The following is a 131,906-nucleotide window of genomic DNA, read 5'->3' on the forward strand; positions in this document are numbered from 1 at the left end:
TCAACCCTTTCTGATTCAGCATAAAGCAGAAATAATCACTTCCTCCTCTGGGCTATCATAGCTATTATATATGTAGTTCTTGTAGCATCTACTATGTTGTACTGTAGTTAGTTAAATTTAAGAACCATCATCCACTCCTCATGAACTCAAGAGCAGGAACTTTGTGTTATTTACATTTGCATCTCTCTGTACTGTACCTAAAAATTGAAGGCCCTAAATAACAGTCTGTAAATTAGATTGAAGGGGGTAACAATAAGAATAGAGAGGAGAAGATGTGTGTTATAACAAGGGGTAGAGACCAAATCAAGAGAATTTTCTGAACAAAACAGTGAGAGAAAGGAAAGATGTAGGGAGAAAAATCAAGGATGATTAAGGTTTTGAACCTGAGTGACTAGAATAACTGAGTCATTTAAACCTGAATAACAGAAATAAAGAAATGAATACTAGGCACAGGTTTGGGCAGGTGTAGGCAATTAGGACTTTATTTAATTTTAGACATGCTGAGTTCAAGGTTCCAGGAAACATCCAGTCAACATTGAAAACCCAAATCTGAATTTAAGTTGCAGAAGATACAGGCTTAGCATTCATCTATCATTGGAGCTATCAGGATTAAGTAACAAGAAAAAGGTATCTATTTCCCCACATTGGTCTTAGTAAAAAAAAATAAAAAGAAAAACAAGTGAGTGCTAAATACTGGAATTATTTGCTTATGATATGACGGTCTAACTGGAAAAGTATAAAATAGAAGCCAATAAAGTTATAGAAGTCAGGATAAAAGATGAATACACAAAATTCAATTGCTTTCAATGTAATGAAAATAACTAATTAGAAAATGCAATTTTAGGACTTCCCTGGTGGCGCAATGGTTAAGAATCCACCTGCCAATGCAGGGGACACGGGTTCGATCACTGGTCCAGGAAGATCCCACATGCCACAGAGCAGCTAAGCCCATGCACCACAACTACTGAGCCTACACTCTAGAGCCCACGAGCCACAACTACTGAGCCCATGCACCTAGAGCCTGTGCTCCACAACAACAGAAGCCACCGCAGTGAGAAGCCCGCACACCACAACAAAGAGTCGCCTCCACTCGCCGCAACTAGAGAAAGCGTGCGCACAGTAACAAAGGCCCAATACAGCCCCCCCCAAAAAAACGCAATTTTAAAAACCTATTCATGATAATAGCAAAACTATAAAATACTTAGAAAAAAAATGTGTAAAACCTATATGAAGAAAATCATAAAACTTCACTGATACACATAAAAGAAAATCTTTAAAAACAGAAAAGTATACCAAGTTCCTGGGTGGGATGATGCAGTATTCTAAATAAAACAATTCTTTTTAAATTAATATATAAATCTAATGCAATTTTAATCAAAAACCTAAAGAAATTTTTGGAAATGTTAAAAGTTAATTCTAAAATTCCTCTGTAAGAACATATCCTAGAAATTTTTGAAAAAGAATAATGAAAATGGACTTGCTCTACCAGAAACCAAAATTTACATAAAGGAACAATGAACGCAGTCTAGGAGCATATTTATATACATCTGGGGATTCAGTATGTGATAACAGTGGCATTTCAAATCAGTGGGGAGGAAAATGATTATTCCATAAATGAAGTTAGTACAGTTTTCTATTCATTTGGGAAAAAAATCAGAATCTCTACTTTATACCATATACAAAAATAAATTCCAGATGGATTGAAGATCTAAATGTAAAAAAGAAAATATAGAGGAATAGAAGAAAATACAAAAGACTCATGTGACAATATTGAAATAGGAAAAGCTTTCTAAGCAACTCACAAAACACAGAAGCTATAAAGTGAAAAAATGATAGATCTGACTGCATACAAATTTAAAATTGTAAAACAAATGAAAGCATAAATAAAAATCAAGTGTTTTTGTTTAAATATAATAAGTACAACTGGGATAAAATATACTAATAAATTAAAGGATTAATATACATAAAGAATAAAGAGTTCCCTCAAATCAACAGAAAAAGAGAATCCAAAGGAAAAAATAGGCAAATAGGTAATTCAAAGATAAGTACAAATTTCCAATAAAACATTTTTAATGTTCAGCCTCACTAGTAATCAAAACATGCAAATAAAAACAATGAGATCTTTTCTTTTTACTCAGGTTGGCAAAAAGGAAAACAATCAAATACTTGTTAATGCATATCCAATGCTATGGATAAGGGTGTGGAAAAATGGACTCTCTTAAATCCTATTGGTGAGAGTGATTGTAAATTGCTTCAAGCTTTTCAGAAGGCAAATTGTTACTGTCTATTAAAGCTCTACATTAAAATCTATAAAAAATGCTAATTATATATTTAAGTATCTATTACAATTTTACAGGTATATACTCCATCATCCAGTAATTGCATAGTGTGCCTTACATACCCTATTTCCTTCTGTCACACCAATCCAAACCTCTCCTTTATCATAATCTATATGTTATTTCTGATACAGCTCTCTTCCTCTTCTAAGATAACCAAATCTCTCACTCTCTTTACCCTCCCTAATTCTTCAACTGTGTCCCTGGAACTCCATTTGTATCAGTATTAAAGTCTGTCATACCCTCAACCTCTTCCCTAAATGTTCCCTTCACCTTCTTGTTCTCACCAAAACCTCACACTTCCCTGAGCATACTGCTTTCCCTGTAGCCCTCTCAAGTGGAGGTTGTATCTCTTCCACACAAGTCACACCACTAGACTTGGACGTAAAGTGGCCTCCTGTTGCCCCTGTCCTCACAGCCATTTCTAATTCATTCCTCCTTAAAAATAATTGCTGTCATCTAGCCCCAAGACTGATGATTTTGCCATCAGTCTTACACTTTGCTCTCTAAAACTACTGCTGTCGTTCTTGGTGACTTTGATATCCATGTGGATGATCACTGAACCCCCTCTGGTCAATCAGTTCCTTGACCTCCATCACATCCAATGATATTTTTCTCCAGGCTGCCTCAGCTTCTCACTTCACTGCCATAACCTAAACCCGTAATCACTATCACTGGATCGCCTTTCAATGTAACAGTGGCAATTCAAAGACAATAGAGCAATGCCTTCAAAACTGTGATGGAAAATTATTTTCAAACTAAAATTCTACATTCAGCCAAAAATCAAGTGACAGGGTAGATTAAAGACATTTCAAACAGGTAAGATCTCAAATAATGCTCGAGATTCTCATCCCCCATCCCCAACACACACACAAACACACACACGCAATGTTATGCTCTGACCTATTCTTTTTTTGGAATATAGTTGATTCACAATATTGTGTTCATTTCATGTGTACAGCAAAGTGATTCCGTTATACATATATATGCATATATATATTCTTTTTTATTCTTTTCCATTAGAGTTTATTACAAGATATTGAATATATTTCCCTGTGCTATACAGTAAATCCTTGTTGTTTATCTATTTTTTATTAGTTTCTGCTTTATAACAAAGTGAATCAGTCATACATATACATCTGTTCCCACATCCCTTCCCTCTTGCGTCTCCCTCCCTCCCACCCTCCCTATCCCACCCCTCCAGGTGGTCACAAAGCACCGAGCTGATCTCCCTGTGCTATGCGGCTGCTTCCCACTAGCTATCTACCTTAGGTTTGGTAGTGTATATATGTCCATGCCTCTCTTTTGCTTTGTCACAGCTTACCCTTCCCCCTCCCCATATCCTCAAGTCCATTCTCAGTAGGTCTGTGTCTTTATTCCCGTTTTACCCCTAGGTTCTTCATGACATTTTTTTTCTTAAATTCCATATATATGTGTTAGCATACGGTATTTGTCTTTCTCTTTCTGACTTACTTCACTCTGTATGACAGACTCTAGGTCTATCCACCTCATTACAAATAGCTCAGTTTCGTTTCTTTTTATGGCTGAGTAATATTCCATTGTATATATGTGCCACATCTTCTTTATCCATTCATCCGATGATGGACACTTAGGTTGTTTCCAGCTCCGGGCTATTGTGAATAGAGCTGCAATGAACATTTTGGTACATGTCTCTTTTTGAATTATGGTTTTCTCTGTTTATCTATTTTATATATGGTAATGTACATCTGTTAATCCCATACTCCCAATTTATCCCTACCCCTCCCCTTTCCCTTTGGTAACCATAGTTTGTTTTCTATGTCTGTGAGTCTGTTTCTGCTTTGTAAATAAGTTCATTTGTACTATTTTTTAGATTCCACATATAAGTGATATCATATAATATTTGTCTTTCTCCGACTTACTTCACTTCATGTGATAATCTCCAGGCCCATCCATGTTGCTGCAAATGGCATTATTTCATTCTTTTTATGGCTGAGTAATATTCCATGTACCACATCTTCTTTATCCATTCATCTGTTGACAGACACTTACGTTGCTTCCATGTCTTGGCTCTTGTCAATAGTGCTGCTATGAACACTGAGGTGCATGTATCTTTTCAAATTAGAGCTTTTGTCTTTTCCAGATATATGCTCAGGAGTGGGATAGCTGGATCATATGGCAACTTTATTTTTAGTTAAGGAACCTCCTTACTGTGTTCCTTAGTGGCTGCACCAATTTACATCCCTACCAACAGTGTAGGAAGGTTCCCTTTTCTCCACACCCTCTTCAGCATTTATTATTTATAGACTTTTTAATGATGGCTATTCTGACCAGTGTGAGATGATACTTCATTATAGTTTTGTTTTGCACTTCTCTAAAAATTACAATGTTGAGCATCTTTTCATGTGCCTATTGGCCATCTGTATATCTTCTTTGGAGAAATGTCTATTTAGGTCCTCTGCCCAGTTTTTGATCAGGTTGTTTGTTTTTCTCTTATTGAGTTATATGAGCCATTTGTATATTTTGGAAATTAATCCTTTGTTGGTCACATCATTTGCAAGTGTTTTCTCCCAGCCATAGGTTGTCTTTTCATTTTGTTCATGACTGCCTTTGCTGTGCAAAAGCTTATAAGTTTGATTAGGTCTCATTTGTTTATTTTTTATTTTTTTGCGGTACGCGGGCCTCTCACTGCCGCAACCCCCTCTGCCGCGGAGCACAGGCTCCGGACGCGCAGGCCCAGCGGCCATGGCCCACAGGCCCAGCCACTCCGGGATCCTCCTGGACCGGGGCACAAACCCGCGCCCTCCACATCGGCAGGCAGACTCCCAACCACTGCACCACCAGGGAAGCCCTCATTTGTTTATTTTTGCTTTTATTTCTATTGCCTTGGGCTAGTGACTAAGGAAACATTGTTATGATTTATGTCAGAGAATGTTTTGCGTGTGTTCTCTTCTAGGAGTTTTATGGTGTCATGTCTTATATTTAAGTCTTTAAGCCATTTTGAATTTATTTTTGTTTATGGTGCAAGGGAGTGTTCTAACTTCATTGGTTTACATGTGGCTGTCCAGCTTTCCCAACACCACTTGCTGAAGGGACTGTCTTTTCTCCATTGTATATTCTTGCCCCCTTTGTTGAAGATTAATTGACCGCAGGTGTGTGGGTTTATTTCTGGGCTCTCTATCCTGTTCCATTCATCTTTGTTATTGTGTCAGTACCACACTGTTTCGATTACTGTAGCTTTATATTATAGTCTGAATGCTTTGACCTATTCTTGAATACTGAAGTTTGGCCATGGTGAGCTTTAAAAATATAGTGCAGCCCATTCCCTCTGGTCATCTTTCTGCAGAATGTTCAAAACCTGGTCCACACTACAACAGCCTTGCCAAATACCCTGACTGTTCTGAGCCCTATGTTTCTCAGGACAAGTGGTTTGCTGGTTTTCTGGCTTTCCAAAATATTTTTTAATCAAAAGAAAAAGCCCTGAGTTTACATTTTTGTCAATTTTCATGACACAAATATTTCCCTTAGGGCCAATTTCAAGCTGCCAATATGAGATCAATTTCCTGAAAATGTAATCATCAGCCAGTACAAGCCGACTCCAGCACACCACTATGTAACGCAGCAGCACTCACTTTACACTTTGCCCAAGAATTCCCACAGAAAGGATTCCTATAAACTCTCAGGAAAGCTGAACACAGGCTATGCCCCAGAGACTTCCTATGAAAGCCTTTATTTAATAATGGCAATATTACCCTTTCCTAATACAGTGAAATTAGTGCTTACTACTCAATTTTTCAAAATTAAACCAAATACATTACACAAAGGTGGTTAATATGTAAGAAAAAACCAAAGAAATGTTTAAAACAAAAGGCAAGATAGTGATTACATCTGGTGGTGAGGGAAGGGTACACAAGTGAGGAGGATCCACACAGGGGCCTTCTAAGGTATTGATGATGTTCTGCTTCTTAAGTCAGATGACATGTATCCAGGTGTTTATTTTATTACTATGCTTATGCTATTTTTTAATGTAATATATATTTAATAGTTTAAAATGTTTAAGTAATAATAAAATAGAAAAAAGAAAGAAAACACAAAAGAAAAATTATGTACTAAAATAAAATACAGTAGAATATTTTTAAATAATCTTCAATTGGGAGGGCCTTCTTTAGCAAGACTCCAAACCCCAAGTTCAAAAGATTGACAAGTTTGATTACATCAAAATTTTAAATTCCTGTACAACAAAAGATAACATAAACAAAGTTAAAGAACAAGTAACAGAGTAGGAAGGAAAATGTTCTAGTATGTGAGGAAAGGATTAATACTTAAAATATATGAAGGGTCCCTACAAATCAATGAGAAAAAGACAAATAACCCATCAGAAAATTGAGTAAAGAATATCAACAGACAATTCATAGAAAAAAGGCAAATATTAAACATATAAAAATTTTCTGATATCACTAGCATTGGGGGAAAACAAATTAAACAATAATGAAATGCCAATTCTCACCCATCTTGTTGGCAAAGATAAAAAAGATTGATGATACCCAGTGTTGGTGAGGGTGTAGGGAAAGAAAGCCTCTCAAATACTACTCGTGAGAGTGTAAATGAGTACATTCTTCTTAGAGGACAATTTGGTTGTATATCTAACAAAATATTAAACGCATTTTTCAACCTTGCAATTCCTCTTCTAGAGTACTAGTCTTCAGACATACTTTCATAGGTGTACAAAGTACAAATGTAAAAATAAAAAGAAATGCCCATCAATAGAGACTGATTAAATATATCACAAGATATTGATATAATCGAATACACACATCTGCTGAAATAACAAGATTCACTGACACGGAAAGATGCCTCTGGTTTATTGTTACATTAAAAAAAAAGCAATATTCAGATAAATACGATTGACTGATATGATATTATTTATTAAAAAACTATTATGTGTATTTATATATAAATAAATAACATATATAAAATGTCATATATATGCTTTTTTCTTATATATTCTTATATATTTTATATGCTTATATATTTTTTCTATATGCTTTTTAATAATTTAACTATAATATATAAAAGCATATATATATATATATGCAAAAGCATAGAAAATATATTGAAAGAAACTTACTAATCTATTCATTATGGTTACCTCTTGTCGGGTCATGTACCTGGGGAGCAGCTGGAGGAAGACTAACAATTATAACATTTAACTTCTGTATTGTTTGAATCTTTATAAGCATGTATCTGAAGATTTTTTACACAATTATAATATAAAAATGTTAATGTTTACATAGTTGGTGTGGAAATTTTTACAAAAAATATATTTGATAATGTTTAATTTTGTATAGCTTTGATTGGGACTTCTTTTAAAATAATCCTGATTACTTCTGTCAAAGCAGCTTATGGATAATATGGGCTCACAAGCATAATAACAAAATGGTATATCTCTGACTTCACTCCCATCTGCTCTGCAGAAGTTAAAAATAACTCTTCTTAAAATTTTCCCAAATATTTCTGGCATTAAGTCCCCAGAGGCTATCTCACATATGCTCTGTAAATGATTCTGCTTTGCTGCCATGTGGTGCCTGCCATTTTTCTCCAGTAATGATGTCTCCGTTCCTTTCACCACCAAGAGTGGCTAGTATGCCAACATTGTCCATGAAGGCCACATGAGCTGATGTCTGAGCTGAAGGTGCCAATGTTGTTTGTCAGAGGCACTGAAGGTACCACTGCCGACAGAACTACTGCCTTCAACAATGCCACTGCTAATGTTGCTGCTACCATCACCATCATCTTGATACCACTCTTTCCCTCAACCCCACGTCCTATTTATCTATAAGTCCAATGGATTCAAGTTCTAAAGCATATCGCCAATATGCCAACTTCCTTCCAAGTCCGCTATTAACACCCTGGCCCAAGCTACCACCATATTTACTTGCACTATTGCAAATACCCTAAATGCTCTCCCTGTTTCCATTCTTACACCAATCCGACCCATTTTCCATGACAGTAGTAAGAATGATCCTTTAAAATATAAATTAGGTCTTATCATTTCCCTGCTCAAAATCATTCAATGACTCTTCATCACAATTAGATTAAAATTCAGAGTCTTCACCATGACTCACTAGATTGTATAATACATGATCTGGCCCCTGACTACCTCTAGAATCTCATCTTTTTTTAAAAAATTTATTTATTTTATTTATTTATTTTTGGCTGTGTCAGGTCTTCATTGCTGCAAATGGGCTTTCTCTAGTTGCAGCGAGCAGGGGCTACTCTTCGTTGGGTGCGCGGGCTTCTCATTACGATGGCTTCTCTTATTGTGGAGCATGGGCTCTAGGCACGTGGGCTTCAGTAGTTGTGGCTTGTGGGCTCTAGAGCGCAAGCTCAGTAGTTGTGGCACACAGGCTTAGTGGCTCCGTGGCATGTGGGATCTTCCCGGACCAGGGCTCGAACCCATGTCCCCTGCATTGGCAGGCAGATTCTTAACCACTGTACCACCAGGGAAGTCCTAGAATCTCATCTTGTCCTACTGTCTCAATCAAACTGGCCTCCTTTCTGTTCCTCAAACATGCCAAGCTTCTCCTGCCTTCGGGTCATTATATCTGCTGTTCTCCTTGCCTAGAATATTCATCTCCCAGCATTTCATATGGCTTGCCTCCTCCTTGTTATTCATACCTTACCTTAGATGTCTCCTCTGCAGAGAGCAAACTTCCCTGACCTACCAATCCAAATAAAAGCCACTCATTCTATACCATATGACTTTATTTAATATTCTGCACAGCACTTCTCACTACCTGATGTTGTTTTGTTAGTCCGTTTTCACCAACAAAAGTACTAGAATCCATGATCCAAGAGAGAAAGGACTTTGTCAATCCTGTTTGCACTGTTTCCTTAGTGCCTAGTCTAGTGCCTGGCACATAATACAGGCTCTCAATAAAATTTTGCTGAATGAAGGAATCACCATCACCAATACTGCCAGTGCTGTTGCCAGTACCAAAGCTGTTAACTCCTTGTGCTCTTACTATCCTACTGAGTTTTAGAGGACACCATTATTTTAGCTTTTACTCTTTTGCAGCTCCTTACACCTAGTCTCAAGTATGGCAATCCAGGTATGACCACAGGTATGACTCCCTGGGGGCTGAACCCAGGGGCAACTTGATTGATAGAAACATGCTGCACCCAGAACCACTCTTCCCCTGCTGCACTGGTCAGTATTCTTGACTCAACCCTGTGTATCTCTAGGCTCTCATCCTCTGGAGCTGCAGTTCTTGATTTTGGCTGCACAAAGAATTACCTGAGGAAGTTTGATGCCTGGCCAGGTCCCACCCTCAGAGGTTCTGATTAATTGGTCTGAGATGCATCAAGGGCATTGGGATTTTTTTTAAGCTCCCCAGGTGATTCTGATGTGATAACTGCTGCTTTGGAATAAATTCTTTCACAGGGGCCTCCTTGATTCCTCATATAAATTAGATTCCTGGTAGGTCAATTTCAAGTCCTCTTGAGTCTCCCAGAATTACAACGAATGACAACTTTCGGCTCAATCTGACACCCCTGAGGCCCTTGCTACATGGATGTGCTGCCACATACTGATACTGAAATAGTAATACAATAATATTTTGACCAAATCAGGGTTCTGAAGATACATTTCATGATCACATTAACTGAGTTGAGGCACTGTTGAGAAATGTAGTATGTGCTTGTTGTCACTAGAGGGCTGTCAGGTAAGGTAAGCAAAAGAAGAAAAGAGGAAGAAAAATTGTCAAACTTCAGAGAATCCATTTACTCCCACAGTTCCTATCATTTTGATGAGTACAAAGCTAAGCTTTCTATCACTTGCTCTGATCACTTTTCAAGTGTCCAGTCCTGTATATTCAAGTGGATCCTAGCGATTTCTTCCTGATTGTCCACCACCTCACATTTAACTAAACACTAAAATCAAACACATGCCTCCCCAAACTGACTTTTCTTTCTGACTTCTGTTTCTGTACATGACATTTTTATTTTCCCAGGCACCTAACAAGAAACTCCACAGTCCCATGCTTCCTTTTCCCATATGTCCCCTCCCTCCATGCTCTACATTGATTTGCCTCCTAAATATTTCTCACATCTATTTCTTCCACTTTATCCCTATTGCCATGGCCTTAGTCCAGACCCATAGGACTTCTCACTTGGATTTTTGTAATAACCTCCGAAAGAGTATCTCTGACCCAGTTTGGGGTTGTCTACTCCTTCCTTAACACTGCCACCAGAATGAGCTTTCAAAACCAAAAAGCTGACCGTGATCATGGCAGTCCCCTGCTTAAAACCCTTCAGTGGCTCTACACATAATAAAGTACAAATATCTCTTTAGGGCTCTTTAAGATCTGGCTCCTGCCTACTTCTCCAAAAATGTTTCACAGCCCCTTCTCTTGCATGCTAAGATCTGATGTCTACAAACTTGCAGTTCCCCCATCTGTGCCTTTGCAAGTGTTATTTCCTCTGTCTACAATGCCCTTCCTCCTCTTTTTAACCTTTTTAAGCTACTCATCTCTCAAAATTCAGCTATGGAGTTTCCTTCTTTTTCCAGGCAAAGGTAGCCATTCTGGTGCTGCCTGGGCATCAGGATTTTTCAAAGCTCTCCAGGTGATTCTGATGTGTACCAAGGCTGAGAACCACTGCTGCCATATATCTCTAAAACTGCAATGTATTTCAACTAGTTTTAGGCATATCTGTCCTCCTTTCTAAACTCTAAGGTCTTTGAGGGAAGAAACTATGTCTTATTCAATTTTACAGTCCTAGCACCTGGGGAGAAGCAATGAATGAATGAGTGAATAAACCCTCCCAATGATATAAAAAATACAAGTTTCCACTAATATTTTTGTCATATCATAACCACATGTAAGTCTCTTCTGTAAAAATATGATGGAGCATTATCTTATAAGAACGTAAGAATTGTCTTGCTGATTTAGACTAAATATTGTCACCAATAGTGTAAAAGAACATGATTGTCCTCATTGACAACTACCTTAACCCGCTCAAAGATACACCTATAATAATTTTAGCTTCCTGAAATAATTTATTATAAAACCATTTAGAAGTTGTTTATAATTTTAGCTAGTCCTATTTTGTGGGGATAAATTTACTATTGGCATGCAGCAGCATTCCAGGGCCCGCTAGGAGACACAGAGTACAATGAAGCCACCTAAAATTTTCTTTTTTAGATAGAACTCGATCCTATGCCCAAGGACAATTTATCCCCACAGCAGCTTCCCTAGATGCCTCCATTACACCATCACATTCTTATCAACAGCTGCTTAGCTAAAAAGTCCTGAGGACAGCTCATCCAGCCCAGCCCAAAAGACTTGAAGATATTTCTGGGATTAGAAGAGAGATAGTTGAGAGACCATGGAAATAGAGGACAGCTGCTGTTGTCATTCCACAACAAAGAAGACACCAGACAACTTGGGCCTTCGTCCTAGGTAGGAGTGCCTAACCACAGTTTGGAGGTTTCTGGCCCATGAGGAAATACGAAGGCCTAACCTGAGTTGGGTCTGGGACATGCATTCTTCTAACCTGCACCCTGCTTTGGCAGGGGTGTCCTGTCAAAGGCTCTCTCAACTCCTTTCACGTCATTTATCTAGACACATACAGGGTATTTAAGGGCTGGAACCATTACTCTTGTCCAAAAGAACAGGGACCTGAACAGGCCATGGGCTGGCAGCAAAAAAGTACCTTCGTACATAGGTAGTCAGATGAAGAAAACCAGGGTTCGAAATTAGTTGGAGCACGTATTCACAAACTCTCATGTAGGAGCACAGTCTAAAGCTACAGGCAGCCAGGAGGCTGGTTGTCGCCTCAGCTCTAGTCTAAGGAGGACTGTTCAACGATAAAAGTGAGAAACATTCTTCCTATTTTCAGGACTTAAAGGGTGAGCATTTCGTCCTTTAACTGAAAGCTCGATTAGCATTGCAGATGGGATGAAATGCACCTGGACACCCTCTAGCTGGGCTCCTCGTTTTTTTCGCTACTGACCAGCTCCCTTGGTCTATTCCAGACATGAGTAAACTTAAAGTGCTGAGAGGAAAATTTGGAGAAAAGCTATTTACATTTGTGGTAATGGCAAAGTATTGCTCAACTTTGCAAAGGTTGAACCACTAAGTAGGTCCTTGCAGTACTCATTGCTAATATTCCCTATAACACAGAGGAGTGACAACAGTCACTAGACCCCGACCTTGAAGTCCATTTTTTCTAATTAGTTTTCCCTACTTCCACCTTCCAGACCCAGATTACAATATAAGCTTTAATTTCCTTTTTGGTCTTTAGAGGGATAAAGTCCTTTGTTATCTGGCCTTCAACAGACATGGGTTTTGGCTTCAGCTTGAAACGGCATTAACTTCCTGACCACCTCACATCACCCACTTGGTTAGTTTCCCTCTGGCTGCTCCCAGGATGTCCTGTTTCTATCTCTTCCTCCCTGCTTGTGACAGAGGCCCTGCTCCCGCGCTGTTCCTGGTCCCTGCCCCCAGGATTATAGCATCCTGAGTGGTCTGCCATTTGTCTCTATTGCCTCTCTCCAGACTCTCCCTGGCTGCTGTACTTTCCGGCTTCCATCATATATTCCACACCCAGTGCTCTTGAGCTTCTTTCCGTCCCTGACTCTGGTCATCCCATGTTTACTGTCTCTTCTCTTTTTTTCCAAAGAAACACTTTTGGATTTTGGATTTCTTTTTCACAAGTTTACCCCTAGGTATCACCCACCCACTATGTAGGGCTCCATTTCCTTACCTCCCTGTAGTTCAATCTTTCTGCCATTCAGGCTTGAACAATACACATCTTCAAAAGTACCCCCCAACACACACACACACTAATTGCCATTAAACATTTACATATACTTAAGATTCTTACATTTAGATTTTAAGAGTCCCACTTTTAGACCTCCTCTTCCCAATTTCACAGTCACTTTGAAGAAGGAAGGCATTTTTTTCTATGGATGTCTCTGAGTATTTATGGCTGGAATCCTCAATCTGATGGCCAAATGGCAGCATGAAAATATCATGTGAAACTCCCTCAAGTAAACCTTGCTTAAAGTGTTATCTAAGGACCACCTGCATCACAGTCACTTGGGGGAAGCTTCTCAAAATGCTAATTTTAGGGGCTTCCCAGAAATAAGAATTCAATAGGTCTAGGGTGAAGTTCTAGAATCTGTATTTTAACCGGCTCCCTAGAAGAGTGTATAGTTTGAAAATCACTGCAGTAAGACATGTTGCTGACATAGCTTTCCTAACTTTAGGTGTTAGGTTCTTGGCTGTGGTCATCAGATTATACATCCATAACAGTATGTGGAGAGTTCTTTAACTTGGGACTTTATGAAGACAGCAAAAATAACTGAACCTGAACTGAACTCTAATAACAAGAACCATATACCTATTCATACACACACACACACACACACACACACACACACACACACACACATACTGCTTATTTACCTACTTCGTATATTTAGATAAAACCAACTATAAGGGTCTATGGTGGGTTTTGTTATCAATCTCCATATCCTCCTTTCTAAGGAAGTGACCTGTGTACATTTTCCTTCCAGGATCTGAGGATCACTATCTGTCTGCCAAGTTGTTATTAACCCGTGCTGACTGAGCTGGGAGATCCAATTCCTGCTTCAGAGTGCTTATTAGGAATACCATGCACTTGCTCTAAGTATCGAGAATTAAATGATTTCTATGTTAAGCTTTACATCCTTCCAATATGTTCTGCAAACAGCTGACTACCTATTGTACTAGTTAATTGGAATTGTTCCAAAAGAGAGCCAGCGGGGAGGGAAGGTAATATATGAAAATCAACTGAGGAGCTTTTTCAAGTGACATGTGCCCTCTGTCCAGGATGCCTGAGATTTTGGCAAGATTCATGCTCGTGGATGGGGTAGGAAATTCAGCTTGAGAATTACACTCTGACCAGCATTCTGCATCTATGTTCTCTGGAACAGGTGGAGTCTCTTATTTTTTCTAAATCAGCATTTTTCAAGGTGAGCCAATGGGAGGTGCATTTTAAATACATTTTGCTGGGAAAAGCCACTCGTGGTTTTGAATCTAAGCTGAAAACAAATTCTCCTGTTTCTCTCACTACACAAGTCCATAAGACAACTATTCCTCTATATACCATAAACATCCTCCACAACCATCCCAACCCTTACTCCTGGGGCAGCATCAGCTCAGGGTATTACTACCTAATCACTTCTTGCCTTCTATCCATTGATCTACAGAATGACTTTTACATTTACAATGGGCATCCTCAGAGACTGACAGTATCTACAGTCTTTCCCAGGGCTGGTATGAGATACGGCTTAGATTTTGAGTTTCCCACATACGGTATATGGCCAGAGGGAATGTGTTTCTGTCACTAGCTCCATTGACCTTCATCCCTCAACCAAAATAATGGACATCGAATAGCTGTCCACTAACCAATGTATACCCAAAGGAGGAAGACTTAGATTCCACTCAAAAAAATCATTGAACCCTTCTTACACAAAAAGGTTATGGCTCCTCAGTAAGAAAGTAGCTCAGTTTCAAATAAACTGAATCTCCACACGTCCTAGGCAGACCAGATATCTTTATGCTATTATGGAAAGAAAGGATTCTCACCTTCTACCCAAGCAGTGCTTGACCTACTTTCTGCAATTCTCTAGGCCAGAAAGTGTCTGCTTCAGGACCTGCTGCTGGTAGAAGTAGTTATATCACACTACCTGATCCAGGACCTCAAACATCCTTAGTTTTTCAAAGACACGATAAATCTGGTAAAACATATCCACCACAACAACTATGCAATGGCCTAATCAATATAAACCTAAAGGCAGAGCTTCTGTATAATCAGTTTTACTTTTTGCCAAAAAGACTGCCTCCATGACAACTGTACACATATTAATCCACCTAGCCAAACATCTTCCTGTGGAATAGAACTGAATTGAGGGACATTCACAGAAAGATAGACAAGATAAAAAGGCAGAGAGCTATGTACCAGATGAAGGAACAAGATAAAATCCCAGAAAAACAACTAAATGAAGTGGAGATAGGCAACCTTCCAGAAAAAGGATTCAGAATAATGATAGCGAAGACGATCCAGGACCTCGGAAAAAGAATGGAGGCAAAGATCGAGAAGATGCAAGAAATGTTTAACAAAGACCTACAAGAATTAAAGAACAAACGAACAGATGAAAAATACAATAACTGAAATAACAAATACACTAGAAGGAATCAATAGCAGAATAACTGAGGCAGCAGAACAGATAAGTGATCTGGAAGACAGAATGGTGGAATTCACTGCTGCAGAACAGAATAAATAAAGAAGAATTCAAAGGAATGAAGACAGCCTAAGAGACCTCTGGGACAACATTAAACCCAACAACATTCTCATTATAGGGGTCCCAGAAGGAGAAGAGAGAGACAAAGGACCTGAGAAACTATTTGAAGAGATTATAGTCAAAAACTTCCCTAACATGGGAAAGGAAATAGCCACCAAAGTCCAGGAAGCACAGAGAGTCCCAGGCAGGATAAACTCAAGGAGAAACATGCCGAGACACAGAGTAATAAAATTGACAAAAACTAAACACAAAGAAAAATTATCAAAAGCAGCAAGGGAAAAATGACAAATAACATACAAGGGAACTCCCATAAGGTTAACAGCTGATTTCTCAGCAGAAATTCTACAAGCCAGAAGGGATTGGCATGATATATTTAAAGTGACAAAAGGGAAGAACCTACAACCAAGATAACTCTACCCGGCAAGGATCTCATTCAGATTCAATGGAGAAATTAAAAGCTTTACAGATAAGCAAAAGCTAAGAAAATTCAGCACCACCAAACCAGCTCTACAACAAATGCTTAAAGAAACTTCTCTAAGTGAGAAACACAAGAGAAGAAAAGGACCTACAAAATCAAACCCATAACAATTAAGAAAATGGTAATAGGAACATACATATCAATAATCACCTTAAATGTGAATGGATTAAATGCTCCAACCAAAAGACAAAGGCTTGCTGAATGGATACAGAAACAAGACCCATATATATGCTGTCTACAAGAGACCCACTTCAGACCCAGGGACACATACAGACTGAAAGTGCAGGGATGGAAAAAGATATTCCATGCAAATGGAAATCAAAAGAAAGCTGGAGTAGCAATTCTCATATCAGACGAAATAGACTTTAAAACAAATACTATTACAAGAGAAAAAGAAGGACATCACATAATGAGCAAGGGATCAATCCAAGAAGAAGATGTAACAATTATAAATATATATGCACCCAACATAGGAGCACCTCAATACATAAGCCAACTGCTAACAGCTATAAACGAGGAAATCGACAGTAACACAATAATAGTGGGGGACTGTAACACCTCACTTACAACAATGGACAGATCATCCAAACAGAAAATTAATAAGAAACACAAGCTTTAAATGACACAACAGACCAGATAGATTTAATTGATATTTATAGGACATTCCATCCCAAAACAGCAGATTACACTTTCTTCTCAAGTGCACATGGAACATTCTCCAGGATAGATCACATCTTGGGTCACAAATCAAGCCTCAGTAAATTTAAGAAAATTGAAATCATATCAAGCATCTTTTCTGACCACAATGATATGAGATTAGAAATCAATTACAGGGAAAAAAACGTAAAATCACAGACACATTGAGGCTAAACAGTACATTAATAAATAACCAAGAGATAACGGAAGAAATCCAAGAGGAAGTCAAAAAATACCTGGAGACAAATTACAACGAAAACACGACAACCCAAAACCTATGGGATGCAGCAAAAGCAGTTCTAAGAGGGAAGCTTATAGTAATACAAGCCTACCTCAAGAAACAAGAAACATCTCAAACAAACAATCTAAACTTACACCTAAACGAACTAGAGAAAGAAGAACAAACAAAACCCAAAGTTAGTAGAAGGAAAGAAATCATAAAGATCATAGCAGAAATAAATGAAATAGAAACAAAGAAAACAACAGCAAAGATCAATAAAACTAAAAGCTGGTTCTTTGAGAAGATAAACAAAAGTGATAAACCATTAGCCAGACTCATCAAGAAAAAGAGGGAGAGGACTCAAATCATTAAAATTAGAAATGAAAAAGGAGAAGTTACAACAGACACCACAGAAATACAAAGGATCATGAGAGATTACTACAAGCAACTCTATGCCAATAAAATGGACAACCTGGAAGAAATGGACAAATTCTTAGAAAGGTATAACCTTCCAAGACAGAACCAGGAAGAAGTAGAAAATATGAACAGACCAATCACAAGTATTGAAATTGAAACTGAGATCAAAAATCTTCTAACAAACAAAATTCCAGGACCAGATGGCTTCACAGGTTAATTCTATCAAACATTTAGAGAAGAGCTAACACCCATCCTTCTCAAACTCTTCCAAACAATTGCAGAGGAAGGAACACTCCCAAACTCATTCTATGAGGCCACCATCACCCTGATACCAAAACCAAACAAAGATACTACAAAAAAGAGAAAATTATAGACCAATATCACTGATGAATATAGATGCAAAAATCCTCAACAAACTACTAGCAAACAGAATCCAACAACACATTAAAAGGATCATATACCATGATCAAGTGGGATTTATCCCAGGGATGCAAGGATTCTCCAGTATACGCAAATCAATCAATGTGATACACCATATTAACAAACTGAAGAAGAAAAACCATATGATCATCTCAATAGATGCAGAAAAAGCTTTTGACAAAATTCAACACCCAATTATGATAAAAACTCTCCAGAAAGTGGGCATAGAGGGAACCTACCTCAACATAATAAAGGCCATATATGACAAACCCACAGCAAACATCATTCTCAATGGTGAAAACTGAAAGCATTTCCTTTAAGATCAGGATCAAGACAAGGATGTCCACTCTCGCCACTATTATTCCACATAATTTTGGAAGTCCTAGCTACGGCAATCAGAGAAGAAAAAGAAATAAAAGGAATCCATATTGGAAAAGAAAAAGTAAAACTGTCACTGCTTGCAGATGACATGATACTATACACAAAGAATCCTAAACATGCCACCAGAAAACTACTAGAGCTAATCAATGAATCTGGTAAAGTTGCAGGATACAAAATTAATGCACGGAAATCTCTTGCATTCCTATACACTAATGATGAAAAATCTGAAAGAGAAATTAAGGAAACACTCCTATTTACCATTGCAACAAAAAGAATAAAATACCTAGGAATAAACCTACCTAAGGAGACAAAAGACCTGTATGCAGAAAACTATAAGACACTGATGAAAGAAATTAAAGATGAGACAAATGGATGGAGAGATATACCATGCTCTTGGATTGGAAGAATCAATACTGTGAAAATGACTATACTACCCAAAGCAATCTACAGATACAATGCAATCCCTATCAAATTGCCAATGGCATTTTTTAGAGAACTAGAACAAAAATCTTAAAATTTGCATGGAGACACAAGAGACCCCGAAGAGCCAAAGCAGTCTTGAGGGAAAAAAACAGAGTTGGAGGAATCAGATTCCCTGACTTCAGACTATACTACAAAACTACAGTAATCAAGACAATGTGGTACTGGCACAAAAACAGAAATATAGATCAATGGAACAGAATAGAAAGCCCAGAGATAGACGCATGCACCTATGGTCAACTAATCTATGACAAAGGAGGCAAGGGTATACAATGGAGAAAAGACAGCCTCTTCAATAAGTGGTGCTGGGAAAACTGGACAGCTATATGTAAAAGAATGAAATTAGAACACTCCCTAACACCATACACAAAAGTAAACTCAAAATGGATTAAAGACCTAAATGTAAAGCCAGACAGTATGAAACTCTTAGAGGAAAACAGAGGAAGAACACTCTATGACATAAATCACAGCAAGATCCTTTTTGACCCACCTCCTAGAGAAATGGAAATAAAAACAAAAATAAACAAATGGGACCTAATGAAACTTAAAAGCTTTTGCACAGCAAAGGAAACTACAAACAAGACGATAAGACAACCCTCAGAATGGGAGAAAATATTTGCAAACGAATCAACGGACAAAGGATTAATCTCCAAAATATATGAACAGCTCATGCAGCTCAATATTAAAAAAACAAAGAAGCCAATCAAAAAGTGGGCAGAAGACCTAAATAGACATTTCTCCAAAGAAGATATACAGATGACCAAGAAGCACATGAAAACCTGCTCAACATCACTAATTATTAGAGAAATGCAAATCAAAACTGCAATGAGGTATCACCTCACACCAGTTAGCATGGACATCATCAGAAAATCTACAAACAACAAATGCTGGAGAGGGTGTGGAGAAAAGGGAACCCTCTTGCACTGTTGGTGGGAATGTAAACTGATACAGCCACTATGGAGAAAAGTATGCAGGTTCCTTAAAAAACTAAAAATAGAATTACCATACAACCCAGCAATCCCAGTACTGGGCATATACCCAGAGAAAACCATAATTCAAAAAGACACATGCACCCCAATGTTCACTGCAGCACTATTTACAATATCCAGGTCATGGAAGCAACCTAAATGTCCATCGACAGACGAATGGATAAAGAAGAAGTGGTACATATATACAATGGAATATTACTCAGCCATAAAAAGGAATGAAATTGGGTCATTTGTAGAGACATGGATGGATCTAGAGACTGTCATACGGAGTGAAGTAAGTCAGAAAGAGAAAGACAAATATCATATATTAACACATATATGTGGAACCTAGAAAAATGGTACAAATGAACTGGTTTGCAGGGCAGAAATAGAGAGACAAATGTAGAGAAAAAACGTATGGACACCAAGGGGGGAAAGTGGTGGGGGGTGGAGGGGGGGTGGGGGGATGAATTGGGAGACTGGGATTGATATGTATACACTAATATGTATAAAATGGATAACTAATAAGAACCTGCTTTATAAAAAAAATAAAATAAAATTCAAAAATTCAAAAATAAATTAAAAGAAATAAAAAGTAGATTAATTTTTTTTTTCTTTTTTTTTTGCGGTACGCGGGCCTCTCACTGTTGTGGTCTCTCCCGTTGCGGAGCACAGGCTCCGGACGCGCAGGCCCAGTGGCCATGGCTCATGGGCCCAGCCGCTCTGTGGCATGTGGGATCCTCCCAGACCGGGGCACGAACCCGTGTCCCCTGCATCGGCAGGCGGACTCTCAACCACTGCGCCACCAGGGAAGCCCAGATTAAAATTTTTTTAAAGAAGAATTGAATTGAGGAAATATGGCAGAAGAGATAGCCAAAGAAATACCTCCAGTTTAGTACATCTTAAAATGATAGGTAGATAGATAGATATGATAGATAGGTATGATAGATAGAATATATCCTTTTAAATGCAGGGTTGATAGTTGAGAGAGTGGGAAAATAAGAACCAGTAAGGACATGTCAGCAGTAATCCAGAATAAAGAGGAAGCTCTGGAGGTGGCAACTACCTTTGGATAGCTACTGGTTCCTAATAACCCTGGAGTTAAAAAAATCCTAGTAGTTTTAATGGGCTAGTTGAGTGCAAGGGACCAAAAAGACAAATCCTGGGGCCCAGGCAAGGTTAGAAGTTCGATCAGGCACACACCATCCCTTTCTTTCTCTGCTTAAAGTCAGACCCCCAAAGGGTGATGCTCTTCATGGATGAATGGGGGCAAAACTACCACCCAGAGGCACATGGTAGAGATAGGTGCTTGGCCTGGTTTTGGCTCTGGGTAGGAGAGAGAGAGAGAAATTTCCTTTAGACATCATAACCCCAGGCAGGTCTGGGTCCAGAAATCACATTACCTCTATGGCCAAAACACCGCATACCAGAAATTTAGCTTAAAATAGTCCTGGACTGGCAGTATTCCAAGGTGAGTAGTAGGAGCAACTCTCCCCTAGAAGTGTTCACTTTTTTTTTTTTTTTTTTTTTTTTGCGGTACGCGGGCCTCTCACTGCTGTGGCCTCTCCCACTGCAGAGCACAGGCTCCGGACGCGCAGGCTCAGTGGCCATGACTCACGGGCCCAGCCGCTCCACGGCATGTGGGATCTTCCCGGACCGGGGCACGAACCCGTGTCCCCCTCATCGGCAGGCGGACTCTCAAGCACTGCGCCACCAGGGAAGCCCCTAGAAGTGTTCACTTTAAACCCAGATTTCAATCTCCAGAGAGAAAGTTCCAATGAAATGTGTGCTCACAAATAAATACCAAGATACACACGAGGGAAAATATGAAAGACAGGTGAATACATATGGAGGATATAATGAGAGGGATCAACATGCATCTAGTGGAAGTTCTAGAAGGAAATATCAAAGAGAATAAGAGAGAATGGCTATGAATTTTCCACAGTTAGCGAAATACAAATCCTCAGATTCAGGCCACATTTAGCGAGCTTGCTCACTTTGTCTACCAAACTTTTTAGGCGAATATCAACCTTTCATTTGCCCACATGAGAATCCTGGATTGACCACAATCAGGGTGTCCATTCATGTCATCTTCAAAAGGAGCAAAGGGCAATGAGCACAGTTGCTTGAATAAGCCTTATGGTTTTTTTCAGAATACTAGAAATGCGATTCTGTATAATCAACACAGACATTTCCTTCAGAGTCTGAAGTGGTATCTGGTAGGTGAGCTCTATTAATTCTAACTCCTAGCTTGACCATTCTGCAATCTCCAAAAGGAAAAACAGAGAGAAAAGTATGCATTTTGATGCAGTATACTGGGAAAAGTGCGCATTTAAGGGCCAGGTGCACCTAAGTTCAAATTCTGACCCTGCTACTGTGCTTCAGGTCCCTACATATAAAAATTTTTTAATAAACACAGTGGGGAAAGGTTTGAGAACTGAATGACTGAGATATCATGTAAAAAGCCAGCCAGATCACTGGTACAGCACAAGTAATTATTCCCTTTTCATCCCCCCATCCCTCTTCTTAGGTCATGACTTTCAGACTTTTGTCCAAGACTGAGGTCAGATCCCTGATTAGTTTTTAAACAAATTGTCTACTTTTGACAAAATGGCCATTTTAGGTATAAAACTTTGCTAAAATTTTGAAAAACTAAAATTATGTCTACTATTTCTCAACTTCAAGATGTATATGGTCAAGCTGGGTCTAAAGATTGAAGAGATACTGACCAACGAGAATGGCCAGCCAGTGTGACCCAGATGGATAGGATGACTGAAGTAGGAGAAAATATTTGGCATGACAAGCTAGATTTCAAGTCCATAACTTAGCACTAGCCAGGGAACATTGGAAGACTGATGTCAAGGTAAGCTGGAGAAGGCTGGTGACCAGAAGTTTAGGCTTCAAAGATGAGGAACATAGGCAAAAGCCATAAATGAAAAGCTAGGCATTTAGTTATTCAGGGTGATCTGGATTACATGTGTCAGATGCCAGGCACAGAGTACTGAAGCTACAAGTCAGAGCTCAAATTAAGAGTTTAGGTGACAGGGATGAAAAGCCCAGCCCAGAAGGACTAAGTTATACCACTGCTAACCCACTACTAGTACAATGCCTAGCATATAGCAAGCCCTCTGTTGAATGAATGAAAGAATGAATGAATGATCAAGCAACCACCGTGAAGCTATATAAAAATACCGGAAGGTCAGTAGTAAGATTAACAGTGAAACTAAGTCTAAATTCTAAAGGCAGGCAGGTTCACTCAATGGTTAAAGACCACAGAAGCAAGGGAACCAGAGAGTCCCTAACACCACACGGGTAGCAGGATTGCTGCGGTTCTGGAGAATATTTTGCAAACGGGGTTGAATTTTGGGTGCACTGTGTGTGAGTGTGTATGTGAAGCAAGATACTTCTCTCATATCTTAAATGCATGTTAGGTAATTTTTTCTGATCTCACTGTTTTTTCTTCTGTTATATTACACCTTAATGTTCACTCCCAGTGTTACGTTTATTCCCAAGTGCACTCAAGGACTTCAGAAAGCAAACAGCACCTGCTGATGTATCACACTTGTTTTGCCATGACCTACCTAGATTCACGGTTCTTAACTAGCAGAGGGAAGATAAGGATATGTACCCCTGGAGTCGTTTTCTATTGTTTCATACAAATTACCAATTTTTTAGTGGCCTAAAAAAGTGGCCTAAAAAATACGAATTTGTTAGCTCACAGTTCTGTAAGTCAGAAGGCTGGGTAGTATGGCTGAGCTCTCTGCTCAGGGTCTAACAAGGCTGAAATCAAGATGTCAGCTAGGCTGCTTTCTCATATGGAGCTTGGGATCCTCTTCCCACCCCATTCAGGTTGTCGGCAGAACTCAGATCCCTGCAGCCAGAAGACTGAGGTCCCCCTTTCCTTACTATCAGCAGGGAGCTACTCTTGGTTCCTAGAGGCCACATTCCACACCCTTTGTCCCCCAAAAGGCAGTATACAGCATAGATGTTTGCTTTCTTCTTTTTAGATGTTTGCTTTCTTTTTTTTTTTTTTTTAGATGTTTGCTTTCTTCCAAGCCTGCCAGAGTGTATTTCTCTGACTTCCTTTTCCCACCAGTCAGAGAAAATTCTGCTTTTAAAGGGCTCATGTGATTAGGTCAGATCCACAGGTATAATCTCCCTATCTTAAAGTCAACTGATTTGGGACTTTAATTACATCTGCAAAATCCCTTCATAGCAGCACCTAGATTAGCATTGAATTGAATAACTGGGAGATGTGTGTATAGAAGAAGCTAGGAAATCTTAAGGGTCTATCTTAAAATTCTGCCTACCATAAATGCCAATGTTGAGATGTTCTTATTTAGATAAATACCATAAAAGGTGGGAAAAAAAGAAATATCAACCAACTGCTTTAATTTTTTTGTTATAATATTATTATTTCAGACACTTCACTCATTAATATGGCTCATTTGCTATAAGTTAGTCAAACTAGAGGAAACTCTGGGAAGATAACAAAAATTAAATAAAATTAAGTAGAATAAAATAAAAAAAGTGTGACCTTGGGCTTAAATCTTCACCACTAAATGCTAGCTGTAAAACTCTGGGTAAGTTACTTAACTCTTCTAAACTTCAGTTTCCCTACCTATAAAATGGGGAGAATAGTAGTATATTCCTCATATAGTGCATGACGGATTAAGTGAAATAATATGTGCAAAGCACTTAATACAGTATCTAGCACTAATTTAATGATAGCAATTATTATTTTATCATTGAATGACATAAGACATGCAAAACTGTCTCAGAAAGCATAAAGAATGATTCTGATGTAACATATTATCACTAGGTACACAGAGGGCACACCATTAGACAGGTATCCTGTACATAAGATGAATATGTTTAGTATGTACACGTTATCACATACTTATTTAATGTAGCACTTTAACTGTGCAGTTGAAATTCCCACTTATCTTTGTCTCTGAACACATTCAGCATAAACAAATCAGCATACAGTTGACCCTTGAACAACACGGATTTGAACTGTGCAGGTGCACTTATATGTGGATCTTTTTCAATAAATACGTACTACAGTACTACATGAACCGAAGTTGGCTGAATCCGAAGATGTGTAACCACAGATACGGAGGGCCAACTGTAAAGTTGTAAGTGGATTTTTTGACCTCTAACCCCCACATTGTTCAAGGGTCAACTGTATGCTCCCAAGATGAAGAACATAAAGAGGACTGATAATCATCTTTAAATAGATCAAAGGTTTTGTATGGATTTAGTAGCCAGAATTATAACCAGTGGAAGGAAAATACAGAAATGCAGATTTGGGCTAAATACAATGAAGAGATTTGTTAACATTTATCAAAAAACGGATTGGGTAAATAGTAAGTTCCATGTCCCTGAGTGACCACTTATCGGGGAAGTTTGTAAAAAGAATTCATGCATTAGATATGAGGCTTACACTAGTGACCTTTAAAGTCCCTTCCAATGGTAACAGCACACACACATGCATTAGCCTGATTGATATTTCTATATAAATGTTTGCCACTAGATTGTTTCACCAATTAAAAAATACATATGTGTATGTGTATATATATGTATGTATGTATATATTCCTTTTCTTCCCTGAAAGAAAAATAAAAGATCTCTTCCTCAGATTTTGACCTGGAGTGAAATTTTGAAGCATAAATTTCATATGTCTTACTTTTTCTCTCTTTAGATCAGGTCATATATACTGCTTATTGTTTTGAAAAACAAAATTATGCTTAGTCCGTATTATTTACAAGTGAACCTCTAATATTATACTTTGCTTCTAGAAGCTCCATATCAGTGCATCATTTCACAGCTGCTTTGGAAATTACCGTTACCATTCTCTTTGTGTGTCAAGCCTGCAGTGCAGAAAATATGACTTTTTTTTCCAAGTTCATTTTCTCAGTGGCCCTTATTAAACTGTTCCAGAAGTTAAGTGTGACACCTGTAATAGGCCCAGGACTCACAGTCATGCACTATATTGGGAATGAATCTCAGATCTTCATTTTGTGTGTAAGTCTACCTTGTATATGATTGCTTATATATTTTCTTTTAACATTTTCCTCTTGTTTACAAAGTAATACATATTCACCGTAGAAAACTGAGTCATTATATAAAGGTACAAATAACCAAAACTTTCATTATTATTATTATTATTTTTTTTTGCGGTACGCGGGCCTCTCACTGTTGTGGCCTCTCCCGTTGCGGAGCACAGGCTCCGGACGCGCAGGCTCAGCAGCCATGGCTCACAGGCCTAGCCGCTCCGCGGCATGTGGGATCTTCCCAGACTGGGGCACGAACCCGTGTCCCCTGCATTGGCAGGCGGACTCTCAACCACTGTGCCACCAGGGAAGCCCTCATTATTATTTTAATCAGCAACCAAAGACAAACACCATCAAGCATTTATGAATATCCTTCCAGAATTCCCTATGCTTACATACACATATAGAGACACAGATAAATAATTTTATATAAATAGGATTATTCCTCATGCAGTTATTTCATGACATCTGTTTTCATTTAATGCATCATGAGCTCCTGTCATGTCAATGAATATAGAGACTTACCCCTTAACAGCTGGTGGTTAGCACATTGTTCCTGTCGCCAGTGACCCTTTCTTGAAAAAAACATCCATTGCATACTCCATGTGGTCCTAGTGAGGAAGATGATCACAGTAGTCTCTCCCCACATGGTGTGTTGTAGGGAATCAGTTGACCCAGAGAGGTTTCCTAAGACCAATCAACATAGACCCTGAGATTTAATATATCAACACCAAGAGAAAGTTTTACTTCCTTTGGGATTGAGAATTATTAAGACATTATAAACTGAAGTTGCTTGCAGCCATCTTTGCTGAGTACAAAAAGGAAGCTGTCTGTGATAGGAAAATTGAAGCCAAAGCACAAAAAGAAGCGGAGATAAGCAAAGAAGAGAGGCAGACAGAAAGAGAAAGTTTTGATATATCTTAGACCCTGGATCCAGCCACGCCTAAAGCTACTTCATCTGGACTATAGTCTGTGCTGCTATAAGACAACATATGGGGACTTTCCTGGTGGCACAGTGGTGAATCCGCCTGCCAATGCAGGGGGCATGGGTTCGAGCCCTGGTCAGGAAGATCCCACACACCGCGGAGCAACTAAGCCCGTGTGCCACAACTACTAAGCCCACGCGCCACAACTACTAAGCCCGCATGCCTAGAGCCCATGCTCCACAACAAGAGAAGCCACCACAATGAGAAGCCCGCGCACCACAACGAAGAGTAGCCCCGGCCGCCGCAACTAGAGAAAGCCCACGCGCAGCAACGAAGACCCAATGCAGCCAAAAATAAATAAATAAATTTTAAAAAAAGACAACATATGCTTTTCCACAAAATTACTGCGCTATGCAAAGTTGTTCAATAAAAACCACAGGGCTTATGGGGGATATGGGGCTCTGAGTGCAACATTCAAGAACTGTCAGTGACACATACACAAAAAGATACAAACCTAATGAAAATGGTAGCAGTTTTACATGTTAAATGGTTAAGAAATACATAAATACTACAATAAATATGGTGCTTTATTTTGAAAAAGAACTAAAGTTTGCTTGTGGAAATGGGTTATCAGAAGGGTTGCAACTTGTGAATTATTGTGAAGTGGTGGAAGGAGGGTTATCTGAAATCAAATGGAAAGCTGTAACACTCGATGTGGATGGGTGTGACTCAAAACACACAATGAAGTGAGGTAACTGGTAGACGTCTGAGGTCTGTGTGCGTGTATTTTGTGTATTCCTACGCAACTTGATTCATCTGGGTGTAGTTTTGTTTTCACCTGTTTCTGGCTGACAAAACTGCACATAAGCAAATGCAAAATTCACCTTCCGCTTAAATTGTCTCTAATATATTAGTCACAAAGGAATAGACAAGTGTTAGAGCAGTCTGTACTTGACTATGTTAGCGAGTAAATTCCCTTTTTTTGTTTAAGATCATTCCAGTTAGCTTTCTTCCAGGGTCCTGAATAGTAATACATGGCTAAAAAACATTCCATTGCACAATACTAACACATTTTAAGTGTCAGGCTGGCTTTTCTGTGTCTCTTGACACATTCTAGACTACCATTCTCCACTTTCAGTTCTTGTGTGCTCAGAGATTGAAAATTCATTTTAATATGAACATAAACCATCATTAAGAAGGTGGAGTAGACCTGAAAAAGATATAAAAATTCCAAAGTCAAATAGATTTTTTGAATTTGTACTATTATAATCTGTAACACAACTGACTTTTCAAACAGATAATTGAAAGTTGATGATTACAGAATTTAGTCTTGGCCCTGACAAACTGTGGCCAGTTTCAGAATGATTTTTTTCATGGATTCTGATACTTCAAAATCCACAAAAACTCTCACAGAGATTACAATATTAAATCTTTTCATGTCAATATTGTATCTCAAATCACCTAACCCTGTACATAAAAAGTTTTCCCCTGAGTTATCATGTTAGCTCTTATTTATAACAAAAGCCTACATGCATTACAGTTTTGTTACTGATGTTTTGAGTGATTATCCTTGGGGTTGGAGCAAAACTGGCTCCAAGGATACCGCCATTTTGTATTATTCTTGACAAGAGGAGAGAGCGAGTATCCCACAGACAAGCTTTTCTATACACTGCCTGTGACCCTAGCCTTTGAAACTCCTAAGTAGAGTTTATGCTGTGCAGATAAGGAGGCATAAAAAGTTTCCTTAAACCCACCTTAGCCTTAGACCTGTACAGTTTTTATAGTCATTGGAAATGAGCCAGGTGGTAAAATGTTTTATTCTCATTTTCATCTATACGTATAATTTTGTGCCATTATACAATTCTGTTGTGAAACTAATTCAAACAACCATTTAATTTGAGTGTAATCTCAGTTCTCAGTTACCCTAGAAAATAGTATCCTCTGGATCAGGGGATGGCAAAATTTTTCTGCATAGAGCCTGAGGGTAAATATTTTAGGCTTTGAGGGCCATAAAGTCTCTGTCCCCTCTATTCAACTCTGCTCTGAAAGCAAACATATACAATATATAAACAAATAGGGCTGGTTGTGTTCCAGTAAAACTTTATTTACAAAAAGAGACAGCAGGACAGATTTGTCCAGTGTACCAGTACCATAATTTGCCAACCCCTGCTTTGGACCAATAGCTTTCTTTCTTTTTTTTTTTTTTTGACGGAGGCTTGCAGCAGTCTCTTGAGACTCAAGGAAGGCCAAGCAGGCAGGAACCTGAACTATCCCTCCTTCAACTAAAATAGTTTTTATTTTTATGATATGTGGACTTTTGCATGAAATTAGGTTTGATTAAAGGGTTCCATTTCTAATAAGGAGAAAGGCTTCAAAACCACTGCCTTGGACTAAGCGTAAAACCTGCTGCTTTAAAACTCAAGAACAGATGTTTCAGGCAAAACAAACACATCTTCTGACATCTTTAAAAATGATCATAGGTGGTACACATGTGTTTTGATGTTCCCAGAAATTCACTTTCTCATAAAATTGATAAAAGCACTTACATAATTTTAACAGCTCTAAAAATGTTATCAGCTTAATCTTTCCTATTTCATTTTAACTTTTTTCTAAGTATAATGTTTAAGGTACCTTAAAAGGTCCAAGAGAGGTCGTATGGTATAGTGAAAAAAAGCACCAAATTAGGACTCTGTTTTCCTCCATTGCTAGATTGTGAGCTTCTGGAAGAGAGTAACTAAGTTGTCTTTTTCATCTATGAATTATCCTCAGCACCTAGAATAATACATGACACCAAACTTTAATTTTTAAGGCAAATGTAAATTCACTATCACAAAGCTAGGAAGAAAATAAATTCAGGTAGTTTATTTACTTGTATCTTTCCATAATCCATAAGGAAAATAGCATATCTTTCCTAGTGAGCAACAAAATAAAAAGTTAGTACTTTGAGATATATTTCCATACCTAGGAAATTAACATGTTTAAACCACATAAAAGCCAGGGACTTCCCTGGTGGTCCAGTGGCTAAGACTCCATGCTCCCAATGTAGGGGGCCAGGGTTCGATCCCTGGTCAGGGAACTAGATCCCGCATGCCGCAACAAAGAGTTCACATGCCACAACTAAAAGATCCCCCGTGCCACAACTAAGACCCGATGCAGCCAAATAAATATATTTTTAAAATAAATTTATTTTATTTATTTTTATTTTTGGCTGTGTTCGTTGCTGCTCCTGGGCTTTCTCTAGTTGTGGCAAGCGGGGGCTACTCTTGGTTGAGGTGTGCAGGCTTCTCATTGCGGTGGCTTCTCTTGTCGCGGAGCACGGGCTTCAGTAGCTGTGGCTCACAAGCTCTAGAGCGCAGGCTCAGTAGTTGTGGCGCATGGGCTTAGTTGCTCCGCGGCATGTGGGATCTTCCCGGACCAGGGCTCAAACCCGTGTCTCCTGCGTTGGCAGGCAGGTTCTTAACCACTGCGCCACCAGGGAAGCCCTAAATAAATATTTTTAAACAAAAAAAAAGCTAATAATTATTGGACAGTGCCAAAAGTCATGTCCTCACAAGGATCCACAAACCCCTCATGTGCAATCCTTAAATCCCAAAAGCTCTGGAAACCAAACATTTTTGTTTTGTACTTTTAGTAACTTATTGACAGTCAAATTACTCTAACCTAAACTTACTTGACAGTAGTAGCTGATCTGAACTGAAGGAGGCTATTTACTGGTATTTGTTTACCACGTATGAATAATCATATGGTTTACTGCACAAAATATTACCCTATTTCATTATGCAGCATTTTCCCTGAACTTCTAGGGTGTTAAAGAATACACAATATATGACATTTGGTTTTACACAACTCCAGATCTTTTCCTGGTTGCTTTCCGGAGGAATCTAGAGCCCCATTCCAGCCTGAGGCCATGCCCCCTGGTCCCACTTGTCTTTTCTGCGACCATCTTAAGCAACAATTGAGGCTGCAAACGGATCAGAGTACCTTCCTGTCATGGCAGTGGGAAAAGTAAATGTGCTTCCCAATCACATAGAAAGTCAGTATTATCACTTTGATGGTCCATGATGCGTTAAGAAAGAACATCTTGGTCTTTTAAAAAGCACCTTTCCATTTTCATCACTGGACATTGGGCAGTCGAGGATTAGAATTAAGTTACTAGCTCTTAGCCTTGCAACGGAACCTGCTCAATATATATTTACCATTTGACTGACGCACATCTTGGCCAGTATGTAAGAATTTCTCTCGCATTAAGTGTGGGCAAAAATGCATATTTGTAGGGAGAAAGTAACCGGAGGCCCTACAGTGGCTCAGCTCCAGCAACAAATCCATCATTACTCCACACAACTGGCACGCTCCCCACGTATCTCTCTTGGACCCCACCCTCTGGCCGCCAGGATCGTATCTAGGGATCTCAATTAGAGAGCTTGTAGTAAATAGGACGGGTTATGCCCGTAACGCTAGAGGAGGTGGACCTGCCTACTCCCTAGGGTGGGATATTCCGCACTTGGATAAATTAAAACGACGTAAATTCAAACCACAATGCCAACTTTTCCCGACAGCATTTCCGTGTAAGAAAAAAAGCAGACCCCAAATCACCCCTCTAAAAATGCCTCTTTGGAACTACAGAGTTAGTGGGTAGGACACTCTGCCGGACCCCACCTACGTCGGGCGCGCTCTCACAATGCCGGGGCACCTCGCCGCTCCTGCGCGGGTTCTAGACTCCTCCCCTCAGGACGCTCATCCCCACCCTTCCCCGCTACTTCCGGCTCTCACCGAACGCCCTCAACGCGCTTGCGCCGTTTTGATAGGCTTCTCGAGTACAAGAAATCTGAGCGCTGCTTCCCAGGAACCGCCCCCGCCTCCTCTTCGCCCCGCCTACGCTTTACTTGTCCCTCCTGAAATCTCGCGAGGGTTGGTGAGCGTCCGTATTTTGCAGGCAACTAGCTTTCCCAGCTGCTGTAATTGCAGCTGCGGGAGAATTTGGAGCTGCTGTCGTCGGCGCGCCCCCCTCCCCCACTGAGGAGAGCCACCGCCTCTTCTCTCGCTCTCCTCATACACCTATCGCCGGGAGCGGCGGCAGCAACAGTCCCTGAACCCACCGGCGCCTCCTCAGGCGGCCGCACTGCTGGTCATTCCCTCAGTCCGGCAGCTGCCGGCGGCCCCCTGCCACTGTCCGGCTCCTCACTTCAGATCGTCTGCTCCCTCCTCATCCTCCCCCGGGACCCACCTCCCCACGGCCTCGCCGGGGTGGAGGACGACGAGGAGGAGACGAGAGTCACCCTCCCTCCAGGCGGCGCCGGCTCCCTCACCCGCGGGTGTGTCCTATAAATGGCGTCGGAAAGCGACACCGAGGAATTCTTTGATGCCCCTGAAGATGTGCACCTAGGGGGCGGCTACCCTGTAGGGTAAGTAACGGGAGCCATGGCCCACAAGCCGGGCGTCCCTGTCCCCCGGCTTCCCCTGTGCCTTCCCCCGTGCCTTCCCCCCTACACCCCTCCCAGGGCCCGCTGTGTCTGCCACCGCTGCTCCTCTCCGCCTCCCTCGGGCACTTAAGAGAGAGTCGGGGGAGGGCGATTGGCCACTTCGGGCAAACCCTCCTCTTTTCCCTGGTGAACGGCCCCAGGGGTTCCTTTCTTGTCTTGTCCAGCTTTCTGCGAGGTGGGACAGTTTACGAACCTGAGAGCCGGAGATTTGTATTTGTGGGGTTCAGAGCTTACTTTTGAAACATCCGTTTTAGCCTTGGGGGCCATAGTTTAAAGGAGCAGCAACAGGAGAAATTGCAGTGCCCAGTTTTTTTTTTTCTTTTGCCGCTAACTTACCTATTCGTTTCAGAGGTGGCTGTACCTCTCCCTATTTTGCCTTCTTCTCTTCGTTGCACAAAAAGGAGCGGAGCGCGGGGTGGGGGGGAAGATTGGGTGTTTACGTAGGAAAGTCCTCTACGTGATGTACTCTAGATCCACGGTGTTTTATTAAAATAGCACCTTGCCGTGAGGCAAAGGAAATCGAAGACAAGGTCCTTTGCCATTAGGGAGAATGCGGTCTTAAAAGGGTAGCCGGACATAAATGTGCACAACGGACTACAGAGATACAAACAAATGCTGAGTAATCTGTGGTTAGAAGGAGAGCCACAGCTTTGTGCTCTTTATCTAATTCTGCAAGATGTTTTAGTGGTGATTAATATGGGAGATTCTGAGTAGGAAGTAGAGTAGTTGGAATGCTTCGCTTGCCTGGGACTTCTACTTACCCACTCCTCCACTTTTCAAAGTTGGAATATGTTTAAAGCGATTTCACCGAACTCTTCTACTGGGCTTTTGTGGAACTAGAGGCAGTGAAATACAATTTTCATGCTATAAGAACTTGAAAATCGGTAAAATTTGTATGTTAATGTAAGTCACTAATATGGTTCCAGGAGTCAGCTGCCTTCAATTTGCAAGCTTACCCGTGGAAGAAATATCTTAATGCAAATAATGTTATCTGTACATTCTAGAAGTCGTTCTAAAACCTAATATGTATAATATATATAATATATACCTCAAAAGTTACAGCAACAAAATCAGAGAGAACTTTCTACGTTGGTAGATCGCTGATGAGTGTGTTTCCACCAACCTTCAAATCACTGTTATGGGATTTGGGGGCTGCAATGGCCAATCTTGAGATGGCATTGAATCTCCTTCAAGTTCAGTATATGAAACAAGTTCATAGCTAGATGTTAGAGGATAGAAAATTCACTTGGATTTCCAAGTACATTGGAGCCCCCTGAAATTAAATTTTGTCTTTGTGGTATTCCCTTTAAAGTAATGAACTGTCAATTCAGGTTAAATAAGAGACCTAATCCTTTAGTTGGTGTGTGTGTGTGTGTGTGTGTGTGTGTGTGTGTGGAGGGGGAAGGGAAATAACCGTCGACATGTATGATTTAATCAATTTAGAGCTATGTGAATATTGTTCCTTTTCAATGAATATAACAAATTTAAGTTTGAAGGACAGCTACATCAGGACCTGTGTAAATTGCCTAGTAGTCCAGTACCTGGCACAGAGAAAGAACTGCAATGTTCATTCCCTTCTCCTTACTTTCTTGGAATTAGCAAATTTAACTTCACACAGTGCTTACTTTGGGAGGAAGTATGCAGAACTTGGAGTTATTTAACGTATCCAAACCGAATGAGTCATTTTGATAGAATTGATAGAGTCACTTCTTCCCTCATGGGATAATATAGTTTCTCAAGCACTTTGATCCTTTGATATGCTAGGTTAAAAGTAAAAACATCTCTTGGGACCCAGCCTTCTGATTTTAACTCTAACCTGCCCATATATTGAGAGTGTTGAGCTCTGTGGATAAAACTGCTGTTAGTCTGTGAATTTTACAGCTCCATCCTGGGTTAGTGAGGGGATTTGGAAGAGAATTAGACTCATCTGGAGAATTGCATCTGAAAAGAACTAGCAGTACTGGGAGGACTGCACAAGGTTGGCATCATTAGCATTTCCTCTGTCCTCTGTGACAGTTTTTGTCATTTTGCATAAGGTGCTGTGAGGAGACTTGGCTGGGTAACTGACAACCTAGAAATGCAGTGAGAAATCTTGATTTGTGGAAACACATGGTATCACTAGATATCTGGTCATTAGGAATATCCTCTCTGCCTTGAGATACACTTGGAGTAGCACACCGTACAAACTCTAAGAGGTTAACAGACTGAGTTTGGGCACTTTAAGAAATGTTCCTTGCATTGCGCGTTCTAGAGTACACAGACCATTTCACCAAATTGTAGTAAACTGAGCAGACTGTTGAGAGTTATCTCGTGTTTTGTTAATCAGCAGAATCCAGATAAACAATCCATTTCCTAAAATTGATTTATTTCTTCTTTTCCCCCTCCGGTGGTGTCTTCAGCTTTGTTATTCTACTCTTTGAAAGCAAATTTAATAAGTTAAAAATAAGCCCAGTTGTTTATAGAAAGGCTTGATTCGAATGCACCCTACTATAACACAGTGGCAGATCATCTCCACTTGTACAGCTTTGCAGTGTACGTCACTTATAATGCTTTATTTTGATTGGTATTTTAAGTCAGGTTTCCTTATTCTTATCTCCATTTTAATGAGGAACCTTAGACTCAGAGAGGTTAATGAATTGGCCTAGGAGACACAGCTTATAAGTGAAAGCTGGGATTTGAAACCAGTTCTTCGGACTCCTACTCCAGTATTTTTTCTAGTACATCATAGCTGCCCCATACTGTGTGTGTGCTGTGTGTGTGTGTGTATGTGTGTGTGTGTGTGTGTGTGTGTGTGTTTGTTTATACAGGGTAACCTCCTGCAAGAGATGCTGGAGTAAAATGCTTTAGGACTAACTTGCTAAATTGAACTTATGCATATATTTAGAACTAGCAGCACAAACTTTTCAGTTCTCTTGGCTAGAAATTCCCACTTTTTCTTTCAAGAATGTGTATCTTGTTTTGTCAGATAGGAATGTTATAAGATCATAGCATGTTACAGCTGGAAGGGACATCTAGTTAAACTCCTTCACGTAAAATGTTGTGAAAGCCAAAGCCTGGAAAAAGTAAAGTGACTTGTCCAAGGTGCCACAGCAAACTAATGGCAAAGTTAGGACTAGAATCCAGATCAGTTTCACAGTCTAGAGTTCTTTTCTGCTATCATGCTGTCTTTTGATAAAGCAGGAAAGGGAGGAGGAAGTTTAGTATAGTAGAAAAAAGCCCTGGACTATGAGTCATTTCATTTCCTCATCTTTAATTCGAGGAGAGTTTAACAGACTGGATGGTATTTGGTACATGATTCAAGACCCGTAGATTTGAAATTAAATATTTACTGGGTAAATTATATATGAAATGAATGTTCCTGCTAATTTGTGTGGATTATACATACACATACTAAAGGCTGGCATTGAAACATGTTATAAAATTAAATGTGACATTTTGAGCATTCTTTATTTTTGTGTTGGCAACCAAAATATTTATATTTTGGCTATACTTGTAATCAGCTATACATATACATATATCCCCATATCTCTTCCCTCTTGCGTCTCCCTCCCTCCCACCTTCCCTATCCCACCCCTCTAGGTGGTCACAAAGCACCGAGCTGATCTCCCTGGAGTCACAGTATATTATTTTAGATTGGAGTAATGACAAAATCTTGATTTTTAAGTTATGAGAACTGAGATCAAGCTGCCCCAAAGAATTGTTTGGTCTGAAAAATAAAAACTTGCACAGCTGCCTTTGTTGAAAACTCAGCTTCTCACTTAGGCATCAGAAACATTTCTCTCTGAATTGAAAATTGATTCAAGTTTCAATTAAAAAGGCCCTGGAAGGAAGGATAGAATGGTAACCTTTTTAGAGTAGGAAGGGACAGGAGATCATTTAGCCCAGCCCTTCCATTTAACTGAAAGAGAAACCTAGGCTCAGACAGGGGAAGTGACACATCGCTGATTAGTGGCAAGCTCAGAACTAGAACCCAGGTCTCCTGATTCTTCATTTATACCGTGATGCCTTGTCTGCAGAAGGAGGGAAAGTGTTGCCAGGTATCCCTGCTGTAGGTTTCTGGCACTTACCCTGTTAGCGGGACTCCTAAGATGGTCAACTGCTATCTACCATGATTCTGTTTCTTTCATGCCTTGCTGTCAGAGGACATGGACTGTTCTAGGATCCTAACTTTTGTCCACTAATTTTCTCCAAGTCAGGATGAAAAACGGTGACAGAATAGCTAATCTAAGAACAGGGATGGTTATTTGTTTTGTTTTGTTAGTGTCAGTCACAGTATATTATTTATTTATTTATTTATTTTAACATCTTTATTGGAGTATAATTGCTTTACAATGGTGTGTTAGTTTCTGCTTTATAACAAAGTGAATCAGCTATACATATACATATGCCCCCATATCTCTTCCCTCTTGCGTCTCCCTCCCTCCCACCCTCCCTATCCCACCCCTCTAGGTGGTCACAAAGCACCGAGCTGATCTCCCTGGAGTCACAGTATATTATTTTAGATTGGAGTAATGACAAAATCTTGATTTTTAAGTTATGAGAACTGAGATCAAACTGCCCCAAAGAATTGTTTGGTCTGAAAAATAAAAACTTGCATAGCTGCCTTTGTTGAAAACTCAGCTTCTCACTTAGGCATCAGAAACATTTCTCTCTGAATTGAAAATTGATTCAAGTTTCAATTTAAAAGGTATTTGTGTGCTATGGGTTACTTAAGGAAAGAGTCCTTAAAAATGGCTGTTCATGGGTTAGCATTTAAGCATAAATTGTATTTAATCATGGATTATATTTGATTGCTATTGGCTTTGTGGATTATAGAAATATATTTCCATATGCTGTTTTATCACATCCATGTAGCATCATATAGAAGTGGGGGAAAACCTTCTGCATATTAATTAGTAAATTCAAGCTCTAAATTTAGTGGCCTCAAACTGTCAGTTTGGTGACCCATTGAGGTGGGACAGTCCAAACCAGTACTGCAATTTGGGGGCTCAATTTGAATCTGTACAAACTCCTGTAAACTGAAAACTTTATTCTGTTCTTTTGATCACCTACTTCATAAAATAGGGTAGATAAAATTTGATCTTTAAAAATGTTAAAAACCTAACAGTTTTAGGATGTTGACCATTCAGTGGTGATCCTACAGAACAAAAAATAACTTCTAATTGTTGATATTTGAGACTTGTGTAACCTTTACATTACATGACAATCCATGTGTTCTCTTTAGTTCATTGTTTTGATTTTGACAAAGTCAGGTGAATTTGCCGGGCAGGCACCTTGAAGAGGCTGTTTGTTTCCTCCTCACACTCTGCCTGCAGTTCTGGTATTTACTTCCTGGGGTATGGAGGAAAGGAGTAGTGGTGGTGGTGGTGGTGGTGGTGGTGGAGGAGGTGGTGGAGGAGGTGATGGAGATGGAGTAGGTGGTGAAAGTAGCCCCAGCAGCCAAGATAGAGAGACCAGGTTCTAAGGCTGCTTCTGGGGCATGGGTAAGTGAGACCAGACAAATCATACTATTTAGCATTGTTTTAGGTACATGCCTACACAGTGAATTAAACAACCCTTTCTGTACGAGATTAATAGCCTATAAGAATTACCTCAAACAAAATCTAAAGTAATAAAAATTGTAGGTATTTAACCTGAATTGATAATTAACCTACATTTGTTTTCTACCTAGAGCTAAGCTAATTTCTACAAACTTTCACAAGGTTTATTCCTCCCTAGCTGTCAGATATTATTCTGCTAACAGGCTAAACCTTTAATTGGGTGCTTTTCTTACTCTTCCAAGCGGAACCTTATCTATTCTCTTATTTCAAACTGAGCAGTCTTTGTGTTAGTCTGTCATCTCGCGATTCAAGATGGTGGAAAAAGCACATAAGACATAACGTGGGCCTCATACCTGATGGCAACCCCAATGTTTTTCCCCAGTCAGTATACAAATTTATCTTGGTTACTATAGCAACCAACCTATCAGTTATTCTTCTAGCTCTTTTGCCTTCTCAGATACTAGGATTACCATATAATCAGGTTCTGCTAAAGCTCTTCAGGTCTTAGCATTTTATTACCAGCCGCAGCTGTCTGGCAGTTTACAGCTTGGCATTCCATTAGTGTCAGTCGGATTTAAGTCCACAAAACCTTTTTGCCTCCAAACATTTTAAACATACAGAATTTAACAGGAACATGTTTAGGCAACATTTTTCTCATACTAATTTTCTCAGTTCCATTGTTAGTCATTGTCTTGAAGATTGAATGCATTACATCACTGGCATCCAGTGGCCATCCATTTGTCATATCAGCTAGAATAAACTTCAAGATCAAGAGTGACCATTTAAGAAATATATGCAAATGTGAAGTGACTTAAAAGTACCTTGATTCATCAGCAACTACCAAATAAATAATCTGGCCTCTAACAAAAATGATTTCTGTAGGTTGTAGAAAGAATGTTTGGACCTTTCATTCTAATTTGAGAAAACAGTTTAGAAATTTAATAGGAAAGGTTATCTTTCTTTTGCAGCCTTTGAATAAACGGGAAAAGAAAGGTAAAGACTGCATAGTTGTATGGGTCTTTATTATGTCCTTCTATTTTTTTATCTCTTAAAAACCTCAGAATTCAAACAACTAAAATAGTTTTAAGTTATAAATATGTTTGTTTTGCTAAAAATAAGGATGTTGAAGAAATATTTAGGATATATAAACTGGTAGTTTATATATTAATGTTTGTGTTAATGTTTGTTTTTGGTGCTCATGCTTGTTAAATTGTATGGTATAGTAATAACTTCTAAATATGCATAATTAATCTCAGTTTAACTGAGGTGGTTAATCTTTTAGTGATTTAGCCAATATTGGTATCCGTTTCTGTACACAACTATAACGTAAGTAATTTTTACAGCTACTGCTTTGGGCAGCACAGATCTAGAATGTTCTGTCACCACAGGACGTTCTCTTGGGGAGTGCTGCTGATGCCTCCTGGTGGGGGCGGCTGGAGAGATGCGGGTTGGGCTATGTTGGCTATCCTAGTCTAAAAGGCAGGCAAAAAGATATTGGAACCGCTCTCTACATTTTATGCCATGTTTCGCCAGGAACTCAGTCTGTTTTGTTTTACCAAACCTCGAGCTGGAGCACATGGTTCGGGCAAGGATAGTTCTTACATATTTGTAAATTGATTTATAGAAGTCTTAAAAGACATAAAAAATGAAACCACATTTGGTTAAGCATTTAAAAAAATAAATATCAAAGTAGAATTCTCTTAAAATATTGTGTGTACTTTTCAAAAAGTGTTTGTCCTTCTGAATTAGAATATTATGTAGTGAGCTTGTAAGGTTGTGAAATGATTAAATTAAAATTTCCTCGCTTGAATTTTTATTTAAATCATATTCGAACGGTTTCATTTTAATATTAGTTTATCCTATTCGGAACTCTGGTTACCAAATTCTGATGATGCCCCAAGGAGAACTTTATTTTCATTGCATAAATAGGCTTAAGAGCAGAAAAGGTTTTACTTTATCCACAGGATCCTAATCCTTAAAATTTTTAAAAAGAGGGGGAGGGGAGGATAAAATTTTTTTCACAAAGGGCCAAGGATGAAGCATAAAAGTTTTGGAAACTACTGACAGAAAACTTTAACAATGTTTTCCAGTAGGCAGCCTGTACAGAGCAAGCCATACGTGTTTAAAACCTACTTGACCACTCACTACTAGTTGTAATAGACTATTCCAGTACAGACTCATTGAACCATGGGCATTCTTATGAACCACAGGTCAAGCTCTCTAGAGGACCAATAAATAGAATATAGAGCTGTATTCAAACCCACTTTCTCAGAAGCAGGCATCCTGGTTACTAAGTAGGCTCAAGAGAAGAGGTAGGAGTGTTCTTTCTGGCATTGCTCTTGAACTGGAAAGACTAGCCATGGATGAACTTAATATCCATATTCCTCTTTTAAATTTGTTTCTGCAAATCTTTATTTAAATTGGGAGACTGAGGAAATTATCTTTCTAGTTATTAGCAGTACTATTAACAATTTGTGTGGTTTTTAAAAAAATCATTATTTTAAAATATACCTATCTACCCAAATGGCAGGTGGTTCGAAGGTTTCCTCCTGACCCCAATTCCACCCCATTCACCCCCAGCTTTCTCCTTCCTAGCTTACCTCAAGGACATTAGTACAGAGATTCCCCAGCATAATGACTTGCTGTTCCTTACAACTGAGAAGGAACAGTGATGGATGAAATATAATGAATGGGTGGGTCTTTGGGAAGGAATAAGGGAAAGATTGGTTAAATTGGATATAGCGGATGCATTGGTAAGTGGGAGGTTAAATTGGATATAGCGGATGCATTGGTAAGTGGGATTGGTTAGTGTCACAGGTGGGGTAGGTCATTGGATTAGCAGAAGATAGGTGAGCGGAATGAATAGGTAGTTTGATAAAACTAGTACCTTTGTGAGTGAAAGTGAGTGGGTTTGTCAATATTTTGCAATTGGTATTTTATCTTTATTGGATTGGCTTTAGAGATTAAGGCTAATGACTGAAATCAGTCTTTTTTCCTTTAAGTGAAAAACTTTACTATGCCTATTTTTATCCCAGGTCATAGCTCCTGGTTGACTTTTAACCTTTGCCTTACTTCCCAGCGTAGAGGAGATGTCTGCAGTCGATATGTAGCAGCTACAAAAGGTTTACGTGGCGATAGGATGCTCTATGGTGTTCCACTTCTCTTCACAATTTCTTCTACTTTTGAACTTCCTGGTTCTCTCAAATCTTCACTCCCTTCCCCCATCCCTATACAGTTCCTATAAGAGTGAAGGGAAGAAATGGAGGGGGCTGAGACAAGGACAGTGGTTTGGATTTATGGGACCTTTATAACTTGGGGACATCCTGTACTCAGTAAATATTAAGTGTTAACAGTGAAGCTTTGGGAGGTGTTGCCAGTTATCCTGCAGTCATATCAATTCCTTGTTACCAACTTTCTTTTTTCCAGGAATGAATGTATTCCCAATAAGAAAGAAACAATATAGTACTGCATGTTGTTAAACATGCAAAGAATGGTAATGCCATACTCTCAATTAATGTTGGGCATTCATTTTCAAAGTACTTTTATTTACATTATCTCTTCTGATTTATCCTGCAATTCTGTAAGATAAGAATTTTTTTGAGCTAGGTAGGGCAGTTAGGCTAATTTTGCAAATTAAAAAACAGCTCAGCATAAATGGGGATCAGCCAGCAAAAGTGGAATTCCACTAATTTGTGGTAATTAGATGATGGTTTTGAATGGAGATGTAAAACATTAGGTTCCTCCCACTTTACTTTTCTAAACTATAAACATTTTTCGATGTTATATTTTAAATGTGAATTATTAGAATGATGAGGCTGACTCTCCTGCCATTTGGGTATGTATAATTCATTGTTGAAAACAACAAAAAGCAGTATTTTTTATGCTTTTCTTTTTAAGCTTTGATGGAATTGATTATGGTACGGTAGCTAGGTCAGAAAATGACCTTGCTACTGAAAGAGCTGGAATCCCAGACACTGCTAACTCCATTTCAAAGGGTATGTTCTTTGTTCCTAAGGGAAAACCCCTCAAGATGTGAGACACTGCTGATTTGGGCTTCTGTGCCTCATCAAAAAGTCTTGAGCACAGATTGTTTTTTTCTGTAATTGTTTTGTAGATTGTTGTCAGTTGTTTAGTTACGCCACATTTTTTTTCCTTTCTTTTTTTTTTTTTTGCTGTATAACTCTGATTCATATTTTTGGCTACAAGCCACTAATTGGAAACACAATGTTTCTTTATTTTTTTTCCCTTCCCCTTCAAAGGTATTTTCTAGCAGTCACAATGAATGCATGTGGTAGTTTTTAATATTTTCCAGCTAATCAGACCTCTTTTGGCTATCAAATTAATGGGAAAAATACATTCCTAGTAGCTAATTAGAAAAATTACATTCTCAGTAATTACTATTTAAGATGTAAATAAGGATGAATAATCTCTTTAATAATAAACTTGGCCTACAGATTGTTTTATGTAGGTAAGCATTCTGGGTAATCTGAGATTTTTCTAGAATATTTATGAAGTTTTTAATATATGTTAAAGAATGCAGAAGTAGAAATTCAGATACATAAAGCATAGAAGTAGAATTTATAACCTAAAGTGCTTAATTACTGAAATATGTCCAGTTTTCTATTATTCATGATATTGAGGGAGAACATGAATAATTAAATGTTACCAGTTACACCAAAACCTCAGTTCAGTCATTAGTTTACAACTTCCTTTCCCATCAAACCTTTTATCAGAGATAACAGTAATTTTTTTTCTGTAATTTAAAAAACAAAATAAATGGTTTAGTTTGAATTTTTGTTCCTCTGCCCATCTTTGGTGATAAGTAGTGAACTCAAAAGGAGAAAAGCAAAGAATCTCAAAGTCTGAATAATCAGTTCATTGATAATAGAATTGATTTATTTAGATTTTTTAAAAAGGGGGGTTGTGACAGGTTCTCCCTTGGTGGCGCAGTGGTTAAGAACCTACCTGCCTACACATGGGACACGGGTTCAATCCCTGGTCCAGAAAGATCCCACATGCCGTGGAGCAGCTAAGCCCGTGCGCCACAACTACTGAGCCTGCACTCTAGAGCCCCTGAGTCACAACTACTGAAGCCAGCGCGGGCGCTGCAACTACTGAGCCCACACGCTGCAACTGCTGAATCCCGCACGCTCTAGGGCCTGTGTGCTGCAACTACTGAAGCCCACGTGCCTAGAGCCCATGCTCCGCATCAAGAGAAGCCACCGCAATGAGAAGCCCGTGTACCACAATGAAGAGTAGCCCCTGCTCGCCACAACTAGAGAGAGTCCATCCACAGGCAGCAACAAAGATCCAACGCAGCCAAAAATAAATAAATAAAAATGTAAAAAAAGGTTAGTACACCATTGGATGTTTTAGATAACTTACAAAATCATATTAGCACGTTAACTTGATAAAGCTTCTGTAAAGTGGCCTGTAGCTCAACATCTTGTTTACTTTTTAAAAAGTAAGTTACAAAGTGATTTAGCGTAATTGCATTAGTATTGACTTTTCCAGACAGTCATAAATTTAGTTATCTGTTTCTGTTGCGATTTTACTAGAAATTATTTTAAATCATTAATAGATGTGACTTTCATCTAACCCACTTTGACAAATTGAGACATTGTGATATAGCTGCCCTACCCTGGAGTTACTGCTTGAATGTGGGTATTTATTGAATGATTGTAAACGTGCAGGGTAGAATGTTTTTAGTTTAGAATTCTTGAGTAGGCCCAGGGAGCTGATATATTTTTCTGTTTATTTTGTCAATAAATAGATTATCAAGCTATTCTTTCAGGAATATGGCATAAAACTACATGAATTACATAAATCAGTTTGGAAATATCAGCTTGTCATTTTAGACAGATAAAGCTGCTTAAGTTCTACTTTAAGTTTGTAATTACTTTCTATATGAATAGAATTATATTTCATTATAAAGTTTCCTTTGATTTCATTATAGATCACTTAAAAAGGTTGCCACAAAACCTATATTCAGAAAACATAGAGCCATTGTGCCAAATTTTCTCTCCATCTATTTCTATTAATATCAATGGTAAAATAGTCATTAGGTATTTTAGACATATTCTGCTTCTTGGCTTTCATAGTATTTAAAACCTAAAATGGCCTTTCAAAGGATAATAAAAGTAGTAATTCACATCTTGAGGATTCAGTTAATTCCCTATTAGATAACTGTCATAACTATATTCTCCATTTTTTGTTAATCTTGTTAATAAACCAGTATTGCCATGTATCAAGGGAAACCCCCTTCTGTGGGGGGTTTTATGCTTAGCATGTAATCTAGTAAAACTTGCCATAACAACGTAATTAATTAATAAATACATTCATTAATGATATATACGCATCAGTGTATACATTTTAATTCCAGTGAACAATGCTGCATACCAAATTTTTAAATATTATGCACTTAGAGCAAGATTTAAAAAATAAAACGGTATCTTATTCTCTAAATTTGAACTGTTCTTAATTTTTCTTCAACCTGAGGTTTGGTTCTGTTTTTGATTTTTGCTTTGTTTTTGTTGTTTTCCTGCCTGGCCTAAGTGAGGGAAGAAATCCTCATGTCAGTGTTTTGTGAGCACCAGAACCTTTCTGATTACTAGTTTAGACTTAGCACTTTTGTGTTGGTCTTAGTTTGCCATCAGATCTTCCTATTTCAGTTTGCTGGGCTTTAGAAATCAAAACCCTTTAATTACCTGCTTATTTTAATGACTAGCTAGGGCCTTATCTGCGCTCACCTCCTGTTCACCTCAAGGACCTTAGAATCCCAAACCTTTGTACAGGCAAGCTGTTCTTTGCTCTGCTTGATTTAGTTTGTTGATGTACTGCTTAAACTTATCTTACTTTTATAGTTTCCTGATGGCAAAGGCAAAAAGAGGTGGATAAAAACAAAATCAAGCTATAGGACAATTCTCTGTTAAACCCTTGGTAGTCACCTTTTATAAGAAAAATGATTGCCAAGCCACCAGCTTTATTCCAGCCGACTCACTCTATACTTCCTCCTTCCATGTCATTACTCTTTTTTACCTCCTTAGGAGTCTGTCAGGAATTTTGCAACCTGACAAGAGGCTTCTTCAGAGCCAACCATCTTTTTTTCCTCAGAACCTAAAATGTGAGTCCTCTTACTGACAAAAAAAAGAAAAGAAGACCTTGTTAGTCCATTTTTCTGTGTGTTGCCCAATTGTTTTGGTATATTCTTTTCGCCCAGTATAATGAGTAGTCTGGAAATGGAAATGTTAAATGTGAGATCACTCTTATATTTTGTGTAGTGGATCTTTGCGTTCCTAGTTGTTTAGTTGACTATGAAGCAGGTGGCAAATGTAGGTTTAGTCTGCACATTCCTTCCACCCTGTTCTCAGAAGGCTTACAGGTTGTGTTTGTTTGTTTTTCAGGTAACCCTCAGGTAAGAGGTAAGAGAAACACCAAACCCAAAAGACAGAAGGATCTGTCTATAGCTAAAGGGTGAGAAACTAGAGGTAGGATGGCTTATGGGATCTGACTCTTTGAAACTACAGAAATCAGTGTTCTTTTTTAAAGTAGACTTAAGCACTGATTACCCTAAAGCCATAGTGCATGAGTGATGAAGATGGAAAAGATGATTAAATGATTGCCTGGAGAGAAACCACTCGCTGAAGCTCTGAAAAACCAAGTTATACTATTACGGTAGTCAGCCATGTTTATACCTGATTTCAAAATGTGGGTTTTGCAGTAAGACAGGCAAGGGAATGCAACTGGCTTCTATTTGGGGAATCTAATCTGTACGGGTTCTTAATACACACTTGTATTGACTGCCATTCAAATTGAGGAGCCATTAGTGCTTCAGGTTGTGGGAGGATGTTGAGACAATTGAAAAGCAAGTTCTACCTCATATTGTAGAAAGCTCATCAGTTTTTTTGATTGAAAAAGAAATAATGTATCTGAAATATTTCTGATATCCCTTTTATAAAGTGAAGTGTCCTAAAATGACTTTGTAAATACAGTAACCAAATCCATTTTTAATGACAATGTAATTTTAATTGATATTTATCCAGAAAGTTGGCTATTGATCTTTCTTTGACCTATATAGGTTAACTTCATTTTTAACACGAAGACAAATGATGTAAACATTTTTATAAATAATGGTTATAAGTCAGTTTACATATCTAGAGATTTATCAGTTTGTTACAGTAGCCATCTTGTTTTTGTTTTTTTGAGGGGTTCAATCTAAGCCAAAATAATGAAGCTGTTAATAGACCTTACTACTCTGTTTCACTGAGTGTTTTTGAAAAGTATACATAATAGCATATATACAGTATTTGCATTTGGGCATATCCACTGAATGCATTGCCTGGAAAAGCTTTGACTAAATTCACCCATGTGCAGTTTTTTTCCCCAGTCAGTGAATGCTGTTGAATACTTAGATTAATATTTATACAATGACATTGGCCATACAATTCCTCCCACTTTGTCCCTTTATCACACACGAGCAGATCATAGAATTAATTGTCCACCTAATTATTTTAGGGGTAGGGTAGAGTTGCCAGATAAAATACAGGACTCCCAGTTAAATCCCAATTTCAGATAAACATACTAAAAATAGATTTGTTGTTTATCTGAAATTGGAATTTAACTGAGCAGCCTATATTTATGTTTGCTAAATCTGGCAACCCTAGGTGGGGGAGAAGCAAAAGGAGACTAGTAGGTATGGGCACAGTTGTGAGACTTAAATACAACTGAGTATGCAGTGACAAGGATCGCCTTTTACTCTGACGGGAATCCTGAGATTTTTGAGTGCAATGTTAATTTTAAGAGTCCAACTCTTTTTTTCTTTGTAAGTGCATTCCTGAAAACAAAGCTCAGAAATAACAAAACTTAACAATATATTGTTTAGAGATACATGGCATTTTAAAAATAAAAAAGTAAGGGAACAATAAGTCAAATCTGGGCTAGTGGTTCCCTCTAAGGCAAAAGCAGCAGAATAGGGCAGACAGTAGCTGCCCTGGTCTTGATGCTCTTCTCATTCTCAGGTGACCTAGTGAGTCACAGTTCATTTTATTTGTTGTGCTTCATAATTACATGTATATGCTACATTATACTCTTGTACATATCAAATATACAATAACAGTTTAAAAGTTAAAACATAGGCTTCAGTAAGAATATTAGCCTATATGCAAAGTTTCACTGCTTGTACTTTCCAAAATAAATCCAAAAGGTAAAGAGACGTTCATTTCTCTCTTCTCTGGGTTAGCCATCCTTAGTTCTTTATATCATTCTACTCAGTTTCTGGAACATTCACCAAATTGGTTTCTGTCTTTTGGATATGTTCTGTTTTTTCAGTGTTTCTTTTAAAATGTATCCCAATGATACACGATATTCTAAAGCGTGCTCTTATCTATCAGTGGGAAGTAGAGTAGAATTTACCACTCCCCTTGCCCTGGACATAATAGTTCTGTTAATTCAGCCTAAGATCACACTAGCTCTTTCAGTAGTCATATCACAGCCTTTACTCTGTCTGAGCAATCAACAAAAATACCTAAATGTTTTCACATGATTTGCTAAGTCATATCTCCCCAATCATGCATTTTACATTTATCCCTATTACATTACATTCTGTTAAGATTTGGCCCATCCTTCTAACTTGTTGAAATATTTTTGGATACTGTCAGCCAGTATATTCCTTATCCCTCCAACTTTGTGCCAACTGTAAATTTGGTAGATATACCATCAGTTTCCTTATTCAAGACATTCGAATGTCAAGTGGGACAGAACATCACGTAGGATAGAGTACAATAAAAATTATTTAATATTTCCTTATGGTTTTTCATTGATCCATTAATCACACCTTGAGTAATGTTCAGCCAGTTACAAACCCACCTAAGTGTATTCTAGCCTACATTTCTTTGTTGTCTAAAAGGATATCACGAGAGAATTATAAAATTTAGTGCTTAAATCCAGATTTTTCTGTGTGTGTACAGTATTCCCTTTATATTCTAGGCCAGTAACCCTATCAAAAAAGGAAATTAGGTTAATCTTGCATGTTTGGCTTTCTGTGAGTGCTTACTGACTCTTAAATGAGTATCTTTTCCCCACGCCTAGGGCCCTTAAACCATTTCACAATGTGTTTAAGAATTTTGCTTGACATTGACATCAAGTGAATCTGTTTATAGTTTGTAGCATCTACCTACTTTCCAGTGTTGACTACCAGAGTTTTCCTTAACATCCTCTTCCCTCTCTCTGATTCTTCAGAGGTTTTAGCGATTGAACTCTATAAGTTCTCAGAGTATGCTGGGATATAATTTGGGACAGGAGAACTGAAATCATTTACAGTAGCTAGGTACTTTTATCTCCTTGAATGCTCTGGGATTCAATTTCCTCATTCTGTAATTTGTTTTTCCCTTTCTGGTTTAACTATCAGTAATCATAATTGGAAAAAAAAAGAATTGATGCAGGCTTTTACTTTATATTATTCATCCACATATAGGCCGACTGCAGTTTCTTTTTGTTGTTCTGAATATAAATTAAAATAATGAAAAACTCTGTCTCTGGTATTTTTTTAAATCCTCGCACATTTTGAGCACCAGTCTTTTCTGATACTGTTCTTATAGGTTTTTGTACTTTTCCTTGGATATGTGCCCATTCCATCCCTCCAATCTCTTCTGCATGTTCTCCTTTAAAATACTTCTTTTGACATGTCACCATGGAGATGCAATCAACGAAATTCAGACAATGAGAAATTCTACGGGATGAACAACCTAGTGTCTTTGTTTAAGACTTTTTTTTAAGAGCAGTTTTAGGTTCACAGCAAAATTGAGAGGAAGGTACAGAGATTTCCCATATACCCCTTCCCCACACACATGTATAGCCTCCCCCATTATCAACATCCCCCACCAGAGTGATACATTTGTTACAATTGATGAACCTACATTGACACATCCATAATCACCCAAAGTCCATAGTTTACCTTAGGGTTCACTTTTGGTGTTGTAGATTCTATGGTTTTGGACAACTGCCTAATGGCATGTATCCATCATTATAGTATCATACACAATAGTTTCACTGCCCTAAAAAATCCCCTTCAGAATGAACAGCCTAGTTCCTCAATACATGAGCTGCAAGAAATAAAAAAAATGAAACCTACTGATTGAAAGAGACATATCAACTGATTATAGCACATGGACCTTATTTGGATATTGATTGAAATGGACCAACTGTAAAAAAAAAATTGAGACAATCTGGGAAATATTAATGTTGACTGTGTATAATAGGGAATTGTTAAATTTGATAATAGTGTTGTGGTTATGTTTTAGATATGTACTGAAATTTTTATGGGTAAAAATGAAATAGTTCCTGAGATTTGCTTCAAAATAATCTGGCAGGGGAGTGGAGGGAGGGATATTGATATTGATCACTATTGACCATGGTCAACATGTTGTGCATGTGGGTTCATAATATTATTCTCCCAATTTTGTACATGTTTGAAATAGCCATAATTAAAAGTTAGAAAAAGTCCCCCAAAATATTTTTTATGGTCACATACATTGTTACTAGCAGATTCAGAACTAAAACTCAGGTCTCCTGATTCCAGCTCATGTTCTTTTACTATGTAGCTAAACTTACAGCCCTTCTACTTCGAGATTGGTGTCATGGTGCCCTTTCAGTCTTTGGGACCCCCTCCCCAAGCCTTCCCTGGGGAATTTGTGGTGGCACTCCTAGATAAGTAAGGCTTTAATAAATGGCCAGTTTCATTTGACCGGCTACCTACCCATGTGAAACCAGGAAAGAATATTAGACTTATTAGGGTAAATTGACAGGCTGCATGTGTTGTTAGAATCAGCAAAGAGACTTGGGTCCTATGCCTAATTATTATTAGGCCCTTGATCTTCACATAAGCTCTAGGAGATCAGTGCCCATGTCTGCTTTGTTCACTACTTTACACCCAGTGCCTAGCACGGTGCTGGTACGAGGTAAGCAGTAAGTAAATGTTGAATGAATGGATTAATTTAACCTTCTTTGGCCTTATTTTCCTCACATGTAAAATGAGATAGTTGGTCTAAATGATTCTTACTTCCTTCAAACATGAAAAAAATACATATTCCCTTCCTACTGAGTTTTTAAAAATCCTTTTAGGACTTTGTAAAGAATTACTGTAAATTTCTTTTTAACACTAGGTAACATCATTATGTAGAATGCTCACTTCTAACACCCGTGACAGAAAACCCACAGTTATGTTGCATCAAAACCTCTTAAAAATAGCCTACTGCTATGCATCTTCTTTTGGATTGATTTTATTTCTATTGAGTAAATGAATACTGTTCTCAACATTACTAAATTAGAGAGTCAGGTTTAGCAAGTTCCAAACTCAAGCTAAGAGGGTTATTAATAAAATGTTGCATCGCTTGCATATTTTTACCTTTCACTGAAATTGTATTGAATGCAGTATTATTATGTCAGAGTTTATAAAGGATTTGACATTTTGCTTCCTCCAGAAACTTAGTGAGCAACTTTTGGATAAGCTGTAATTATTGTCATCAGATCCAAATCCCAGTGATTAGCACCTACCTTTGGAAGTAATGACCTTATTATTCTAATGAAATTTTACCTTAGGTGTCTGAAAGTTATCACACTGGATCAGGTCAGAGTTTATAAAAGAAAAAATAATTCCTATACTGCCCTGCAAAGTGACCAGAGCAATGTTTTGATGCCATGTAACATTTTAAAAATAATGAATGTTGTGTAGATACTAAAGTGCATTGGTACTGAACACAAATACCCTAGATGCAAAAGGAGAACTACTATAATTAAAATGCTAAATGGACAGGGACCGGAGAAAGCTTCAGCCACACATTATTTTATACTCAAGGATGAGGTTCCTTAGTATAAACTCAACATAGCGAGTGCATGAAAATAACTTTCTTACAGAAAACAGGATATAATGAATTAAAATATTCTATCTGTATAAGTTGCTGAAATACCTTAAAATCGCTTTTATATTCAAAACCTGAGTGCCACACTAAAGATAAATATTTGATCTATAAGCCATGTGGGTTTTTATTTGTTTGTTTGTTTGTTTGTTTGTTAGTAGAATACTAATACTTGTTTAACTTAGACTTTATTTTGGAGCTGTTTCAGAAATTGTTTTTCATGTTTAAGTTTAATAATACCGTTGATAGACATTGTCTTCAATTTCAGAAACTATGCTGCAAAATCAAAGATTTACTGCATTTTTAATTAGTATGAATATGTTGAAACTTTTTTTATGCTATTAGGTGATGAAGGAAGTTTCTCCCATTAAAATTATATTTTTGTTCAGCTTTGTAAGAAGCACATTTCTTATTTCAGTGAAGCTTTGTTAATCATATATTTAAATGTGTCAAAAATATTTGATTTAAAAATATCCTATAATAAAAACTTTTGAAATGAAAATTGAACTTTTGAAGTTCTCATTTTGGTTTGTAAAGGTTTTGTTAAAGTGAGATAAACTACCAATACTTAAATATATCTACCTGTTAACTTCAGTTTTCTTATAGATCTCTCACTTGTGTGGGGTGTAATAAAAGTTATTTTATGTGCTTTTTATGGGAAAAATTTGGGCTTTTTATGGGAAAAATTACTGACCTTAACCTTTGAACAGGAGGAATCTAATATTTAGTATCTACAGAAAATTTTGAAAGAATATTTTTCTAGTAAACTAGATGTATCAGAGTATTACCGGACATTTCTGGATGTGTGTGAGTGTACTGGATTATGTCCATGTTTCCTATAATATATCTCAAATTAAAGGGAAGTCAGAGGTATAAAATTTAGATCATTAATCATGGTAGAAAAATTACATCTTCACTCCCAAACTAATGAAGGGTCTTAAAATAAACTTTCCTAAAATTACAGAAACTCTGAAAACCCTTGCTTAAAGGTCTTGCCCCTAGTTGGTTGGGAAAGCCAAGAGTAGAACTTAATTTTCTTGACCTAGTCCCCTATTTCTCCTGTCCCCAAACTCCAACATGAATAGCTATTTTCTTTAGGCACATAATCACTCTGAAATAGTATGTTATTATCTCTACTTTGAAGTTAGAGACTGAGTTACGGAGAAGAGTTGAGTGGTTGTCTGGGGAGACCCTCAGAAGCTCTGGATTCTTCCTTTACCATACAATTCCAGTTTTAAAAACCAGATTTCCCAGCTCAGTGCAGACTAGAAGCAAAAATTAGAAGGGAAGGGGGAAGAAAGCTTTTAAAGGCAGGCACATGGCCAGCTGTAAGAAGTGACCACTTCTATTGAGGAGGGAGATGCAAAACTATAAAACACAGACATTCCAAGCATAGTAGCCTAGGGTCCGGTAGTGTGAAGGCAAATAAATCCCCTGTACCTTAGGGTCCGTGGAGGGCATTACTGTATTAAAATATAGTGTAGTATTTGAGCATGATAATTACTCTGAGTAAGAAAGGGAAAATTGTATATCCTTTGTTTAAGAAGGTATTTTCAAGGGAAAGATTACTGAAACGGCAAGGCTTAGCCTATAATGTACTTATTTACAAGCTGCTTTTGAAATTTGAAATTCAAAAGTACTTAGAACACTTTCAGAAGTTTGGCACTCAAAGAGAAGCTTCATCTCTCTGGCAGTTTTATATATGGAACATTTCATTATTTTATTTCCTAGCAGTGCCAAATCAATTAGGCATTAATTGTAGTTGTTAAAGGCAGATCAGGATTCAAGCCTTTGACTTAATTAGTTTAGTACAACCCAAGAAGCAGCGCTAATTACCTTTACTTTGGTGTTCATTCATAGCACCGCTTAGAATATTCTCATAACCGTCATCTTTTAAGACCTTACACAGAAAAGAGGCAATATTGCAATGTAGTTGAGAGAGTGGACCCTAGAGCCAGACTGCCTAGGGTCAAATTCTGGCCCAGTTATTCACTAGCAGTGCAATTTAAATTACCTCATCTGACCCAAGCCTCAAGTTTTTTTGTGTGTAAAATAGGGAAGGTAATATAACTACCTCATTGGAAAGTTGTGAGGACTAAAGAAGCAAAAGCAAGTCAAGTCTTAGCACATTTTTGGCACATGCTTATTAATAAATGATGGCCATTGTATAATTATTATTACAAGGCCCCTCTTAAGAACATTTCCTGTGGGAATACTAAATAATGATTTACTGTTTATTATAGTGAAATGAATTGTTGTTTTCTCATTTTGGCACATGATACAAATCGTTTTAGCCAACTTTGCAAATTATAAATATGCTTTCACTTTTTACTAGATGCTAATGTTCTATAAATGGATGAAAAAATGTATCAGAAAAAATTCCAGTCTTACAGACTACCCTGTTAAAGACAATTTTAGGCTTAATCAGACTGGAGGAAGCTATGAAATGTTTTACTGCCTACCAAGACCTTAACAACTTTGTAACATTTAAATTATGTTTTGAACATGAGTGGCTTTTGTTATTAGTTTTTTGTTTAATGATATCACAAAATGCAAGCAGGATCCCACTTTAATCACCAGCTCAGTATAATCTGGTGTTTTTCTCGTTCCCTGTTGTTAAATAGCCTGGAGCTTTACAGGCTGTAGGGTATCTTTCCTGTATCCAGAAATTGGTCTCAGGCTTCCCACTACTGACTAAGTCCCTTGGAGAAACTTGGTGCACTCATTATTTGTGAGTTTCAATGGAGCAGTTCAAAGCTGCTGAGGAAACTACAGCTTATTGTGTATGCCCCATGTGCTCTCTCACTTAATCCTTATAGTAGTCCTATGAAGTGTAGATGTTTTTACCCCTTTTCCAAAGGAGGAGATTGAGGCTTGGATAAATTAAATGAATTGATCAAGATCACACACACGGTAAATGGCAGAAACGGTATTCAAGCAAGGTCTATCTGCACATATTCTTTTCACTGCATTCCCTTGGCTCTCAAAAGGAAGTAATAAATTACTCTTTATAGTTTGTACACAGCTGTATGTAAAGCCCCACCAGAACCAATCTGGACTATTTCCATGTGTGTCAACAGTTGGTCTATAACTTAGATCCTGTGAATAATCAGCTCTTTATGAAACCAGTTACATACAAGAGATAAATGTGGCGCCCTATTCTGTTTCTTGGACAGCTAAAAAACCTGATCAGATTTCTCAAAGTGGGAGTCATGGGGAAGGCAGATTTTCTTTTTCTTGCCTTCTCTACCTCATATGGGGCTTAAGTTTTTTGAAAAAAATCTTATTTCCTCTTGTCGCTACACCTCTGTGGCAGGTGATTTTTTTTTTCTTGATTGACATTCAGAATATGTGCCACACGGAAATTTGAGCCTCTTCAAGGTTTTTTTGTTTTTGTTTATTAAATTTTTGTTATTGTTTTGATTGCACTTGTATTATTTTACACATCCTTTTTGTGAAATATTTATTCCATTTTTAAAAATTGGAATAACCTTGGCCCTAATCACCTCCGGATAAACAGGATTTTGTTACAGAGCAGTATATGTTTGCCAGGGAAACCAAGTAATTGGGGATATAAAAATTTTCATTCCTGGAAATTGTCCTTTATTAACATGAAATTATATCGTCCAGGCACTGCAATTAAGTGGGCAGGCACTATTTTATACAGCTATCTTTTTTGTTTTTTAAACAAGCTTTAAAAAAGCCCTAAACTGGGGTTGTGTCTTAATCATCTTCCTATCTCTAGTCCCTGGTACATAGTAGATGTTCCATAAATGTTTGTTTAACAAAGGGGTTGATTTTCTGTTGAATGGCAAAAGTGATTTTTTTTTTTTTTTTTGTGGTATGCGGGCCTCTCACTGCTGTGGCCTCTCCCGCTGAGGAGCACAGGCTCCGGACGCGCAGGCTCAGTGGCCATGGCCCACGGGCCCAGCCGCTCCGCGGCATGTGGGATCTTCCCAAACCGGGGCACGAACCCGCATCCCCTCCATCGGCCGGCGGACCCCCAACCACTGCACCACCAGGGAAGCCCAAAAGTAATTTTTTTATCACACTGTTTTGATTAGAGGTCAAGGATTACTCAATTTGGCACATGAAGAACATGGTAGTAGGACTCGATGCTTCTCTTGGTTCTGCCCCTAACTTAATTTGTGACTTTGGGGAAAGTCACTTAATCTCTCAGCACCTTGGTTTCTTTATCTGTAAAAAGAGGCGCTATGACTAGATGATATTGAAGGCGCCTTTCAACACAAAGTTGTATCATCTGTGATCACTGCATTTAAAAAATTTAGGAATGGCATATGAATCATTTAAAAGCTTCTTACTGCATAACCCTGATAAGCGGCTGTAAGGGTATGTCTCTCCTTTGTGCTTTGAAGCAGATATGAAATTGTTCCTATTTGAAGAAAAATGTAAGGGGGTGTGTGAAAATAATTGGTGAAAAGTTACTTTTTAAAATTATTATATCTAGAGCACTCTGTATTTAAGAATAGAGTTTTGCTCCAGTTTAAAAAAAAAAAGAGCTGCAAACAAAAATAGGTTATCTCTCTTTAAAAGTAACGTAAATGTCTATGCATATGAAACTTTTCATCCATACTGTAAATCAAAGAAGCACAAATTAAGACAGCAATAAGATATATTTTCCTATCAAATTTGTAAACATTTTAAAATAACACTCATTTTTGGCAAGGGTATTAAAAAACAGGGACTCAGAGCAATGGGAGTGTATTTAAATTGGTACAACTGTTCTGGAGGGCAATTTGAGAGTTTCTCAAAATGCTGAAAAGTGTGTATACTTTTGACCTGCAATTCCACTTCTAGAGAAATTTATTTTAAAGAAATTTATCATGGAAGAATACAAAATTTTATTCACATTAATGCTAATTATAGTGTTATATATCTAGGAAGACAAAAGATACAAACTCAAATCTCTTGGTTGTAAGACTATGGGTCACTTTAATTTTCTTCTTTACTTTTTTATGGTTTCTACATCTTCTGTAAATGTTTTTTTAAAATATGGGCTTGTCTTTAATGAGTGTGTAGAAGTATTTCCCTTCTCATCTCCACTATTCAACACTTTCTTGCTTTTATTTCTGAACAGGTCTCCAGGAAAGGTGGTGATTTCAACATTAAAGGTGAGTTGTGCTTTCTGAAAGTGATAAGTATATTTCTACAAATTGTATACAATTTTCATTCATTTTTCTCTTTTATGTAATTCTTCATTCTCTGCTTTGGCTTTCTATTACTTAGTTTTTGCTAAGTAATATTATCATTGTATCTTACTCTAGGTGTGATTAGGTACTCTAGAAATACCTAATTAAATATTGTACTGTAAGGAAGGGACTATAAGTATTTTTTAGATTTCTGCTAATTTTTATTTGGTTTACAATTTTTAGAATAAAAGAACACTATAAAATACTTGTATTTGTGTGTGTGTGTGTGTGTGTGTTTAATTGAAAAAGTAATACTTGCATGACAGAAATATGGAGTAACCAAAACACTTGTATACTTCTTATGGGCACATGTATTGGTATCATAATTATATATAAAAATCAATCCTAGCCTTATATTCAAGCAAAGAAGTTTGATATTGAGATATTATGCCAATGAGAACCATTTTAAATACAAGAATATCACGAAACAACTATTTACATCAAATAGAATATATACTATATGTGTATGTTTGTGTATGGTTGTGTTTGTGTGTACGTCTGTACATATGTATGTATAATCTCAAACATGCTGTATTTTTTTTCAGTTTCAGTGTCCCTACCTTCTATTTATACACATTGGATATTGATCTGTTTGATAAATTGTGGTGTATTCATATGGAATATTCTGTAGCAGTGGCTATGAATGAATTAGTTATACATAATAACATGGATGAATTTCAGCACCATGGTGTTGAGTGGGGGAAATAAAACAAGTCACAGGAAAATACATGTAGTAAGATTCCATTTATATTAAGTCCAAAAGCATGCAAAACTAGAGAATATATTGTTCAGAGATACAAGCATAGTAAAACTATAAAGAACAGCAAGGGAATGATAAACACAAAGTTTAGGATATCAATCATCTCTGAGGGGGAAAGAATGGAATGGAAATGGAGAAGGACATACAAGAGACTTGAAAGCTAATAGTAATACTGTTCTTTTTCTTAAACTGAGTACTTAAGAAAGGTTATATCATAATTCTTTATTCCTTATATTTTATAAAAATTCTTTTATATTAACTATTTAATAAAACCATTTTAAAAAACAACTCATGGACATGGTTAAAATTCACTCAGTGTGAAAAGTAGATGGTTGAAAATGTAGCTTCCCTCCCATTCTTCACCTTCCACTTCCCAGTCCTCCTATCCAGAGACTATTGCTGTTTATGCTTGTAGATTTTAAAAGCCACTTAGGTCTTAAGATATTTTTAGGTTATAACAAATAGGTTTGGGGAATTTATTTTATCCCAGTTATTATAGATTGTCCTTAACTTGAATAAAATTAGATAGAAAATGTACATATTTAGTAAATAAATATGAAGTTGGATATAGTTCTTTTTTACTTTTTATTTTGAAATAATTACAGAGTCACAGAAAGCTGCAAAGATAGTACAGAGAAGTCCTGTTATCCTTCACCCACTTTCCCCAGTGGTTATGTCTTAATTATAGTACAATATCAAAACCAAGAATTTGATGGTGGTACAGTGTGAGTGTATAGTTCTGTGTCATTTTATTACATGTGTATATTTGTATAACCACCACCACAATCCAGATGAGATCTAGTTTATCACCACAGAGAGCTTCCTTTATAAAGTCACACCCACCACCTCCCCACATCATCCCTAACCCTAGGCAGCCAGCCACTAATCTGTTTTCCATCTCAATAATTTTGTCACTTGAGAATGTCCTATAAATGGAATCATATAGTGTGTGACCTTTTGAGATTGGCTCAAATGATTGAGATCCATCCAAGTTGTTGCATGTGTCAATGGTTTATTCCTTTTTGTTGTTAAGTAATATTCTATGATGTGGATGTACATGGGTTATTGAGTGCTTATTGTATATAACAGCATATCTATTGATACCTTAAGCAATCCAAAGAAAAGTTTGATATAGTTCCTATTTTTGATGACTTTACAACCTCACAGAAAAGATACATATATATAAGAAGGGATGATACATGTGGTATTGATGTTTGTAGACTAGAATAGACCTTAAGAACTACAGGGAGTTTGGAGGAGGAAAGGGGACATAGAGCAATCGTGAGAGCTCTGTTGCCTGGAATAGGAGAGAAAATTTTTCGGGAGGAGGTAGAACTTGTGTTAGGCTTTGAAAATTGGGAGAGATTTGCATAGGTGGATAGAGAAAAATTGGGAAAGCATTGTATGTTAGGTAATAGTATGAACTAATTAATATGCAAAGGCAGAGAATTTGCTGGGCGCATTGAAAGACTGGTGTCTTACTAATGTAAACATTTCAGTGGTGGAATGTTGGTAAAGTAAATTGGGGCCAGATTTCCACAAGCCTTGAATGTCAGGTTAAGAAATCTGGGCTTTAAAATTTTGAAGCAAGATATTTAAAGTCAATTTTTATATGTCTTACAAGATTTTTTGCTGGGGAATTAACAAAAGATAAGTGGTAGAAGGGTGGAAGAAAGTTCGGGGGAAAGAGACTAAGTGCAGAGAGAGCTACTAAGAGATTAGAATGTCAAGACATGAGACTCCAACAGAGGGATGGTGTTGATAGGAATGGATGGATGCATATGACAACTATTTAAGAGTTGTTTCCTGGTTTTTGTCTATTGTTTTTTTTTTCCTCTCCTCAGCAAAAAAGAGTGGCGGTCACATCTCAAACATTTTTTAAAATTTCACTTTAGTCACAGTTAATTACTCATTACACAGTTACTTCCTCATTACTAAAAACCAGAAGTGACCTGAATTTTTTAATAACTAACATTTTTAGCTTAATGTTCTTTAGTAGATAATAATGAAGATTTCTTTGAGTGTAGATCACTTTTGTACAAATGATTTGTGAAACTGGGTCTTTTGTTGGATGTGCTTATTAAAATTAAAAAGCTCAATTCTTATAACTGAATACTATGAGGTGGGTACAAACAGCTCTCCAATATCCAATACAGATGGAGGGAAACAGTGGTGTGAATTGCTAGAAATTGAACGCTCTATCATACCTTTTAAGAAAGCATGTATCTGAGGTTGTGATAGGTAGGAGTTAGAGAAATGGCCTAATGGTGGGAAGCTGGGATTTAGTAGGTACTGTGCTACAGTAATGGGGCAGCCCATCTCCAGAAAAAGGTAATAATTGAGGACTGTCTCAAGTCTAGCTAAGTTGGTGTTGGTTGTCTGTAGGTACATGCTTGGCTTCCATTGCTTTGTCCTCAAAGCCTGTTAGAGGTGCTAGGGGAAGGACCTGGACCTTAAACCTCACTAAGGAGAGAATCATAGATGACTATATATACTAAATCAGGTTTTACTAAGAAATCTTCCAATTAACCTCTCTAGAGATCAGATCCTCTGGTAGGTGCCATATCACTCCTTAAAACTAGGACTTAACAGCAGTTTACCTTATAGGAGTTGATATCTTTCAAAAGTTCAAAGTCTAAGAGAGTTTTGTTAAAGCCAAATAAAATAGAAGCCTAATCATTGCTTGGCAGTTTTGGTCTGTGATCTTTGTAAGTATTAAAACAAATTAAATTGAGGTACAGGAATTATTAGTATGTATTTTTCTTAGGTTAACTTGGGGAAAATATCCATGGAATTAAGGTTGTACAGTGCTTCTGATTTCCCTACTAATGAACAGTTATTGGAGGGTAATTGGGTAAATACAGTTAATTTGTAGGACAGTTGAAGGTGTTTCTTTAATATGCATTAACCGTTCTTAATTATCATCAGCTTTCAAGAATTCTCTCTCATCTTGTCAAGATGGCTATTTCAGGGTGGTCAGGGAAGGCTTTTCTGATGTAATAATGCCTGAGCTATGACCCTAAGGATGGTAAGGAACCATCCAGTTGGCCAAAGTATAATTGTGTGGTTGTGATGGGAGAGGGAGGTGAGAAATATAGATGTCAAAGATGTAGGCAGGAGCCATATCATGTTAGGTGCTCATGGGCTGTGGTAGAGTTTAGATTTTATCTAAAACTTCAAATTCCATGAAACAACTTTTCTCTAGAAGAATCTATATAAGAATTGGTAGTATTTCCCAAATGCTGGGAGGAATTCAATGAAACGACTTTTCAGCTTGAAGATATTGGAAGTCCTGCAGAAATTTCTCTAGCACATTAAGTCTTTAGCATTATAATAATCTCTGGAGTAGAGAGATTATTGGAGCCTATCCTGATGCTTGTATAATTGCTACCTTAATACATACATACATCCTTATGTATCTTAGGTCACTTATCTGTCAAAAATGGTTATAGTGACTTTCTGACAAGCTCTGTGATGTACACTAAGAATTATGAAAAGTTTTTTTCTCAGTATTAGTAGTAGCATTCAAATTACTGTACTTCTATAAATGTAAAGAAAACTTAAGATGGAAAAGAATATTGTGTTAAGATTTGCAAATGTATGATTATCTTAATTTACCCGAATTTTTTTTCCAACAGAAATGCAGCATCCATTTTACTTTCTCTAACCTCCCAAATATATATATATATGTACGTATGTGTATATGAATGTATACGTAGATATATATGTATTTTTGGTGGGTTTAATTTTTTTCATCTGTTACTGTTTTGGGGACTTCATTTAATACTGGTTAAATCTTGATTCCTTTTATCTAAAGTGTATAAAGTTTTTAAGGCAATGATTCTCTGAATATGGTCTTCCTCATTATGTACTTTTGTGTTTATTCATATTTATGAAGGGATACTTTGGGAAAAATAACAATTCTAATTCAACCCTTTGCTTAAGTCCTTAATCTTTTTAAGCTACAAAGGTACTTAGTAGTTCTTATCTTCCTGCACAGTTTTTTAATGTTAAAAAGTTGGGTACATGTAAAGGAAAATATCCTATTACAATATAAAAATCGAAAATTGCTGATTGGTAACCTTCCTATGCAAATTAAATTGTCCCAATTGGCATAAAAATCTCTGGGCATCTATCAGTATATAAACATCTAAGCTCTTTATGGGCCTTTGATTTATTAATGCTATAATTTCTCATTTATACCCATTTTAAACAAAGTTTTAAAGAAAAGATATTTCGTCTTTGTTTCTTTTCTTTTTAAAATAGGAAGCAGAGAACTCTGCATACAAAGTTGGAAATGAGTCCCCTGTACAAGAATTGAAGCAAGATGTGTCTAAAAAGGTTTGTAAGATAAAATGTCAATATTAGTTTAGCAGATGTCATATTTTTATGGTATATTTAAAGTGGAAAAATTTTTATATTCTTTTAGTATAGTGCCCTGTACGTGGTGGATGTTCAGTAAATGTTCCTGAATCTGTTGAATTTGTGATTGAAGGCGCATCAGGCTTTTTAGAAGGCATTTTGTAATCGAACTAATTGGTAATTTTTCCTTGAATCAGTATTTTGAAAAATGTTTTGTAATGTGTTTTTACTTTTTATACTTGTATTTTTATTAGAGTAAGCTATAGCTACTCTTGAGGTTAGTACCAAGAGGTAAAGGTACTGAAAAACTCAGTGCAGCAAATTCTAATGTCTTGAGGAGTTAGAGGTTACAAGAAGTCATTACTCTTCTAGTACCTTTGATAACTTTTAAGGAATTGATCATATGAAGCTTCAGGGTTTGGTTTACTGGAAGAGACTGAGCATAAGATAAAAATTTTGGCAATGGGTTGTTCACAGTATCAGGATAAAACCCAAGGAGAAAGAATGGTGTGTCTGTTCATTTATACCAGTTTTGAGTGTTTTCTGTGCCCCAGGCACTGTTTAGAGAGTGGATTTCCAGAGACCAATGCAACGACACATCCTCTATCCCAGAGTTTCTCAACAGCAACACCTTTGGGGTGAATAATTCTTTGTTGTGGTGGGGAGGAGAGACTGTTCTGTACATGGTAGAATGTTTAGCAGCATTCCTGGCTTTGACTCACTAGATGTCAACGTCCGCCTCCCCCCCCCCCCACCAACCCCTACCCCATCTTGACAACCAAAAATGTCTCCAGACATCACTGAATGTCTGGGGGAATGACACTGGGCAAAATCACCACCAATGTAGATTCATTGTTCTACCCTTATGGAATTTAGAAATTAATGGACTACATATTTTAATATTGATAATACTTTTTCCTTTAAAAAGAAAAATTTCCTTTTTGGGAAAAGTGGTTTTGTGTATCAGCATGAATGAGATAACAAGAGTGGTACCCTTTTTTTTTTTAATCAGAAATTTCCCACAATTCTACACAAACAAACAGCTGTCTTGATTTTTTGGCATTCCCTTCTGGTTCTCACTCATTTGCTTTTTTTTTTTTTTTTGGCCTATTTGTAGTGTAGATAGAATTTTGTTGGTGATGGTGTTGTTTTGTTTCTGACAGAATTTTATATTCTACCTTTTCCTCTTAACATTTTTTGATTTTTATCATATTTCTACATGATTTTAATACTCAGTTTTCATTTGGCCTATTAGCTTCCATCAAGCAAGTGGATTATTATGTATCTAGCCATTTTTATTGTTGAAAACTTGAAAAGTTTCTGTTTTTCCACTAGAGCTTTTCTTTCCCTTTTAAAGATTTTTTTTCTTGGGATAAATTACAAATGGGTAATTATAGTTAGTAGCCAAAAAAAAGTGATTTTTAAGGAGAGTTTAGAAGCTGAAAAGATAGTAAACACTATGGAGCCATAGAGTGAGTCTTAAGACTCTAGGTATTACTTTTTAAGTTCTAGCCTTTTCAAGTGAATTAAGTATCCAACATTAATTATAAAGGCTGTGGAGTTATACCCTGGATCAGAACACAATCCCTGTTCCCAGTAACTTACATTTTAGTGGAGAAAATTGGATAAACACAAAACTGAGTGTAATAAGTGTTCAAATAGACTTGCAAACTTTATAAGAGCACAAAGGGAGGCTTTACTTTCTCCTTGAGGATAGGAATGGGGAAGGAGGAAGTAGCATCTGAACTGGTTCTTGATGAATGGCTAAGATTTGGGCAGGGGGCTTCCCTGGTGGTGCAGTGGTTGAGAGTCCGCCTGCTGATGCAGGGGACACGGGTTCGTGCCCCAGTCCGGGAAGATCCCACATGCCGCGGAGCGGCTAGGCCCATGAGCCATGACCGCTGAGCCTGCACGTCCGGAGCCTGTGCTCCGCAACGGGAGAGGCCACAACAGTGAGAGGCCCGCGTACCGCAAAAAAAAAAAAAAAAAAGATTTGGGCAGGCAGAGATGGAAGAGGAAAGGCATAACCAAAGGCGTGGAGATGAGGAATGTGCAGAATGTTTGTTGATGAGTCTAGAGACCAAAGTTAGGGCCAGATTATGGGAATGCCTCGTATGTCATACTAAAACATCTGGTTTTTATTTTACAGTCGCTGTGAAAGCAATGATTTTTTTGAAGCAGGGAGGTGATAGGAAACAGTTGCTTTAGCATGATCATTTCTATGTTAGTCTTGATTCTTACTGTTCTCTTGTTCTTTCCCCATTTGCTACCTCCTGAAACCCGGCAGGGAACGGGGGTGGGGAAACAGGCCTAGGTACTGTAAATAGGTGCTATGGGGGCATATCAAGATGTAGAAAACATGGGCCTTGTTTTCCAGGTGTGGAGAAAATATTTATATAGAGCTAGCTCATGTACTACGCTGTATTTATATTCTAGTTCATATTATAATGAACAGTAAGAGTGTTAGGAGTTCAGAAGAGGAAGAGATTGTCCTCAGTTAAGGGATTAAAGAAGGTTTAAGATTTTCAACCTTGTTTTAACCCCTCTGATGGCATAGGCCTTTTCACTCTGCATAGTGATTATTTGAAACCTTTACATTCACCTCATGCTCACTGTGCCCACCTGCATCTGCTTACTTTCATCAAATAACCTTGCTTCCCACACTGCATGTAGGTGTTAGAGGCTAAGAAGCCTGAATTCAGTCCTTTTCATCATCTCTCACTTCCCTCACCTGCAAACTTGTTTTCATCTTTTACCTCTTTTTCATGCCATTCCTGAGAATTTAGTATTCTTTTTTTTTCTGTCCAAAGTAGAATGATATAATATAAAGAACACTGGATTTTTTGGAGAAAAACCCGGATTTCAGTTTTGACTTTGTAGTTTACTAGCTGTGGGACCTTAGGCGAAATACTTAATGCCTTTACCTCAGATTCCTGCTTTTGTAGAAGGGAGATAATCTAGCTCCCTCACAAGTCCTGTGTAAAGATTAAATGGCAAATGTGTGTACTGGGTCTAATACACAGCAGACCCTCTTTCCTTTCTTCTCCAGAACTTGTTATCTTCCTTTCCATTGGCTCCTTCCCCTCTGCTTATAAAAATGCTGGATCATTTTCTTGCACCCTCTTCCATGTATAGCCAAGCTTTTTGAGAACATAGAGTGTGCTGGCTGTTCCTATGTCTTCACCTCTTATTCATTCATAAATTTACTGTAATCTGGCTTCTGTTATTGCTAAAGTACTCAGAGCTCAGAAACTACCTAATTGACAAATTAGGTGGACTCTAGTTAATATTTCTCTGGTAAAAGTAAGGTAGGTCTAGGATAAAAATTAGAAGATTGAGAAAAATTAATATGTAGAATATGCTGGGAAATCAGGGATGAATATTATTGAACGGCTTAATATCCAGTTCAACTTGGCATGAATTTGTAGTAAACCACATCAAGATAGTTCCATAGCACATTCTGTTAACTTTCTGGAGCCAAAGAATTGAGAAAGCAGAAGTCATCCATGTCTCTGTGGTGGGAAGATAAGTGAGTGGGCTGGGAGATTTATTGTGTTAATAATGACAGGACTGGGTAGAAAATATATTTTCTTCTAAATGTTGGTAGGAGACGCAGAAAGCCTGCCTGTAGTTTTCAACTGTAGATAAGAAATAAAAGGGAAAAAAGGCAAGATGAGCTGGGTATTTGAACTCTTTTCATGGTCCTGCCATCTCTCTGCAGAGCAGGGGATTAGATGTAGCCTGTTTAAGAACATTAATCTCCCTGCATCTGCTGGCTTTCCATGTCAGGCTTGAGTTCAGAGCTGAACAACTTAAAATCTTGTACAAGGTGGTTTTGATTCTCATAGTTTTGTTAACTAGGCTCAAACCAGCAGGCAACTAACTTGGCATAAATATGTAAATGAACTATGACATGAAGCATCTGAATGTAAATTTAGGTTTAAACTTTCTTTTACAGGGTTGATTGAATTTTTGTGATTACACATACTAACACAGATTCCCTATATAATGGTTAAGAGTACAGTGTCTGGAACTAAACTCCCTACGTTTATGCCAGCTTCATCACTTACTAGCTTTGTGACCTTGGACAAATCACTTGGTCCCTCTGTGCCTTAGTTCCCTCATTTGTATAATGATGATAGTAAGAGTGCTATCTTACAAAGTTGTTGTAAAGATTAAAATATGTAAAGTGTTAAGAACATTGCCTGGCACATAGTAAGTACTATATAAATGATTAGCTGTTATTTTGTTCTTGTAAATAGCTTCATTGTTTTTTTTTCAACTGCTTTTTAACCTTTCATCAGATTATTGAAAGTATTATTGAAGAGAGTCAGAAAGTACTACAGCTTGAAGATGACTCTTTGGATTCCAAAGGAAAAGGACAGTCTGATCAGGCTACTGCCAGTCCTATCATGGCTGGAACAGATATACCTGGATTGTTAGCCGTAGATCAAGTACTGCAGGAAGATTCCCAAAAGGCAGAAAGTCAGGATGTATCTGAAGAAACTAAATTAGAATCAAAAAAATGTTTTCCTTCTGATGACACATGTGACAAGCCAGTAGATGAAACCACTAAGTTAACTGAAATAAGTTCAACTGAACAACAGCTTAATGTGCCTGAAACTGAAACAGAAGTGTTGAACAAGGAAGCAGTGGAAGTCAAAGAAAGTGATGTTCTAGAACCTGCATCCTCACACTCCTTATCTACTAAAGATTTTGCTGTTGTGGAAGAAGTTGCTCCTGCCAAACCACCAAGACAGCTTACTCCAGAACCTGATATAGTAGCTAGTACAAAGAAGCCTGTTCCAGCACGCCCACCTCCTCCAACTAATTTCCCACCTCCTAGACCCCCACCTCCATCTCGACCTGCTCCACCACCAAGAAAAAAGAAAAGCGAATTGGAGTTTGAGGCTCTTAAGACACCTGATCTAGATGGCAAGTATTAATTGAGAAATAGCTATTTTTGTGGGGAGTTCTTGGAGTTGAAACTTGAACTTTCTGATTTTTTTTTTCAGTTTATGCTGTAGACAACCACATTGATGACCAAGTTATAAAACTTATCTTAGTAATAGAAAGTCAAAATGTTTACATTGGTGTTGTTACATTACTGTAATTAAACATTTCAGGAGACTTTCAAATCTGTTACCATTGGAGAGCCAGTGTGGCATAGTGAAAAGAGCATAGGATTTGGAGACTTAAGATTTGAATTCAAGTCCTAGTTCTCTTCATGTGTAAGTTGTGTAGCCTTGAAGAATTTAACATATTTCAACCCTGGTTTTCCCATATATAAAACGAGAGTAATAAAACCACTTTTCTCAGAGGATTGTTCTAAGCGTCAGCCAGATAAAGGTTAAAGCACTTTTCAAGCTATGTATAAGGTCTTATATAAATATTAGTTGTTGTTGTTGTTGTTATTATTGCAGTTCCCAAAGAGAATATTACATCTGATACTCTCCTAACTACAAACATGGCTTCAGAGAGTACAGTCAAAGATTCTCAGCCTTCTCTTGATTTGGCAAGTGCTACCAGTGGAGATAAAATAGTTACTGCCCAGGTTGGTGAATTTGTGTTATATTTGATACAGGCTTTCTCAACTTTCTGCAACTGGCTGGTTTGTTGATTTTGGTTTTGGTTTTGGTTTGTTGATTGTTGAACCTTCTTTCTTCTCCAGGCCAAATATTTCCTTGTCCCCAAAACCTGGCTACCTTACATCCCTTGTCTAGCTCTGCTACTTAAGTAGCTGGCTGATTCTGGCAAGCTATTTAACATCTGAGTCTGAGATGGCTCATTGATGAAATGAGGGGAAAACCTTCCTTGAAGGTTTCTTGCAAGGTTGAAATGAGCTAGAGTATGCCAAGTACCTGGCATGTAGTAGGTATTCAAAAAGTGATAGATGCTGCTATATGTAATATTTATTAATAAATACCAACTATAATCTTCATTTATCTGACCTATAGTGGTCAAAATTGGGGACTTTTATTTTTTATAATTTCCTTTTCCTAATCATGAAAAAAAACCTTCATACACTAGGCTATGTATCCATATATGAGGCAATAGAAAGGACTTGATTACATGAATTTCTACCACCGTCAAATTCTGGGATTCAAGGGGGTTACTTATGTGGTAGCTGTGGTTAGGGCAGGTTAGCCGACTGGGAGATACTATCATACTAAGTGAAGTAAGTCAGACAGAGAAAGACAAATATCATATGATATCGGATATCATATGATATCTAAAAAAAAAGATACAAATGAACTTATTTACAAAACAGAAATATACAGACTTGGAAAACAAACTTATGGTTACCAAAGGGGAAAGGTGGGGGGAGGGATAAATTAGGAGGTTGGGATTAACATATACACACTACTATATATAAAATAGATAATCAACAAGGACCTACTGTACAGCACAGGGAACTCTGCTCAATATACTGTAATAACCTAAAAGGGAAAAGAACTTGAAAAAGAATAGATACATGTATATGTATAACTGAATCACTTTGCTGTACACATGAAACTAATACAACATTGCTAATCAACTATACTTCAATATAAAATAAAATTTTCACAATAGCCCGGAGCTGGAAACAACCTAAGTGTCCATCATCGGATGAATGGATAAAGAAGATGTGGCACATATATACAATGGAATATTACTCAGCCATAAAAAGAAACGAAACTGAGCTATTTGTAATGAGGTGGATAGACCTAGAGTCTGTCATACAGAGTGAAGTAAGTCAGAAAGAGAAAGACAAATACCGTATGCTAACACATATATATGGAATTAAAAAAAAAATGTCATGAAGAACCTAGGGGTAAAACGGGAATAGAGACACAGACCTACTTGAGAATGGACTTGAGGATATGGGGAGGGGGAAGGGTAAGCTGTGACAAAGGGAGAGAGAGGCATGGACATATATACACTACCAAATGTAAGGTAGATAGATAGTGGGAAGCAGCCGCATAGCACAGGGAGATCAGCTCGGTGCTTTGTGACCGCCTGGAGGGGTGGGATGGGGAGGGTGGGAGGGAGGGAGATGCATGGGGGAGGGGATGTGGGAACAGATGTATATGTATGACTGATTCACTTTGTTATAAAGCAGAAACTAAAAAAAAAAAAAAAAAAATCAAGGATTCTGTGGCCAATGGAACTTGGAATAAAATTCAAAGCACATACACACACAAAAAGACACTATAGTCTTTTCAGAACCTTAGAGAAGAGGTCAACAGTGGCCTGATTTTGTAGGGTCCCCAAGCTAAAAATGGTCTTTATATTTTTAAAGGGTTGTTTTAAAAAAAAAGAATATGCAACAGACACTATATATGAAGCAAAAGGCTTAAAATATTTACTATCTGGCTCTACAGAAAAAGTTTGCCAACCCCTACCCTCAAGATATCCATGTGTATAGCTCTGATTAATGGCAATATTAGTGCTGGCATTTTACTGGTAGAGAACTGCTTTTGGGCCAGGTTCAAATAGAACATTTATTTGCTTTCAAGACTATTCAGACATTATTTCATGAGCAGCAACACTTTTGGTACCTAATGTTTTTCAGCATGCTGGGAATAATAAAAGACTGAAATGGAGTGCTCCATTTAAATTTTCAGTAGGCTCCATTATCTGTATTCTGGAATTCTTTAGAACTGTGTGTGGTAATGAATAATTGAATATTTATAGAAATTGATTCAGTCTACTTTCTGTTTATAAAATTATAATTTCAGGAAAATGGAAAAGCACCTGATGGGCAGACAATAGCAGGTGAAGTGATGGGTCCTCAGAGACCTAGATCCAACTCTGGGAGAGAGCTTACTGATGAGGTATAATTAGATTTTTTTGTTCTTGAAAACATAAAATATAAAGGTCATGATGAGAAGATGAAAAAATTCTAGAGATGAATGGTGATGATGGTTGCACGACAATGTAAATATACTTGATGCCACTGAACTATACAATAAAAACGGTTAAAATGGTAAATTTTGTATTATATATATTTTACAATGATTTTTTTTTATTTTATTTTTTTATTTTTGGCTGCATTGGGTCCTCGTTGCTGCACGTGGGCTTTCTCTAGTTACTGCGAGCAGGGGCTACTCTTGGTTGCAGGGCGTGGGCTTCTCACTGAGGTGGCCTCTCCCGCTGCGGAGCATGGGCTCCAGGCACACAAGCCTCAGTAGTTGTGGCACACGGGCCCAGCAGTTATGGCTCACAGGCTCCAGAGCGCAGGCTCAGTAGTCGTGGCTTATGGGCCCAGCTGCTCCGCGGCATGTGGGATCCCCCCGGACCAGGGCTCGAACCTGTGCCCCCTGCCTTGGCAGGCGGATTCCCAACCACTGCGCCACCAGGGAAGCCCCACAATGATTAAAAAAAATTAGCTTTATTGCTATTAGGCAAAAAAATCATAATGTCGAGGAAAAAATGAAAATTGAAGATTGTCTTAGTTTTTTTTTTTTTAATATGCTGGAGTTTGACCTCTGACTTACACTTGCCCTTTCACATAATTATATGGTGGAATAAGTGTATTGAAAGCAAGGCCTATGTTTTATAGAAAGTGGGCTTAAAAAAAACTTGATATTATAGGTATATGTTTTTATACATATTAGATTATGTACAGTGTATACAGACTCAATGTTTAATTCTTACCTTAAAATTTAGTATACATCTATTGGCCAATTTATTCAGAATGAAGTTTTGAAGCAAAATCTTAATCTTTGTTTCTTTTAAACAGTACATTAAAAAAAATTATTGTACTTTGGAAAATGGTTTGATAGTTCCTCAAAATATTAAGCATCGAGTTACCGTGACCCAGCAATACCAATCCTATGTATACACCAAAGAGAAAGGAAAACATACATCCACACAAAAAATATACATAGGTGTTCATACTAGCGAAAGTGTGGAAACGACACAAATGTCCAACACTGATGAATGGATAAATAAAATGTAGTATATCCATCCATGTGGACTATTTTTTGGCAATTAAAATGAAAGAGATACATGCTGCAATATGGATGAACCTTGACAGCATGATGCTAAGTGAAAGAAGCCAATCACAAAAGACTACATACTATATGATTTAATTTATATGAAATGTCCAGAATAGGCAAATCCATAGAGAAAAAAAGTAGATTCGTGGTTGCCAGGGACTGGGAGGAGAGGGGAATATGGCATGACAGCTAATGGGTATTTGGTTTCTTTTGGGGGAGGTAGAAAAGTTCTAAACTTAGATAATGGTGATAATTGCACGACTCTGTGAATGTACTCAGAACCATTGAATTATATGCTTTAAATGAGTGCATTTTGTGGTGTGGAAATTGTATCTCACTAAAAATGTTAAAAAAATTATTGTACATTGTACTGAATGTATCTAGAAAGTTCTTTGCTTGAATTTTTGAGGATTTTGTAGATTCAAAAAGATAATTAAATTATAGGTACTCTCGGTGTTATTTTTTACTTCAGGAAATTTTAGCCAGTGTAATGATTAAGAATCTGGATACTGGAGAAGAAATACCTTTGAGTCTTGCAGAAGAGAAACTGCCAACAGGTATTAATCCTCTCACTCTACACATCATGAGAAGGACTAAGGAATATGTAAGGTATGGCCTAATGTTATTACTTATCATTTGTAGTATTTCATTCAGAGTGGTGAAAAGTTCTCTGTTTATGAACTATGAGAGTCCCTAATTTGGTTTCATTCAGTCTTCTTTTTTTAAAGTTAGAATTAAAATTAGAGTTAATGTATGTATTCTTAAACTTTTTTCTCTCTCTTTTTAAAAATGAGCTTTTTTTAAGATTCCACATATAAGTGATATCATAAAGTATTTGTCTTTCTGTCTGATTTATTTCATTTAGCTTAATGCTCCCAAGGTCCATCCATGTTGTCACAAATGGCTGGATTTCCTTCCTTTTTATGGCTGAATAATATTCTTCTGTGAGTGTGTGTGTGTGTGTGTGTGTGTGTGTGTGACATTTTCTTTATTCAGCTTTGTTCTCAAGATTGTACAATTACTTGGGGAAAAATATATATATCTTAAATCTCATAGTATTTGGTTTGTCTTCTTTTAAAATGATTTATATTGGGTTGGCCAAAAAGTTTGTTCGGGTTTTGCTATGACATCTTACAGAAAACCCGAACAAACTTTTCAGCCAACCCAATATTATACTAGAGACAATATTAGAACACATGAAGCTAAAAAGCCATGTGGGATAAACAACTGGTCTTCTGAAACCTTGCTTTAAGGATCAGAAATTTTATAAATAATTGTATTGTCTTTTTAGGGTCAGAAAGTGTCTTTAGAGTGAGGTGATTGACTTTACTGTGAGATGTATGTAGCACTAAGAAGTAATTTCTGTGAAAGCAAAGCTTTCACATGATGTGCCTGGTAAGTAAGGAGGGAGATATTTATAAGTTAATGTGTCATTTCTGTGCAGCATGTTTTGCCCAGCAAAAAGCCTTGTTTGTGTTAGGTTTTCATAAATTCCTAAATTGTATTCGTTTGCATTTTGTACATTGCACCTTGCTTAAAGACTCTACTCTATGATCTTTCAAGTCTTTAAATTCTCAGGGTCATCATTTAAATTAAACTTATATAAAGCATGTTAACATTTTTTTCTTACACTGATTAGCTAATTGTATACTAAGTACACACAGAGATTTTTGAGAAGTGTAGGGGAAATGGCTTCTTATAAAATGACTACTTCTTCTTGTAGTAATGACGCAGCACAGTCAGATGATGAAGAGAAGTTACAGTCTCAGCAAACAGATACTGATGGTGGAAGGTTAAAACAGAAAACGTGAGTTACAATACATCCCTTTTCTTCATTTTAGACTTTTATTTAAAAAATATATATATATGTGAGAGCTGCCATATTTTAAATCTATACTCTGTCCAGTTTATATGTCCATCCGCCACTACCACTCCCTGCCCTCAGGCAATGGATTATGAGTTCTTTGAGGCTGTCTTGGTCATTTTTATAGCATCTGACATACAGTAAATGATCAATACATTTTGCATCATGCTTGTATTTTTCTGATGGTAGGCGCCAGAAGTGCTGGTAGAAGAACATGATTGTCCTTGAAGTTGTTTTTTTCCATTTCTCATCTCTCCAAATTCTATTTGTCCTTCTAAACCCAACTACGTGAGATTCTTCCTGACTACTCCAGTACATAGTAAAGTTTTTCCTGTTCTCAATTTCAATGACACCTATTGTCTACATAACTTACATTTGCTGTTATATTTTATATTATCTTAAACTGTTTTCTGATTTTAAAAAATAAGATAAATACATGTTAAACAACTAGACCATATGTTGCAAAAGGATTTTGATCACACCATTCTTCTTTTTCCCCTATAAAAATCTAGCACAGTGGTGGACATGTATGTTTTGCTTGATTATACACAAGTCACTTAATTGGCAATAATTCAGTCTAAGGCCTAAAATGAGTTCTCCACTCGTCTGATCTTTTCCTAGTGTGGCAAGTATAGCAAAGAAAGCACTGAGATTTTTTAGAGCAGGTATGCCCACAGTGGAGGTATATGATAACACCTTAGCTATTTGGACCTTGGCCTTCTAGCAATGGCAACTATCGGGAACCAGAGAATTAGAATTATTCAGGAGACATACAGACATCCAGGAAAGATGTCACTTGCTCCATGAACTAAAGCTCATTATTTTTTTAAAAGAAAAGCTCCTCAGGCTTATTCAAAGCCTTTATACTTACTTCTTACATAATTTCTAAAAATCTGGTCATCTGGTATCTGATCTCAGAGCAAAATAGAAGCAGCAAACTGACATGTAAATCAGCACATAAGAATGTCAGATAATACTCTGATTGCAAGAGAGGAATCAGGAAAATGATAAAAAAGGACTCACACATTGCACAACCATTTCACATGGCAGTGCTTTCAACTTCTTCTCATGTTGTGACATACAGAACATGGTATTATTTGCACTGAACCCTGGGGTGGGTAAACTGATGAGGCAGCTGATGGCCAAAAGAGACTGGCCCAGGGTTCTGGTTTCTCTGGGCCCTACCCTGTTGCCTTGAAGGCTGAGAGGGAAACCAATATTATGGCTCACTTGCAAACCATTTGAAAATCCTTGAATGTATTAAAGAATAGTAAAGATGGTAACTGACCCTATTTATTAAAGAAAGAAACTTATCGAGCATTAAGTGCCATTAAAGAAGGCACAAAAGTATGTATTTTAGAAATGTTCTCATCCAAAATGATTAAAATATCTGTTTTCTTGCTTAAAGTAGTACTAAACCTATAGTTAACCAGAAAATATAACTTCAGAGTTATAGGTAGCAGAGACCTTATTGTGATTTTAAAAATGGTTTATCTGTTTTTAATCCCTATATCTGTATTTAATCTCTGTAGCACAGATATAGAGAACAAATTAATGGTTACCAGTGGGGAGAGGGAAGGGGGGAGAGGCAAGATAGGGGTAAGGAATTAAGAGGTACAAACTACAATGTGTAAAATAAATAAGCTACAAGGATATATTGTACAGCATGGGGAATATAGCAACTATTTTATAATAACTTTAATTTTTATTTTATATTGGAGTATAGTTGATTTACAATAGCATGTTAGTTTTACAGGTGTACAGCAAAGTGATTCAGTTATACATATATCCATTCTTTTTCAGATTCTTTTCCCATATAGGTTATTACTCAATATTGAGTAGAGTTCCCTGTGCTACACAGTAGGTTCTTGTTGATTCTCTATTTTATATATAGTAGTGTGTATATGATAATGCCAAACTCCTAATTTATCCCTCCCCGCCACCACCTTTCCCCTTTGGTAACCATAAGTTTGTTTTTGAAGTCTGTGAGTATGTTTCTCTTTTGTAAATAAGTTCATTTGTATCCTTGTTTTTAGATTCCACATGTAAGTGATATCATGTGATATTTGTCTTTCCCTGTCTGACTTACTTCACTTAGTATGATAACCTCTAGGTCCATCCATGTCGCTGCAAATGGCAGTATTTCATTCCTTTTTTATGACTGAGTAATATTCCATTGTATATATGTACCACATCTTCTTTATCCATTCCTCTGTTGATGGACATTTAGGTTGCTTCCGTGTCTTGGCTATTGTGAGTAGTGCTGGTATGAACATTGGGGTGCATGTATCTTTTCAAAGTATGGTTTTCTCCAGATGTATGCCCAGAGAAGTGGAATTGCTGGATCATATGGTAGTTCTTTTAGTTTTTTAAGGAACCTCCATACTGTTGTCCATAGTGGCTGTACCAATTTACATTCCCACCAACAGTGCAGGAGGGTTCCCTTTTTTCCACACCCTCTCCAGCATTTATTGTTTGTAGACTTTCTGATGATGGCCATTCTGACTGGTGTGAGGTGATACCTCATTGTAGTTTTGATTTGTATTTCTCTAATAATAAGTGATGTTGAGCATCTTTTCGAGCGCTTTTTGGCCATCTATATATCTTCTTTGGAGAAATGTCTATTTAGATCTTCTGCCCATTTTTTGATTGGGTTGTTTGGTTTTTTTGATATTGAGCTGCATGAGCTGTTTTGTATATTCTGGAAATGAATCCCTTGTCTGTCACTTTGTTTGCAAATATTTTCTCCCATTCTGTGGGCTTTCTTTGTTTATGGTTTCCTTTGCTGTGCAAAAGCTTTTAAGTTTAATTGGGTCCCATTTGTTTATTTTTTTTTTTATTTTCATTACTGCAGGAGGTGGATCCAAAAAGATCTTGCTGCGATTTATGTCAGAGTGTTCTGCCTATGTTTTCCTCTAAGAGTTTTGTAGTATCTGGTCTTACATTGAGGTCTTTAATCCATTCTGAGTTTATTTTTGTGTATGGTGTTAGAAAATGTTCTAATTTCATTCTTTTACATGTAGCTGTCCAGTTTTCCCAGCACCACTTATTGAAGAGACTGTCATTTCTCCAGTGTATATTCTTGCCTCCTTTGTCATAGATTAATTGACCGTAGGTGGAGTATAATCTATAAAAAGTTTGAATCACTACATTATACACCTGAAACTAATATAATATTATAAATCAACTATACCTCAAAAAAAAGGTTTACCTGGGAATTCCCTGGCGGTCCAGTGGTTAGCACTCCGCACTTTCACTGCCGAGGGCCCAGGTTCGATCCCTGGTTAGGGAACTAAGATCCCACAAGCCGCGTGGTGTGGCCAAAAGAAAAAGGTTTATCATCTGTGTTTTATGATTATCAAAAGTAATACAGAAATGGGTAAAAAAGAAAATGAAAGTCTCTCATACTCTCACCCCCAGAAATAATCTTTAGGTATGTTCACCATAGATTTTTTTTTAACTTACTTATTTTTGGCTGCATTGGGTCTTCATTGCTGTGCGCAGGCTTTCTCTAGTTGCGGCGAGCGAGGGCTACTCTTCTTTGCCGTGCATGGGCTTCTCATTGTGGTGGCTTCTCTTGTTGCGGAGCACAGGCTCTAGGCGCGTGGGCTTTACTAGTTGTGGCATGCGGGCTCAGTAGTTGTGGCTCGTGGGCTCTAGAGTGCAGGCTCAGTCGTTGTGGCGCATGGGCTTAGTTGCTCCACGGCATGTGGGATCTTCCTGGACCAGGGATCAAACCCGTGTCCCCTGCATTGGCACGTGGATTCTTAACCACTGTGCCACCAGGGAAGTCCCCACCATAGAATTTTTTTCTCACAAAAGTGAAGTTATACTGTGTCTATAGTTTATTGACTTTTTTAAAAAAATACCTATTATGTAATGGACATTTCTTCATATCAGTACCAGTTGTAACATATTGTATAGTCTTTCTGTCAGTTAGACATGGGAGTTTGGTGCTGCAGATAAAATAGTTAGGAAGACAATCGTAGCCTCTGCCCTCATAGAGCTTCCAGTTAAATAAGAGAAACAGACACTAAACATGTAATTACACAGGTAAATCTAACTATGTTTGTAGTAATTACTATAAAAGAATATATGGGGTGTTATGGGAGTGTATAACAGGAAAATCTGTTCTAAAGAGTCAAGGAGGGCTTTTTTAAAAGAGAGCTATTTGTTCTGAGACCTAAAAGGTGAGTAGAAATTAGCCAAGGGAGAAGTGTTCCAGACAGAAATAACCACCCATTCAAAGGCCTTGAGGTGACTAAAAGCTTGGTACATTTCAAGAACTGAGGTTAGGGCTTCCCTGGTGGCACAGTGGTTAAGAATCCGCCTGCCAATGCAGGGGACATGGGTTCGAACCCTGGTCTGGGAAGATCCCACATGCCGCGGAGCAACTAAGCCCGTGCGCCACAACGACTGAGCCTGCACTCTAGAGCCCGCGAGCCACAACTACTGAGCCCACGTGCCACAACTACTGAAACCCGCACGCCTAGAACCCGTGCTCCACAACAAGATAAACCACCGCAATGAGAAGCCTGTGCACCGCAACAAAGAGGAGACCCCGCTCGCCGCAACTAGAGAAAGCCGCGCACAGCAACGAAGAACCAAAGCAGCCAAAAATAAATAAATAAATAAATTATTTTTTAAAAAAAGAACTGAGGTTAGTCTCATTTATTTTACTGCGTTCCATTGTAAGGATATACCATAACTTATTTATCCATTCCTCTGTTAATGACAATTCAGTTTATCTCTACTTTTTATCTATTCTAAACAATATTGCAGTGAACATCTTTGTATATATGCTTGGCAACTTTTTCAAATACTATCCTAAATTTCATGAGCTCCCATGAATTGGTAAAAATTTACCCCTGGTTTGTAAATTTTGTTCGGTTTTAAATATCATGTATGGTGCTTTGTTTTTTATAATTTTAATATATGAAATTTGAGACTTAGATAATTGAAAAAGCAATAAATAAGTCCTATTTATGGAAGCCTGAGATGCATACTTGCATTACATTGTGTTTGGGAATACCTACTGGGAAAGCTCAGCCTAACTATATTGCATGCTAATACCCAAATGGAAAGGGAAGGGACAAGGGGCATCTTAGGCTACCAAAGCATTTTATTTTATAAGTAAATACCTCTTTACAGTTTCTTTGTATTGGTAAAATATGTTCTTAAGGATGACTCCCTAGAGCAGTCTTCTCAAAGCAATTCTCTTGCAGATTCATGGCCTCACCCCCAGACCCTCTAAATCACATGGTCTGGGGATGGGGCCCAGGTATCTGCACTTTAAAACACTCCCCTCCCACTCCATTCCCACCAAGTGATTATTATCCACCACTGAAAACTAGTGCTCTAGAGGATATGATATTGTACATTGGGGGGAACTGCCTATATTTCCTTTGTAGCCATATTGATTTGAGTATATTGATTCCATAGAACAAGGGATTTGGGAACTCAAAGACCTACTATGTATATAAAAAAGGAGTTATTTCAAAATGATACGCTTTACCAGTCACAGCTCATGAGATTATCTGTGAATTGTTGAACTTTTACAATTAGTTGAGTTAATAAGAAGTAATTTGGGTTGGGTTTTTTGGGGTTTTTTTTTGGTATTTTTGTTAAGGACTCAACTAAAGAAGTTCCTAGGAAAATCAGTAAAGAGAGCAAAGCACCTTGCTGAGGAATACGGCGAACGTGCTGTAAATAAAGTTAAAAGTGTTAGAGACGAAGGTAAGTGAAATAGAACATTTCAACTGAATACTTAATTGATTTGTAATCATTTAAATTAGCCTGTAGTTTGTAAGAAGCATTCTATTTTATTGAAAGTAATAAACCATAATAGCTAATATCTTAGCATTTCAATAAAGCATGTTACTCTCACTATCAATTTTATGAGTGGGAAGAAAAATGAATTTATGCATCTTAAACATGAATTTGTACATTCTTTGTGACTAGGAACCTGGAAGAGTTGAGTGTTCAGTAACCAGTTGTAAATTCGTTTTGTAAGGCTATTTAGTGTTTATAAATATTCTCAAAATTAGGTAAATTTTCTGAATTTCCACCCCTTAACTTCCTATGCCTTTGTTATAATTGAGCTCATTTGTTTTATTTAATAAACACTTATATAGTATTTATTCTGTGCCAGACACTGTTCCAAGCACTTTCACCTGTGTTAACTCATTTAATCCTCTTAAAAACTCTATGAGGTAAGTACCATTATTATCCCCATTTTATAGATGAGAAAACTGAGGCACAGAAAGGTCAAATACCTTGCCCATAGTCACACAGATAATAAATGGCAGAGCTGGATTTGGACCCAGGCAATCTGGTACCAGACTCCATGCTGCTAACCAATATGCTATTTAGTAATAGACAGATTTTGCTTTTCCAATTAATGAATTTTCTTGGTAAGCAGTAGATATGAAAATATGACAGTAGCAATATCTATATTAGCTAGTGATGATTTCTATTGCTTTTCTATTCAGTGTTTCATACTGATCAAGATGATCCTTCATCAAGTGATGATGAAGGAATGCCATACACAAGACCAGTTAAATTCAAAGCAGCACATGGCTTCAAAGGACCTTATGATTTTGATCAGATCAAAGTGGTACAAGATCTTAGTGGTGAACATATGGTAAGCAACCTTTTTTATTTTTCAGGATTGATTCTGTTTTCATTGAGAGAAATACTTTGGTTTCTATAAAGCTGATGTCTTATGTATATAATTTCGCTAGCCTGAGCCATGAAAAGTGAATTGATAATAATATGATTTAATGAATAGGCAATGAAAAGTCTGTCTCGAATCATTGTTCAAGAAGTGACTTATTGAATAAGTAAACTCTAGACCTGTATTATTAAGAAAGCTATGCAAACTTTCTTTTACCAGAGAAAGGTACCAAACTTTAAAGCAGTTAATGGTGATCTGTCACTTTGAACAATGTTTAAAATGCTCCCTAGTATATTTTAAATAATTTATACAAATATTTCAGAAGCTCAATATATTTTGTAAAGTGACAGTTAGAACAAGGAGAGAGGTAGAGGTACAAGTTGTCTATCAGAGTTAAAATGTACCAAAGTAGATATAAATTTCACAAATACATTACAGTTACCCTCTGAAAATGCTAGGAACGCAGGGAAGGCAGTAATAAACTCAGAACTGGGTAAGTGATACTGTTGGTCTTTGATCAGGGAATCTACTTATCTATTTAGATTTTAAATCTAAAAGTTGGCTTACACATATCAGTTGGCAGCCAGATTTGAATTTACTTTGGTGCTTATAATCTACACATAAAACGTTTGAGTTGTATAGCACAGGGAACTATATTCAATATCCTGTGATAAACTATAATGGGAAAGAATATGAAAAAGAATGTATATGTATAACTGAATCACTGTGCTGTACAGCAGAAATTAACACAACATTGTAAATCAACTATACTTCAATAAAATAAATTTTTTAAAAAGTTTCAATTGAGGGCTTCCCTGGTGGCGCAGTGGTTGAAAGTCCGCCTGCCGATGCAGGGGACGCGGGTTTGTGCCCCGGTCTAGGAAGATCCCACATGCCGCGGAGCGGCTGGGCCCGTGAGCCATGGCCGCTGAGCCTGCGTGTCCAGAGCCTGTGCTCCGCAACAGGAGAAGGCACAACAGTGAGAGTCCCGCGTACTGCAAAAAAAAAAAAAAAAAAAAAAAAAAGTTTCAATTGATTATAGTAACTTCCTTAAGGAATCTGATGAATTTCCTTGTACTGTATTGATTCTTTTTCATTATTTCCAGTTTTAAGTAAATCTCGTTGCAGTAGGCTCCAAATGACAAATTTCTTAACATACTTGAATTTTGTGGAAACGAATGTTATTCCAGTAAATAAACTGTTACCTCTAACTTGGATGATCTTTTTGACCTGCATAGATGTGTGTTATAATAGTGGTTATAACAATATTTATTGTAATAGGATTTGGCCTTTCCAATTAAAGCGTTCACATACTTTACCATGCCTGCCGCCCCCCCTCCACACACACACACACACACACACACACACACTTCCGCACTGTTTTTAGCACTGTCTATCTGGGAATTTTAGCCATATGCTGCAAAACCTTTTTTCTGGGGAGGAAAATAGAATGAGACCACACCATCCCAACACTTCTAAATGACCAGTGCTGTGAGGGTCACTGCTAAGCTGGGCCTTATTCTTCCCTCAGCCCTGGTCAGGAGTTGTTATTGCTATTCTGAGGTCTGTGCCCCCTCCTATCCCACTCGCCCTCATGTTCAGCTAGGAGACTGAGACCCCAGACTAGGATTTGTTCTTTTGCAATGAATGTTTCTGGCCACCTTAGATCTCCCATTTCCATTAATATGTGGACAAGGTTTTGGGTCTTGAAGTAGTTAATTTTTATTTTTTTATAAATTTATTTATTTTTTTTTGTTTTATTTTTGGCTGCATTTGGCCTTCGCTGCTGCGCATGGGCCCTCTCCAGTTGCAGCGAGCGGGGACTACTCTTCGTTGAGTGCACGGGCTTCTCATTGCAGTGGCTTCTCCTGTTGCGGTGCCCAGGCTCTAGGCACACAGGCTTCAGTAGTTGTGGCTCACCGGCTCTAGAGTACAGGCTCAATAGTTGTGGTGCACGGGCTTAGCTGCTCCGTGGCATGCGGGGTCCTCCTGGACCAGGGCTCGAACCCATGTCCCTTGCATTGGCAGGTGGATTCCTAACCACTGTGCTGCCAGGGAAGCCTGAAGTTGTTAGTTTAGATTATGCAAACTGCAACTGTCTTCCCTCTCTTCTAAAAGTCCCTTTTTGTGGTATTATAGCATCATTGGACTATTGGCCTTAAGTGGTGTTAGTTATGTGAGCATTATCTTAGTGTATAGTAAGTCCCCTACATACAACCCTTGAAGTTGCGAACTTTCAAAGATGCAAACGTGCGTTCACATGTCTAGTCACATAAGTTAGTTCACGTGTCTGGCGTACATTGTCACGTGTGTGCATCCTCTACAAGTGGTTGTGTTTTTGTGTACTTTACTGTACAGTACTGTATAGAGTACAGTAGTACAGTATCTTTATTTCAAGCCCATGATGTCCGGAAACAGGCGTAAAAGTAGCGGTGATGTAGCTGGTACTGTACTATGCTTTTCAAGGTGTACTGTACTGTAAGATTTTAAATGTTTTCTTTATTTTTTGTGTTTGTTGTTTTTGTATTGTGTGAAAAGTATTATAAACCTATTACAGTACAGTACTGTATGGTTGATTGTGTTAGTTGGGTACCTAGGCTGACATTTTACAAACGCACTCTCGGAATGGAACTTGTTCATATATGTAGGGGATTTACTGTAGGTGTAATTTGGCATAATTTTTTTCTTTGGCTTAAAAACAGTGTCTCAACTTTTAAAGTAATAACTTTGAACCTTCCTTTGTTTTCACAGGGAGCTGTTTGGACCATGAAATTTTCTCACTGTGGCAGATTACTTGCCTCAGCTGGACAAGACAATGTAGTAAGAATATGGGCTTTAAAAAATGCTTTCGACTATTTCAACAATATGCGGATGAAATACAATACTGAAGGTATTTTTCATTTATTGGTGGGTTTTAAAAAATCTGGAGACATCTGGCATTTTTACATTTTAGGTATAATTATACCCTCTTATCTGGCAATCATTTGCAGCAAGCACTACTTTCCATAAAAGCCGCAAACTTAAAACAGAAGTCAACAGCAAAAAGTATATAAACCCAGTAAAAAAAAGCTACCACAAAGTTTTTGACTTTATCCCTTTTTAGGTGTACTGCAGAGTTAAATTCATCAACTACTGAGAACAAAGTTATTTGGTTTCCCCTGGTAACTTTTAGTTCTATCTTAGGTTAAAATGAAATATCTGATTAATCTAGAAAAAGAATGAGAATAATGTTTACACCCAGTAAGTAAAGAATGATTAAGGAAACATAGCCATGGAAAGTAAATGTGACTTGTCAGTACATCAAAGGGTATATGAAACTAGGTTAAATGGAAAAGAGAAACCCCAGAACATGATGTGTATACGCAACGATTACAACTATGTAAGATATTTCTGTATCGTATTATCATCAAAGTGTGTAAAATTGATGTAAATAGGGGCTTCCCTGGTGGCGCAGTGGTTGAGAGTCCGCCTGCCGATGCAGGGGACACGGGTTCGTGCCCCGGTCTGGGAGGATCCCACATGCCGCGGAGCGGCTTGGCCCATGAGCCATGGCCATTGAGCCTGCGTGTCCGGAGCCTGTGCTCCGCAACGGGAGAGGCCACAACAGTGAGAGGCCCACATACCGCAAAAAAAAAAAAAAAAAAAAAAAAAAAAATTGATGTAAATAGGAGCTTTAAGTTTATGGGATTCTTTTCTTGTAATTATTGTCATTATTTAACTGCAGTACATTTTCTCCACAAACCCCTCACCACCCAGTCATCCAAGGCTGAACACAAGAAGTTAAGGGATGGGAGAAAGGAGAATAGAGGTAGTATGGGCAGGAGTATAGAGTGTAGTTGAAGCAGCAGTTTGAGGAACATAGAAATCTAGGGAGAGCCACTAAACTGGCCAGCGAGGCCCATACACTCTAGTAGCCCCTTGGGGTTGTTTGCAGTATGTTATAATACATAATTCAAGATGATGATGAGTTGACAAAAAGTAAAACTATGTTTATTATACATTTATTGCCCTGCCTGGAGCAGAAAGACTATTTTCAGTGGCCATTGAGACTTACCCCAGCCCAGACCCTTCCTGTCCCTGTATTCATCTTCCTAACTGTTACGATTGGCAAGAATGTCTTCACGATGAATGATGAGGACTTAACAGTATTTTTTTAATTGGGGAAATGGTTAAGCCATTTTATAAATATTTTATATAAAAATGATAAAAATAAATATTTTGGTGCCTAAGAGTTAACGCTTCGCTTGTTTAGAAAAATGTATTTTTCCAGAATGATGTATTCTATGACTTTTAACTAGGTGTTACTGTATTATTATTTCTGATTGATGTGTGTGTGTGTGTGTGTGTGTGTACACTTGTATATATACGTGCCTTTTTACAATTATTATGTTGTTTTAGGACGTGTGTCCCCATCACCTTCTCAGGAAAGTCTAAATTCATCAAAATCTGATACAGATACAGGGGTATGTTTATTATTTTATGGTTACTATTGTTACATACTATGATTTTTTACCATAAAGTACCTTATTGTTTATCAGATATTACAGGTACATGAAAACATTTAAAATTGAGATGCATTAGAAATGAGAGTTTTTTTCTATTAGAATTGGTAAGTGAAAAATTGTGATGTTTAAAGAGTGTCAGACAGTAACTAATATTACTCAAGCTACTATACTAATGTAAACTTAAATTAAAAAATTCCCTCCCCTCAAATCCATGTTAGATATTTAAAAGATAATAATAGTAACGGACACCTGAATTAAAGATAATTAAGGAAAGAAAAAAGATATTGAAATATTTTCATTTTTTCATCTTCTTGGTTTAATAAATGTTTTATCCCAGTGTCAGGTAGTTTAAAATATCTTAATGATTTTCATTTGGTTTCAGAGCTGGAAGGTTAAATATAACTAGCTTTAAACCTAAAAAGTGGAATGCAAAATATTATTGTAAGCTGTCCCTGTGCTTCTTGTATATTTAGCAAGGCAAGGGTGATGTAAACAAAGAGAACCTAAAATGTCCACCTGCTCAACAGTATTTTCCTGGGATTTCATTGGCTCTATAGTATTTGACACTAATTTTTCCCTACTCTAAACATACTCCTCTCAGCTTTCCATGGTTCTGTTTTTCCTTGTTTTCTTCCTATATCCCTGCTGTCTCTTCCTCTTCCACCCCCTAAAATGTTGCTGTTTCTCTGGGTTTTGTCCTTTGGCTATTCTCAGTTGACATATTCACTCACTACCTCCAGTCCTGAACTGGCTTTAGCTCCATAATTCTTGTTTCCTTTCAATAGCTTTATGTTTTTTAAACAACAATGAAATCTTATTGTGCATGCTGCCCTTTTCACATAATAATATATATAGGCTCTCTCCACCTACACGTTCTTTAAGCACATCAATTAATAGGTCTGAAACTAAACTCCCTCAACAAATGTTTTCTGAGTGCCTGTTACATGTGCCAGACACTGCTAGATTCTGCAGAATCAAATGAGACTTATTTTCTGGCCTCAGGGACCTTGCTAACTAGTGAAATAGGTATATCTGCAATTATAGTAGTATAGTATGGTATAGTATAGTATAGTAATACTCTATAGAAGATACTACACAAGTATACAAGTTAGCCTTATGAATCAGGGTGTCAGGAAAAGCTCCCTGGAGGCTTTGAACGAGGAATCAACTATGTGAGGGACGGAAGGGGCGTATCAGAGCAAATAGTAAGTGCAAAGGCATGGAGGCTGAAACGACATGGCATGTTAAAGGTACTACCTGGCTGGAGCAAAGGGTGCATGTGTGAGAGTTGTAGGAAAGGTAGGCAGGATTGGTATTTTCAGTGGCTTTTTGTGTTAAACCAAAGCATATGAACTTTATCCTCAAGGTACTAGGGGAAGATGGGCTTTGAGGGGTTTGGGTCAGAAGCTGAATTAAAATGTTCAGATTTTTGTTTTGGAATGAGCATTCTCATAGCAGTGTAAAAGATAGATTGGATGGGGGCTCCTGGCTAGAGACAGGGAAACCACTTAAGAGGCTCTCAACCCCAGAGAGAAATGGGTACTTCGATTATGGTAGATTATGATAGCAGTGAGTCTAGAAACCATAAAGAGGAGCTGAATTTGAGAAATATAAAAGAAGGACTTGATGACTGGACTACCTGGGGTAGTAAGTGAGTAGCCTAGGATGATTCCCAGGTGTCCAGCTTGAGCAACTGGCTAGAAATTAATGGTCATTCACGGAAATGGTTTTATTATTATCTACCCACAGCCCTGCTTCTCCTGTTTTGAGCCTTCTTTAATGGCATCAACATCCATAAGTTACCTTTTTAACTCAGAAACACTCTATTACTTTTTCTTCCTTACCCACATACCAAATTAGTTAAAAATTCTATCCACTCTACCTCCTCCTACAAATGCCCATGGAATCTGACCCCTCATTACTCACCTCGTCTAGGTCCTTGACACTCATTTAAATGCTTGCTGTAGCCTCCTAGTTGGTTTTTCTGTCGCTGGTCTCTACTGCCACCAGCTTTTTTTTTTTTTTGGCTACACCACATGGCTTGCGGGATCAAACCTGTGCCCCCTGCAGTGAAAGCATGGAGTCCTAACCATGGGACCTCCAGGGGATTCCCTTTTTTTTTTTTGTCAAAATACAGATCTGGGGGCTTCCCTGGTGGCGCAGTGGTTGAGAGTCCACCTGCCGATGCAGGGGACACGGGTTCGTGCCCCAGTCCGGGAGGATCCCGCATGCCGCGGAGCGGCTGGGCCCGTGAGCCGTGGCCGCTGAGCCTGCGCGTCCGGAGCCTGTGCTCCGCAACGGGAGAGGCCACAACAGTGAGAGGCCCGCATACAGCAAAAAATAAAAATAAAAAAATACAGATCTGTGCCATTTTGTGATTTAAAGTCTTCTGGTGGCTCCTTGTCACCATTCTTCCTGATATTACGTCATCTTACCTTTTTAACTCAGTTCTAATTCCCTAGTACCTGTGCATCCTAACTTGCCATGCCAGATATAGGTCTGTATCCTAAACACTCTTTCACTTTCATGTCTTTGTTCATGTTGTTTGCTTTGCCAGGAATTCCCTCCTTGTCCCCTTTTCTTCCAGGGCAAAGCCCTACTCATCCTTCAAGATTCAGCTCAAATATCTTCTCTTCTCTTATTATTTTCCCTGAATCAAGCAGACAAAGTTGTTCCTCACTTGTGTTCTGACAGTACATCATATGTACTTTGACATTGATATTATTTACCATGCCTTCCTTGGCAGTTTGTCCCTCTGGCTAGGCTCAGGGCTGATTTAAGGCAAAGAACTGTACTTCACAGATCTTAATATCCTTGGAACCTAACCCCATGCCTGACTGTGGTAGACCTAAATCAGTGTTGAATTCCTGCTTCTGTAACTTTTATTCATTCCTATTCCCCTTATCTGGATGCCTGCGGTCTCCCTTTTTTTCTACTTAAAACTTGCCCATTCTTGAAGGCCCACTTCCTCCATAAAGCCTTCACTGACTAATGTAGCAGTGAACATTTTAACCACTTTGCTTTAGGGGAAAAGGATTTGCTTTTATTAGTTTAATTTACCATAAAGTTTCCAGGCCTTGATTACTATTAGAAACAGAGACTATTTGTACTATCTTATATTATGCTTATTTTAACAATCCTACTTACAGATTCTTAACTACTTCCATCCTCGCCCCCCCCCCAAAAAAAACCCTAAGTAACTCCCAATCTTGTTTGAATAGAAGACCTTTTAAATTAGGAGCATAGGGACTTCCCTGGAGGTCCAGTGGGTTGGGACTCCGTGCTTCCAACGCAGAGGGCATGGGTTCTATCCCTGGTCGGGCAACTAAGATCCCCCATGCCCCGTGGTGCGGCCACAAAAAAAAAATGTGCGTAGTAGTTCTTTGACCCAAAAAGTACTGAGCCCCTGGAGTACTGAGGCTTTTTTCTGGAGTAGTTGAGTATCATTTATATCTATTGTTTTCAGGAAAAGATACTTTGGGGTTCCTTTCACTTCTGTCATTCTATATGGGGACAGTTAAAAGAAGCCTCTGTTTCATATGCCTTTGTCTTTAACCTAGTACTCGCTGCAGTGAGGCACAGTAAGCACAGTGGAGTTTATTTCCCTGATATGTGTGTTCTTTTTTCCTTTTTTCTCATGATAGTGATATCTTATTTATATATATATATATATATATATATATATATATATATATATATATCTTTTGATATGTTTTTACTCTTGCCTTCTTAGCATCCATGTAAAATAGAATACATAAAAGTACCTATTGTACAGTTGGGCATACAAAGTGACACACCCAAGACCACTCACCTACTCGTTGCTCAGGCCAATCCTAGAATTCTGGCTCTTATGCTCTCTGTTTCTACTGATTTCCAAAAGTAGCTCAGTAAATGTAAGGAAGAGCGGCGTATTTAGTTTGCTCCATGATGCTACAGACTTGTAACATTTCTTCTTGACACTAGAAGTCGTAAATATGCTATCTACCTAAAACTTAATGTTTTCCTTGGATAAATCTGTTTGGTACACTTGATTAGTGGAATATCAATATGGGTGTTACAGCATTTAACTTCTGCTTAGAATTTTTGAGAGTAGATTGTAGGGGAGGAAAAAGATTTCCTCTACCCTCTTAGGTTCTGTGGCTGGGAACTACAAAATAGCCTAACAAAAGACAGATTAAGAGGGGAAACGGTTTATTACGTATGCATATGGAGGCCTTCCTAGAGGAATAGTGAAGACCCAAAGAAGCTGTTAGACTTAGGCGCTTATATATCATTTTAACAAAGAGCAAGAAATTTCTGGAAAAGTGACAAGATAAAAAGAAGTTTAGGCTTTTAGGGGTGGTAAATTGTGGGAAGGTAAATACTGGGGGAAACTAATGGAAGATAAGGGTAATTTAGTAAGGTTCTGTTTAGGCAGTTAAGATTGATTCTCTCCTTCCTGGTAAGGGAGAGGTGAGGGGGAGACACCTTTACAAAGGGCATTTTATGCTCTGCTTTCAGGTAGAAAGGGGGAGGGCAGAGACTTTTTCTTGTGTCTGTTTCCTCTTAGTTGCATTCAGCTCAAAATAATCCTTAGGCAAAGGGGCATATTTGGGGGTGACATATTCTGATCCCCTTCAAAATCATTAGAGTCTAAAATGGATGAAAGGCCTTAACTGTAAGGGAATGAGAGGGAATTTTTATGAAATTGTACATATGCGGTATTTATTAAAAATATGCACTGATTTAGATTTGGTTCAATCAACAAGCAATTTTTAAACATCTACAGTGTGTTAGGCACTGAAAATATAAAGATGCAGTGGATAATTCATACCAATGAGCAATGCATGGGAGAAGACAGACATCAACAATGATATTGCACTGGCCAAAAAGTGCCTTCAGTTTTTAAGTAAAAATAAAAGACACTTTTCATTTTTACCAAGGACTTTATTGAACAACGTATTCACCCTTTTGTTCCACTAACTTCTGCCATTTTTCAGGCAACTTCATAATTCTGTCTTCCCAAAACTTTTTATCTTTTTGAGCAAAGAACTGTTCCAGGTGCCTTTTACAGTCTTCCAGGGAATTGAAATTTTTTACTTTAACAGAATTTTGTAAAGATCTAAATAAAAGGAAATCCAAAGGCACAATGTCTGGTGAATATGGTGGATGAATCAGAACTTCCCAGCCAAGCCGTAACAGTTTTTGCTTGGTCATCAAAGAAACATACAGTCTTGCGTTATCCTGATGGAAGATTATGTATTTTCTGTTGACTAATTCTGGACGCTTTTCGTCGAGTGCTGCTTTCAGTTGGTCTAATTGGGAGCAGTACTTGTTGGAATTAATCGTTTGGTTTTCCAGAAGGAGCTCATAATAGAGGACTCCCTTCCAATCCCACCATATACACAACATCACCTTGTTTGGATGAAGACTGGCCTTTGGTGTGGTTGGTGGTGGTTCGTTTCACTTGCCCCACCATCTCTTCCATTCCACATTATTGTACAGTATCCACTTTTCATCGCCTGTCACAACTTGTTTTAAAAACAAAACGTTTTCATTACATTTAACTAGAGAATTGCATGCAGAAATACTGTCAAGAGGTTTTTTTTCTGCTTAACTTACGTGGAACCCAAACGTCAAAGCGATGAACATAATCAAACTGGTGCAAATGATTTTCAACGCTTGATTTAGATATTTTGAGTATGTCAGCTATCTCCCATGTGGTATAACGTTGAGTGTTCTCAGTAAATGTCTCGATTTGATCGCTAGCAACTTCAACTGGTCTAGCCAACCTTGGAGCATCGACCAGCGAGAAATCTCTAGCACAAAACTTTGCAAACCACTCTTGACACATTCGATCAGTCACAGCACCTTCTCCATACACTGCACAAATCCTTTTTTGCATTTCAGTTGTGTTTTTACCTTTCTTGAAATAATAAAACATAATATGCCAAAAACGTTACTTTTTTTCTTCCATCTTCAATATTAAAATGGCTACACAAAAATTCACCAATTTTGATAAGTCTTTTTTTAAATGCACGCTGATATGACAGCTGTCACATACAATCTAATAAAATTGTTTCAAATGAAGTTAAAGACAACTAAGTGCTACTAGAGCCATCTTATGGAAAAAACCAAATGAACCTTCTGGCCAACCCGATAATATATGCCCAAAACAGAATTAAGTATCATTTTCCTGAGAAAACCACTCTTTTGATGGTATGCATACTTGATATCAGTTCATTATTTAGCACCCATACCATCTCCTGAGTTAGAAACTGTGATCACTTTTCACTCTCTCCTCTCCCTTCAGTGTCTGCTCATTTACCAGATCCTGCTCGCTTGATCTCAGAAATGTCTTTGGAATCTGGCCATTTCTTTCATTTCCACTGTTACAATCCAGGCCTTTATCTCTTACCTGGACCACTATAGCTGTTCTCTCAGATTCCAGTCTTTTATCCACAGAATTATGGATAAAATTATGCCAGCAGAATTACTTTTCTGTAAAACAAATCTCATCATGTTACTCTCCTGTTTTAAGCACTCCTTTTGGCTCTCTTTTTTCCTATAGAATTAAGTCTAAATTCCTTAGATGACTCAGTCTTTCAGAGATCAGCCTGACCTCAGCTCTCATTGTTATTTCCCACCCTTCCCTCTCTCAGACCTTATGTTCTGAGCCACTTGGTTGTTCATGCCCCAACAAAAATGTCAGACCCTTTGTTGATGCCTGTACTTAACAATACATGTGCAGTTCCCCTTTGCCTGGCAAATTCATTTAAGACTCATCCCCTCACTGAAGCATTCCTTGCTTCACCTAGTAATTTACTCATGTGCTCCCTCACTGTTCCCATGGTACTTTGCCCATAGTTCTGTTAAAAGCACTTACTGTATACTATATCAATTTATGTAACAACAGCTAACATTTTATGAGCCCTTACTATGTGCCATGTACTTTGCTAAGTACATTTTATGTCTTCACCTCACAACAGCCCTGGTAGTGTTGTGAAGTACTATTAAGAAACCCTATTTTACAGATGAAGAAAATGCTTAGAGATATTGAGTAACACACCAGTTTCACACAGTTGGTAGATACAGCAAGAGAATTAGAACACAGCTCTGATCTGTCTTTAGAGCTTATGCTCTTAACCATTATGCTCCGCTAGTTGGCATCTGAAGGTCTGGCACTATGTCTTCATTTAGTCCACAAATATTTATTGAGTGTCTACTGTGTATTTATCATTGTTCTAAGAGTTGGGGATATAGTAGTGAACAGAAGAAACAAAAATCTATTGTTATGAAGCTTATTCTAGTGGTGGGAGACAGAGAAACAAAACAAGTAAATTTTGTAATATATTAGAAGGTGATAAATTTCGTGGAGAAAAAGCAGATAAAGCGGGGTGACAGGAGCTAAATATGGTGGACAAGCAAAGCTTCACTGAGAAGTCATTTGAGGAGAATCTGAAGGAGGTGAGAGAGGGATCATCTGGCTATCTGGAGGAGAATAACATTCCAGGTGGAGGCAGGTGAAACTGATAAGGCAGGAGTCCTGGTATGTTCAGGAAATAGCACTGAGGCCTGGGTAGCTGGAGCCAGTGAGCAAGGAGATGAGTAGTAGAAAATGAAGTCACGGAGGTGTAGATGGGCCAGTCATAAGATGTAGGACACTGCAAGGACTTTGGCTTTTGCTCTGAGAAAGAAGCCAATGGAGGGTTTTTGAACAGAGGATGACAATCTGACATATTTTATTCTGGCTTTTAAATATTGAGAATAGATTATAAACAGATAAGAAATATTTATTTTGGTATTTCAAGTAGCATACCATATCTGGTATATAGTAAGTGTTAATAAATACCAAAAGGCTTACAAGTTTTGAAAGCAATCCAACTTTAAATGACATTTTTAGATAATCTGGATATTTGGATATGGATTTGATATTTGATGATACAGATGGTATTTTTTACGTATGATAATGTAATGGTAGTTAAATTTAAAAGATTACTAGTTAGAGATACATATAGAATATTTACTGATAAAATGAGTGATGTTTAGATTTTGCTTTAACTGCTCCAGCAAAAATAAGCAAATACATAAAAGTGGGAGGATTGAAAAAGCAAGGTGAATAAAATGTTGATAATCATTAAAACAGGTGATGGATGCATGGGTTTCATTATACTGTCTACTTCTGTGTATATTTGAAATGTTCATAATAAAGTTTTATATATACATTATATTTACATAGAGATATAAATATCTCTCTACATATAGATATCCAGAGAGATATAGATAAAATATATAACATTTCACTTGGTAATTCTACCTTTAAAAATCTATCATAAAGAAATGATCATGTATGCCCGAAGATGTAAGAGGATTTTCATATTAATATTCTCACAGTAGCTAAAATTTAAACAAACTGAATTTTTAATAGTTGGAAAATAAAAACTATGGTATAATCCATACAGTATAATACTATGCAGTCCTTAAATTCTTTTCAAAGACTACTTGATGACATTTAAAATATTCTAAATAAATTGTAAAGTGAAAATAGCAGAATGAAAAAGTAGATATAATATTATCCTAATCTTGACTAAAAATATCTATAAATATAGATTTTAAAATTTTAAAGAAATACACTAAATTATAGCTAGTAGTTATCACTAGCTGGTAGGGTTTTAGCTCATTTTTTTATTTGATTCTTTATACTTCTCTGTATTTCTAAAATTTTCTTTAATAAATTTACCTGATTTTATTAAGACAAACAACAGAAGATACTATAAAAGTCTATGGTTTAAGCCTTTGACCCTTCTATTAGGATAAACAAATAATAAAATAGGGATAAAAGTTCATGCTCCAGGATGTTTGTTGAATTGCTATTTAGCAAAAAATTGGAAATGTCTAAATTACCAACAAATTGGAAATGATTAAATTATGGTGCATCCATATGCAGCTAGTAAATGCTTCCAAAGAGTGAAATACAGAAAGTGCTCATGTAAAATAAAAAGGAAGATACTGAATCATGTGTACAATGTGATTTCAATTATGTTTTTAAAAAATGAAAGATTGAAGATGGCCAAAATTTTAGCAGATTATAGGTGGTTTTAATTTTAGTTTTTCTACTTTCTATGTTTTCTGAATTGTCTATACTGAGCATGTATATTACTTTATAATCAAAAATACATTATTTAAGTATTTTGAAAATATGTAGAGTACAATGAAAAGAAAATGGATGATTAAGGAGGAAAAAAAAGATCTGGGATCACAGCTAGGGGAAATATGCTGAGGAGTTAATAAAATGAAAATGATTATTAAACAAAAAGTTGAATTTTATGTAACAGGGCAAGAAGCCTGTTTAGTTTTGTCTTCCAGCAGTACTCACTAATCTAGCAATAAAATTAGGGGAAGTAGCTGTAATCATCTAGGATTAGGAGTGTTTGGCAAAGGGTCAGGGCATCTGTGTTGCTGGTCTACCTCCACAGTGAGTGTGAAGATGTTTTTATAAACTGTAAAGTTGTTAACAGAGAGCAGTGGTAGTTTTTATCTATCCCCATGGCCACTGTCCTATTTAAGCCCTCGTTATTCTTACTTAAACTTACTGACTGCTTTTCCTGCCCCGACTCTCTTTCCAAACCATCTTTTACATTATTGCCCAGCATTCTCTTTCTAAAGCCCCAGTCAGATTGTGTTATTTTTGCTTTTCAGAAACCTGCGTTGGCTCTCCATCACCTTAGAATGTCTGAATTTTTAAGCCACAAATCCAAGGCTCTTTATGATCTGGTCTCAAAGTACCTTTCTACCCTAATCCCCTGCTTTATCTCCATATACGTTTTTCTCCATCCTCATCATCCTACCTACCCTTCCCTAAATATGCAAGGCTTAGCTAACATTCCGTATTTCTGCTCAAGTGACATCCCTTAAAACATTTGAGGAACAACCTCTGGACTTACAGTTAGATGACTTGTACCTTTGCTTTGGTTCTGCTGTTTACAGGTGGCTGCTTGACTTTTAATATGTTATTTTGACCTCTTTGATTCTCAGGTTTTTTGCTTAATTTCTTCATCCTCATAATGGTAATACCTACCTCACAGGGTCGTTAGGATTCATTCAGATAATGAATACAAAAGCATGTTGTAAACTAAATGCACGGCACACGTGTATGGCATTATTTTCTACCTACCTCTACCTGTCAGGATGCTTTTGACTTCAAATAATAGAAATCCAACTGAAAATGGCTTAACAATGAGGAAGCCAGTCTGGAGGTAAGGCGGCTCTAGGGTTGGTTAATTCAGCAGCTCAGTAGTGTCATCAGGAACACAAGGTCCTTCCATCCTCTTGCTTTGCTGTTCTTTCTCTGTTGTTCTCCTGGGCTTGGTCCCCTCATGGTAGTAAGATGACTACTGCTGTCTTAGGTGTCACATGCAGACAACAATGTTCAGAAGCAGGAAAGAGGAAGGTCCCTTTAGTATACCCCTTTTTAAGAGTGAGGAAATCTTTCTAGAAGCCTCCCCTATCACCTCATCCCCCAGATGTACTTGCCCTCATGTCGTTTGATGAAAATTATAACATATGCCCATGCCTAAACCAGTCATCACTGGAAAGCGGAGTGAGCTCATCTTAATTAGCTTAGACCAATCATGATCACCCCCTGGTGCTGGCTCCCACCTCTCCTAAAGGAAGAGATGCTCAAAAAAGGACAAAGTAGGGACTCTGTTAGGGAGGGAAAGATTGTGATAGCATGATGTCTTCAGGGATGATCCTGGTTTATTAAGGCAAGGAGGTGAGGAAGTAATAAGTAGTAGATTCAGCATAAAGGGGAGTCAGCTTTTAGTGGATCACGATTTCAATCAGGCATCATATAAAATGAGAGAACAAATGGGGTGGGAAGAGTATGAAGCTTTTGTTTTTCTAGTTTTAACATTTGTTTTCATGTCTAAATAGGTATGCAGTGGAGCTGATGAAGACCCAGATGATAAAAATGCACCATTTCGACAACGGCCATTTTGCAAATATAAAGGACATACTGCTGATCTCCTTGATCTTTCATGGTCTAAAGTAAGAAATTCTTTTTTTTTTTTTTTGGCTGCATTGGGTCTTCGTTTCTGTGCACGGGCTTTCTCTAGTTGCGGCGAGCAGGGGCTACTCTTTGTTGCGGTGCATGGGCCTCTCTTGTTGCAGAGCACAGGCTCTAGGTGCACAGGCTTCAGTAGTTGCAGCATGTGGGCTTAGTAGTTGTGGCACACGGGCTTAGTTGCTCGACGGCATGTGGGATCTTCCCGGACCAGGGATCGAACACATGTCCCCTGCATTGGCAGGTGGATTCTTAACCACTGTGCCATCATAGAAGTCCTAAAGTAGGAAATTCTTATTTGAATTTTGTATTCTATGTAACTATTTTAGGATAAAAGCAAATGTTTTATTTGTATGATTGTCACAGTCAGGTGTTTGAATGTTTGTATATACTTTGTGGTAGTTACAAATTAATCAAAGTTAAAAAAGAGAAATGTCAGATTAGGCTAATAAGAAAATGTTTATATTACTTAACAGCTTCTATCTGGATCTGTCTATATACTTGTATTTGCTTCTTTTATAAAATAGTTTTGCAAAGTAACTATCCTCAGCAAAATGGATATGACTTCAGCTACAAAGGTGAAGTCTGACCTATCTAATCAAGACTGTTTTGGGGATAATCTGCTACATTCATGAAATTATTAATTTAGGTTTAATAATTATATTCTGCAGATCAATGGTAAGTCTTCATTTTGTAATTTTTTTTCCTTAGAGCAAAATTTTAGAAGTAGAGGGGCTATTTTGCCACCGATCAAATATCTTAGCAGTTTGCAAAATTTTTAAGAGATATTTTAAATTTTATTTAAGGTGTTTGAAGCATAAAGTAGTTTTTAGAATTTTTGCATGATTCCTTACACTTTCTTTGTATTAAAATTTGTCAGTAATCAAAATCTAAAATATATTAAGAATTTGTGGGGGAAAGTAATATTTAAAAGCTTTAAATTGAGAAAAGTCATCTGAGTTAACAAAATACTAGCAAGGATACTGGTGATGCCCATATATTTTAACTATATCACAAAGATATCACTGGTATATATTGGCAAGTCAGCCTTTCCCTGAGCTCCAGCTTTGAATCACTCCATTTATGAATTATGCTCCTATCATATTTCTTTAGATGTGTTATGGATGCATTTCATAACATTTTTCTCTAACCTCCTGGAACAAGCTTGGGCCTCACCTGGTAGTCTGGTTTTAAATTGAGCCCCAGTTGTATCTTTGTACTCTCTCCCCGCCCTGTGTGAAATCTGAGTTGTCGGAAGATGGAAATTTAAAGTGTCCTTAATCTGATAATCGTATTCATCTCGAATAAAAAGTACAAAGCACCTTATTGGGAACCCTGCACTCATTTTACTTTCTTAAATAAAGCAAACCAATCTTTTTTGTGAAATGTAACACCAACTGAAGATATTAATTCTCCACTGATGACTGTATCAGTCAGTGTTCTCCAGAGTAACAGAACCAAGAGGAAATACATACATAGGAGGTTTATTTTAAGGAATTGGCTCACACAGTTGTGGGGGCAGGCAAATTTGAAATTTGTAGGGCAGGCATTGAAAACTCAGCCGGAGTCATGCTGAAGTTTTTTTTTTGTTTTTTTTCCCAGCTTTATCGAGATGTAATTAAAACATTGTATAAGTTTAAGGTGTACACAGTGATGATTTGATATACTTACATATTGGGAAATGATTACTACAATAAGGGTAATTAACACATTCATCACCAAAAATAGTTACCTTTTTTTTTGTGGTGAGAATATTTGAGATCTACTCTCTTAGCAACTTGCAAGTATATAATACAGCATTGTTAACTCTAGTCACCTTGTTGTACATTCATGCTGGACTCTTAAGGCAGAATTTCTTCTCCAGGAAACCTCAGTTTTTGTTCTTAACGCCTTCATCTGTCTGTGTACTCTTTTCTTAAACTTTCTTTTTTACTTAACTGTTTATCTATGTACATTTCTACGTCTTATTGGCAACAAGATTCTAAGCCCCTCAAGAGTAGGGATCAGCTCTTACTTCACTGTTGTTTCTCTTGAGTATCTAGCACAGTTGATGTTTATAGTGGGTTTTCTGTTTGTTGAAGACTTGTTTTGTGCCACGTAATAAGAATTACCTTGTTAATACTGAAAATAACAATGCTGTGAGGTAGTTGATATTCCATACTGTGGATTAGAAGACTGGGCCTCTGACCCATCCAAGATCAAAAAACTAGTTATGGGTAGAACTTAGATCTGAATCTAATTTTTTTGACTTGTAAGATCATGCTTGGTTCAAAAAAGCTATTTAATTTCATTTATTTAATAAATATTTATTTTTGGATTGGGTTGTTTGTTTTTTTAATATTGAGCTGCATGAGCTGTTTATATATTTTGGAGATTAATCCTTCGTCTGTTGATTCATTTGCAAATATTTCCTCCGATTCTGAGGGTCGTCTTTTCGTCTTGCTTGTACTTTCCTTTGCTGTGCAAAATCTTTTAAGTTTCATTAGGTCCCATTTGTTTAGTTTAGTTTTTATTTTCATTTCTCTAGGAGGTAGATCAAAAAAGATCTTGCTGTGATTTATGTCAAAGAGTGTTCTTCCTATGTTTTCCTCTAAGAGTTTTATAGTGTCTGGCCTTACATTTAGGTCTTTAATCCATTTTGAGTTTATTCTTGTGTATGGTGTTAGGGAGTGTTCTAATTTCATTCTTTTACATGTAGATGTCCAGTTTTCCCAGCACCACTTATTGAAGAGGCTGTCTTTTCTCCACTGTGTATTCTTGCATCCTTTATCCAAGATAAGGTGACCATATGTGTGTGGGTTTCTCTCTGGGCTTTCTATCCTGTTGCATTGATCTATATTTCTTTTTTTGTGCCAGTACCATACTGTCTTGATGACTGTAGCTTTGTAGTATAGTCTGAAGTCCGGGAGCCTGATTCATCCAGCTCCGTTTTCTTTCTCAAGATTGCTTTGGCTATTTGGGGTCTTTTGTGTTTCCACACAAATGGTGAAATTTTTTTTTTTTTTAGTTCTGTGAAAAATGCCATTGATAATTTGATAGGGATTGCACTGAATGTGTAGATTGCTTTGGGTAGTATAGTCATTTTCACAATATTGATTCTTCCAATCCAAGAAATGGAATATCTCTCCATCTGTTGTTAACATCTTTAATTTCTTTCATCAGTGTCTTATACTTTTCTGCATACAGGTCTTTTGTCTCCCTAGGTAGGTTTATTCCTAGGTATTTTATTCTTTTTGTTGCAATGGTAAATGGGAGTATTGCCTTAATTTCTCTTTTAGATTTTTCATCATTAGTGTATAGGAATGCCAGAGATTTCTGTGCATTAATTTTGTATCCTGCTACTTTACCAAATTCATTGATTAGCTCTAGTAGTTTTCTGGTGGCATCTTTAGGATTCTCTATGTATAGTATCATGTCATCTGCAGACAGTGACAGTTTTACTTCTTCTTTTCCAATTTGTATTCCTTTTGTTTCTTTTTCTTCTCTGATTGCCATGGCTAGGACTTCCAAAACTATGTTCAATAATAGTGGGGAGAGTGGATATCCTTGTCTTGTTCCTGATCATAGAGGAAATGGTTTCAGTTTTTCACCATTGAGAATGATGTTTGCTGTGGGTTTATCGTATATGGCCTTTATTATGTTGAGGTAGGTTCCCTCTATGCCCACTTTCTGGAGTTTTTATCATAAATGGGTGTTGAATTTTGTCAAAAGCTTTTTCTGCATCTATTGAGATGATCATATGGTTTTTCTTCTTCAGTTTGTTAATATGGTGTATCACATTGATTGGTTTGCATATATTGAAGAATCCTTGCATCCCTGGGATAAATCCCACTTGGTCATGGTATATGATCCTTTTAATGTGTTGTTGGATTCTGTTTGCTAGTATTTTGTTGAGGATTTTTGCATCTATATTCATCAGTGATATTGGTCTGTCATTTTCTTTTTTTGTAGTATCTTTGCCTGGTTTTGTTATCAGGGTGATGATGGCCTCATAGAATGAGTTTGGGAGTGTTCCTTCCTCTGCAACTTTTTGGAAGAGTTTGAGAAGGATGGCTGTTAGCTCTTCTCTAAATGTTTGATAGAATTCACCTGTGAAGCCATCTGGTCCTGGACTTTTGTTTGTTGGAAGATTTTTTTATCACAGTTTCAATTTCATTACTTGTGATTGGTCTGTTCATATTTTCTATTTCTTCCTGGTTCAATCTTGGAAGGTTATACCTTTCTAAGAATTTGTCCATTTCTTCCAGGTTGTCCATTTTATTGGCATAGAGTTGCTTGTAGTAGTCTCTTAGGATGCTTTGTATTTCTGCAGTGTCTGTTGTAACTTCTCCTTTTTCATTTCTAATTTTAATGATTTGAGTCCTCTCTCTCTTTTTCTTGATGAGTCTGGCTAATGGTTTATCAATTTTGTTTATCTTCTCAAAGAACCAGCTTTTCATTTTATTGATCTTTCCTATTGTTTTCTTCGTTTCTATTTCATCTATTTCTGCTCTGATCTTTATGATTTCTTTCCTTCTACTAACTTTGGGTTTTGTTTGTTCTTCTTTCTCTAGTTTGTTTAGGTGTAAGGTTAGATTGTTCATTTGAGATGTTTGTTGTTTCTTTAGGTAGGATTGTATTGCTATAAACTTCCCTCTTAGAACTGCTTTTGCTGCATCCCATAGGTATTGGATCGTCGTGTTTTCACTGTCATTTGTCTCTAGGTATTTTTTTATATCCTCTTTGATTTCTTCAGTGATCTCTTGGTTATTTAGTAACGTGTTGTTTAGCCTCCATGTGTTTGTCTTTTTTACGCTTTTTTCCCTGTAATTGATTTCTAGTCTCATATCATGGTGGCCGGAGAAGATGCTTGATATGATTTCAGTTTTCTTAAATTTAGTGAGGCTTGATTTGTGACCCACGATGTGATCAATCCTGGAGAATGTTCCGTGCACACTTGAGAAGAAAGTGTAATCTGCTGTTTTTGGATGGAATGTTTGGATGATCTGTCGATTGGTGTAAGTGAGGTGTTAAAGTCCCCCACTATTATTGTGTTACTGTCGATTTCCTCTTTTATAGCTGTTAGCGGTTGCTTTATGTATTGAGGTGCTCCTATGTTGGGTGCATGTATTTTTTTGTGTGTGTGGTACGCAGGCCTCTCACTGTTGTGGCCTCTCCCATTGCAGAGCACAGGCTCCGGACGCGCAGGCTCAGCAGCCACGGCTCACGAGCCTAGCCGCTCCGTGGCATGTAGGATCTTCCTGGACCGGGGCACAAACCCGTGTCCCCTGCATCGGCAGGCAGACTCTCAACCACTGCGCCACCAGGGAAGCCCCATGTATATTTATAATTGTTATATCTTCTTCTTGGATTGATCCCTTGATCATTATGTAGTGTCCTCCCTTGTCTTTTGTAACGTTCTTTATTTTAAAGTCTATTTTATCTGGTGTGAGTATTGCTACTCCAGCTTTCTTTTGATTTCCATTTGCACGGAATATCTTTTTCCATCCCCTGACTTTCAGTCTGTATGTGTCCCTAGGTCTGAAGTGGGTCTCTTGTAGACAGCATATATATGGGTCTTGTTTTTGTATCCATTCAGTGAGCCTGTGTCTTTTGGTTGGAGCATTTAATCCATTCACGTTTAAGGTGATTATCGATATGTATGTTTCTATTACCATTTTCTTAATTGTTTTGGGTTTGTTTTTGTAGGTTCTTTTCTTCTCTTGTGTTTCCCACTTAGAGAAGTTCCTTTAGCATTTGTTGTAGGGCTGATTTGGTGGTGCTGAATTCTCTTAGCTTTTGCTTATCTGTAAAGCTTTTGATTTCTCCATCGAGTCTGAATGAGATCCTTGCTGGTTAGCGTAATCTTGGCTGTAGTTTCTTCCCTTTCATCACTTTAAATATGTCATGCCACCCCCTTCTGGCTTGTAGAGTTTCTGCTGAGAAATCAGCTGTTAACCTTATGGGAGTTCCCTTGTATGTTATTTGTCATTTTTCCCTTGCTGCTTTCAATAATTTTTCTTTGTCTTTAATTTTTGCCAATTTGATTACTATGTGTCTTGGCGTGTTTCTCCTTGGGTTTATCCTGTATGGGACTCTCTGCACTTCCTGGACTTGGGTGGCTATTTCCTTTGCCATGTTAGAGAAGTTTTCAACTATAATCTCTTCAAATATTATCTCTGGTCCTTTCTCTCTCTCTTCTCCTTCTGGGACCCGTATAATACAAATGTTGTTGCATTTAATGTTGTCCCAGAGGTCTCTTAGGCTGTTTTCATTTCTTTTCATTCTTTTTTCTTTATTCTGTTCCGCAGCAGTGAATTCCACCAGTCTGTCTTCCAGGTCACTTACCCGTTCTTCTGCCTCAGTTATTCTGCTATTGATTCCTTCTAGTGTACTTTTCATTTCAGTTATTGTATTGTTCCTCTCTGTTTGTTTGTTCTTTAATTTTTCTAGGTCTTTCTTAAACATTTCTTGCATCTTCTCAATCTTTGCCTCCATTCTTTTTCTGAGGTCCTGGATCATCTTCACTATCATTATTCTGAATTCTTTTTCTGGAAGGTTGCCTATCTCCACTTCATTTAGTTGTTTTTCTGGGGTTTTATCTTGTTCCTTCATCTGGTACATAGCCCTCTGCCTTTTCATCTTGTCTAACTTTCTATGAATGTGGTTTTTGTTCCACAGGCTGCACGATTGTAGTTCTTGCTTCTGCTGTCTGCCCTCTGGTGGATTAGGTTATCTGAGAGGCTTGTGTAAGTTTCCTGATGGGAGGGACTGGTGGTGGGTAGAGCTGGCTTTTGCAGAGCTCAGTAAAACTTTAATCGGCTTGTCTGCTGATGGGTGGGGCTGGGTTCCCCCCCTGTTGGTTGTTTGGCCTGAGGCCACCCAACACTGGGGTCTTTGGTGGGGCTAATGGCAGACTCTGGGAGGGCTCACGCCAAGGAGGTCTCCCCAGAACTTCTGCTGCCAGTGTCATTGTCCTCACGGTAAGACACAGCCACCCCCTGCCTTTGCAGGTGACCCTCCAACACTAGCAGGTAGCTCTGGTTCAGTCTCCTATGGGGTCACTGCTCCTTCCCCTTGGTCCTGATGTGCACAGTATTTTGTGGGGGCCCTCCAAGAGTGGAGTCTCCGTTTGTCCCAGTCCTGTCAAAGTCCTGCAATCAAATCCCGCTAGCTTTCAAAGTCTGATTCTCTAGGAAATCCACCTCCCGTTGCTGGACCCCCAGCTGCAGAAGCCTGACGTGGGGCTCAGAGCCTTCACTCCAGTGGGTGGACTTCTGTGGTATAAGATTTCTCCAGTTTGTGAGTCACCCACCCAGTAGTTATGGGATTTGATTTTATTGGTTTTTTTTTTTTTTTTTTTTTTTTTTTTTGCGGTACATGGGCCTCTCACTGCTGCAGCCCACCCCGCTGCGGAGCACAGGCTCTGGACGCGCAGGCTCAGCGGCCATGGCTCACAGGCCCAGCCGCTCCGCGGCATGTGGGATCCTCCCGGACCGGGGCACAAACCTGCGTCCCCCACATCAGCAGGCAGACTACCAACCACTGCGCCACCAGGGAAGCCCCTGATTTTATTGTGATTGCACCCCTCCTACTGTCTCATTGTGACTTCTCCTTTGTCTTTGGATGTGGGATATCTTTTTTGGTGAGTTCCAGCGTCTTCCTGTCGATGATTGTTCAGCAGTTAGTTGTGATTCCGGTGTTCTCGCAAGAGGGAGTGACCTACAAAATCTGGTCTCGCACCCCTGCGCAATGGCACGTCTGGTGCCCGGCAGGGCCGAGCGCCTGGTTATCCTATCCCCTTATGTATCAATCTGGAAGCTTTTGACAGATAGATGTTTGGTTTATGGGTGATGGGCCATCATAATGCCTAAATCAGTTGCACTACCCTCTTCTAGCTTTGAAAATTCTATGATCTATTCTGAGACATTTGACAATTTCTATTCTCTAATTTTCTTGCCTAAGGTGTGACAGGTGCACAATAGCTTTTCATTTCCATGCTGCATTATAGCATAATCTTTTTGAAGGCATTTTAAATGACAATTAGGGAATTCATGTCAGTTAAAATTCACCAGTGTTATCAATGTGAAAATAACTGAAGTGACGATTAAATGAACAGATGCGTTACATTCATAGCTAACTTCTAGTATATGCAGGCTCCAACAACCAAGGCACACCTTAGTCCTCTGTTGGCATCTGGCAGATTTCTTTCAACAAAAGTCATAAGATTCATCCTCATTTCAGAATAGGTAATGTGAAAAAGTCTTAGAATCAAAGAAATATGGTATTTAACTATTTGGAAAAAAATGGGATTGTCCAAGTGAATTGGATATCTTTGTGCTTTCTGATGCTGCATGTAACAATAGTAATGACAAAACTATTGAGATACCTAAAACTAAAAGTTCACTTTTATGGTGTAAGTATTTTTTTTCATATGGTGATAAAATAATCAATGTCAATTTCTCCGTAGAACTACTTTCTGCTTTCTTCTTCAATGGATAAAACAGTCAGGTTATGGCACATTTCCAGAAGAGAATGCCTTTGCTGTTTTCAGCATATAGATTTTGTCACTGCCATAGCTTTCCATCCAAGAGTAAGTATTTACATGTTTTTCTGTTATACTACGAGAAAGGTGAGGGAACCAGGTTTCTCTGGAGGGTAATTGGACTACAGGAGAAAAATTATTAATATCCACATAGTTAAGAGCAACTTAATTTAGTGTTTCATTCTGCTTTAAAAATAAGAAAGGAAATATTGTGCTCATCTTCATTTGAAGAGCTGGAAATATTATAGTCTAAATATGACAGTGAAAAGTCATCCGAAATCTTTAATAAGACCTGCAGGGTATAAATAAAGAAATAAAATATCCTATTAAAGAGGAGAGAGGTTGGAGACAGTGGAAGAAGAAAAGACGGCAGGTAAATAAATGAGAAAGGGAAGCATATAGGCAGGAATAGTTGTAGGAGGGTCAGGAAGGGAAGAGACAAAGAGGAAAAGGTTGAAAGAGGCAAAGACCAAAATTCATTACAAGATAGACTGAATTCCTATTTCAGGTCTGAAAACATTGTTAAACTTGAGATCCCTTCATACTCATTTTCAATGTAGAAAATCCTTTAATATCTTTCCTCTAGAAAGAATTTCATATGATTTCAACTAAATGAGAAAAATCTACCGTCATGGACTCCAGACTTATCTTATGCCCTTATAGGATAGAGCCACCAAATGCATGAGGCTAGAATAGTTTTAGTTCTTTGCAGCTGTAAGCACAAGGGATGTCACGTGTTGGCGCTGCTTCACTAGCTAGGTTGAAATAAGTGGAGGGCTTGAGCTGACCCTCGTTGACTTTCCCTCCACTACATTTGTGTATGATTACATTTCCAGTCATGTCCTCATCTCTATGTGTTTAGTACCCATTGTCTTTTTAATGCAACCTTTCAAGTATATTGACATTTCTTTCTCTCCTTCCCCAAATTAAGAGAGAAGAATGACTTTTTTTTTTCTCAATATAATTTCCCTCCCTGGGCAGGCTTATAACATGGGCAGTAATAATTCTGAACCCTTAGAGAAGATTTTATTAAGAACTTTTGAAAATTAAAAATGCTTAATCTGGGCTTCCCTGGTGGCGCAGTGGTTGGGGGTCCGCCTGCCAATGCAGGGGACACGGGTTCGTGTCCCGGTCTGGGAAGACCCCACATGCCACGGAGCAGCTGGGCCTGTGAGCCATGGCCACTGAGCCTGCGCGTCCGGAGCCTGTGCTCCGCAACGGGAGAGGCCACAACAGTGAGAGGCCCACGTACTGCAAAAAGAAAAATGCTTAATCTATGTTAATACTGTATCAGTTTTGACCATCAAGCTTTTGAGGCTTCTTTCTAAATAATACCCCCATCCTGTCACCTAAGGGTGCAACAAAAGGATAGATTTTACCCCTGTCAGCACCTGTGAGCAAAATCCTCCCACCTCTATTTTAACTATAATGTATCAAGATGGAAGGAGAGGGGTATTAGGCGGTAATAGTTATCTATGTAGTACTTTATTATTAAGGTTTCTGTTTAGTCAATAATTTTCCTATACTTTTATTTGGTTTTCTTTTGGAAACTGAAAAGCCTTATTTCTAAAAATTCTACTGACCTGGAGAATTTATGAGAGGGGCTAGGGAAGAATGGGGTGGTGTTGACATTTTCCTAGGAAATATGACTCTATCAAATAATGTTACCTAGAAGAAAGCAAGCAGAGTTATAAAAGAAATAGCAAAATGGAGATACATACACACGTGTATATATGTATGTAAATAAAATTCTGAATTGTAAGACCAAGATGAAGTATTTTTATTTGTTCAGCACTTCTGCTGGTAGACATTGAGTTGAGCCTACTGTACCATAGCCATAAAAATGCCTATTCTATGAAGGTTATCCTTGACGGGCTTGAGAAGTCGGTAAGAATAATAATCTTGAGTGGAGAAGAAAATCTGTTTCTTGTTTTGGCATCCCAATTATTTTATTTTATTTTTAATTCTTATGTTACCAAAAATTAGAGCAGCTTCATGGTAGGCTTGGTTTAGTTTAGAACAGGGTTTCTAAACCTTGGCACTAATGGCATTTGGGGTTGGATAATTCTTTTTCGTAGAGAGAGGAAAGACTGTCCTGTGCATTGTAGGCTGTTTAGCAGCATTCCTGGCCTCTACCCACTAGATGTCAGTAGCGCCCCACCCTCTAAATTGTGACAATCCAAACTGTCTCCAGACATTGCTAGATGTCTCCTGTGGGGCCAGGTTGCCCCCAGCTGAGAACCCCTGGTTTGAGATTGAGAATTTAAATAGTGAAGCAATTCTCTGCTGACAGGGTGTCAGCGGTCCAAAAATTGACTGGTTCTGTGGGCTAACTGGCATTAATTACTCTTTTATCCATCTGTTACATGTATCCCAAGGAAGGTATGGGCAAATGTACCATTTTAGGATAGTGTTTCCCAAAGCATGTTCCTTGAATTGCTAGCCCCGCTAGATGTCCCTACCTGACCCCCAAAAAAGTCGCCCGTTAAAGATTCAGAGTGCGTGTTAACTGAGAATACTGTAACTTTCTGTAACCCAGAATTTCTCAAACTTATTTGACCACAGAACCCTTCTCCTACACAATGTATACTCAAACACATTATCTATTAACATCTATACCTTGGGAAAAGCAGTTTAAGGATATGATAAAGTGATTAGAATGTCACTTCTCCAAAATGAATACTGAGGTTTCTAATTGTTGTTATTTTTAGTGACTGAAATAATGCTTACTTTAATACTTTTAAAATGAAATCTATGTATTTTAACATTATTTCTAATAGACTTAATGTATTGATTTGCTAATGAGTTTTTCTTCATGTGATAAAATGAAAGCTTCCTCTTTCGTCACATTTTTAGGATGACAGGTATTTTCTAAGTGGGTCATTGGATGGAAAGCTCCGCCTATGGAACATACCTGACAAAAAAGTGGCTTTGTGGAATGAAGTAGATGGTCAAACAAAATTGATCACAGCTGCAAATTTCTGTCAGAATGGCAAATATGCAGTGATTGGGACATATGATGGCAGGTGTATTTTCTATGATACAGAGGTAAATGACTTGTATAAATTACATACTTGAATACTTAGATACTTTTGTGGTTTGGAATAAGTTGGTGTATCCTCTCTGGGCTTTAACTGCCTTATCTGTAAATTGGGACAAATAATACCATGTTTGTCTGTGAGTTGGCTCAGATGATCTTTGAGTTTCTTTCTAATTCTGATCTTTTTAAGTTGTGATTTTTTTTTTAGCATTTGAAATACCACACACAGATACATGTCCGATCTACCAGAGGGCGCAACAAGGTTGGAAGAAAAATTACTGGCATTGAGCCTTTACCTGGAGAAAATAAGGTACTAGGTATTCAAAACCATCTGTCTCCACACTATATATAGACTCCTGAAAGTAAGTTCTTCATATCTCAGCTAAGAATATATTTCCTTTCCTATGGAATATTGCTTTTTCTAGTTTTGAGATATATTCTGTATGTGTCTAACACCCTTTTTTCGTTGTACCTTAGCACAGATTAAAAGATGGTATTTTTAACTTTTCCTTTGATTTGTTTTTAGATACTGGTAACTTCAAATGACTCCAGAATCAGACTATATGATCTTAGAGATTTGTCACTGTCCATGAAGTATAAGGGTTATGTCAACAGCAGCAGCCAGATCAAAGCAAGTTTCAGGTAAATTGGCAATGAGGAATTCCCAGAAGAGATCAGAACATTTCTCTCCTACTCCCATTTTTCCATTGATCTATGGCTTCTGTTTATATGGTTCTGTTAGTTACTTTGCAGTTTTACAACTGGTGTCTCATATTATCAGGCATACTTACATTATCCAGCTGTTTGGTAGAGTTCGAATTGCCCCTGCTCTGCGGATGAAGAAACCAACACCCAGAAAATTAAGTAATTTGCCTAAAGTCACACTGGTAGTTGCAGAACCAGGATTAGAAGACCCAGCTCCAGAATTTGTGCTTTTGTACTTTCATGTATGCTTTCTAAGAGGAAATTTACCCCACCACTGCCCACCCTACCCATGGTCTTGATCCTTTTAGATACAGAAGCTAATAAAGCATTTCGAGACCCTAAAGTACAGTGTCCTGTACTTACACCTTTGCATATCATTATTATTTGAACTGTTAGTTTGGGATCTGCAGGCTCTCCTGAAATACCTACCTTTTCTTCCTTTATAGCCCTCCTTATTTCAGCTCTTTTCTTACCAGTTCTCCTTTCTTCTTGAATTACCCAGTAACTTATTTGGTAAAGTATTCTGCTTGTCTCTTTTATCTCTTAAGTAGGCACTCATCCCAGTGTGGGTTAACCCAGCAGCAGTTACCTAGAGCTTCGATGAAAATACTAATGCCACTGGCCACCCATGTCAAACCTACACGTTCAGAACCTCTGGAGTGAGAGTAGGAGTCTGTATTTCAACAAGTTCTCTTGGCTGTTTTCTTAGGTATTCCAAACTAGGAAGCTCTGATAGAGGGAAACCTCAAAAAACCCACAACTTTGATTTTTTTTTCTTTCTTCCCTAAATGTAGCCATGATTTTAGTTACCTCGTTAGTGGCTCAGAAGATAAGTATGTTTATATCTGGAGTACTTACCATGACTTAAGCAAGTTTACTTCAGTGAGGAGAGATCGTAATGACTTTTGGGAAGGTATTAAAGGTAAGTAAATGCCTAACTTTTATGTGTCTTGTAAGTGAATAAAGTTAAAATGGAGATGTATTATAAGTAAATTTGTATAGGCTTTATTTCAGAGACAGTTTGGCAGTTTTAACTGCTTTCGCGTTGTATTGGCTTTGTTTGATTTTCCTATACCAAGGAAGAATTTATACTTGTCTAAAATTTGAGAAGTCATGGAATCTCAGAACTTATATGTGGTTTTGGTATTTTTTTAACATCTTTATTGGAGTATAATTGCTTTACAATGGTGTGTTACTTGTTGCTTTATAACAAAGTGAATCAGCTATACATATACATATATCCCCATATCTCCTCCCTCTTGTGTCTCCCTCCCACCCTCCCTGTCCCACCCCTCTAGGTGGTCACAGAGCACCAAGCTGATCTCCCTGTGCTATGCGGCTGCTTCCCACTAGCTATCTGTTTTACATTTGGTGGAGTATATATGTCCATGCCGCTCTCTCACTTCGTCCCAGCTTACCCTTCCCCGTCTCCGTGTCCTCAAGCCCATTCTCTACATCTGCATCTTGATTCCTGTCCTTCCCCTAGGCTCTTCAGAACCATTTTTTTACAATTTTTAGATTCCATATATATGTGTTAGCATATGGTATTTGTTTTTCTCTTTCTGACTTACTTCACTCTGTATGACAGACTCTGGGTCCATCCTCCTCACTACAAATAAATCAATTTCATTCCTTTCTATGGCTGAGTAATATTCCATTGTATATACGTGCCACGTCTTCTTTATCCATTCATCTGTCGATGGACACTTAGGTTGCTTCCATGTCCTGGCTATTGTAAATAGAGCTGCAATGAACATTGTGGTACATGACACTTTTTGAATTATGGTTTTCTCAGGGTATATGCCCAGTAGTGGGATTGCTGGGTCATATGGTAGTTCTATTTTTAGTTTTTTAAGAAACCTCCATACTGTTCTCCATAGTAGCTGTATCAATTTACATTCCCATCAACAGTTAAAGAGGGTTCCCTTTTCTTCACACCCTCTCCAGCATTTATTGTTTGTAGACTTTTTGATGATGGCCATTCTGACTGGTGTGAGGTGATACCTCACTGTAGTTTGGATTTGCATTTCTCTAATGATTAGTGATGTTGAGCATCCTTTCACGTGTTTGTTGGCAATCTGTATATCTTCTTTGGAGAAATGCCTATTTAGGTCTTCTGCCCATTTTTGGATTGGGTTGTTTGTTTTTTTGATATTGAGCTACATGAGCTGCTTGTGAATTTTGGAGAATAGTCCTTTGTCAGTTGCTTCATTTGCAAATATTTTCTCCCATTCTGAGGGTTGTCTTTTTGTCTTGTTTATGGTTTCCTTTGCTGTGCAAAAGCTTTGAAGCTTCATTAGGTCCCATTTGTTTATTTTTGTTTTTATTTCCATTTCTCTAGGAGGTGGGTCAAAAGAGATCTTGCTGTGATTTATGTCATAAAGCATTCTGCCTATGTTTTCCTCTAAGAGTTTGATAGTGTCTGGCCTTACATTTAGGTCTTTAATCCATTTTGAGTTTATTTTTGTGTATGGTATTAGGGAGTGTTCTAATTTCATTCTTTTACATGTAGCTGTCCAGTTTTCCCAGCACCACTTATTGAAGAGGCTGTCTTTTCTCCATTGTATATTTTTGCCTCCTTTATCAAAAGTAAGGTGACAATATGTGTGTGGGTTTATCTCTAGGCTTTCTATCCTGTTCCATTGATCTATATTTCTGTTTTTGTGCCAGTACCATACTGTCTTGATGATTGTAGTTTTGTAGTATAGTCTGAAGTCTGGGAGCCTGATTCCTCCAGCTCTGTTTTTCTTTCTCAAGATTGCTTTGGCCGTTCGGGGACTTTTGTGTTTCCATACAAATTGTGAACTTTTTTGTTCTAGTTCTGTGAAAAATGCCACTGGTAGTTTGATAGGGATTGCACTGAATCTGCAGATTGCTTTGGGTAGTATAGTCATTTTCACAATGTTGATTCTTCCAACCAAGAACATGCTATATCTCTCCATCTGTTTTGTATCATCTTTAATTTCTTTCATCAGTGTCTTATAGTTTTCTGCATACAGGTCTTTTGTCTCCTTAGGTAGGTTTATTCCTAGGTATTTTATTCTTTTTGTTGCAGTGGTAAATGGGAGTGTTTCCTTAATTTCTCTTTCAGATTTCTCTTCATTAGTGTATAGGAGTGCAAGAGATTTCTGTGCATTAATTTTGTATCCTGCTACTTTACCAAATTCATTGGTTAGCTCTAGTAGTTTTCTGGTAGAGTCTTTAGGATTCTCTATGTATAGTATCATGTCATCTGCAGACAGTGACGGCTTTACTTCTTCTTTTCCAATTTGGATTCCTTTTCTTTCTTTTTCTTCTCTGATTGCTGTGGCTAAAACTTCCAAAACTATGTTGAATAATAGTGGTGAGAGTGGACAACCTTGTCTTGTTCCTGATCTTAGAGGAAATGGTTTCAGTTTTTCACCATTGAGAACGATATTGCCTGTGGGTTTGTCACATATGGCCTTTATTTTGTTGAGGTAAGTTCCCTCTGTGCCTACTTTCTGGAGGGTTTTTATCATAAGTGGGTGTTGAATTTTGTCGACAGATTTTTCTGCATCTATTGAGATGATCATATGGTTTTTCTCCTTCAGTTTGTTAATATGGTGTATCACATTGATTGATTTGTGTATATTGAAGAATCCTTGCATTCCTGGGATAAACCCCACTTGATCATGGTATATGATCCTTTTAATGTGCTATTAGATTCTGTTTGCTAGTATTTTGTTGAGGATTTTTGCATCTATGTTCATCAGTGATATTGGCCTGTAGTTTTCTTTCTTTGTGACATCCTTGTCTGGTTTTGGTATCAAGGTGATGGTGGCCTCGTAGAATGAGTTTGGGAGTGTTCCTCCCTCTGCTATATTTTGGAAGAGTTTGAGAAGGTTATGTGTTAGCTCTTCTTTAAATGTTTGATAGAATTCGCCTGTGAAGCCATCTGATCCTGGGCTTTTGTTTGTTGGAAGATTTTTAATCACAGTTTCAATTTCAGTGCTTGTGATTGGTCTGTTTATATTTCCTGTTTCTTCCTGGTTCAGTCTCGGAAGGTTGTGCTTTTCTACGAATTTGTCCATTTCTTCCAGGTTGTCCATTTTATTGGCATAGAGTTGCTTGTAGTAATCTCTCATGATCTTTTGTATTTCTGCAGTGTCAGTTGTTACTTCTCCTTTTTCATTTCTAATTCTGTTGATTTGAGTCTTCTTTTCTTTCTTGATGAGTCTGGCTAAGGGTTTATCAGTTTTGTTTGTCTTCTCAGAGAACCAGCGTTTAGTTCTATTGATCTTAGCTATTGTTTCCTTCATTTCTTTTTCATTTATTTCTGCTCTGATCTTTATGATTTCTTTCCTTCTGCTAACTTTGGGGGTTTTTGCTCTTCTTTCTCTAATTGCTTTAGGTGTAAGATTAGGTTGTTTATTTGAGATGTTTCTTGTTTCTTTTGGTAGGATTGTATTGTTATAAACTTCCCTCTTAGAACTGCTTTTGCTCCATCCCGTAGGTTTTGGGTCGTGGTGTTTTCATTGTCATTTGTTTCTAGTTATTTTTTGATTTCCTCTTTGGTTTCTTCAGTGACCTCTTGGTTATTTAGTAGTGTATTGTTTAGCTTCCATGGGTTTGTATTTTTTACAGATTTTTTCCTGTAATTGATATGTAGTCTCATAGCGTTGTGGTCGGAAAAGATACTTAATACGATTTCAATTTTCTTAAATTTACCATGGTTTGATTTGTGACCCAAGATATGGTCTATCCTGGAAAATGTTCCATGAGCACTTGAGAAGAAAGTGTATTCTGTTGTTTTTGGATGGAATGTCCTATAAATATCAATCAAGTCCATCTTGTTTAATGTATCATGTAAAGCTTGTGTTTCCTTATTTATTTTCATTTTGGATGATTTGTCCACTGGTGAAAGTGGGGGGTTAAAGTCCCCTACTATGATGGATTTGGGTTTTTTTAAGAAAATATTTTGGGGTTTTAAATAGTTCTTAGTTACTTATATGTTAGTTTTTAAAGGTACTTGCATATAACATACACTATTATGTTTTTTGCTATATTATACTTTTTGTCTTGATGTTTAGAATCAAGTTTATTAGTTGTCTTCAAGTAAATTTTTTTTCCTAGCACATAATGCAGTTGTTACATCAGCCATCTTTGCTCCAAACCCAAGTTTGATGTTGTCTTTGGATGTGCCATCTGAAAAATCAGAAGGGAACGATAAAGGTGAAGATGCTGAAGTTTTGGATAACATGCCCTCTGGTAGGTATTCATATTTTATTTGTCCTTCATTTTCTCTAGTCAGCCTTTAGTAGCCTCATTGACCTGTGAGTATTATGAGGTCTTCATGAGTATGAAGAATATTTCTTTTATGCAACATAATGGTTGTCAGATGTTCATTTCTGAACATTTTGGTAATATAGTTCTTGCAAGTTTTACTTCTTTTAAATTCACCTGGGAATTAAAACTGAAAATTTTGAAAGTTGGTAATTTTTTTTATGGACAACTATTCTCTTTAGAGAAATGCAAACCAGACATAAATATATATGAGATAAATTATCTGTCTCTACTGCACTATAATCTCTGTGAGGGCAAAGACTTTATGTGTTTTATTTATTGTTGTAGGGCCAGTGCCTAGCACAGTGCTTGCCTGCATATAGTAGGTGCTTAATAAACATTTACGGAATAAGTGAATTAAACCAAAATTAAAGCAGTGTTCTTTTCTAATTGCCACAAATTTACAGCTTCTCATAGATAGCTATTTACAAGCCAGTAATTCTTGCCCTTTGCAGCAAATACTTTGAGAATGAATAGTACTTTCAATTATATAAAATGCTCAGATTAGGAAGTGAGAAGAAACCGTCAAGTAGTATTGAGTGCCAATTATATAAAAATGGTCCCTGTTAATTCTTAAGAGTAAGATAAAACCATGTAAACTTGGACCAGTTGTTAATGAAAACAAGTTTTTATTGTTAAAATCTATTGCAGAATATTTTATTAAATGTTTTTTCTCACTTTAGAGACTCTACCCAGGCCTTGTAGAGAGTTATAAAGTCACAACAATAGATACAATGTAGTAAGAGTGCTTCTAAAAGTATTTGAATACTAAAAAGTTCTCAAGCATTTTTATCTCATTTAATATCAAGTAATTTCCCTTGTGGTATTATTTGCACTATACACTATACTAAATACACTACTTCTTCTGTCTGTGAAGAAAAATTTTGATAGCAAAGATGAACTTCAGTCTAGCACTTATTTCTTTTTTTTATTTAAATATTTATTTATTTATTCATTTGGTTACGCTGGATCTTACTTGTGGCAGGCAGGCTCCTTAGTTGTGGCATGTGGGATCTAGTTCCCTGACCAGGGATCGAACCCAGACCACCTGCATTGGGAGCGTGGAGTGTTATCCACTGTGCCACCAGGGAAGTCCCTAGCACTTCTTTCAATTACCAGACTTAAAAATCAGCCAACTCAGAATTATTACACCTTTACTAAATGCCTGTTTGGAAATATTTCTTTTCATTTTCTTTTTCTTTTTTTCTCACAGTCAAATCCTACTTCTCTCTTCTAAATTAGGTCATTTGGTTGAGTTTTTTTCCTTTTCTTTTTCCCCAATACCTTTTTACACTCCGCACATTTCCCCTACACGTTGAACAGAAAATTCTAGCTTTTTAAACCATTTGAGGAAAAATGAAAAGTACCTTTTTTAAACTTCTCAAAACTGCACCATATTAACATGGTTCAGTTATTACTTCACTGGGTCCTTTTTAAAGAGGCACAACTTTGGATCATACTTAGATTTGTGTTTGCTGTTTTGTACCTGTGTAGGTATACTCTAAGAATAAACTCTTAAACTCGGGGTATGAGATCATAAAATATATCTGATTGCCCTCCTCTTTATTCTGACGTATTTGGCAACTTAAGCTTCAGTTTTCCTCATGTTTAAAATGGTGATAATACCTCATTTAAAAGGTTGTGATATGGGCAGAAGACCTCAATAGACATTTCTCCAAAGAAGACCTACAGATGGCCAACAGGCACATGAAAAGATGCTCCACATCGCTAATTATTAGAGAAATGCAAATCAGAACTACAGTGTACACACACACACACACACACACTGGACTATTACTCAACCATAAAGACGAATGAAATAATGTCATTTGCAGCAATGTGGATGGACCTAGCGATTATCATATTAAGTGAAGTAAGTCAGAGAAAGACAAATATATCACTTATATGTGGAATCTAAAAAATAGTACACATGAACTTATTTACAAAACAGAAACAGACTCACAGACATAGGAAACAAACTTATGGCTACCAGTGAGGAAGGGGGGAGGGATAAATTAGGAGTATCTCCGAATCACTTTGCTGTACACCTGAAATTAACACAATATTTTAAATCAACTATACTTCAATTAAAAAAGAGATACAGCTGAAAACTAAAGAAAAAAAAGACAAAACAAGGTTGTGAGAAGAATTAAAGATAACACATGTAAGGTGTCTAGCAAAATGCCTGGCATGTAATAGACATTATCATCTTCATTATATTGTATCTTATAAGGCATTTCTATATATATATATATATATATATATATATATATATATATATATATATATGGTGAATTATTTTCTTCTCTAGCCTTTCTGATATCCCTCAGTTGTTTGCTGCTGCTTCTGCTGCATAGCACTACTTTGAGATATACCAAAAGTGTGGTTAGGAATGTTCAGCAGCTTAGGATATGTTTTTAGCAAATCTAAGTGAAACCATTTTGTCTAACTCATCCTGTACACAACTTCCCAGTTTGGATCATTTTCTTCCTTACTAATCAGTCCTTCTTAAATCCACAATTTTTGCCTATGCATAATAGTTAACACTGAATTTTGTTCGTTAAATGTTTTTACCAACAAATGTAAGTGGTAAGCGTTTTTGCCATTCAGCGTAGGAGCTACATGGTTCTTCAGTATGGACTGGAAAGGCAAAAGGTTCTCTCAGCATTCACAGAGTGATCGTGTGTACTTCATTTCATGGCAGTTCCAGTATGTCTACTGTACAGTAAACCTTACTGTCAACCTCATTAGTGAACCCTGTTGGCAAAAGACTTGCCCAGCTGATCCCATCCTGCCAACATTCCAGTCCTGGGGCTGAATAACACGCTAGCCTCTTGTCGCAAAATGAAGAATTAGACAACTTAGAGGCCTTGGCTGCCTGGGAGTAAATCCAGGCATCCTGGCCCCAAGGGACCATAATCTCTCCTTAGCTGCCAGGAAAAGAGCAGCTAAGACAAGGTAAGTGGAAGTGAGCCTCAGAGAGGAGAGGTACAGGAGGATGAAAGGATCACAGGAGCAAGCCAGAAAAGAGAGACTGAAAAGGCTGGGAGAGGTTCTTCCGCCCCAGAGGTAGAGGGTCATGGGCATGTGACAATTGTGGCAGCAGGCTTCATATTCCTTTAAAATCAACTAAAAACTTTCTTTTATGCTTTTAAGGTATTATGAAGACAGATAACACAGAAGTTCTTCTCTCTGCTGACTTCACTGGAGCAATCAAAGTGTTTATTAACAAAAGGAAAAATGTATCTTAATTTGAAATGACATTTAAAATAAACATATCAGTAAGTTTCTATATGTATCAGAACTGAAAAAAGTTATAGTGTTTCAGGCCAATATCCTTTTTTTAATTTTTATTGGAAGTTGTTCAAATATAATATATTTTTTGAGAGGCAACGTTAATGATCTAGTAAACCCGGGACTGATAGAGTAGAAAGGAATGTAGCTAGAATAGCATTGCCAAACATTAGGCTTTACGTTTTGTTATGTTTGTGTTTTTGTTATATAATTGTGAACATGCACAGGTTTCTGCATGAAAATATATTAATATATTAATCACATGTGTGTGCCTTTTGGTTACATGCACTAAATCTAACAGAGTTAAATTATTTCAGTGGCTCTTTTGGCCTCTTACTGAGGGGGAGTGTCTTGTTTCTAGCTTAAATAATTTCTTTTGCACAAAATTTCATTTTTAAGAGAAGTGGTATCTTTTGACTGAGTTACTATTTTTAAAATGTTATATAGGTTTTCAATAGGTCAACAACCATGTGTAAATGGTTTTTATAAATTTCTCAATTTGGGGACTTTTTTTGTGTGTGGTCTAAATTGTGGACTTAAGATTCTTTTCTTTGTATGTGTGTGTGTGTATATATATATATATATATATATACATATATATATTATTTTTTTTTTGCCACACTGGAGCACAATGTTTCCTATGTAAAGAATTCTTTTCATTCTTTATCCATGAGCACCAGGCTTTGCTCACTTAAAAAAATTAAGCCACATTAAGGAGTGAGTCTTCTTTTTTACAATAATGTAAAAATGGACAGTTTACATTTTTTAAAGCATTGTAGTTTTAAAAATTAAGCTGTTTTGTTTTGTGTTGTTGAATTTGAAAGCCTTTGTAAATATTGATATAATGTACCAATGAAATAACATCTGGGGTGATGGAACCCTGATAATGTTGTTGATGGTTAGCATATGTTTCTGAAAATTAAATATGTGTTATTAAAAGTTGGTGGCCAAAACTTGTTAAACATATGACTTTATTTTCAGATGACTTCGGTAAATTGAGAAATGTAAAAAAACCAAAATCTTGTTTTATAATTTGATTTTTAGCAAGCAGAGATCAAATTTTGGACCCCTAAATTATAATGCATTAGCTACATACCTTTAAGAAAAAAGTTTTTAATTCTAGTTCTAAAATGAACACTGCTCACAGTTCATCTGTATGCTTATATGTTCTTTACTGCATTTGTTTTCAGTATATAGGTGAGAAGCTGGGGAGCCGTGATCACATCCTTATTAATCAGCATGGTCTTTTTAAAAATTTTTATTTATTTATTTTTGGCTGCGTTGGGTCTTCGTTACTGCACGTGGGCTTTCTCTAGTTGCGGTGAGCGGGGGCTACTTTTGGCTGCGGTGTGTGGGCTTCTCGTTGTGGTGGCTTCTCTTATTGCAGAGCATGGGCTCTAGGTGCACAGGCTTCAGTAGTTGTGGCTCACAGGCTCTAGAGCACAGGCTCAGTAGTTGTGGCGCATGGGCTTAGTTGCTCCGCGGCATGTGGGATCTTCCCGGACCAGGGCTCGAACCCGTGTCCCCTTCATTGGTAGGCGGATTCTTAACCACTGAGCCACCAGGGAAGCCCATCAGCATGGTCTTGAGGTGTCGTGGATTTTCTAGTTCATTGCATATGATTTGCCTTGGTTTTACCCCTATGCTGCTTTCTTCCTCTTGCCAGTGCTTTGCTTTCTCCTTCCCCTCCTCTCACCTTCCTCACACTTCTCTCCCCACTTCTGCTCACTTTTCTGTACTCTACCTGACAGACCGAGTTTTTATGCCATTGGCTTTTTAACCAGTCACTTTCATAGTCTCAGGGTCTGGATGTCAGTGTGATTGGTCTGGTGTGTCAAAGAATTCAGTGTCTTCAACCCTCTTGGCTTTCACCGACTTCTGCCTGAGGCCTTGTAGTCTGCTGTGGTGCTGGATGTTTCAACTGCAGATAATCAGGGTGTTGCCATATGAATATTTCCTGATAGGTTTTATGTGGTTTCTCGAACAAAAAGGCAAAAATAGTTGGGATGCAAGCTTAAGAGAACAATACTGACACTTCTAAATTTCGTTTTAAAAATTGTTGGCTATCACTATATAAATACACTGCGAAGTTACAAGTCAGAAAGTGAGTTTGAAAAGGTAGATGAAGATGTATACAAAGAAAAATTGAACAATATTTTTCCCTAAAATGAATATTAGAAACTCACTGTAATAAGTTGTGTGGTGTTATAGGAAGGAGCACAGATTCTAGAATTAGATAAACTTAGATTTGGTTTCCTCTGTTAGCACCTTCCTTGAGCAAGTTATTCTGTATTAATTTCCATGTCCTTATCTGTAATACAAGAATATCTAATGGAAATTGTAAAGATTTACTGAGAAATCATGTATGTATAAAGCTTGGTACCTAGCCAGTAGGTGTACTCAACAAACACACATTTCTCACTGCCTCTCCCGAATCCCTGAGTACCCTCCTAGACCAAAAAAAAAAAAAAAAAGATGTGGAAGTGCTTTCTAGATATTGAGATTTCATGGGCAAATAGTATTTTAGGGATTGACATAGGGCACCAGCCTTTTTCTGCCAACTCAACACTTTTAGAAACTGCCACCATCTACTATCACCTCATCATAAAAGAGAGAACATTTTAATACTAAAAAAGTCACTAAGAAAAGTCAAGCACAATCTTATCTTAGAGCAACAAACAGTCTAAAGTGAATAAACCTAGCTTTTGAAAAAAGTAACCATATTACCTTATTTTCCCTTTTTCCTTTGGTGAAAATTTCATCACAGACTTGGTGTGGCTGCCTGAACAAGTTTAAAACCACATTTCATTAAAAACTCTTTGAAGAGTCATATTGAGCCTTCCCCTGCCTCCATCTTGTTTACCTTAATTGGAATTAAAATATGAATGACTCAACATATTTAGCATGCCATTTTCTCTGGTCTTCAAATTATACAGCTGGGCAGTTGCTTTTTATTCTTTGAAGTATGTGTTTAACATTAATATATCCATCCCCAAAATTCCAGTTTCGGTTGTATAATTTTGAGAGCCAGCTCTCCTCACTGATACGAAAAAATCAAATTATCAGAATGTTTTTAAGTTATTTAATTATTATGGGGATTCAAGATAAAGTTTTCAAAAGAAAATCATTCCCAGTTTCACTGGTTTCTAGCTTCCTGCCTTCTTCATTAAGCAGATGTTTATTGAACACCTACTATGTACGGACCACTGCTGGGACTAGAAAAGAATAAGGCAGCAGCCATGTGTCAGAGGAGCTCACAGTCTGATGGAGAAGATGGCCACAGAAACAAGTAAGAGACTTGGAACTATCTTGTGGCTGTGGCCCTAGAAATGCCCCTTCTCATCCTATCCCCTGTCTATTCTACCCTTCCTAGTAACTCATGGCAGCCACTTGATTCTCAGGCCCGTCTTAGTTCATCTAATATTACAAGTAGCAAGGATAATATGGGTAAAAGACCTTATGAGTAAGCCATAGGTAAGGTGGAAAAAATGGAGTACCCACCATGCCAACATCTTCATTGGTCTCTGGCCCCCTCCTCCCAGACTAAAATCATTGTCTATTTCCTCTAAATTCTTACCTGTCTTCTGTTTTGAGCTAACTCCTGTTTAACAGACCCCCCTTCCCCACAACTGCTCTCCTGTTCCCTTCAGTTCCGAAGCTTGGTCCATTTTGTTTTCTTTCGTTCTCTAGATTTGAGTCATCTAGTCTTGGGGAAGCCAGGTTCCCCGTTAGCCACAACCACTTGGCTGGTGTAGACCCATGCACATGAAGTAAATTCAGGTTGATACAGCAGGGCCAGCGTGAAGGGTGGTGTGGAAATGAGGGGAGAGATCCACTGCAGAGTCCCCAGCAAATCAAATGTCATCATGTAGGTAATCTACGGTGGTCCAGGCAGATGGAGTTTGCCTGTACATCCAGCTACCCTGCATTACATTTTAAAATTTTTATTTTGGAATAACTTTAGACTTACAGAAAAGTTGCAAAGAAAATACGGCGTTCCCATATACTCCTTACCCAGTTTCCCTTAATGTTAATATCTTACGTTACCATGGCACAGTGATCAAAACTAAAACCCACACTGGTACAATACTATTAAGTAAACTCCAGACTTTATTCACATTGCACCAGTTTTCCACTAGTGTCCTTTTTCACTTCCAAGATCCAGTCCAGAATACCTTATTGCATTTAGGCATATTGTGCTTTCTTAATTTAAATAAACTTTTTATTTTAGAATAGTTTTAGATTTTTAAGAAAAGTTTGCAAAGAGTTCACATATCCCCTGCACCAATTCCTCGTATTGTTAACATCTTACATTACAATGGCGCATTTTTCACATTAAGGAACCAACATTTGTACATTACTGTTAACGAAACTCCACACTTTATTCAGATTTCACTAGTTTTTACCTAATGTCCTTTTTCTGTTCCGGATTCCCATCTAGAATGTAACATTACACGTGGTCGTCAGGTCTCCTTAGGCTCTTAGCCACGACATTTTCTCATGCTTTCCATGACCTCAGCAGTTTTGAGGAGTACTGGTTAAGTATTTTGTTGAATGTCCCTCAGTTTGGGTTTGTCTGGTATTTTTCTCATGATTCAACAGGCTATGAACTTTGGGGAGGAAGACCACAGAGGTGAATTACTCTTTTCGTTACATCACATCAAGGATATACACTATGGAGAACAGTATGGAGATACCTTAAAAAACTAAAAATTGAACTATTATATGATCCAGCAATCCCACTACTGGGCATATAGCCGGAGAAAACCATAATTCAAAAAGATACATGTACCACAATGTTCACTGCAGCACTATTTACAATAGCCAGGACATGGAAACAACCTAAATGGCCTTCGACAGATGAATGGGTAAAGAAGATGTGGCACATATATACAATGGAATATTACTCAGCCATAAAAAGGAACAAAATTGAGTTATTTGTAGTGATGTGGATGGACCTAGAGTCTGTCATACAGAGTGAAGTAAGTCAGAAAGAGAAAAACGAATACCATATGCTAATGCATACATATGGAATCCAGAAAAATGGTACTGATGAACCCAGTGGTAGGGCAGGAATAAAGATGCAAACGTTGAGAACTGACTTGAGAACATGGGGAGGGTGAAGGGTAAGCTGGGACCTAGTGAGAGAGTGGCATTGACATATATACACTACCCAATGTAAAATAGCTAGCTAGTGGGAAGCAGCCGCATAGCACAGGGAGATCAGCTTGGTGCTCTGTTGACCACCTAGAGGGGTGGGATAGGAAGGGTGGGAGGGAGGGGATATGGGAGTATATGTATACATATAGCTGATTCACTTTGTTGTACAGCAGAAACTAACACAACATTGTAAAGCAATTATATGCCAATAAAGATGTATTTTTAAAAAAAGGATACATACTACCAACATGACATCACCTGGCTGAGGAATGTTTGTCAGGTTTCTCTATTATAAAGTTACTTTTTTCTCACTTTCCATAAATCTTCTCTTTGGAAGTGAATCACTAAGTACAGCCCAAACTCAAGGGGTAAGGAAGAGTTAAGGCCCAGCTCCTTGAGGAGCAAGTATCTGTATAACTTAATTTGGAATTGCTCAGTACAGGAGATAGGTCTCTTCTCCCTTATTTATTTATTTATTCAACCATTTGTTTATATCAGCATGGACTTACAGGTATTTATTTTATACTTTGAGTTACATCACAATACTACATTATTTTGTTGTTCAACTTGTTCCAGCCTTAGCCATTGAGGATTCTTTCAAGTTGGCTTCTGTGTCCCTTTGACTTTTTTTTTTTGAGCACTTCCTTACTTTCTGTCACTCCCAACATGCTCCAGGTTCATTTTGTGTATTTCCTGCTCCAGCCCTATAATCAACCATTTATCCCAGTTCCTTTTATTGGAGACTGGTATTAGAAACTAAGATTTGGGTGATAGGTGCGCTCATTGCTACTGGGGCATTGTTTCTCTTAGGCCCTCTCAGCTGACTGAGCAAAGAAATATATGCATGTATACTAATCTCCACACATCTATAAAAATTTCTCTGTAACCATCTCTATATTAAATTAGACGTGAATCCTTGCTGATGTCTCTGAGTAATCCATGAACACATGGATTATTCTAGTTTCCTCCTCTTGCTTATGGATAACCTCCCTCTCCAACAGTGAGACACCTGGTTTCCACCATTTACTTCCCATTTACTTATTTGTTCAATCACAACATAACATATTCAGCAGTTTCAGAATTGCTAACCCATACCCCCATGGGAAATACCTTTACCAACTAGATTAGAATACAGTTTTTACATACAGTCCTTTGTCTTTTATGTCGTAATTTCTGGTTACAACACTGTTTTTCAAAGTTACTAAGGTCAGCGCCTTTTTTCTCCACTCACATCACCTTTTTAAATATTAGATTCATTTACATTATCTGTTCCTCTAATAAAATCTATTGGGGACTTCCCTGGTGGCAGAGTGGTTAAGAATCCACCTGCCAATGCAGGGGACACGGGTTCGAGCCCTGGTCCGGGAAGATCCCACATGCCGCAGAGCAACTAAGCCCATGCGCCACTACTGAGCCTGCACTCTAGAGCCCGCAAGCCACAACTACTGAGCCAGTGTGCCACAACCACTGAAGCCCGCGCACCTAGAGCCTGTGCTCTGCAACAAGAGAAGCCACCACAAAGAGAAGCCCGTGCACCACAGTGAAGAGTAGCCCCCGCTCGCCACAACTAGAGAAAGCCCACACACAACAATGAAGACCCAACGCAGCCAAAAATTAATTAATTAATTAAAAATTTTAAAAAATTAAAAATCTATTGGGATTTGATGATGTACATAGACTAACTTATTTAGTAAGTAAGCAGTGGCATTCTTTTGTAGACAACTTCCTGCCTTGCTTTCAAATGCTTAGCATCATCCCAAAGCAGATTTATAGTCTGTCCTGTTGCTGCACTGGGGTTGCACTTATTCAACAAACATCAAGCGCTTAGTCTGTGTCAAGACCTTGAGGGAGTCCAGTAGAAGAAACAGACAAGAATGATGATTCCATCCAGACTCTTAGCATGATTAAAGGGTAGTCTTATCTGATTTTCCCACTTCTCAATGCCAAGCCATTTACTGATACATATGTGTATGTATATACATATGATGTTGGGTTAAGTCAAAACCCAGTTCTCTGATTTACCATGCAAGCAGGTATTGATTCCCCCTTGCTTATATAATATTGTGTTTATATAAGTACTGCTTATAAGTATAAGCAGTACTCAGTTATCAAAAAGCAAACTTATTCGAGCATATACAAAATTTGGTGATTATCTAAAGGAATTAGTAATTCATTAGAATATATGAAGTCCATTCTTAAAGAAAAGACATTTCTAATTTAGTTATGAATACCTTAATTCTCTCTCCTGATGAAAAGATGCACAGGTAGAGCCGTTCCGATGTATACTCTAAAAGTTGAGTACATTGGTCATTTGGATTCATGCTGTGGATCTTCGGAGCACAGGCTCCGGACGCGCAGGCTCAGCGGCCATGGCTCACGGGCCCAGCCACTCCGCGGCATGTGGGATCTTCCCGGACCGGGGCACGAACCCGTGTCCCCCGCATCGGCAGGCGGACTCCCAACCACTGCGCCACCAGGGAAGCCCCATGCTGTGGATCTTTATAGAAGCTAGCCTGACAGCCCCATAACTTGTTTGCAGTGAGTCTGCCTATATTAGTTTGCTAGGGTTGCCATAAGAAAATACCACAGACTGAGTGGCTTAAACAACAGGTTTGATTTCTTCTCAGGACTCTCTCCTGTGCTTTAAAGATGGCCACCGTCTTGCTGCCTCTTCACAGGGTCATCCCTCTGTGCACATGTGCCCTGGTGTCTCTGTATGTCCTAATCTCCTCTTTTCATAAGGACACCAGTCAGATTGGATTAAGTCCCACCTTAAGGCCTCATCTACACTTACTCCCTCTTTAAAGGCCTTATCTCCAAATATAGTCACATTCTGAGGTACTGGAGGGTTAGGGCTTCAACATATGAATTTGGGGGCAACACAATTCACTCCATTAACACTGCCTCCAACAGTCATTTTATTTAAAATAAATCTAAAAAGTGATAAAACTGTAGTAACAGCAGGAAATAGGGAAATTGGAAATATTCAAGTTAATTACTCAGCCTGTGGCTATGTTTTTTCAGGCCCTGCATTTAAGGTTATACATGAAATGCATCTAAAGTAGACAAGCTCAAAGGTGAAACAAATTGACAGCATAGAAAGGGCTGTGTAGACAGGGCTCATGTGTGTGTGTGTGTGTGTGTTTGTGTTTGTATAAAATGTTTAGACATAAACAGATACTTAAATGTCTAAGATCGAAACTCATTCCTTCACATGCACCACATAAAACCTTTTAAATGTGTTTATTGAGATATAATTCACATGCCATCAGATTCACCCATTTAAAGTGTATAATTCAATGGTCTTAAGCAACCATCACCACCAAGTTTAGAATATTTTCATCACCTCAAGAAGAAACCCTGTGCCCATTAGCAATCACTTCCCGCTTCCCTTCATCCAGTACCAGCCCCACTAATATAATTTCTTCCTGGATATTTCATATAAGTAGAATCATACAGTATGTGCCCCTTTGTCTCTGGCTTCTTTCACTTAGCTTAATATTTTCAAGATTCATCCATATTTTATCATATATCAGTACTTCATTTTATTTCTAAATAATATTTCCATTGTACATTTTGTTTATCCATTCACCAGTTGGACATTTGTGTTGTTTCCTGTCTTTGGCTATTATGAATGATGATATTCTTAAAATTTATGCACAACTTTTTGTGGGGACATTTGTTTTCATTTCTCTTAAGTATATGCCTAGGAATAGAAGTGCTGGGTCATATGGTAACTCTTTTTAATTTTTTGAGAAACCGCCAAGCTTTTCTCCAGTGGCTGTACCATTCTGCATTTCCACAAGCAATGTACGAGGGTTCCAATTTCTCCACATCCTCATCAACACTTGTTGTCCATCCTAGTTATGTAAAGTCCATTATCATTGTGGTTTTGATTTGCACTTCCCTAATGACAAATGATGTTGAGCATCTTTTCATGTGCTTGCTTGCCATTTATATGTTTTCTTGGAGCAACGCCTATTCAAGTCTTTTGCCCATTTTTTAATTGAGTTATTTTTCTTCTTGTCATTGAGTGTGTTAGTACTTTTTCTGGATACAAATCACATATATGATATACCTGTATATGATTTATCAGATATATGATTTGCAAATATTTTCTCCAATTCTGTATGTTGTCATTTCATATTCTTGATGTGTCCTTTGAAGCACAAGTCTTTTTAATTTTGATGTATCTATTTTTTCTTTTGTCATTTTTGCTTTTGGTGTTACATCTAATAAACCATTGCTTAATCCAACGTCATAGTGATTTACTCCTAAGTTTTCTTCTAAGAGTCTTAATAGTTTTTGCTTTTACATTTAGGTCTATGATCCATTTTGAGTTAATTTTTATGTATGGTATAAAGGAGGGGTCCAACTTTATTCTTTCGCACATGGCTATACAGTTTTTGCAGCATTGTTTCTTGAAAAGATTATTCTTTCCCCATTGAATTATCTTGGCATCCTTGTCAAAAATTACTTGATCATAATGTAAGGGTTTATTTCTGGATTCTCATTTCTATTCCATTGATCTATATGCCTATCCATATACCAATACCAAATTGTCTTGATTACTGCACCTGTGTAATAACTTTTGAAATTGGGAACTGTGAGTCCTCCATCTTTGTTATTTCTTTTCAAAATTGTTTTAGCTATTCTCAGTCGCTTGCATTTCCATATGAATTTTAGGATCAGCTTGTCAATTTCTGCAAGAACTGTTGGAATTTAATAGGAAAATTAACCCTAATTTCTCCAGTAAAAAAAGATATTTTTGATGTATGGCTGAAGAGCTCACCAGAATTTGAAAAGTCTGTAAGAACCAAGTTTGAAGCAGCTGGCTGAAGCTAAACAACATAGGAAAAATTTCAAAGCAAACGCTTTTCAGATAATCACCTACGTTGCCTTGAACGATTTGTAATATGCTTTAGATCTCAGAAATTCATGAAGGAGTTACAATTATGATTTCAATCATTTTATTGCATATTTTCTGAGTTCCTACTCTATGAGGTACTGTAAAGAATAAAAGATTATAAGGTATGGCCCTTTCCTTCAAAGGTCACAATCAGAACACCCTTCATTAGTAGAAACCTTTTTCCACTATTAGAACTTGTTAATACAGCCTCTTCAGATTAGTACAAGGGCATAAATAACAGGAGGATCTGTTACACATCTATTCAATTTCCAGTTTTGTGGGAAACCTAAATCTTAGGAGGATTTGGCAAAAAGCAGTGGAGAAACCATGACCTAAGGATTATTTACATGTAAAATACTACCCTTGGAGAAGCATTTGTGGGAGCAGAGTTGGGTTATATATGCTGATTGCTGGCTGGGACTAGTAGCAAGGCTTAGGTAGAAGAGAGAATTCGGTTGTTGCATACCTGATCTATAAACTGACACAAATTCATAAGAAATCCTTTCTAATTTAAAATATTATTCTACTTTAATATTTACACAGTGTAGGAAACTTGACTTATACCAAAAATTATAAGAAATAATCACCCATAATACTTGTAATTCAGAGATAACTGATATTAATATTTTAGAATATTTAACTATTTTTATGCATATATATTTTTAAGAGCTTATATAATTAAACAAGATAATTTGAATAATATTCATACTACACATCATGGGCAGTTTCCATGTTTTTTCATGGTGCATAAATGTTCCATCATATGGACACAATTTAAGCAATGTATGGAACACTCAGGGTGTACCCGTATTTTATTACCATGCATAACAATGGAAGATATAGAGGCAAATATCTTTGTCAGAATTTCTAATTACTGACTTAAGATGACAAATCCTTAAAATGAAAGTATAAGGCGTGAACTCCTAAGGATAAGAAGTATCATAGATTGTAAAAATCTTCTGCACAGGAATTGGGAGCCCCAGTTTGTAGTCCTGGTTCTGGTGGCCTTGTGACTTCAGGAAAGTTAAGGAATTCTCTGAGAGCCTAACAAAATGAGGTATTTAGATTAAGAGCCCTTCTAACTCAAGTGGTCCATGTGCCTGGTCAGCATTCCTTTGGAGGCAGTATAGCTAAGAATTTACTCACTTGCCTGTTTCTTAGCAGGTATCTAGAGGACATGCGCAAGTCACTCGCAGTTTATGTCACCTGCAAAGTCATAGCCATGTGAAGTCTTTTGAAGTCAGCTTGGGGAGCTCACTTCCAGAGATGGAATTCCTGGTGATAGAATTGACTGGCAGGAGAAGGGAGGGTGGCTAACACAGTTGGCTAGCCGCCGCATCTGGGTGTATCAGCTCCTCTGCCTTTATTATACCTCCATAGCTTCATTTGTTTGGGTCTTGAAGGTTTTTCACCCCGGGAAGGAATAACTAGTTACACTGGTATCAGTTAATTTTCCTTATCAGTTGGCATAAACTAATAGTTGAGTATAAAGAAAAATAGTGCACTGGAAAAATGTTGCAAGGTAGCAGGAAGGAAGAAAGGGAAACATATGGGAGATAAGAAGACTGAAACACAAACTCTGTGGGCCTCACATTTTTGTCTAAGATATTCCAAACTACGTCACTGTTAGAGGCCATACCAAGGTTACTTACCTCTGGCATATGGAATGTTACACCAGGTTGATGACAATAAATTGATGGCTCACAGCCCAATCCCAACAATAACCAAAACTACCAGAGGGGGCACTAGTGGTCCCAAGTCAGAGCATCCCTGAGATCTCCACTGCAGTAAATTCAACTGCTCCTGGAGCTCGCTGTATTGGGTGCATGGCACCTAGGAACCCCAATGAAGCCAAGCCCATCATCTGTCTCACCCAACTGCCAGGACAGGTCAGGCTTTGTGTTGTTAATGTGTTTATGTTCATGCTGACATTATAACTTCTGACCTGTGGCACCAGAATGGCCCAGTCTGACTGAGTTCTACAGCTAGAATTTCTAATTACAACTAACCATGCCCCAGATCAGTATATTGAGAAGCATTTTCCCTAATGTTTTTTCCCCAAACACGTTCATCAGCTGGATCAGTAAATATTGTCTCCTCTAGCTGGTACTCAACATTTAAAATATTGCAGTGCATATTATTCATTATCTGGATAAGGAGACCAAAAGCATAACTTCAAATTGCTAGGAGAACAAAAGGCCTTAGCTTTTTCACTGTCGCTAGCTGGGGAGAGTGGGGAGGAGTATTGGAGCAGATGGCAGATGGCAGTATTTTGCCTCTCCTGGGACCAGAGCAAACGGAGGGAACCGAAAAGCAAAAATGAACTGTATCAATCTGCTGAACCCCCAAACAAATTTCACATACATTTTAGTGAACCATGAAACTAACCTAAGTTATTTACAAAACAAAGTGTTTGGTAAAGCAGGGCAAACCAGAAGTGAACCTATTTTCTAAAAAATTTGAGTATGCGTACAACTTAACTATTACAAAAATGGCCAAAGAGAACTTAAATTGAATCTTACTTTGGTAAATCAGAGTCCATAATCAGGAGCATATTCTAAAAGGTGAGTTTGGCATGAGGCAAAAAAGAAAGATCTTCATGAAACTGTGTGTGGCAAGAGTATACCCCTAAGTATGGGGGACGGGGGGAAGGTACAGACAGACTGCAGAAGCAGCAAAGGCTGGAATAGACACTGGTGGCAATGGGAGTGGAAGGTGATGGAAAGCCTTAAAACCTCCTGAGAATCAAGTTGAAAAGATACAGAAGACAGAAGAGAATGATTCCACTTCATGGTTGATTATTATGAATTGACCCATAGAATGTACGTGAAAGTTGATCACAGGGTCTTGCAAGTATGAGATGCTCAACAGATGTTCAATCAGAATTGAGTCTGCTGCAGTGCAGAGTACAATGTGAACAAGGCTAGAGTAACAGAAGAGAGATTGGGAATTACGTGTGACTTCATTGGCTCTATTTTTACTTGACATGGGCATTTGCTAAATCAAAGGAATAAACTATTAGAGGCTGGATTCGGTCAGCCAAGCTTTTGTGCATCTCCATTAGGGAGAGGATTTATTTTAAGCTTATAAATAAACAAATACATGAAAGCATTTCACTCTCATGCATTAATGTCGAGAACAGAACATTTTGTTTCTCCTTCTTCAAGGCCCTCTCCCTTCAGTCTAGAGCCTGAGCTAAGAAAATAAGGGTATGTGTATATGCTGCAGCCCACAGGCAAAATCTCTCCTCTGCATCTTATATTCTAGCCCAGGATTTCTTGAGCGTCAGGCACAGACAACCTGCATCAGGTGTGTGTGCTTAGAATGCAGAGTCCAGGGTGCCCCAAACCTCCTGAATCAGGATCAAAGGGATCCAGGCCCTGGAATTCACATATTTACAAACTCACCAAGCAGTTCTGATAAGCACTAACATTTTAGAAGCCCTGGGTTGGAGGAGCTGTTGTTAAAGATAAGTACACATAGGGACTTCCCTGGCAGTCCAGTGGTTAGAAGTCCTCACTTCCACTGCAGGGGGCCAGGGTTCGATCCCTGGTCAGGGAACTAAGATCCCACAAATGCACAGCGAGGCCAATAACAACAACAACAAAAAGATATGTACACATACCCCTGAGGATACATGAAGATTTTCCAAGGCATATATAGGCACAGATAGTCTTAAAGGAATCAATTTCCAGATACTCCATTTTCATATGTCCTTAGAGTTCCTAAAATCCATCTGCCTGAGAAAGAGGCAACCTGCAGAATCTCCTTTCCTGCCTCGCCTTTCATGATCACCTGTATCTCCCTTGACAGACAAAAAAAAAAAAAAAAATCATACTTATCTATCCTAAAACTTACGTAGGGAATGGCCCCAGGGTGTAAAAACCGCCATAGAGACAAACAGAGGGACAATTCAAAATATTGCTGTCGGGGCTGAGAACATGAGTGACTACAACAATGGGGTAGCGTATCTTCTTGCCAGTTAAGTGGTTTCCGATTCTTTGCTTTCAACAAAATTGAATGAGAACCTAATTGTCAGATAACCACTAAAAAATAACTTTGGTAATAGATCACTTCTATTTTTTTATATACTTGGAAAGGTTCAGAGAATTGAGTGGCATTGCTATAACAAAATTCTCATCTACTTAAATTTGTGAATAAAGTTCCTCAATGCTTACGTCTATAAATGGAAAAGAAAATAGGAACAAAATTGAAGCTGAACGCTGTGTCCTTTTAGCAGTAAGAACTAGTCAGCCACAGAAATATGAACTAATTGAAAATGGCCCCATACACCACATTTAGAGCTGTATTTCCAATAAAAATGTACTCCTCATGTTTAATAACTGCTTAAAATTGTTACATTTATTTTGATCAAGGCTTACAGCAATATAACTGTAAGGCTAACTCAAATCAGAAGAAAGGTGTTAACATTTAGAGCACTGTGGTCAAAGGAAATGAAAACTATAAGTTTAACATGTATATCTGTATATTTGCTGCAAAGAAGTATGACAGGGTGATAAATATAAACATTTTCAAGAATGAAAATATATTACATTAGGATAAAAATCTGGGAGAAGAGGAATGGAACTATACGTTCAAGGAGAAAAGGGAATAATAGATAGTTTTCAACTGTTAAAGAGGAGCTTGTCTATATGTTTTTGAAAGGAATGATGGTAGCTGTCGAACTGTTATGGTTGAATATTATGGCATATCTTTAAAAAGCTGTTATTAAAAAAAGCAGAAGAGCTTCCCTGGTGGCGCAGCGGTTGAGAGTCCGCCTGCCGATGCAGGGGACACGGGTTCATGCCCCGGTAAAAAAAAAAAAAAGAAAGAAAATTGGGAATGGGGTGGGGTGCATGTATGGAATAACCACTGATTTCCCTCACATTCCTAAAAATGAAGTTCTGAAAAATATATATTTGATGACAAAGTATTATAAAATTTAAGTAAACTCTTCTGCATTCAAATGGGCTGGGTTTTTTTTCAAATGGGCTGTTTTTAATAGAAAGTTGTCAAGGATTTCTTTGAAATGATGGTGCGTTCCAGGAGCAGCGTGTGTCCTGGCTCTGTCATTAGCTTTATGACTTTGGGCAAGTAGCTTCCCCCCTTCCCTGGGCTTCATTATCCCTATCTGCAAAATAAGGGATTGAATACAAAGATATTTCAAGTCCTTCCTGCTCTAACTGGTGATCTCGCCTATTTCACCTAGTTGTTTTTTATTTTTCCTTTAGCAATCTGTTTTTAAGCCATTGTGTAATTTCAGCTCACCTCCACTAGAGGGTAGCCAGAGAAAGGAGATGAAGCTCAAAACGCTTGTATTCTTTGCAGTCAGTCTGGACCCCACCCCCCGCAAAACAAAAGTCAGCGGAAGAAATTGATGTTACATGGACAAAAATAAAATTGCAATTTCTGCTGATTTCATTTCTCTTGGCAATTGTGCTCCTATATTACACGAAGAAATTATGAGAGGCGTGTTTTACACAATTTTCTTTTTATTCAATATAAGGAAATCAAGTATATACTTGCCTTGTCCATACTGTCTATCCCCAGTTAAGAAATTCAATCTTTACTATATCAATCTTCAAGCCCACCCCTTTCCCATTCTTTTTTTAAAATAAATTTATTTTATTTATTTATTTTTGGCTGCGTTGGTTCTTCGTTGCTGCGCGCGGGCTTTCTCTAGTTGTGGCGAGCGGGGGCTACTCTTCGTTGCGGTGATCGGGCTTCTCATTGCGGTGGCTTCTCTTGTTGCAGAGCACGGGCTCTAGGTGCGCGGGCTTCAGTAGTTGTGGCGCGTGGGCTTAGCAGTTGTGGCTCATGGGCTCTAGAGCTCAGGCTCAGCAGTTTGGTGCACGGGCCTAGCTGCTCCACGGCATGTGGGATCTTCCCGGACCAGGGCTCGAACCCATGTCCCCTGCATTGGCAGGCAGACTCTTAACCACTGCGCCACCAGGGAAGCCCTCCCATTCTTTTTACTGGGATTTCCAATCAAGAATTTTGATTAGGAACTTCATTGATTTCCATTTGCTTACCACAAAAAATTCTATACTCTGGACAACTTTCTGATAAGCTTCATTTCCCATCACTCCCCAGAAATCATCCTGTACCCCAGAGGTGCACCTCTCCATAAAATTCCCCCAAGTATAGCCTTGGTCTTTGCAGGGCTGAACTCACTGTGGTGTGACAGAAAGAGCCCCAAGCTCGAGTCAAAAGATTTTACTGCACAGAACTCCTTGGAGAAACGGCTGATTTCAGAGCTAGACAAGGTAGGAACAAGGTGACTCTGGAACATATTGTTATGCCAGAAATTAAGGAAGTGCTCAAAATAAATGATGGGGGTATGTCACAAGAACAAGAACCAGCTTGAAAGGGACATAGGCCAAATATGTGACAAATTGAGAACCCAAATAATTAAGTACAGTAATGAAATATGAAACATTGAAAAACAGAAAGCCATGAGTCCATAACAATAATAGATAGATAGATAATAGATAGACGTAAACACGTACATACCTACATAAATGGAGGAAAAGGGAGGGATCTTGTTTACTGTAGAGTACAACAGGTGAAGGCAAAAGAGGGACTTGAGTTGGAAAATCGACATCATGTTAAATATTGGTCAGACAAGAATCATCAATGGCTTTTGATTAGCAGTAGGATATTTGCATGGTCTTAAAGTATTACCCCCACAAATTGCTTGTCAATTGCATAGTAAAATAATAACTATACAGTGAAGAAATTGGATAACATCTTGACCAAGTGATCAAATTAGCATCACCAGAGAGGCACAAATGGACAGTGTGTGTCTCCAGATGTGAGACCCTGAGACGGACCCAGCATTGCCTCTGTAGTATTTCAGTTGAGAAGGCATCACCTGAATGTCAGACAAACCTCAAATAAAGAATGTTCTACTGAAAAAATAAGGA

The 131,906-nt window shown here is 37.8% G+C and overlaps 1 protein-coding gene across 3 annotated transcripts; it reads left to right on the plus strand.

Annotated features, from left to right (window-relative positions):
- Positions 1-32,033: 32,033 nt before the first annotated feature.
- WDR44 (WD repeat domain 44) lies at positions 32,034-114,868 on the plus strand (the record flags this gene model as incomplete). 3 transcript variants are annotated; one of them, XM_079727360.1, is made up of 20 exons in its annotated part: positions 32,034-32,110; positions 55,738-55,771; positions 60,876-60,950; positions 65,276-65,906; positions 66,395-66,525; positions 68,693-68,788; positions 70,428-70,564; positions 71,679-71,762; positions 77,449-77,555; positions 78,311-78,462; positions 81,247-81,385; positions 82,894-82,958; positions 93,915-94,028; positions 102,494-102,616; positions 105,425-105,616; positions 105,817-105,918; positions 106,135-106,250; positions 107,108-107,235; positions 111,408-111,542; positions 114,774-114,868. In XM_079727360.1, the coding sequence occupies 20 exons, from the start codon at positions 32,034-32,036 to the stop codon at positions 114,866-114,868; spliced, it is 2,733 nt and encodes a 910-aa protein (XP_079583486.1). The 3 variants fall into 3 exon arrangements, with proteins under 3 accessions (XP_079583486.1, XP_079583487.1, XP_079583488.1); XM_079727361.1 differs by having other exon boundaries at positions 107,132-107,235; XM_079727362.1 differs by lacking the exons at positions 60,876-60,950; positions 105,425-105,616.
- Positions 114,869-131,906: the final 17,038 nt, after the last annotated feature.

Source organism: Hyperoodon ampullatus, assembly GCF_949752795.1.
Source record: "Hyperoodon ampullatus genome assembly, chromosome: X".
Classification (NCBI taxonomy): Eukaryota; Metazoa; Chordata; class Mammalia; order Artiodactyla; family Ziphiidae; genus Hyperoodon; species Hyperoodon ampullatus.